Source organism: Zingiber officinale, chromosome 4A (assembly GCF_018446385.1).
Source record: "Zingiber officinale cultivar Zhangliang chromosome 4A, Zo_v1.1, whole genome shotgun sequence".
NCBI classification, from domain to species: Eukaryota; Viridiplantae; Streptophyta; class Magnoliopsida; order Zingiberales; family Zingiberaceae; genus Zingiber; species Zingiber officinale.
Genome location: NC_055992.1, coordinates 150610345 through 150754523, shown reverse-complemented (window position 1 = coordinate 150754523; position 144179 = coordinate 150610345). Strand labels below are relative to the sequence as shown.

At 40.4% G+C, this 144179-nt stretch overlaps 4 protein-coding genes and 1 pseudogene across 5 annotated transcripts; 1 reads left to right on the top strand and 4 right to left on the bottom strand.

Annotated features, from left to right (window-relative positions):
- Nucleotides 1-13538: 13538 nt before the first annotated feature.
- Nucleotides 13539-18068, bottom strand: LOC121971677 (LRR receptor-like serine/threonine-protein kinase ERL2). Of its 2 annotated transcripts, XM_042523057.1 has the most exons (3): nt 15038-18068; nt 14308-14747; nt 13539-14191 (listed from the first exon to the last, which is right to left on the bottom strand). In XM_042523057.1, exon 1 carries the CDS (start codon nt 17871-17873, stop codon nt 16683-16685), a length of 1191 nt encoding a protein of 396 aa, XP_042378991.1. In that variant the 5' UTR covers nt 17874-18068; the 3' UTR covers nt 13539-14191; nt 14308-14747; nt 15038-16682. The 2 variants fall into 2 exon arrangements, with proteins under 2 accessions (XP_042378991.1, XP_042378990.1); XM_042523056.1 differs by having other exon boundaries at nt 13539-14747.
- LOC121971678 (WAT1-related protein At5g07050-like) lies at nt 14254-15996 on the top strand. Its single transcript, XM_042523058.1, has 7 exons — nt 14254-14459; nt 14528-14590; nt 14665-14781; nt 15022-15274; nt 15343-15501; nt 15580-15731; nt 15804-15996. The coding sequence occupies exons 1-7, from the start codon at nt 14254-14256 to the stop codon at nt 15994-15996; spliced, it is 1143 nt and encodes a 380-aa protein (XP_042378992.1).
- Nucleotides 18069-20184: 2116 nt separating the features above from the next.
- LOC121972929 (probable protein phosphatase 2C 35) lies at nt 20185-24877 on the bottom strand. Its single transcript, XM_042524542.1, has 8 exons — nt 24873-24877; nt 24524-24545; nt 23474-24364; nt 21356-21487; nt 21047-21257; nt 20876-20961; nt 20703-20766; nt 20185-20615 (listed from the first exon to the last, which is right to left on the bottom strand). Exons 1-6 carry the CDS (start codon nt 24875-24877, stop codon nt 20942-20944), a joined length of 1281 nt encoding a protein of 426 aa, XP_042380476.1. The 3' UTR covers nt 20185-20615; nt 20703-20766; nt 20876-20941.
- Nucleotides 24878-63746: 38869 nt separating this feature from the next.
- LOC121971675 (BTB/POZ and MATH domain-containing protein 1-like) lies at nt 63747-69183 on the bottom strand. Its single transcript, XM_042523055.1, has 4 exons — nt 68553-69183; nt 67572-67920; nt 64288-64564; nt 63747-64189 (listed from the first exon to the last, which is right to left on the bottom strand). Exons 1-4 carry the CDS (start codon nt 68987-68989, stop codon nt 64023-64025), a joined length of 1230 nt encoding a protein of 409 aa, XP_042378989.1. The 5' UTR covers nt 68990-69183; the 3' UTR covers nt 63747-64022.
- A 153-nt stretch (nt 69184-69336) lies between these two features.
- LOC121971674 lies at nt 69337-126213 on the bottom strand (annotated as a pseudogene).
- Nucleotides 126214-144179: the final 17966 nt, after the last annotated feature.

The following is a 144179-nucleotide window of genomic DNA, read 5'->3' as shown; positions in this document are numbered from 1 at the left end:
CTAGCCCTCGTGGCTAGTCAAAAGTTACATCAGCCTGGAGGTCAAAAGTCTAACCTCCGTGGCGAGGCCATCGTAGGAATCAAGAATCAGAATTACAAGGTCAAGATGCCGGCGTACGTGAATAGAGTCAAAAGCTTCAGTCGTGGGACTGGTCAAAGGACCGTATTTACGAGGTGAGCCGGATCTGACCTTGAAGGGAGGCAAAAGTAGACCCGACCCATGGGATCAAAGTCGATTGAGGATCAGAGTCATGGGTCAGATATAATCAAGGATTGTGTGCGACCAGGGAGTCAGCTTATGGATTGGATGGGTATACCGAATAAAACTTCTGATGAAGCTATGCAGGTCGGGAACAAACCCAGCGTGCAGGTCGGAACGCTCATGCCTTGGATAACAACAAACAGATATGGATCGGCGGACAGACCCAGCGTGCAGGTCGGAACATTCATAGGAAGGCAGACAGAGGCGGGTCAGGAATCAGACCCAGCGTGCAGGTCGGGACGTTCATACAATGAACAAATGGTGGGCAGATGCAGGTGGGGAAGTAGACCCAGCACGCAGGCTAGGATGTACATGCTTCGAATGACGCATACGAAGGTAGGTCAGGAAACCAAACACTACATGACAAATAGGCCTGCAAGGAATCGTAACCGCTTGTCAGAGAACAATCATAGCATGTCAGGGAATATTCTAACAGAGGGAGGCTCATACTCTTCTCGATTCCTCCGCCAGCCTGTAAGAGAAAGCCACGTGTCGACCGCCGCTAGACAGAGCCTGACACCTGACATTCCCTGACATTCACCAGGTTCCAGAAGCCTCAGTTGCAGTATAAAAAGGGATGCTTTGTCCCTTACGGAGGTACGCTTCCTCGTCATTTTTTACCAGTCTTTTACTTTTCTTGCTATCTCTGTGATTTCTGGGGAAAAAGTACCTGACTTGAGCGTCGGAGGACCTGACCCGAGGACTTTTTCCCTGGTTTTTGGTCTCTAACGACCGTGTGACCCGTCTGAGTGTGCGCAGAACAACAGTGTCATCATCCTGGTTCTTTCTTTCCGTATAGTCGCCCGTGTGTACCTGTCCAGGGAGGACCTCGCTGACTCGGCATCTCAACGACTCTCTGTCAACTTTTAGCACAACAAGGCCCGCCTTCATCTGACTCAGCTTCCGGACAGGATCATGTCCAATGGAAGAAGCAGAGCAACCCTAAGGACTAGTATAATCTCATGGGATTAGCTTCGTGAAAAGATTGCTCAATTGGAAGCTCATTTGGTGCACTTATGTATAAATTTTAACACTTTTAGGAGTTCATGAAAAGTAGAACTCAAGAAAAGTGTCATAACTTTGATTCATCATCAAAAAAGCTTCCTTAGTAGCAAATATTTTTGACCTACCTTTGAAAGGAACACTAGCTCAATTGATTGATATAAGAAATGATAAGCAAAATGTATTGCATTAGCAACTAGATGGTTGGTTGGGATAAAATTAGTACTAAAAGTTGTAAAAAAAATAGAAAGCTAAAAAGCATTCAATTAATTATTTACGTTGCAAAGCAAGCAAAACATGTGTACTTCATTATTAAAGTTAGTGTGGTTTAGGTTAGGTAAATTTTTAGTCATAATATATACAACTAACGGCATCTCCAACGGTAGAAAGAGTTTTTAGCTTTTTCGTGTAGGCCCCATCAAAAAAGAAGAAACAAACAAGAAATTGAGTTTGAAAAATCGAACCCAACTTCTTCAATTTTAATGACACATATTAAAGAGAAGGAGAAAAAAGTTATGAAAAACCTCCCTCCGATGGAGATGACCTTTTTATCCCACTAAATGAGATTATTTATTTACTTTTTTCTCCTCTTTAAAGGTAAAGATGAAGGAATTATTTGATTGAAGATACTCTATTGAACTTATAGCTCTCTGCTCGACATTATTGATCTTCTCAATTTGCATGATTCATTTGTGGAGTAGTTAAGTGATGTGCATAAATTATATATATTTTTATGTATATTTTGACTTACATCTACTTATATTTTATGAGCATAATCTATGTTTATTGCACCATATTTCATTATAATATCGTACTTCTATTATATTATATTCGGAGATATACTTTTTACATGTTTTGATTGACAGGACGCATAATAGAGCAAAAATGAAGCGAAAGCACATATTGAAGCAACAAGTGAAGATGTAACAACCTGTCTGTGCCTATTGGCACGACCATGTGCTATCCCTCGAGGTGAATTTGGGACAGGTCGTGCCTTGAGGCACGACCGTGCCCTCTTCCAGAGCCACACTATGTTTAGGCCGTGTCGAATGACACGGTCGTGCCTCCCCTTCAGAGCTGAATCAAGATCAGGCCATGCCAATTGGCATGACCGTGCCTATCTTCCAGAGGCCAATCATGTGGTGGCCGTGCCAAATGACACGACCGTGCTTCTTCGACCGAGGCTAACACACCACAACCATGCCTCCAGGCACGACCGTGTGGAGGAGAACATGAGACCGTGTGTCGAGCTAAAATAGGGCTGCGCTGGAATCTAGGCAGACTGTAGATGAATTTTGAAATGACCATAACTTTGCGCTCGGTTGGAATTACAAGTTGTTCGAAGCACTAAAATGAAACGTCACTTTTTTTTTACGAATGTCCCGAATCATAAATGCACTTACAATCATAATATACTCTCGATTTAACTAAGATACTTAGATAGTCCTTAAAACATTTAACTACTAGCCACATTAGGTACTGGTCATATAGTTCCAAAATTTATTCTACAAAAAGAAACATCCAACTGATGCGGAAACTAAATTGGAAGATCTTCGGGTTGTACTGTCGTTGTCCTGAGCTGGCCCACTTGTCAATGTCTCCTGCCTCCGTCTTATTACCTAAAATAGTTAAAATCTTTGAGTCGAGAGACTCAGCACATTCAAACCATATTATGCATTAATTAGTTCTTATATCCGTGCGTCCTATCAAGGAACCTATATTAACTAATTTATCCTCTAGCTAATTGTTTTGCATAAACATAAGGAGAGCATAATCGTGAACATACTTTTGCCAAACATATATGTTATCATACTTTTCGCCCACATAAATAATTGCATAGATAAAGCATAACATGAGCATAGCAAAATATAATCTTAAACATTACTAATGCAAAGATCTAAAACCTAACAAGAGCATAACATAAGCAAGAACAAAATTAGGAAGCATAGAGCATAAACTTACTTTACAGAAAGAAAAACATATGCATAACTTAATAAGGGACGAACATAACGCAGGTGTGGTAACCATCATTAGAGCCTGTTCATTTGGTCCATGATCATGTAATTAGTTGCGCAACAAGCATATGACTTATGGTAGAACTCACACTAGTTGAAACCAATGTGTTGCACCATCATTCATTTTTGGAAAGACCCTTTCTAGAGCTCATCCCAAGGCACCAATCCCGTATTGTCACCACACATGCACGTATTCCTCTACTTATCCATATAACTCTTTCATATCATACATCGCAAGTATACATGCATGGTTCTTAAATTATCTTCGTAAAGAGAACTACTTATAACTTCACATGATATCAGTTACACATTGGAACCACATTACACATGCATATTATCATCAATTTAATAACATACATGTCTCTAAAATAACGAATGAATCTAACATACTAAGTTATCAAAACATAATTGAGTGTATATATTAAACTCCAAAAGTCCGAAACATATAGAATTAACATATGACTCATTAAGTTAACATGATGAAGAGAAAGAAGAAACATGGGCATAACTAGATCCAACATCCTAATTCCCTAACATTAACATGATAAGAAGCAAAAATAAACAAAGGTATAACAAAACCAAATTCTAAAAATTTACATATATCTTAAGCATAAGATGGTTAGTTTCATGGCAACTTACCTCCTAAGATCCGAACCTACACATGACACAAAGTAATCATAAACTTGGATTCAACTTTATGGTATCAAAATTTCTAGGAGCTAGCATGGTATCAACTTCTAAGTAATAAAAGAGCATAAGGTCTTATACAATCCAAACCCTACAAATCTATAAAAGCTAACATGGTATCATCTCCTGAACACATACATACAACCAAAACCGAAACTTATATAGGGTACCTAACATACATGAACTTGAAGAACTAAAATAAAACAAGATGTGGTAGCGCAATATCATGATGAATAAGACCCCCTAAACAGAATTTAGAATTGCTCCCATAAATATGAAATTTACAAGTTTAATACTTAGAATTAAGCATGGATCTTCTAAGAGAAGACAACTAGAAGCATGGCCCAAATTTTAATGCAACATTCATAGTCATAACTCTTAAAACAGAATTTAAACTCACCACAACATAACCAAAAGCAGCAAGGTCATATTAAAATTCCAGATTCGTCAGTCAATGGGATATAAATCATATGAAATTCATCTTTGATCCGAAAAGGATTCTGTAAATTGATAATGAAGCTAACTAAATTTCCTACATTTCAATAAAGACACTGAAGTGAAATTCGTTTACCCATTAAGGCTAATTTACACCACAGCAGAATCAAAAGAAGCAGGGTCATATCATAATTCCAGATTCGTTAGTCAGTGGTATAAAAATCATATGAAATTCATCTTTGATCCGAAAAAGGTTCCATAAATTGATAATGAAAGCTAACTAAATTTCTTACATTTCAACAGAAGACACCGAAGTGAAATTCTTTCATCCATTGAGGCTAATTTACACCACAATAGAACCAAAAGCAGCAGGTCACGACATAATTCTAAATTCGTCAGTCAGTGATATAAAAATCATTTGAAATTCATCTTTGATACGAAAAGGGTTCTGTAAATTGGTAATGAAAGCTAACTAAATTTTCTATATTTCAACAGAAGACACTGAAGTGAAATTCATTCACTCATTGAGGCTAATTTACACCACAACATAACCAAACCTAACAAACTATAAAATCTGAAACTTCACAAGACATATAAGCTAAATAAAACAATAACATGATTGAGAACATGCCTTTAAATCTTAGCTACCAACCCCTCATTTAGTTGTCTTCTCTTGGAGCTCTAGAACCGGTGGAGTTGGGTGAGATGAGGGTTTAGGGTTGGCGTAAACAAGAAGACAAGGTGGAGTTCTAGGTGAGGGTTTAAATAAAATAGGAACTTAGGACTTAGGTCTCAATTTCTAATTCCTACCAATTTTATAAATGTTAAGTCCTATATATTATTTTTATAAAACTTAATACTAAGTCTAAATAGAAACCTATATCCACGGTTATGTAATTCCATATATATTTTACTCATATAAATTTTATTCATGATATGTATAATTTATAATATTATAGTTTCTTAATTAGTTTATATGTACTATATATTTTTATACGTTCTATATCTTATATCTTCTTTATTTAATTTTATTTATGCTTTATAATTTATATTATACATTTTATATTATTTATATTTTATTTCTATATTAATTAGATGAATAATCTATAAAAATTTATAGACATATAAATACTAAGTCTTTATATATTTATATCCTATATATATATATATATATATACATACAAAGTTTTATCCCTTTATAAATGCTAAGTCCTATAATTCCTAAATACTAAGTTTTATCAATTTATTATTCACAAATTATAGTTTCTTAATTATTATATACACGTTACATTAAATTTATACTCTATAATTTGTATTATATATATATATATAATATATATAATATTTATATTTCATTTCTAAATTGATTAGATGGATACTTTATACACATAAATTATATAAATACTAAGTCTTTATCTATTTATATTTTTCTATTTTCTTAATATAATTAACTATTCCAAATTTCCTAATTGTAGGCTAATTTAATTAATAATTCTATTTATGTAATAAATTCTTGATTAAATCAAGTGAACAATTACAATTACCCCAATAAATATCTTTAATTAAATAAATTTAAAATCTAATTAAATTGTAATTAATCTAATAAATTCTTTTAATTAAATAAATCCATATTCTAATTAAATTGTAATTTAATCCGATAAATTCCCTCAATTAACTAAGTGGTTTCGAACACTACACAAAAATATAGTTAATTTCAAGCTCTACAACTTTGCTTCAGAGTCTACCAGAGATTAACAAGGTCTAGCCGTGCCAAAATGCACGGTCATGCCTTCCATTCTCGGCCATGTCACACCTTTTGCCTAGACTGCAGACCAAACTTTGAACCACCATAAGAGGCAGGGCTCAATCCAAATATCAGATTATAGATAATTTCAAGGGCTATAATTTTGGTTCAGGGTAAATTATGAGAAAAGTTTAACGGGTGAAAAACTCAGTTTATCAAACCCTTATAATCCTGATTTTCTTGGGCAATTTAGAGGGGGTATAAAAGGATCAAGAACCCCGTTTTTTCACTCATCTTGGGATTGGAGACTTTGTCCCTCTCCTTGGGGAAGGGCTCTCCCCTTAGTGGGAAGCCCTAAAACTCTTCTCCTTCAAGATCTGTCCATCTCCGAAGTAAGGGAGTACTTCTAAGGATGCTACACTTCAAAGATAAGCATATCTTCTCTCTATCTCCATGTATTGAGTTGTAATTTGTTTCTTTCTTCGTCTTCGGATTGTAATATCTTGTAATGAAGTAGATTCTTCAGATCTAGAATGTAGAAAATAGTTATGTTGTGATGTTGATGTATGAACTTGTATTTGAACATTTTCCTATGCAATGATGTGTTTACTACTTGTTCTATGTGTTATGCCTTTTATATGTTTGACGATATATTTGACAAAATGTGTGATGGTATAAACATGTAGATGTGAGAGGTTTATCTCTATGTTAAGGTTGCTACTAGACTGGATAATCGGGGGATCCTTAGTGATAGAGGATACTTATTCAACCGGACATATTATTCCCTTAGTGACAGAGGACATTGATACTTACCCACTTTCTAGAGTCAAAAGATCTTAACATAGGAATTAATTCTTGTTAGGCTATTCTAATTGAAGTGGATACTCCGGTGCTACCGTTATTGAGTTATTGTATAATCTAGGAACGTATGACCGGGGAGTCCTAGTGACAAGGATTTCCTCTTAATCAAACTTCCTAGGTTACCTCTCTACTTAATGGTGTTAGAACTTAGATAGACTCTCCGGTGCAACCTACGCAGGGGTTATGCTAGGCTTTAGTTAAAATCCCTACACAAGTGTAAGGATGGAGTTAGATAGATGAACAATGCATAGGGACATTAAATAGCATCGTAACGAAACCAAAATCGTAGCATCTATCATCCATCCCCTTCTAAGATCATCTCTTATTCCTTCTCTCTCATTCTACTTAATCTTTCTCTCACTCTCTCTTTTCCAACCAACCTTTCATTTATCTAGAGAATTTGTTGAGCGAAGTCAACTAGTGCTTAATCAACAGTCCATGTGGGATCGATATTTTTATTACTGATGACGTAACCATGCATTTACGGTTTCGTAATAAGTTTTTGGTATCATTGTCGGAGACTGCTCGTATTAACATTAGTTGATTAGTATATGAGTTACTCTAGACATTTTTTTTTCTTTTACTTTTGCATTTTCTTTCTTGTTTCATTATGCATTTTCTTTCTTATTTTTTAATTCTGCATTTATTTTTTTTATTCAAAACAAAAATTGGCTGAATGCCTTAATTATTTTAGATCTTCTACATATCCATGTGTTATATCATGATTACTCCCTATATCTTGTGATTTTATTTCTATTATTTCAGGTGAGACAAAAAAAATTCTTTAGCCATGGATAAGTACCTTTCTTGGTAACCTAGAGGCTTAAATGCAAAGTATAATTTTGATGATGAGCAAATATCGAACATCTGCAGTGTATGTAGTAGTTAAGCCCATCCGAGTGTCATATTCCACCTTTTCTAAAATAAAGTTGGCCCTTCCACGAAATTAATTAATGATATCTGCATGATTTATGGTAGCTCATCCCATCCAGCTGCTATATGCCACTTCTTCCAAAACGCTGCTACATTTTTCCTGGAACTTCAGAATCTATTTCAACATGTACATCAAGACATGTGTGATTCAGTTCCTAGTATTTCTAACTATGACTAGGAAAATCATCAAATTCAGAACTTTCAACCCCAGCTAATTTCATAGCAGAGTGAACAATTAATTCCACAGCAGCATATCCCTGACTTACCTCAACACTACAATCAAGATGGGATGGATTATCAGAATTTTGAGTACAATAACATTCAAAGTGTTGAGTAGTATTATCAAGCAAATCAGAGTCCATCAGAATTTCAAGATAATTCACTATTAGATGGGTCACAACAGTTGCAACATCTGAGCTGATAGACTGGGAGAACTCCCAAAACTCAAATATTCCTACTCCCAATCAGATAAAGACCAAAATACAAGAATTAGAAGTGCTCTTGATGCAAGAGAGGATCTTGTTTCTCTGATCCCTATAGCAAGTTGCTGTGTCAAGTCCAAATTTAGAGCCTCAGTTGAAGGTGATTTGGAGGGGATGGAATGTAAAGCTAAAGGCGACTGTGATCATAATTCTATAGCTCTACATGACTCCTCTACTGCTTTGCATAGCGATGATGTATTTAATAATACTCCGAACACTGATAGGACCATTGATGCATCTTCAACCAATCTTGCTATTGTTCTTGCTGCAACTTCTAACAGTACATGCTTGATTGGTGATGGGATTATAGAGAAAGCAGATGTTAATTGATCCGGTGATGATCTAGGAGGGCCCACTACTGAGGAGATTCAACGTTCGGATGGTCGTCAAAGTCCAAAGGTGGTCAGCTAAGAGACTAGCTGAGCCGAAGTCCCCATAGGCCGAGCGGCAGGAGGAGTTTGTGGCAGTGAGGCCGAGCCCACAATTCGATCAGCCTAAAGAGTTCAAGGAAGGTGGGTTGAATCTAAGACGAAAGAGATGCTCGAGCCGATCGAAATAGATATACCCGTAGAAGGCCAAAGAGTTGGCCGGCCGGTAGGATAGACCAAAGGAAGTGTCAACAGATTAGCGGCTGACATTTAAGAAGGGAAATATGTCTTAACATCCTTTTGTGAGTCAATGCCGCCGGCTGACGGCGCGAATGGACAGGAAATCGTACGGAAGAAGATTGCGCCGCCTTGGCAGAAAGGCGTCCGCCCCGTTATGGTAAGGTGTCAGGGATCCTTTCCCGATGTTAGCTATTGAGGAAAACTTAGGAAGTCGTATCCGCCCGGGAAGTGTGTAGTCAACCCGTCGAAGCTCTATATAAGAAGAGGAGTGGCTACCTGCGGAGGTACGCACAGAGACGTCTTTGAGCCCCACCATTCACTTCTTCATTTCCTTCATTTTTCTTCCTGTGGTTGTGTGATTTGATCGTCGAAGGGCCGTCGCCGGGAACCCCCTCCCGCCTTGGCACTAACGACTTGTGATTGCAGGAGCGAGGCATTTCCACCGCACACGGAGATCCACATCAGCGTTATTTCCCGACAGCCGTCCACTCAGCTTCAGGGCAAGATCATTAATATTTGTGTGCAACCCTCCGAATGGGAAGTGGTGGAAAGCGGAAAGCCAGAGACCCCAAGGCTGGACGTTTCCACCTCTGCCTATACTTCACTTTCATCAGAAAAAGGCCTCAACATCAATTGTGCTCATCGTGCTCTTGGCTTAGGTACTTCAAGTGAACCTTCTCCTACCACCAAGAAGCATCTTTAAGGAGAAGAAGAAGGAGAGAGTAATTCCTCAAGATGTGATTCCCACGATAAAAGCTCCCTCCACATTTTGGGCCATTAGTCAGAAAGTCTGGAGGTATCTCACTCCGACAAGATCACGATTTAAGTGAACCAAATAAGAGGGTGAGCTAATGATCTTAAACAAGCACTTCTTGGGGGCAACCTAAGTTTATCTTCCTTGTCTTCATTTATGTTTTTAGTTCTTTCTAGTTTCTTTTCTTTCTTCGTAATAACCCTAATTTCTCTCCTTAATTTTTCTTGTCTATTTCTTTTTGTAGAATTCTAAGTTGTGGAGGAGTGCAAATCACATATAGGGAAATATCTTCAGAACATGAATGTCTTATCACTTGGTAACTTCTCTAACTTCAAAATCTCCTCCATATTATATTTCTAGTTTTCATTGGAACAATGAAAAGTTTAAATTTGAGGGATGTTTGGATTTAGTTTAGTGTTTGTCATATCTCTTAGTTTTTGTACATTTCTTTTTACATAATAAAATTTTTCTAATTGCATTATTCATCATGATTGTTTGTTCCTTAATGCAAAATACTAGTACGTTTGTTCTAGATTTCATGTGGTTTATTAGTTACTTATGATGCTAGTATGTTTAATGATATATATTTTTCTATCTATGATAGCATGAAGTGAGCAACATTTTTACATAAGAGTTTAAGTATTGATATTGTTTTAGGATCTCTATACACTATGTCTAGTTTTCATAGTAGATAACTTTGAAAATAGTCATAATTCATAAAATTAAACTAGTTCTTGTGTTTTTAAGGTGACATCTTAATTACATTTTAATGACTAGATGATCTCGAGTCATGGCAACTCACTTAGAAAAATCAAAATCCCTGCATTTGCATTTATATATTTGCATTTGTGTTAGTGTTACACTTTTAAAGCACCAAAAAAAAAGAAAAAGAAAAATCATATGAATAAGGGATAAAAAACAGTTATCATGAGTGGAAACTAATAATTTACCCCTTTGTGACCGAGTTAGGTTACTGGGGAAATAAATATTATATTTCTCTTGATTCCGAGTAGTCCTTTGAGACCTTGTGTAGTTTTAAAGATATGAACCAAGCATATGATAGATAAGTGTCTCTCGCTAGAAGCATAAGGAACACAATTTTATGAAGACTTGACTAGGCTTAGAGATTGAAATTTGGAAAACTTAGGCCACTATCCCACTAAGCACAGAGGACTACTACTTAGGTCATACTAAGACTATTTTGTATTTTACTCATCAATGAAATCATTTAATAGGGTTAGATGGATTCGCTAGTAATTACGATGCACTATTTAACCACATGAGTTTAGATGCAGTTTTTGCTTGAGGACAAGCAAAGGTTTAAGTCTAGACGTGTGATGTGCGTAGATTATATATTTTTTTATGCATGTTTTGACTCATATCTACTTATATTTCATTAGTATAATCTATGTTTATTACATCCTGTTCGGAGATCTGCTCTTTACATGTTTTGATTGACAAGACACATATTGGAGCGAAAGCACATATTGAAGTAATAAGCGAAGATGTAACAACCTGGTCATGCCAATTGGCACGACCGTGTGCTATCTCCCGAGGTGAATTTGGAGTAGGTTGTGCCTTGAGTAACGGCCGTGCCCCCTTCCAGAGCCACACTATGTTCAGGTCGTGCCTCCCCTTCGGAGCTGAATCAAGATCAAGTCGTGTCCATTGGCATGACCATGCCCATCTTCCAGAGGCTAATCATGTGGTGGCCATGCCAAATGGCACGACAGTGCTTCTTCCGCTGAGCCTAACACACCATGGTCATGCCTCCAGGCACGGCCGTGTGGAGGAGAGCATGAGACCGTGTGTTAAGCTAAAGCAGGGTCGTGTTGTAATTTGGGTAGATTGTAGATGAATTTTGAAATAGCCATAACTTTACGCTCAGTTGGAGTTACGAGTTGTTCCAAGCATCAAAATATAGCTAATTTCAAGCTCTATAACTTTGCTTCAGAGTCCAACAAAGGTTAACAAGGTCTAGCCATGCCAAAATGCATGGTCATACATCCCATTCTCGGTCATGCCACACTCTCCGCCAAGACTGCAAATCAAACTTTGAACTACCATAACTTTCGGCTTGGTTGGAGCCGGGCTCGATCCAAATATCAAATTGTATACTACAACTTTGATTTAGGGTGAATTACGAGAAAACTGGGTTTAATAGGTGAAAAATTCGATTTACCGGACCCCTATAATCATGATTTTCCTCGACAGTTTGGAGGAGGTATAAAAGGGTCAAGAATCCCATTTTTTCACTCATCTTGGGATTGGGGACTTTATCCCTCTTATTGGGGAAGGGTTCTCCCCTTAGAGGGAAGCCCTCAAGCTCTTCTCCTTCAAGATCTATCCATCTCCGGAGCAAGGGAGCGCTTTTAAGGGCGCTACCCTTCAAAGATAACATATCTTTTCTCTATCTCTATGTATTGAGTTGTAGTCTATTTCTTTCTTAGTCTTTGAATTGTAATCCCTTGTAATGCAGTAGATTCTTCATATCTAGGATGTAGAAAGTAGTTGTGTTGTAATGTTGATGTATGAACTTATATTTGGATATTTTCCTATGTAATGATGTGTTTACTACTTGTTTCATGTATTATGCCTTTTATATGTTTGACGATATGTTTGACAAAATGTGTGAATGGTATAAACATGTAGACATGAGAGGTTTGTCTCTATGTTAAGGTTGTTACTAGACTGGATAATCGAGGGATCCTTAGTGGCAGAGGATACTCATTCAACCAGACATTTTATACCCTTATGATAGAGGACATCAATACTTACCTACTTTATAGAGTCAAAAGATCTTAACATAGGGACTAACTTTTGTTATGACATTCTAATTGAAGTGGATACTCCAGTGCTACCGTTAAAAAGTGACTGTGTAATCTAGGAACATATGATCAGGGGTCCTAGTGACAAGGATTCCCTCTTAACCGGACTTCCTAGGTTACCTCTGTATTTAATGGCGTTAGAACTTGGATAGACTCTCCAATATAACCTACGTGGGGATGTGCTAGGCTTTAGTTAGAAGCCCTACATGAGTATAAGCATGGAGTTAAGTAGATGAATAATGCATAGGGACATTAACTAGGATCATAACAAAATCGAAATCCTAGTATCTATCATCCATCCCTTTCTAAGATCATCTCTTATTCCTTCTCTCTCTCCTTCTCCTTAATCTTTCTCTCTCTGTCTTTTTTCCAACCAACCTTTTGTTTGTCTAGGAAATTCGCTGTGTGAAGTCAACTAGTGCTCAATTAACAGTCCCTGTGGGATCGATATTTTTATTATTGACGACGTAGTCGTGCACTTACGGCTTCATAACATTAAGACATGGGATGTTGCTACAAGGTCATGAGATCGAAACTCGGCGCATCCGAGCATGTCTTCCCCTATGCCTTGGCCACCAGCACCAATGGCTAGTAGTCATCCATGATTTACCTCCTCCATATTGAACTAGGAACGAATTAACGGAGCCGAACGAATCACCTTTTTTTTTTGTCATATGATTCATTCATCTAGCAACTCTCTCTCATTATTGATCTTCACGTTATTTACCCAGACCGTACCTATGAACAAAACAAGCATAGAAGTATCTTAGTTTCAATCCTGTTGCTACTAAATTTTTTAAAAAAAGAGAACATTTCGTTCATCAATCCATTGTTTTACTTAACTGCTTTCCACAACGGATGTTACGAATAATCTGCACAAAAACCATTAGGATAATTGAAAATAATGTGAGGTATGTGATGAAAGTCCTTTGCAAGATTGTGTATGTATTTCTATACACACACCTTTGTATAAAAAAATAAATGATCACCTTTTTCATGAATAATATGCATCCCACTCAGACAACACATTGCCACCAATACAACAGAATAGCACATAAAGAACACTTGCCTTCTTGGATGAGCACCAGTCTTTTATTCTAATGCAAAACTTTAGTGAATGTTGCATGAATGACTCATCTTACTGCAACCCAAGAAAACTCAACTCCTTCCACTTGTGCTTCAACCTGTTCTTCTCCAAGACAGGGATCGTTGTTCTTACTGGATAGGAATTTGGATATCTTAAGATTCTATGGAATCTGCCTCTGTGTATCCATTTTGTATTTCATGTACAAACACTTGTTCTTTATATTGTGTGTATCCTTTATCTATGCTTCACTCGAAGTTTTGTCCCTCCACAAGTAACCTGTGTAGTGTTGATAAGCAGGAAGCATGGATCAGCAAGTGCAAGAAAGCACACCCAAAATGCTTCATTGTATGGGTGCATCATCAATCGTGCACCACTCGAGTGCTGAGCTAGTGCATCAGTGACACATCCCAAATTCCTGTCACTACCAAGTTAATGGGCTCCATGGAGACTTCCAGCCGATCTCATACCAAGCTACTGGATCGCAAACTCATTCTCTGTCGATAAATACCCATTGTCTTTGATTATGAAGTTGTTCCACAACAGTCAAGTTTCCGAAATGAAGAATAACCAAGGAAGATGGAGCAGGTACTTTGTGACTTGCAAGCCTTACCTTGCAATGATCTCGCTCCAATTTGGCTATGCAGGCATGAACATCCTCACCAAATTCTCCCTCAACCATGGCATGAGCCACTATGTCCTGGTGGTCTATCGACACGCCTTTGCCACTCTCTCCATTGCCCCGTTCGCCCTCATTCTTGAGAGGTAGATTGATCCAGCATACGTTTTTAGTTCAAATCTCATAAAATGCTAAAGGCATTTTTAACGAATAGGAATTCACGTCCGAGGATGACATGGCCAATCTTTATGCAAATATTTGCGCTTGGACTGCTCGGGTCAGTACTTGCACCAACATAATGTTCAGCATCTAATGAATAAGTAGTAATAGTTTCATGTGTAAAATTTGAAGGCCGGTCATCGACCAGAACTTCTACTATGCTGGCTTGAAGTTCACCTCACCAACCTTCTCTTGCGCAATGAGCAACATGTTACCTGCCATGACATTTGTGTTGGCCATCATATTCAGGTAATTAAGTAGAGAATTAAAAGCTTCTTTTCAAGTGGGACATGAACTACTAAAGGATCTATATTCTATTGAAGCAAATTTAAAACTGTACTATATGAACTATAGTGCAAGATATGATGATATGTTATGCAGTCATCTACCGCTGTTTCATATGCTCATGTACTATATTTTTTTAGTTATAGAAACCATATAAAACTTATAGAACTCAAAATTGCAATATATAAATAAACTAAATGACAGGATGGAGAGGCTTGACCTGAAACAAGTGAGGAGCCAAGCCAAGTTGATTGGAACTCTGGTGACAGTAGCTGGAGCCATGCTGATGACCCTCTACAAAGGACCTATCATGCACATGGTCTGGACCAAGTACGTGCCCATTCATCCCAGCGAATCTGACTCAGCCACCGATGATTCGTCTGGCAAGAACTGGTTCATGGGCTGCATCTTCCTCATCATTGCAACTCTTGCGTGGGCATCTTTCTTTGTCCTTCAGGTGATGTATATCAAAACTTTGTGTTCTGTGTCATAGCCAACTGAATTGGACTTGTTATGCTTCAACAGACTGCAGCATTGGAGAGATACAGAGCCCACTTCTCGCTCACCACATTGATATGCCTTATTGGCACTCTCCAAGCCATTGTTGTCACCTTTGTTATGGAGCACAAGTTTTCTGTGTGGAGCATCGGGTTCGACATGAACCTCCTTGCTGCTGCCTATGCTGTTAGTCTCTTTTCTTCTCCTCCTTAACTTTGTGTGCGCAATCTAGGACTCAGAATTAAGGACACTTTTGGTGTGTAGGGTATAGTGACATCCGGTATTGCCTACCATGTACAAGGTTTGGTGATTCAAGACAAAGGACCAGTCTTCGCATCTGCCTTCAGCCCTTTGATGATGATTATAGTGGCCATAATGGGCTCTTTCATTCTTGCAGAGAAAATATATTTGGGAGGGTGAGACACTAACAGTCAAACCATTCATATAACCTTGCTGAATAACCAAAATTTCCACTATTTCTCTTGTAGTGTGATTGGTGCAGTCCTTATTGTTGCTGGCCTGTACTCGGTTCTCTGGGGAAAGCACAAGGAAGACAAGGAGAAGAAGCAGATGGAGGCCATGGAAATCCCAATGGCCATGAAGGAAGCTCAAGGAGTCCTGGAACCAGATGATGTAGTGGAGAAGGCCACAGCAAAAGAAGAACATGACATGATCTGCTGAGGATGAGGCTGCTGTAGAAGTTAGTGTTCAGATCATAGTAAATCAGTGAAGGTGAGAAAGGGATTTCGAGTATCTCATTGTCGAATATATCGATACAAGGTGTGTGGAATCAAGGGCTAAAGCCACTTTCCATCTTTCTGCTCTTTTTAGCTTCATCTAGTTCTTGTTTTCAGCTCTTCATGTAATAGCAAGTTGCAGGAAAAATGGCAATCAAGACCTTTTTTTACTGTCAACATGTATGATTTTCCAGTTTGTGCCAGTCAATACTCAGGAGTCAGCACCCAGACTGTTTTTTAAAGCATTTAATGGTGGCAAGCATCTGATGGAATAAACTGAGCAAAACTTGGGCTGACCTTGCACTCTTTCAAGATGCACTCTTGCAGGTGTTTCACTATACACGACAATATTAATATCTCTTTGCCCAACATTACTTTTCCCTTCTATATAACAATTTATTAATCTCATATATTGTGAAATATATACATGAAAAAACAATAGAATTATGCGAACACTTGGGAAAAAAAAAACTATAACTTTACCAATGAATGAAAACTTAATTTAGAAGGAGAACTCACCAGAAAATTGCTATTTTGTTTGGTTCACATGCATCAGCAGTCTTCATTTTCCCACGGACAATAACCAATCAAAGAATCTTGTTTAGTCCGTTACTTTTGATTTCGATGGAATTAGGCACGCCACTCGGGGCATTGGTCGAGGGGGCGCATCCTCTGCGAGCCGGCCTTGAGCGGGCATGGCGTGTCGAAGGGCGGCACCATACAGTTGTACTGCAGGCAGAGAGACGCACCGGCGGGGAGGGCGACGGCTGCCGGACCGATCTTGATCCCAGTCAAGAAGTTGTGCTGCAGGTAGAGCAACTGCATGCCGTTGCTGAGCCCCTGTACCAAGCGGGGGGGCACCTCCCCGGTGAACCGGTTGTTGTTGAGGTAGAGGCGGCCCACCGCGGCCAGCTGCGGTGGCACGGCCCCCCACAGGCGATTGTAGCTCAGGTCTACCACCGGGATGACAACGTCCTCTTGCGGGGGCGCCAACGGCCCGGAGAAGGCGTTGCGCTGCAGCCGGAGCGCGGCGAGCTGGAACGCGAACACGGCCTCCGGGATCGGGCCCTCGAGCACATTCGAGCTGAGGTCGAGGAAATTGAGCCGCGTGAGGGGCGGGAGCACTGAGTCGATGCGGCCGGCGAGGGCATTGGAGCAGAGGGCGAGGTACTGTAGCGAGGTCGGCAACGGCGGGAGGGGGCCGGAGAGCTGGTTGTGCTTGAGATCGAGTCGGAGGAGCGAGGAGGAGGCTGGGAAGGGCGGGAGGAAACCGGAGAGCTGATTGTGGCAGAGAATGAGGTTGGAGAGCACTGGCGCGGAAGCGAGTGACTCGGGGACTGGACCAGAGAGTAGGTTATAGCTGAGATCGAGGGTGCGAAGGCGGGGAAGGCCGCCGAGACCTGCAGGGACGGCGCCGGAAAGCAGATTCTTACTGAGAGCGACGAAACGGAGGTCAAAGCAATCAGCGAGAGCATCAGGAATGGGACCAGAGACGCGGCCCGGGAGGAGGGAGAGCTCGGCAAGCGCGTTAAGTAGACCGATCGCGGGGTCGAGTCGGCCCAGCAGTCCCGGAGCCCCCGCGCGTGGATCACCGAGTGCTAGCGTCACGACGCGATCCCTGGCGCAGAACACGCCGGTGAAGGCGCAGGGGTCGGCAGTGAAGTCCCAGGACGAGAAGAAATCCGATCCAGGCATGTCCTCGAGGCCCTTGCGGATGGACTGCAACGCCAAGAAGTCCACAGGGTCCAGAACCGCCGCCGCAGCCCTGAAACTCACCACCATCACCGCCACCGTCACAAAGCGCCGCCACCCCATCTGCATCACCTCCTGGTCCAGTTCCAATGGAAGTGTGGATGTGCGTGAAAGGCGGAGGTGCAGAAGACAGCCTTGCTCGGGTGCTTTCTCGTGGAGGATGGCGTGAGCGCTTTAATGGTGGAACCGGAGAGAGAGGGAGAGAGAGAGAAGCGAGAAGAGGAAGAAGAAGCTCAACTCGTGGCTTTCTTTTCATCCGCTTGAAGAAGGCGGCGACAATAGACACGACAAAAGACACGATGCCTCAATCCTCCCCCTTCACGGTTCCATTTTGCTGGCCCCCGAAACTAAATGGGCCCAGAAAAAGGAGGTACAAGGAGAAGGGTAACCAAGTGGGCTATCCGAATGGGAGGCGGATAAGAATTCGTTTTTTCCTCAACAAAGTAGCAGTCGCATAATTAGTAGTATAGGGCAGGATGGCAACGGTCGAATTTTTCACGCGCCCTGTGGCCGGTTAAGCGTTATTGCCTTATTGGCACTGTTACATGCCTTTGCAGCCTCACGTCACGTGAGTGCCACGTGAAATTGGGTGAATTAGAGGGATAAGTATTACTGGCCCTTTAATTGTGTTTAATTATGAGCGTAATTATCATAGGATCAGGATAATCTTATACTTTCCATGTGTAAATAAATCTCATGAGTAAAATAAATAGATTAATGTTTTTCAATAGAAAAGGAATTAAAAAAACATATTAAAAATAGATTTGAATTTGAAGCAACACAAAGTAAAATTCTGTTTTTCAATTAAAAAAAAAAACTAAAGTTGGCTTCTATAACAAACCATGTCACTAGTCGTATAGTTAGTATTTTCGATTGAGTGATTTTTAAAAATTCTAAATATTAGTGTTTTTATCATCCAAAAATTTAAATTTAAAATAAAAAAAGTTGAAAATAAATTTAGATTTAAAAATTTTAATCTTAGCATGTGGTTCTAGTTGAAACAATAATTTATCAATCTTCAAAGTTTATCTATGATTCAAAATAGAAAAATCATTTGTAATTTTGCTTCCTCATAATATTTTGTATTCATGAATATGAGATTTTTATTACGATTTAAATAATCATCTTAACTAACAATCTAATAAAATAAAATTAATGCTGTACAAATATCCTTTAATTAATGAAACAAATATCCTTCAATTAACAAAACATGGAAAAAAAGTAGAATAAGTTACTCCTTTAGGAAGACTATTGCTTTTGAGAAAAATAGAGAAGAGAAGATGTAAAAGAGAAAAGTTTTATCTTCTTAATTAGCAATATCAATTAGTTTCGATGAGCTCGACAACAACACAAAGAAGGTAAGGCAAGGGAAAACATCACTATTCTTGCGGTACCAATAAAATTCTTAAAAACATAAAAAAGATATAATGCCAATAAAATCCTTAAAAACACAAAAAAAAAAAAAATACGAGGGTTGAGGGTTCTCTTATTGTTGAAAGAGAACATGCTACATTTCTTGCTTGTTGAAGAAGAGAAAGGAGAAAAAAAAAATAGAGCTCTTGTATTTGAGAAGAGGAGAGGGAAAAATTATAGGTTTACGACCCGTGGAGAAGAGAAGGAGAAGGAGAAGAAGGAAATGGGGAAGAAGAGAAAGAAAAATTAAAGAAAAAGATGAGCGAAGGAGTGACATACATAGCAGGACTATAGCATGAGAGAGAAAAAATAAAAAAGAAAGTTTCATACAAATATTCTAATTCACTTTAAATTGATCAAATCCGATTAAATTTTAAACTTAGTTCAGTCATAACTTAATCAAATCAACTCTTAATCAATCCCGATTTGAATCAACACAATCCTTATCCCAGCACCTACCTGTTAAATTTAACTTGAATTTGATTGAATTTAAATTTAGCACCGTAACTTCGTGTTCTACGATTTAATACATCTATTTATTATTATATATTTTATTTTTAAAATTTAATATATTCCAAGTCGTGAAGGTCATGAGTTTTTCAAATATGATCAATTTCAATTTTCGATAACAAACCATGATGAATCAACCAATCAAGTGACAGTGAGGACTTTCAAATATATAATATTTTTTTTAACAAAATGTTTAAGGAGACGTTCGCACCCTACATCATTACAAGTAGCCAACTTGTAAAGATAAAGTTGAGAATCATGTTTATTTAGATATTCTACATGAATGATATCTTCTATATATAAAGAGATTTATCAAAAAGATAGATATAATTGATTGGTAAATCTAAAAGAAGATTAAAACAACATAATGATTGCTATGAACAATAAAATTATCGTACTAAAATATATTTTAAAAATAGAAATACCATTAGGGAGGTCAATTTTATATGGAACAAAATTTAGCAGGTACTTATGAAGATTAAAAGCATCATTACACATTAATAATGATATTCCAACAACTGTATAATGTACATTACACATTAAATTTTAATTTTATAGAACTTATCATTTCACGCAGAATTCATGAACAAAGACCACGTTAATATGAAAAGAAAAGAAAAAAAAAACTTCTTCAGCAATTGGTCCACTCGGGCTACTACAATTCTTATACGACAACCAGCTTAAATTCTGAGTTGCACCAAGCTTCAAGAGTCGTCACTTGAACAGTTGTAAGCATTCTTCTCGCGGATCCTAAATGCAACAGAATTAGTCGGTCATCAAGGATGCCAATCTTGAAGAGGTCTGGGAGTGTTTTATTGCTTGAAGTGTCGCTGCCACCTTCGCTTGTGTGGTATGGAAGACATCACAAAGTTCCATGTACAAAATGGTCTACAATGACAACATGTGCCAAGATGAAGATGCAAAGTACTTTAATCTGGATTATGTGAAATGAAATCATAGGATCTTTTCTAGTACTTTTGCTGACCAGTATAGCGGCTTAGAGGAGCTAAACATAGAGAAATTTCTTCACAACAATGGTCTGTATGCGTCATAAAGAGTGAAACATGAATCATTTGAACTACTAACGAAGAGAAAGTATGATGCATTGGCAAATCATATCAACACTTTTACGATCATCGTTAACTTACAGTGCTTCCAAATAATACCAGCAATGTAGAGGTCAGATGAATTAAATGTGTATCGTGTAGCTTCAGTCAATCTGGATTAATAATCACTGCGATAGCAGAAAAAATGATCAACCAGAAACTTTAGGAAAGGAAAAGAAACGATGGGGCATCGTTGAAGGAATAGAAGCATACCATTTAAATGGACAGAGTGAGTGGGTGAAGTTACAAAATGTGCATGGCATGGATTTACTGTCGATCCAAGAGGGTGCGACTTCAAGTCTGAGCTGCCTTTTTCTATATTGTTACTGGGCGAAGAAATTGTGTGCCTATCAACATTCACTACCTCTGAACTTACAGCATTGCTACTGGTTTGAATGGTTTTCAGGGTTGCTAGGGAGTCCGACTGATATGCATTTTTGTGGAAGGTTGAATTAAAAAAAAATTATCATAGGAATTAAAGTTTAAATCCAACAAACATCAGGCGAAACAAAGTCAACTTACATCTTCCATATCTTTGATATGCACAATAATAACTGTTATATCATCTGTACGGTTTTCATGCTCTAACCAAAGTTTGTAAGATTCAGCAGTAATTGCTGAAAAGGCAACCTGAGGATCAGGAAATCTAGACACCTGAAGGAAAATATGACTCTAAGATGGATGAACTGGAACTATAAATAGTAATTAACTGAAATTTTTCAATACACAAGTTGTAGCAAATATCTATAGGCAATAGTATTAGATTCATATTCTGACATGTGGAAAAGAAAAATTGTTCAGTTCTCCAAATACTGGAGGGAATATAATACACATCTTAATAGTCTAAGAGAGATATACGAATTTGTTGAAGCCAGTCACCAAATAGTTGGACCACATGGCCTTATGTAGTAACTGAGTACATATCCAAGTTCTGTTGAAGAGAGATTTACATGGGCACATATACTTGCACGGTCGTTTTTACTATAAGTTCAACTTCTTCCATAACATAAAAAAGTCTTGAGATTGACGATTCAAGGCCAGTGATCTCTTTGATGTTACGAAATCATGATATAGAAAACAAAACCTAATTGGGCGCTTTATGATTTTGAGATGAATGACAAATCAACTACCAAATTCACTATTTTTAGGATTGTGTCAAGGACAACATTTGAATTTTTCATCTAGAACTATAAATTGTTTATGATGGCAATCTAAGAAAAATTGCACAGAGCACAAATAAGAGTTCCTTCTGAACCTATATCAAAACGTAATAGCAATTGCTTGTCATCTAAGATATATTTGCATTGGAAATGGAAGCCTGAAGTTTGGTTTTTTTCCCCAATGAACATTAACCAAAGTGCATGTGATATGAGGTAAAAATGTAGCCTACTGATCTCGGAATCATTAAGTTCATTATTATGGAAGTTGAACTAAATGTAGCTTATAAGGCCAAGCCTCCATATTGGATAAGCTGATACAAAATTGAAATGAGAAGAAGAGAGAAGAAGAAAATGAATGAATGACAATAAGACCCTTAGGATATCCTTATATTTGCTCAAGCAATAGGAGATTTTCTATGTTCTCTGTGTAAAAAGAGGGTGATAGCTAAAAGATATGGGATGTTAATTAAAGAATTAGTCAATGATGTTTTAGCATGTACAATTTCAAGTGTCAATTTTATTTTCTATTGTCTATATGGATTAATCACATGTTGAAATTTAGGCAGAGCACTTATGCCTTGAGCTTATAAAATCATATATTATGCACACTGCATCAAAAATGAAGTCATCATAATTACCACAAGCAAACATATCAATGATGACAGAGACATTTTAGTATGCTACTAAAATTTACAATTTCTGCTATTTTACCCATTTTAGTCAAACTCATGATAAACTTTCTATTGGTATTTCTTATATTCAACACATGTACCTTGAGGTGGAAAAGTAACATATTCTATACATGACATCAAATTCAAATAAAAAAAGGCAGTCCGGTGTACAAATCTCCCGCCGATGCGAGGATGTTTTCGTGACTTGAACCCGTGACCTTAAGGCCACATGGCAACAACTTTACCATTGCACTCCCCATCATCAAATTCAAATAACATAAACATTAAAAATAGTCTTGTTGGCTAGTAGCCAGAATTAGTTACCATTGCTATTCTATAATTGTGGAAAATTCTAAAATAGAAGGAAGCCAAACAACTTTTGCAAGGTACAAATGCTCATGACATGCCCAAACATCACTCCTTTAATACCCCAAAATGGAGTAACATATTTCTTTTAGGAAGTCCTTCACTTTTCCATTTTTAAATGAGTTACTCAGAGCAATTTAATGTAAAACATAATTCAGAAACAATAGAAGAGTCAGTGATTTATCGAACTGGATAAATTGACAAATGTGGTGAGGAATAGTAATGAAGGACCAATGTCAAGTTCAAGACTAGTATCATAGTATCAAAATGAGGGTTTATTAGTCCTTACATTCAGACCTTCACCTGATAAGCTAGCTCTCCATTTGAGTAGGGGAATGGAACTTGCATAGTAGTTTGTCAATTGATATATAGTAGTGAAGAGATCGTAATAGCGAATGACAATGAGACCATGAAGCAAATAAGAATTAAGCAAAGAGTATTACCATATCGACCACCACTTGACTCGATAGGAACTCAAAAATGCCATCACTTGCCACAACAAAGAAGAGATGGTTTGGTGTAATCTTCACAATCTTCACCTCTGGAATGGCAATCACCCCGATGCTCTCAGCCGTTAGGTCTCCAATGCTTCTAGTGAATGCTGTGCCCGGATACATGCCGTTCTGCACCCACAGCCTTGGTGGATCCCCATTCCCGTCCTCCTCATCGCCCCAGCTCTGGATGTCAGGATCCATCATCCCCTCCACTTGATCAACACACAACACTCTTGCACCGCACCCCTTCACCCTCTGATACTCATCCTTCCGGTATGGCGTCTGGTCACAGGACAACTCCTCGGCCACCTCGCAACCCCCACTCCAAACTCCGGCCACCGCCCTCGAATCCCCTACATTTGCAACATAGAGAGTATCACCGCTGACGAGGACTGCGATCGCAGTTGTGCCGCTCATCGAATTGTCGATCTCGCTATCGTGGAGCGCGGAATTGGTGGCGACGAAAGCAGAATGGAAGGCTTTCACGGGGTCATCGTGCAGACGAGCATCGCCGGCCAATAATTCCGTGAGCTTGTCGCGGACGAACTCGGCGCACTGACCACCGAACTGGCCGTGGCCGTCAAAGACGCCGAAGAAGTGGAGGTCGGGGTTGGCCTGGAAGTTGGTCCGGACGCAGAAGCTGTCCTGCTTCGCGCGGTCTAGGGAGTCCGGGTATTGTCCTCGCTGGGTGAGGGAGGCGAAACGGAGGCAGACGCCGGCGGAGGGGACGGTCACGGTGCCGGCCGGGCCAGCCCGATTCGAGAATGTACGGAGGAGGCCCTGCGGCAAGCCGGCCTCATGGACCCCGAAGGGGTAAGCGCCTTCGCCGGCGCCGTCGGTCTGCTAGCTACTAGATCGTACACGATGAAAGAGAAGGGGGGAGAATGCGATGGTTCTGGTATTCCCAACAGTCCATGTGGGGCGGAAGGAGTGCAAATCCTCGTCCGTAATTCCTGAGTTTTTTTCGTCGGTCCCGTGTCAAAATTGGCTATGACTAACCTTCCTATCTAAGTCGTCCCATCTAAAATCATAACCTAAGCAACATGAATTAAGAAAAATTATAATTAATTTTAGTCGGATTTTAATAATAATTCGATATGTAAATTACGAAAGAGAGACTAAAAATTACGGACCAGTATCTGGATTTGTACGGAAGGGACGAGCCTTCCGTTGTGTTTTAGAACTCGAAGACTTGTTTGTTCGTTTTTACCCTTTTTTTTTTTTTTTTTTTTTTGGTAATTTTTTACGATAATTTCTCAAAGACGCATCTAAAGTTATCGACTTTCCAAAGAAAAAAAAACGTATCTAGATTTCGTCTTTCTCAAAACTGACCTAATTCTTATTTTACCTCATGCTAGCATTTACTTTTCCTTTCTTCTCTTTATTCTATTCTCTTACACGTAAATATTTTATTCGTACAGTCAATACTAATAATTAAATTTTAATTTTAATACATGACAAATGGTTAAAGTTGTTGGGTTTTTCGGGCGGCGAAAATTACTTTTTCGCGTCGCGGAAACCCCGAATCACCCATGCCACTGGATCTCGTGCGAAGAAAAAAATATTTCAAAACAAAATTACAAGTACGAGTTTCTACTTAGATCTACTTTTAGATCTACATGAAAAGAGTTATACCTTTGAAGCGAAGCCCTTCGCGTTCCCACTCGTCCAAACGGTGCCGGATCTCAAGAGTATCAAGATAGATACTTCTCTAGAAGTATCCACACGAACAACTTAGGTGGAGATGACCAAAATAAAGGTGTGCTAGCACCTTGTCTTGTTCGGCCAAGAGAGGAGGAAGGGAAGAAGAGAAAGCTCCAAGAGGAAGAAGAAGGAATAATGCACTTGAATGAGGAAAATCAATTCCATTCCCATTCAAAAGTGGCCGGCCAATTCAAAGTGTAACTCCCAAAAAATTGCATTAAGTGCAATTAATGTGAAGCTATTAAAGAAAATGACTTTGTAACTTTTATGAGGTGGCACCCATGATGATGTGGAGTAACATCATTGGTCCACATCAATGCCAACTCACCAATGAGGTGGCATAAAGTCAAGTCAAACTTGACTTTTAATCTTCCTCTCAAGTCAAGTCAAACTTGGCCAAATCTCTTCCATGGTTAATCTAATCTAACCATTTGATTCAAGCCAACTTAATATAATAAATCTAATTCATTAAATTAAGTTGATTTAACGAGTCATAATCTAAATTAGACTCATTGAATACATGAATCCACTTGAGTCCAACTCAAGTTAGCCCAATTAGGATTACTCTTAATCCAATTTGATTCATCAAATGAAACTAATCCTCTTGGTTCATCATATAAACCTAATCTCCATCTAATTGTCCTTAGTGTGTGACCCTATAGGTTCTTGTAACATTGGCAATGCCCTAAACCCATTTAGGAGCATAAGTAATGAGCGGAATCTAGCAACACATCATTACTACCCAAGTTACAAGAATGTTGAGATCCAACATCACCTTGTGACTACTAATTGTGACTCCTCACAATATATGACAAGTGTCCTTCTATCCTAGACATCTAGATTGATCAATGTGAGGCATAGACCGTGGCATCCTCTGATCAATCTAAATCTTGAACTCCAAGTAGACTCACTAAATCAAATGAGCTCAATATCTTATATTGACTCATTTGGGCATGGTCATGCACTTCGTGGTCTCACTCTATCAAGAATACCGATGTCTCTCCCGTCATATAGGAGGGATAGATCTCATCTACATCACTCACATCCCTCCGCATAATTTGTTACATACCCAGTAATCGACTTTATAGTCCACCCAGTTACGTGTGACGTTTGACGAAACCAAAGTACATAACTCCTTATGTAGGAAACCATGGTGACTTCAGGTCTAAGGACTAGTAGTCATACTAATAGCCACATGAGAAAGTATATGACACTCATATAACGATCTATGATACTTTCTCATGGTGGGTCATTCAGTATACATTCTCTAATGTATACCCATGTGTCAACTTGATATCTCTATATCCATGACTTGTGAGATCAAGTCATCGAGTTGACCTACATTCTAGTCTTATTGCATTAACATTGTCCCTGGATGTTAATACTCGACTAGGAATGATTTAGAGTAGTGTTCCCTATATCATCTCACTATCGATTCAACCAATCGATTGATATAGGTAAGAACCTTCTACTCAAGGACGTTATTATACTTAGTTTATTTGGCACCAATACAAGTAAGTATAATAACCAAACAAATGCCTTTATTAATATAAAAATATGATACAATAAGTCCATAATACAATCATCAAATGATTGGCTCTAGGGCTCTAGCTAACAATCTCCCACTAGCACTAGTGCCAATCAGTGTAGGCTCTAAGCCCAAATGACCTAGTGTGACCATCATGCTTCCTTTGTGTCAAAGCCTTGGTCAAGGGATCTGCGATGTTAGCCTCTGTAGGTACTCTGCAAATCTCCACATCTCCTCTCTCGATGATCTCTCGAATGAGATGGAAGCGCCGTAGTATGTGTTTGGTCCACTGGTGTGAGCGAGGTTCCTTCGCCTGTGCTATAGCTCCATTATTGTCACAATAGAGCTCAATAGGGTCAGCAATGCTAGGAACCACCCCAAGTTCAGTGATGAACTTGCGAATCCAAACTGCCTCCTTTGCTGCCTCTGATGCAGCAATATACTCGGCCTCTGTCGTAGAATCAGCTACTGTGTCCTGCTTCGAACTCTTCTAGCTCACAGCACCATCATTAATGCAAAACACGAACCCCGACTGCGATCTATAGTCATCCTGGTCGGTTTGGAAGCTAGCATCACTGTAACCCTTTACAGCTAGCTCATCATCGCCTCCATATATCAAGAAATATTCTTTAGTCCTTCTTAAGTACTTAAGAATATTCTTGACCGCTATCCAGTGACTTTCACCTGGATTTGACTGGTATCGTCATGCTCAAAGCATACGAGACATCAGGTCGAGTACATAGCATGACGTACATGATCGATCCTATGGCTGAGGCATAAGGGATCTTATCCATGCGGTCTCTCTCCTCTCTAGAAGAGGGACCTTGAGTCTTCGAATGACTCACGCCATGTGACATCGGCAGAAATCCCTTCTTGGAGTTCTGCATGGCAAACCGAAGGAGTACCTTGTCAATATATGTACTCTGACTTAGGCCAAGCAATCTCTTAGATCTATCTCTATAGATCTTTATCCCTAGAATGCGGGATGCCTCACCTAAGTCCTTCATTGAGAAGCAACTCCCTAGCCAGGTCTTGACAGACTGAAGCATAGGGATGTCCTTCCCAATGAGTAGTATGTCATCCACATACAATATGAGGAAGACAACTATATCCCCTACAACCTTCTTGTAGACACAAGGCTCATCTTCGTTCTTGATGAAACCAAACTATTTGATTGCATCATCGAATCGAAGATTCCAGCTCTGAGAAGCTTGCTTTAGTCCATAAATGGACCTATGCAGCTTGCATACTCTGCTAGTATGCTGTGGATCTACAAAACCCTCAGGTTATGTCATGTACACATCCTCGAGCAGGTTTCCATTCAGAAACGCGGTTTTGACATCCATCTGTCATATCTCATAGTCATGGTAGGCTGCAATAGCAAGCATGATCCGAATGGACTTAAACATCGCTACTGGAGAAAAAGTTTCATCATAGTCAATACCATGAATCTGCTTGAAACTTTTAGCTACCAAGCGACCCTTATAGATAAGTCCATCCATGTCAGTCTTTCTCTTAAAGACCCACTTACACTCAATGGGTTTTACCCCTTCAGGTGTAACACCCCAAATTTCCTCAATTAGTGTCCTAAAAGTAATTTAAAAATATTTTTAAATGCTATAGAAATATTCTAGGGATTTTTAGAAATTTTTAGAGTATTTTTATGTAATTTTTGGATGTCGTTTGATATTTTTACCAAACGAAGAAAGTTTTAACAAAAAGATGTCCAAGCCGAGGTTCGAACCAGCGACCCTTAACTCGGTCAAAACCCGACTGACCGGGTGGGCAAACGGATTTTTCTGTTTAGAGTTGATAGCAAATTTATATGAAGATAGTAAACGGAATATTAAGGTTATAAAAAGGGAGAACTTAGGGATTGAGTTAATCACCGAAGCCTAATTCCTCTCTTCCTCCTCTCGCGTGCGCGGCGATTCTGCCCGAGCGAAACCGAAGCCAAGATTAGGGTTGTCTCCGGCGCCGGCTTGAGGTGTTCTTCAAGGGGTTCTCTCCACCATCACGACCTCTTCGTTGAGGGGAGCTCGGGAGCACGAGGGAGAGCCGGAACCGTGAGCCATCCGAAGCCCTAGCAGTTTCTTTGGGAGTGAGTCCAAGAACACAAGTAAGTCGCTACTCACCTGCGGTAGGATAGTTCCGGATTTCGATTCGTTTGGGTGTTCTTTTCCTTTTGTTTCGAATTTTTTTTGTGAAGAATGTGGTTTAGGGCTTACTGCCGTGAGTTGTTAAGGAAGAGGGAAAGGGATTTTTGATTGGATTAGATTCTGAACTTTGCTTTTCCTGTTTTCAAATTATTCTGTGAAAGATATGGTGATGGGTTGCTGCCGTGAACCCTAAAGAAAGAAAGATAATGATAGGTTTGGTTTAAGCATGTGGATTGGTTTTCTTTCAAGCCTTGTAGTTGGTATTTTCATATTCCAGTTTAAATCCTGTCTGTTTGTTATCTTAATGGACATGTTTGGTTTATACAGAGCATGGTAAGTCTCAGGTTTTGTTGCTAGGCAGTGAACCTAGAATGGGTTAGATTAGTTTTGAGCATGTAGTTAGTTTTCTTCCTTACCGTTAGCTTTTGGTTGGGTGTTCTGAAATGAAGATGAACAACTTTACCTGGAATATGTGGACCTTGACTCCTTTTAGTACAGATATAGAAGATACATAAGTAGGTTACTAGTAGTATGAAATACCAAGTGTAGATCAAAACAAAGATTTCGGTTAGGAATTTATGTACTTATTCAGAAGAGCTATAATGGAAAAAAAAAATATATCCTCTTTCCTGGATAGTTATCTTAACTAGGAAAGTGATATTATTTAAGTAGTTTGGTGCCCTATTAGTTTCTTTTAGAGGCTTATGGGTAATTGCAAGTAAAGTAAGATTAAGTTTTTCATAGGTTTTAAGCTTCAGCAGATTTTAGTTTTGTTTGTGCTATGCATTTGACATGATCAGTTAGTTTAAGAATAGTTAGGATTAGCATGGATGCAGATTTCTATTAAGCAAGTGCAGATTTTTATTAAGCTAGTATGCAGACTTCTGTTAAGTTAGTATGCATATTTTTTTATTGAGCTAGTATGCAGATTTCTGTTAAGTATTAGTGCAGATTTTTTATAACTATTGTATGTGCAGATTTCTTTTGTATTCTATGCATGATTATGTGTTACATAGTTAGTTTCATTCATAGATGCATACGAAAGATACCCTAACAGTATTTTGGGTTTAAGAGAAGTATAAGAAAGATAAAGAAAAGTATAAGAAAGACAAAGAAAAGAAAGAAAAGGCCGAGGCCTTAAGTAGATCCCAAAGTCAAGACTTTAGGGATTTTGGCACACAAAGTGCCTATTAAAATGCCGAGGCATTTAAAGAAAAAGTAATTAAGATTATAAGTATTTTACTTTTAAGAAGAGGCTAGTACCCGACTTCCGAGGTTGTCGTTAAACAAATCCAAGTGTCCAATTCCGAGGTCTTGGCCCTGGTAGACCGAGGTCTGCTCTTTTAGGATTGGTGGCTCGCTACCCCAACCTATTAGGGAACGCGCATAAGATGATACTATGCCTGGGCCCAAGAAGAAGTTGATTACTATTTTGAAGTATTATAAGTATAAGTTTTTGAACAAGTAAAAAACGAGTTTTATCTAAGTATAAAGTATTAAAGAATAAGTTTTAAACAAGTGAAATAAATAATAAGTTTAGAACAAAGAAAATAAGTTTCATATAGTTCTAAAAATCAGTAAGTTTAGTTCTTTATTCTACCATGTTTATCTAGTAGATGAGTAGATTCCTTAGCTTTTCTTTGCTATTAGTTTGACATGAGCAGTTATGTTTATGCTTTATTTCTTTTTAGAGCATATAGTTTCTAGTTCTTTTCGTATACATGCACATTCGTGATTTTGTGAGTTAGATAGCGCTTACTAAGCAAATTTTGCTTATAGACTACACTTCCTCTTACTGCAGATACAGGAAAGGAAAAGATATAAAAAGGAAGGCGACAAGGAGGTGTTCGAAGGATGTGTGATGCCAGGACTATGGAAGCCTTGGGACTAGGAAAGAAGTTTTAATTTTACTTTCCGCATTTTAGTTATTGTAAACATTTGAGTTGTATTTTAAGTTCATGTCATTTGAGATTATTCTGTTTAGATTGCATGTAGGATGAGTCCAGTTTAGTAAGTAGATATTTGTGTGTTTGATGCTTATTTAACTGCGTGGTTGATTGATATGTGTTCCAGCCGCTTGTGGCTGAGTATATATTGCATGTATGGTCACCGGTACAGGGGAGACTCTGTCGAAATTTTTCGGTAGGGTTTCCATGTGATTTTTAATCATACCGGTTAAGTAGAGTTAGTAGTTAAGTAACGGTCATCCTTAGAGAGTAGTAGTAGTAAGAAGGGTGGTCGTTACATCAGGTGGATCAACCAAAGTCCATACTTGGTTGGTGTATATGGATTCCATCTCGGATCTCATGGCCTCTAGCCATTTCTCGGAATCTGGTCTCATCACAGCTTCCTGATAGGTGGTAGACTCATCCTCTATGAGCATAACGTCATCATGGTCAGACAAGAGAAATGAGTATCTCTCAGGCTGACGACGTACTCTATCAGACCTGCGAAGAGGTATGTCTACTTGAACTGGTTGTTGTTCCTCAACTCCTTGTGGAACAACATCATCCACAACACTTTGTGGTTCCAGTTCAACTTCCACCGAGGCTTCAGTGCTAGGATCCGCATCTTGAACTTCTTCAAGATCGAATGTACTCCCACTAGTCTTTCTAGAAACAAAGTCCCTTTCTAGAAAGACCCCAGTCTTTGCCACAACTACCTTGTGATGAGAAGTAATATCCCTTAGTTTCCTTGGGATATCCTATAAAATAGCACTTGTAGGATTTGGGTCCTAACTTGTCTGAGACTTGACGTCGAACGTAAGCCTCACAACCCCAAATCCTCATGAAAGACACCTGGGCATCTCTCCCAGTCCATATCCTATATGGTGTCTTTATCACGGCCTTGGATGGAACTCGGTTGAGTATAAAAGCTGCCGTGTCTAGAGCATAGCCCCAAAGGTATGTCGGAAGATCTGTGTAACTCATCATACATCGTACCATATCTAATAGGGTACGATTCCTCCTTTCGGATACATCATTCCACTGTGATGTTCCAGGTGGAGTGAGTTGAGATAGAATCCCACACTCAGCTAGATAGTCACGGAACTCATGGCTAAGGTATTCTCCACCTCGATCGAATCGAAGTATCTTAATACTCTTGCCAAGCTGGTTCTGTACTTCATTCTTTGTACTTTTCAAAGGATTCAGACTTATATGTCATCAAGTACACATAACCATATCTCTTGAAGTCATCAGAAATGTGATGAAGTACCTATAACCACCTCTAGCAATGACATTGAAAGGGCCACACATCACTATGTATGAGTCCTAACAAATCGATCGCTCTCTCGTGCCCACTAAAGGGAGTCTTGGTCATCTTGCCTCGTGGGCATGACTCGATATCTCATATGATTCAAAATCAAATGAGTCCAACAAACCATCCTTATGGAGTCGGGATAGCGCTTGTCATTTATATGACCTAAGCGACCAGAGGTAGGTTTGGTTCATGTCATTGACTTGAACCTCTTGGTATTTACGTTATAGATGGGCTCTCAAGGTCTAGAATATAGAGTCCGTTTATCAGAGCACTACTGATAGAACATATCGTTTAAATAGACGGAACAACATTTGTTCTTTATAGTAAACGAGAAACCTTTCTTGTCCAAACAAGAAACTGATATAATGTTCTTAGTTAATGCAGGCACATAACAACAATCGACTAACTCTAGTACAAGCCCAGAGGGCAGAGATAGAAAGTAAGTCCCTACAACAACAGCAGCAACCCGTGCTCCATTGCCTACTCGTAGGTCTACCTCGCCCTTTGTCAATGCCCTGCTATTTCTCAGCGTCTGCACATAAGTACAAATGTGAGAAGCACATCCAGTATCTAATACCCATGATGTAGAAATAGATAGATTGACTTCTATAACATATATACCTGAAGTGGAAGTCTCACTTCGCTTCTTCTTAAGATCCTCCAAGTATACCTTGCAGTTCCTCTTCCAGTGCCCGATTTGACCGCAGTGGAAGCAGGTAGCATCCTTGGCGACCCCTCCTTTAGGCTTCAGTGCCTTGACTTTTCCCTTGGCTTGGGACTTTCCCTTGCCTTTGGGCTTGCCCTTGCCCTTATGTTTCTGAACCATCAGAACAGTGTTGGGCTTAGCCTTCTTAAGGTTTAGCTCAGCAGTTCTCAACATGCTAAGCAGCTTGTCAATCTCGTTCATATTGTAGTTTAGAACGAATTGACTGTAGCTATCCGGCAAGGATTGCAAGATCAGGTCAGTGGCCAGCTCTTGGCCAAGTGGGAACCCCAACCTTTGTAGGTTCTCTATGTACCCAATCATTTTGAGTACATATGGGCCTACAAGAGCCCCATCTGACATCTTGCATTGAAACAGTGCCCTTGAGATCTCAAATCTCTCATGCCTCGCTTGACCTTGATACAGTTGACGAAGATGTTCAACCATATCGTAAGCGCCCATTAACTCGTGTTGCTTCTGAAGCTCAGAGTTCATGGTCAAAGCATCTCGGTCAGCTCGCGGGGCAGTGGCAGGAGGAGCCTCCGGAATGGGCTGCTCCAGAACGTACAGTTTACGTTCTTGGGTGAGAACTATTCTCAGGTTCCTGTACCAGTCCAGGAAGTTTGCTCCGTTGAGCTTGTCCTTCTCGAGGACATATCGCAGAGAGAAGGTGTTCGTATTCGACGTCATGGTAATCTACAACAGAAATAAAAGCAGAAATAAATACCATATTCTTAATCATTTAATTAGGCCTTTAACTAAATGATGCTCCCACTGAATTCTATAATTCATGTGGGACAAGATCCACATCATACTAACCCTTGAGTTAGCTTTGGCTAATACGCCCAAGACTTAGTATGATCGGTAGGTAACGATTACCAATTACATCTCTATGCAACTCTTGTTTATAGAATCAAAATCTGCATTTATATTAAAACTCGAGTTAGCTTTGAGAGTTAATATATATGTGATTTTGACCTAACTTTCCAACCGTTGGAAGAATGCCTATAGTTATACTCGATCCAACCGAGTTAACTAGGAATACTCAATCTAATTGAGTTGTACTCACCCATACGTTGATAGGTCGGACCAAGATTGTCCCTCCGTACCCTACCAAGATAGTATGTGTTGCTCTACTTTGGCAGATTCAACAACTACATGCGATCGAGGTAGTGGTAGGTATCACGGCATGGTAGGCATTACGAGTTGACGTGATTTAGATCTAATCTAAATGATGATGCGTATCAAATACTTGATTTAGATCTAATCTAATCGTGGGGTGCATCATGTGCACGATTTAGATCTAATCTAATTGCTAGGCACTAATTAACTACTTAATTAAACATGCATCACATACATATAAGCAATTAATTAAATTATTTTGTGATTGTGTCATGGCCCTACTACGATCTTCTCAAGCCAATGAGAAGATCGGATGGTCAACCTAAGGTCAACAGCTTCTCAAGCTTCTTCAGTTGACCACCTCGTGTTGCTCGTGCCCTCCTCGTAACTCCGTCTCGTGTGGACCTTCCACCGCTTCAAAATTTACATTACAATTTTGAAACTCGAGTTACATTCGAGTCTAAATCTAATTTACAACCAGAATATAAGAGAAAGGCACGACGCGCAGGTCGTGAAAATAAAAATAAAAACAAATACAACACGCACATCACAAATAACGGCGTGCAGGCCGTAATATGAATTACAACACAATTCCAATCTTATTGGGTCTTTTTGGGCCATGACTATCACAAAATTAATATATAATTCAAAATTATGTATTTCTATAATTTTCTGTAATTTTTTTTATAATTTTACAGATTTTTATGAGTAAATTTTTCCCGGCGATCCCGATTAGCGATTTCGGGCGCAATCGCGGAGCAAACCCCCTTGCGGGGTTAGGGGCAGTACCCCTACCCGCGATCTAACCATCGCGAGTTGCTCCTAAACGATCCAAGAGCGCCTTAGCCCGTTGTCCCAAAAAATTTTGGGGCGAAACTTTACCGTTTTAAAAAATTCTTCTCAGTAGTCGAAGCCTACAAGTGCCGAAACACTTGTGCTTCGCTTCTACGAGAAAAATACCCATAAAAACTCTAAAAACCATAAAATTACAGAATATCACAGAACCGAATTTTTGTCATAAAAACAAAAATGAAACTCGTACAAGCTTCGCACGTGGCTCTGATACCACTGTTGGGTTTTTCGGGCCACGAAAACCGCTTTTTTGCATCGCGGAAACCCCGAATCACTCATGCCACTGGATCTCGTGCGAAAAACATATTTCAAAACAAAATTACAAGTATGAGTTTCTACTTAGATCTACTCCTAGATCTACATGAAAAGAGTTATACCTTTGAAGCGAAGCCCTTCGCGTTCCCGCTCGTCCAAACAGTGCCGGATCTCAAGAGTATCAAGATAGATACTCCTCTAGAAGTATCCACACGAACAACTTAGGTGGAGATGACCAAAACAAAGGTGTGCTAGCACCTTGTCTTGTTCGGCCAAGAGAGGAGGAAGGGAAGAAGAGAAAGCTCCAAGAGGAAGAAGAAGGAATAATGCACTTGAATGAGGAAAATCAATTCCATTCCCATTCAAAAGTGGCCGGCCAATTCAAAGTGTAACTCCCAAAAAATTACATTAAGTGCAACTAATGTGAAGCTATTAAAGAAAATGGCTTTGTAACTTCCATGAGGTGGCACCCATGATGATGTGGAGTAACATCATTGGTCCACATCAATGCCAACTCACCAATGAGGTGGCATAAAGTCAAGTCAAACTTGACTTTTAATCTTTCTCTCAAGTCAAGTCAAACTTGACCAAATCTCTTCCATGGTTAATCTAATATAACCATTTGATTCAAGCCAACCTAATATAATAAATCTAATTTATTAAATTAAGTTGATTTAATGAGTCATAATCTAAATTAGACTCATTGAATACATGAATCCACTTGAGTCCAACTCAAGTTAGCCCAATTAGGATTACTCTTAATCCAATTTGATTCATCAAATGAAACTAATCCTCTTGGTTCATCATATAAACCTAATCTCCATCTAATTGTCCTTAGTGTGTGACCCTATAGGTTCTTGTAACGTTGGCAATGCCCTAAACCCATTTAGGAGCATAAGTAATGAGCGGTATCTAGTAACACATCATTACTACCCAAGTTACAAGAATGTTGAGATCCAACATCACCTTGTGACTACTAATTGTGACTCCTCACAATATATGACAAGTGTCCTTCTATCCTAGACATCTAGATTGATCAATGTGAGGCATAGACCGTGTCATCCTCTGATCAATCTAAATCTTGAACTCCAAGTAGACTCACTAAATCAAATGAGCTCAATATCTTATATTGACTCATTTGGGCATGGTCATGCACTTCGTGGTCTCACTCTATCAAGAATATCAATGTTTCTCCCGTCATATAGGAGGGATAGATCTCATCTACATCACTCACATCCCTCCGCATAATTTGTTACATACCCAGTAATCGCCTTTATAGTCCATCCAGTTATGGGTGACGTTTGACGAAACCAAAGTACATAACTCCTTATGTAGGGAACCATGGTGACTTCAGGTCTAAGGACTAGTAGTCATACTAATAGCCACATGAGAAAGTATATGACACTCATATAACGATCCATGATACTTTCTCATGGCGGGTCATTCAGTATACATTCTCTAATGTATACCCATGTGTCAACTTGATATCTCTATATCCATGACGTGTGAGGTCAAGTCATCGAGTTGACCTACATGCTAGTCTTATTGCATTAACATTGTCCCTGAATGTTAATACTCGATTAGGAATGATTTAGAGTAGTGTTCCCTATATCATCTCACTATCGATTCAACCAATCGATTGATATAGGTAAGAACCTTCTACTCAAGGACGTTATTATACTTAGTTTATTTGGCACCAATACAAGTAAGTATAATAACCAAACAAATACCTTTATTAATATAAAAATATGATACAATAAGTCCATAATACAATCATCAAATGATTGGCTCTAGGGCTCTAGCTAATAAAAATTATATCATACGTGAACTAATATATTTACTAAGTATACAAAGTCAAAAATTTAATGGATCTAGAGAACCTGATATCAATTTGAAGTCCAGTTAGATTAGGAGAATTTGATCACTGATAAGAAGTTTAAATAGATTAAGAGAGGACTTGATATTTGACAAGAAGTCCAGTTAGATTTACAGAACATGACAACTGGTTGAAGTTCAGATAAAACATCTGATAGGAAGACCTGGTGGGTCAGATGACAAGTAAGTGATTCTGCAAATGATAAGTAAGGTAAGACATTGGAGGAAAAAGATCAAGTGAGGATGAGTCTTAGTGGGACTATAAATGCTGGTTTAACTTAGATCCATTTTAGAAGTCTAAATTAAGACCAAGACTAGATCCTGATCATGTCAAAAAGGATCTAATTCATAATTTAATTATATATGCTAATGTTGTTTTGCAGGTAATTTTCTATATGGACTAACTTTGTTTTGTATGAACTCAAAGTAAAAAATCAAGCTGAGATGAATACTATTTAGGGTGTCTTGGCTGATTGGAGGCGCCCTCAGTGAGGCACTGGAGGCGCTTTGTATAACTACCCTGGGTAGTTTTGATATAGTCAACAAAGTTTAGTTAGGTTCTGTTTTGTTTAATCCTTATGTTTAAGTGTGTAGGAGCTTAGGAACACAAGAAGTCGAGCGGAAGACGTAGCTAGCGAGAAAGATGTCATGGGAAGGGAGTCGACGGACTCAGTGCATCGAAAGGATGAAGTGCTGCGGAAGAATACACTAGCAGATGAGAAGGACTCGCATGGCGATCCGAGGGACGATAAGCCAGAGAGGAAGGCTGCTCGAGGAGAAGGCCGGAGTTGGGTGAGCCAATTCCGAACGGTCGGAGCATCACCCAAGCGAGCAGAGAGAAAAATGGTTAACGATGGAAGTTAACCATTTTCGGATGAACAGTATCAAAGGCGCTTTCAAAGGCTTGGAAGGTGCCTTCGATAAATAGTGCGAAGGCGTCTTCCGACCCATAGAAGGCATCTTCGATGAACAGTGCGAAGACGCCTTCCAGCCCATAGAAGACGCCTTCCAGTGATCGTTAGTGGAGATAAAGTTTTATCTTCGATGGATAAAACTTATTTCACGGAAGGCGCCTTGGACCATCTTGGATAGAGTTTTATCTTCCAACCTCGGATAGATTTTTTCAAGGGATATAAAAAGACCCCTGGAGGTAGAAAATAATCAACAACTTGAACTACAACTCTTGTAACACTTTCCTAGCATTCCCTTGAGCTTTTCAACTATTGTAAGAGACTTCTCCGCCTGCAACGAAGGAGTTCTTTTAGTGTCTTTCACTGCTTTAGACTAACAACCATCTAAGTTGTAAACAAGTAAAACTCTAGCCTCTTAATCTTTCTTTTAAGTTATTTAGTTTAATTTTATTATTGTTAGATTTAATTATGCTACTAATCAAGTCCAAAGCTCGAGAAGGAGTTAATTGATTTTAGAAGCAATTCACCCCCTTTTGTCATCCCCGCTGCACCAACAAGTGGTATCAAAGCCAAATAATCTTAGAAGGACTAATCACCAACTGAAGCACTGAGACAATGACCGGACCGAGCATCTATTCATCGAAATTCGAAGGAGAATTCACAATATGAAAGAAACACATGGAGTTATTCTTTAAAACAAACTTTGAATTGCTTTTAATAATTAAATATGAATTTGTAGCTCCCAAGGACCCGCAAGGAGGTGAAAAAGAGGAATATTAATGGACCAAGAAAGAGCAAGCAGACTTCGTAGCATATGGACGAGCCGAATTCCATCTGCTGAGCGTACTACCTGTCTACCTCCACAAGAAGTCAACAGAATCGACGTCTACGAATAAATAAAGGAACTTTGGGAAAAGTTCCTAGAGCTACACAAAGATATGTCCGAAGCCAAGCTCGTAAAACGGGATCTGCTCTGGAACCAACTAACCAACCTCCGCATAAAAGAAAGAGAGCTAGTAACACAACTGCACTCCAAGCTAAAAGAATTAATAACCGGACTTACGAATCTCGGATAACAGGTAACAAATCAAGATTCTTTAAAGTATGCTTTAAATGATTTCCCTAGAACACAAGAATGGACGTCTATAGTAGGCTCTTATTATATTTCAAAGGATCTAAAAGTAAGTTCTTTAGAGAGTTTATTTTCTACTTTAGAACTTCACGAATCTAGATGAGCAGGATTGAAAAAAGAGCCCTGTCAGAAAATTACTCTAAAAGTAAGAACGGACGATCCAGACTCTGAAGCGTCAATAGATGAAGACGAAGCTACTCTAATAGTAATGAAATTTAGCAAATTTATTAAATCTAATAAATTTAAAGCGCAAGCTAAGAAACATTCTTGGAGCCAAAGGAAGGTCTCATGCTACAAGTACAATGAAGAAGGACATATCAAGGATGAATGCCCAAAGTTGAGGACTAAGGAGAAGAAGAAAGAGTCAGGCAAATCATGGCAAAGAAACTTAAAAGTAACATGGGATGAGTCATCATCGGAATCAGAAATTGAAAATTATGCAGGACTAGCCCTATTGACGAACCACCAAGGAGAAAATGAAAGTAGCTTAGAGATGAGCATCGATGAAGGGGGAGGATGCTCAGAAGAAAGTAGCGATGAAGGGGAGGAACAAACCACGAGGTAAGTGAGGTACACGCACTCTCTCCCAAACAGTCCTTTGAATTTATTAAAATACATTCAAAAAAAATAATGTAATTAGAAAAAGATAATGTTAGGCTAAAATTAAACTTAACAAATTAAAGTCCATTAGATATGTTTGATAATTTAAAAATAGAAAACGAAAAATTGAAAGTACAAATAGAAAAATTTTAAAATGACATATTCAAATGACTTTCAAAAATCAAATTTTAGAAAGTATGGTAGAATTAAATGGTACATTAAAAATTACCAGGGATAGATCAGGAAGATCCTTAGGAATTATGAACCACCGAAATTTTTAATAAATCCAGTAGGTAGAAATCTATATTAGGTTCCAAAGTCTTTTTTAGATTAAATTTTTAAGTTTTTTAATTACTAGGATAAAAATTGTCTTAATTAGAAAATCTTTTTTAAGTATTTTTTTAATTTTTTATTCAAAATTTTTATACTTATAGAATAACAGTAAATTTCTTTTTCAAATTTATTTTTTAGTTATTTTCTATGAAATTATCTAAGAAAATTATATTTTATATTTTAAAATTATTATACAGACTTACTTTTGAAAACTTTTATTTTTTTTTTTTAAAGAACATGACATTCTCAATCTTTATAATTTTTTTTAAAATTTTTTGAATATTATTGAATTATTATGAATTATTTTATGAAAAATAAATTTTTAATATTAAAAATTCTAGAAAATAGAAATTTGGAAACTTAGGGTGTGTTTGGTTTGCACCGTTTTCATTTTCATTTTTTGGAAAACGCGCGTTTTCTAGAAAACAGAAAATGACTTTTTGTCATTCTCTATTTTTCTAGAAAACGATAGCCAATTTTTTAGAAAACGAGCGCGAAAAACGCAAACCAAACACCGTTTTTCAGAAAACGCGCGTTTTCCAAAAAATGAAAATGGAAAACGCGCGTACCAAATGCCCCTTAATTTTTTTAACGTTAAACTAAGTGTTTTCCATATCAAAATTAGTAGAATTTTTAGAGTTGGATTTTTTTTTTGAAAATTAGTTGTTTTATTAAAATAAATCATTTTTGTTAGACTAAATAATATTTTTCTGAAAAAAAATTTCTACTAGTCTAACTTATTCTTCTTAAATTTGACAAAAATTTCCAAGATTTTTTAAAACTAAAAAGTAATTTTTAAATTATTTTTTTTTGTCAAAACATAAGCTTAATTTTTAACAATAAAATGTGTTTGAAAATTATTTCTGAAAAATATTAGTCTACTAGTAATTTTTGTGATGTACTCCTAAATTTTTTCCAAAATTTGTTTAATTATTTATTATCTTTTTCCTAATTTTTTAATGTGATTAAAAGGGGAGAAATAAGTACAAATTAAGGGGAGTTAGAATAATTTTTGCAAACTTGATTAATTCATAGAATTGCAACTTTTTATCTACTTTAGTTATGTTATTGTATTTTAACCCTAACTTGAATTTGGGTTGATGTACATCAAAAAGGGGGAAGATAGTAAGTACTCCGAGTAGTTTTGATGTGATCAACCAAGTTTAGTTAGGTCATGCTGTATTTGATCCTTGTGTCTAAGTGTGTAGCAGATTAGGAACACTAGAAGTCGAGAGGAAGATGTAGCTATCGAGAAGGATGGCATGGGAAGGGAGTAGACGGGCTCAGTGCATCCAAAGGATAAGGTGTTGCGGAAGAATACACCGGGGGATGAGAATGATGCGCACGGTGGTATGAGGGACGAGAGGCCGGGGAGGAAGGTTGCTCGAGGAGAAGGTCGGAGTCGAGTGAGCTCAATTCCGGACATGGACTACTTTAGAATATGGAAGCATCAAATGGAATGTTTCGTAATTGATCCCGTCCGGAGGCTGAGTCGGACGGAGGCTGGTCCAGGTGTCCCGATGGTTGACGGAAGGTCGTAGAAGATGATTCAGCTCCCACGGGTGGCTGACGCTGCTGCAGGACCCTGCACACACTCAGACAATCTCCCCCTTCACGTTAGAGACCGAAACCCAGGGAAAAAGTCCCCGGATCAGGCCCTTCGACGCTCAAGTCAGGTCCTTTTTCCCCAGAAAGAACAAAGAGAAGAAGAAGGAAAACAGTTGTCGAAAAAAAAAGTGACCAGAGAGTGTGTGCGTGTACCCGCATACGAGGGATTCCTCGCCTTTTATGCCTCCCCTCTTTGGAACCTGCCATCCTGTCAGAAAACGTTAGACGCTGGGCTTTGTCGCCTCGTTCCGGACACCTGTCGTGCTGCTATTTGTCGTGCAAGCATCTTTCTGTTTAGGAACCTCCGCCTTCGCACATGGGTTTTGTCTTGTAGTGGGAGACAATTGGCAGGCTACTACTGGTTAGGAGGGCATCTTTTCGTTTTAGGAACCTCCACTTTTGCCCGTATTGTTGATATGTAATGACTCTCCTCGACGGACCGTTGAGATTCTCCGCACCCGTGCTACTTAGCTCTTCTGATCCATTGTGTCCTGCACCGGCCTGCACCCATGGTTCGCATTTCCAGGCCTCCAACTCGCAGACCTGCAGCCCTAGCTGTCTAGACACAGCTACGCTGATCTTCAACCTGCATCCTGCGCTTTGTATTTCCTAGCCCTCCACCGCGGGTCTGTAGCTCGGGCTGTTTCTGATCAGCTCTGCCGCTTCCGACCCATTGGCCTATACTTCCAGTTCTTTGAATCACAGGCCTGTAGCTCGGACTCCCTCTGGACAGCCCTGCCGATGCCAACCCGTGACGTGTGCCTCCAGTCCTCTGAATCACAGGCCTGTAGCTCGGACTTCCTCTGGATAACCCTGCCGATGCCGACCCGTGACTTGTGCCTCCAGTCCTCTGAATCACAGGCCTGTAGCTCGGACTTCCTCTGGACAACCCTGCCGATGCCGACCCGTGACTTGTGTTCCGCCTGACGTCTTCCCTCACCTTCCGACTGCTTTGCCCCCTTGATCGACCAGCCTGCCTGACCTCTGACTATCACACCTGCTTGCCTTTAACCGCCCCGTCAGCCTGTCCATTGACTGCCGCATCACCTTGACTATTGACCACCACGTCCTCTTGACTTTTGACCGCCATATGGCCTTGACTTTTCTAACCCTTTCCTCATGGGCCCCTCCATTACCAACCGTATCACAAGCCTCCCTCACAAGTCTAGTCGAAGGAGGACGACAGTCTGACTGACTAGACCTTCGCACCTCTCTACGACCTCAGCATATCTCTGAGACCTCAGCATATCTCCGTGTTTCTGCCTCAGCACATCTCTGTGGCCTCAGCATATCTCTGCGCGCTCTGCTTCCTGCGTCACGCACCAACTTTTGTGTCGCGTCGCCTGGGCTTTCACATCAACCTTTGTGTCGTGTCGCCTGGGATACCATGCCTCCTTAATTGTATCGGCAGTCGCCTGGGGCGCCGTCCCCACGCACTTGCTTTGACACGGGCACCCACCTTCTTTATAAAGAGCCTTACGGTCACTCTTTTACCATATCCATCTCCATTCTGGCTCTCTACTTGCTTTCTTTCTCCCCTTAATATGCATTCTCCTTCCTCTGACGAAGTTGATCAACCGCCCTCCCTAATGCAGCTAAATCAGCTCACCTCGCTACTTGTCGCGAGAGAACGCGATTTGGAGCGGGTGTCCCAGGATCGGGATCGCCAGAAGGCTGCCCTGCGTTCCATGGAAGATCAGTACCGTCTGGCGAAGCACTGCGTGCATGTGGAAAAGGCGAGGAAAGAGGAATGCCAGGCTAGACTGCAGCGCCAACTTAGCCTCCAAGAACGCTTGACTCAAGAGCATGAGGCGGAGTTATCCCTTCTTCGCACGTGCCTTGACGTCAAGCAAGACACGATCGCCCAGCAACAGGCGGTCATCGACTCCTTACGTGCAGAGCTGTCACGGGCTCAGAACGCCCCTGAGTCTCCCGACGGGTCTTCACGTGGAAGTGCTCATTCTCCATGGCCAATCCCTTCCACGAGTTAAAGTTGGTCTGGGGGATAGTTGTCTCAGTGGCTCCTTTGCCATACGGCGTTCCTGCTTGTGGCCTTGGCTGTATCGCCTTCTTATTGGACTGTGCTACAGTGCTTGTTCATCTGTCTCCTTTCAACATGGTCTTTCCTGCTCAATTTTCATCTAGCAAGTATTTTTTAGAAACAGGCCCGTATGTCGGAGCCAAGAATTGCTTCATGATTCCTTTTCATGTATGAACTTTGGATAATAAAACCGAAATGGTGCTTGAGACTTAAAACTGTAATGAACGCGCAAAACCTGATTTCGTAGTTAATACTGACGCTCTAGGAGTAGGGTAGATGACTTTCCACATCCTTTGCCCTGCGTATTTGCTGCATATTTGAAATTTACGTAAAGTAAAGCCAGATGTAGTTGACCTGATTATGGAAAACGCTCCGCTCAAGGTGAGGCACATCCCTCAGAAAGGTAGTCAGGTATAGGCACCGAGCTCGCTTATGATTTTCGCAGAGGAGTTGATTTTTGATCCTCGCGTGGGGGCCGACCTGAAAGGTCGTTGGGCGTGAGGACAGAGCTCACTTTCGATTCTCGCATGGGAGCCGACCTGAAAGGTCGTTGGGCGTGAGAGCAGAGCTCACTTATAACTCGCACTGAGGCGAGAGTCTGGGACTACCGACCTGGAAGGTCGTTGGGCGTGAGCACAGGGCTCACTTTCGATTCTCGCATGGGAGCCGACCTGAAAGGTCGTTGGGCGTGAGAGCAGAGCTCACTTATAACTCGCACTGAGGCGAGAGTCTGGGGCTACCGACCTGAAAGGTCGTTGGGCGTGAGCACAGGGCTCACTTTCGATTCTCGCATGGGAGCCGACCTGAAAGGTCGTTGGGCGTGAGAGCAGAGCTCACTTATAACTCGCACTGAGGCGATAGTCTAGGGCTACCGACCTGGAAGGTCGTTGGACATGAGCACAGGGCTCACTTATAATTCTCGCATGGGAGCCGACCTGAAAGGTCGTTGGGCGTGAGAGCAGAGCTCACTTATAACTCGCACTGAGGCGAGAGTCTGGGGCTACCGACCTGAAAGGTCGTTGGGCGTGAGCACAGGGCTCACTTATAATTCTCGCATGGGAGCCGACCTGAAAGGTCGTTGGGCGTGAGAGCAGAGCTCACTTATAACTCGCACTGAGGCGAGAGTCTGGGGCTACCGACCTGAAAGGTCGTTGGGCGTGAGCACGGGGCTCACTTATAATTCTCGCATGGGAGCCGACAGGAAGGTCGTTGGGCGTGAGCAGAGCTCACTTATAACTTCCACTGGGGCGAGTGCACCGACCACGAAGGTCGTTGGGCGTGAGCACAGGGCTCACTTATAATTCTCGCATGGGAGCCGACCTGAAAGGTCGTTGGGCGTGAGAGCAGAGCTCACTTATAACTCGCACTGAGGCGAGAGTCTGGGGCTACCGACCTGAAAGGTCGTTGGGCGTGAGTACAGGGCTCACTTATAATTCTCGCATGGGACACGACCTGAAAGGTCGTTGGGCGTGAGAGCAGAGCTCACTTATAACTCGCACTGAGGCGAGAGTCTGGGGCTACTCCGGTCCGAGACCGGTGGCGATGGCGCTGGTCCGAGACCAGTAATAATACTCCGGTCCGAGACCGGTGGCGATGGCGCTGGTCCGAGACCAGTAAGAACTCCAAACAACACAGGCCTAGATGTACTCCCTTCATCCGTCCTGCCTGCGCCGCTCCTCTTGCTTTAGTTAATCTGGTAGCTATTGCTAGCTTTGGCCTTACTCATTTGCGTCGCGTCTTTTCCTACAATTGCATCACGCACGGTATAGAATTAAGAATAAGAGAGGGAGCGTAAAAACCTTACTCCCCCCTTGGGCCACAATGCCCTTGCATCTTATAATGACTCTACAGTTCTCGTGACGCGCCTGGTCAACTGCTCAGATCAGGGCTACCTATGCAGAGTTGCTTGCTCGATCGAGGAACATCCCCACAGACCTGCTTGCTACTTTTCTGGTCTGGCAATCGCTTCCACTGCCCCGTCTTACCTGCGACCCTTTTGAATTGCTTGGCTTCTGCAGCTTCATGAGACTTCCCGCCTAGCCTCGAGCTTTTCATGAAGAATGCTTCTTTTTTGAGGCCACACCCCTTCATGATTACCTTGCCTTGTCGATCTTTAATGTGTTTCTTCTCGCGATGACACCTGTCCGGCGCCTTTTCTGCGCACGCCTCCTGACGCCAGCATCTGACCCCCTCTTGCACCCTTCGGCGCTTGTTTCTCATCCGACGGCGTTGAGGCACGTTACCCCAAAAAGATATTCGGCTCAACTCTCGATGTTTCCTAGGAATGAATGGGCTTTATAAACCCTAAAGGCAGTCCGCTTTCCTTACCCCGATGCTCCGCCATCCTCCTCCCTTTGTTCTTTGTTTGCGACCGTTTCTAGCAGTGCAGCTCCTCGTCTTCCTGCTTGCGCCTGACCTGTGACCCTTCTTACCTTCATCCCCCTTGCCTGCTTGCTCTCCACAGCCATGGATGGTAAGGACCCCTCCTGGTATTTACACTACATCTCTGATTTAGACCATCACGACCTGTTTTCACTACAATCCCACTTGGGGCTAGACGCCACATATGAGCTTCGCCTTCCCGCGACAGACGAACATCCTTCTTCTCCCCCCGAAGGGTTTATCACAGTCTTTAAGGATCAGGTCGTAGGCGGTCTTCGCTTCCCATTACATCCTTTTCTCTCTGAGTTGAGTCTGTATTGCGGGATTGGTATCTCTCAATTTGCCCCCAATGTGTTCCGAGCGGTCTGCGGAACCGTCATCTTGTGCCGCATTTACCAAATTCCCTTGACCGCCAGACTATTCCATCACTTTTATTCCTTCCGGCGAGCCGAAGCGGGGGTATTCAATGTTCAGGCTAAGCCGGGTCATAGGTTTTTTGATGACCTACCTTCTTCCAATAAAGGCTGGAGGTCTCACTTTTTCTTCCTCAAGCCCCCCGTCCCCTTAGCCGGGCCTTCCCAATGGCGCCCCCTCCTCGCTTCGGACTTCCCTTCGCATGTCCATGAACCTTCCTGCTCCGCTGCTATGGATAAGCTGAAAGGTGTCGTTGTTCGCCTGTCTGTGATGATGCAGGAAGGCATCCTGCATGTTTTTGGCCTTAGTCCTGTCCCTACCGAAATTGGAGCTCCTTTCGGTAAGTCATTATCTTTTTGTATACTGCTCTTCGCTAACTGAGATGCTTTTTCTTCTTATTTTTGTAGTGGCCGCAATCCTCCGTTCCTTTGCCAGTCAAGAGACACCCGCGGTGGCCGTTCTACAAGCTCTAAATGAGGAGCTAACACAGGGTCTACCTTCTGCTCCCGCCGTCGCCGCCGGTCCGTAACTTTCGGAACCCCGGCCTTCTGATGCGGAGGAGGCTTCGATGCTTGTTGAGCCACCTGCACTTAATCCAGCGGACTCAGCCCTGCCTTGCACCTCTGACCAACCTACGGCCGAGCCATCGCCTGCAGAACAAGTGTCTTCTCTTCCTCCGACTATGAAGCTGCGCCTGACACGTAAGGGCAAACGGACGGCCCCAGTCACTTCAACTTCTCCTCCACCTCCTCGCCGTCAACGCGTATTGAGCATCTCTTCTCCCACCAGGTCCTCGGACATGAGCTTGCCCCAGGAGACAAGCTTGGCCCGGGAGAAGGCCTCCGATCCGGAGGTGACAGACCAGCCCTCGGACCTGCCCGCTCCACTTCCCATTCAGAGTACATTGCCTGCTCCGCCCTTGTCCCCTGACGATCAGCCCCTGGACTTACCGATGCCCTCCGTGTCTCCTCTCATCGCGCCTCCGAGCTCAGCCATGCCGCTTTCGAACCTGCCCTCTACAGACCCAACCTTTGAAGCGTCATGGCGGCTCCCTTCGGAGACCGATCCGGCCTACACGCCCACTGCCGATTCGTCGTCCATCTTCGGCAGGGTTGATTTCTATGGGGACCTGGCCATCTCCTGGCAATCAGCCAGTGACCAGTTCTGGGAGAGCCGTTCCCCCATGGGGGAGTTTGATCAAATTGCTCGTTCTCTGGTGGCGGTAAGTTTTTTCTCTTCTTCCGGCTATTTACAGACCTGCTCCGCGAGTCTGAGCGCCGTGCAACGTGCGGCCGAGCTTCAGCGAGAGAACGCGGCACTCAAGGCACGTCTTCAGGAACTGGAGCACCCTGCGGCCTCCTCCGCTCCTCCCGAGCCTTCTCTGGGAAGCTTGGATGCTTATCTGCGCGTCGCCGGGGAGTCGACGGCCTCTGCTCGGGCTATTTCCCATGCTGCCTTCGATAAACTTCAACAGTTGGAGGCGGCTTTGAAGGTGAGTGAGTCTTCCTGGGCTTCTGAAGCGGCTCGGCATCAAGCGACAGTTTCCGAACTGAAAGCCAAAGAGGCAGAGCTGCTCTCCCAATCGGAGGAGCTGACGCTGCTACGGCAAGGTCAAGAGCTCTTGCAGATGGGTTTGGCTGATGCCCAGGACCTGGCTAGTGCTGCCGCTGGCCGGGAAACAACCATGCGGACTCAATGGGAAGCGTGCCAAGCCACCCTCCAATCCCTACAAGCAGAGTTATCGAAGGCCCAGGAAGTGGTGTCTCAAGGCCAGAGCGATTTGTCCTTGGCCCGCATCGAAGCTGAGGAGAATCGGAACAGTTTGGAGGTGTACCGGGCTGGCGAATCAAAGCGGCTAAAGGCGTACAGACTGGCCTACGTTCGCTCTTCCTTCTTTCTCCATAAGCTGGGACGCTGGATGGTCTTGTTGCTCTGCCATGGGGCCACTGGTGGGGTCAGACAAGCCTTTGAGCAGGGTTTCCTACGCTCGGCACCTCCCGCCACGTTCTTGGACACAGCTCGCCTGACCAGAGAATTGCCGCAGGACACCTTCCCTTATTTTGAAGCGGATGAGGGACTTTTCCTCTTGGAGGCTCCTCCACCTGCGGCCGATCCAGCTCTCAGGGATATCTCTGCCCAGGCCCCTCCCGTTGCTGCATCTGACATGTCTGCTGATCCTGCATCTCCCGACACAACACCAGCCGACCCCGGGCTCCTTCCTTCGGCTTCCGTTGACTCAGTGCCTTCTCCCCCGGATGTAGTATGATGAGTGATGCACTGCCATATTCTCCTTCTATGTGTTGGTGCCGAACCTTCTGTGCTTGTAATTATTGGTATGGTCGTTTTGAACTTTGGAAAATTATCTCGCTTCCCCTTTATACATCCTTAGCTTGTTTCTTTCTTTAGTAGGTCGCCTTTGGCCTTGTTAGATCTCCGCTAATCTGTTTACCCTTGCTTACTCTGCACGCTTTGTTCGACTACGCAGTTCTTCTTCCGATAGCCGCCTTTTATACTATACTTAGCCCGACCAGGGCCAACTTTTACCTCTCATGTCCCTGAAACCTGCTGACCTGCTCTACTCGTCTTCCTGATGGCCCTTCCGTGCACTTTTGTCTTGTTTGGAGCGACTTCGCTAGGGGACGCTTCGTATCTCGCGCCCATGACTTTCCCATAATGCCCCTGGTTATACTCCCGAGGCCCATCGCAGAGCGCTCCTTGTCTATTTCCGCCCTTGTATCCACCATCCGTTGTTGACGTACGAGAATATCCTTCCTCCACCATACCTATAAGTGTCCTCTCCTTCCTTCCCTCCTGTTATGCTTCGCCATCTCCGCGGAGTATTCAAACGCCGCCGCCGCCGACTGACTTTCTCCGAGATCACGCCGCACTCCTTCTTTTTTCTCCAGCCCCCTCTCTTCATTTGTTCCTTCTACCTCCTGAGAGAATCTCCCTTGCGATGGCCTCTCCCTCTTGGATTTCCTTGTTGGCGGGACACTTCCCAGGCACTTCAACTTTCGCTGAGTTGGATTGGGATGACCTACGGTACACTTACGAAATCCCCACTAGCTTTCGCCCCATCATTCCTACTGGCGTGAACTTGTATTTCGACCCTCCGCCTGGTTCGTGTACTTTCTTTACCGAACAATTCGTATCTGGCCTTCGTCTGCCCCCTCATCCTTTTTTGTCTGAAGTGTGTCGCTACTTTGGGATTCCCCTAGGTCAGCTAACTTCCAATTCCATAAAGATTCTATGTGGCTTCGTGATACTCTGCGAAGTTTGTGAGGTGTCCTGGTAAGCCCCCCTTCTTCATTGCTTCTTCACTCTTGCTCGGCGCGCCGATGGTCTTTTTGATTTCCGAGCCCGTAGCCAAACTGCTTTCTTTTCTCTTCTCCCTCCTCCTAGCGCTAACTGGAAGAAAAAGTTCTTTTTTCTACGATTTCCAGAGGAAACAGACTGGCCCATGCATTGGCAACCTGAGCTGCCTCTGACTCCGACGCTGGACGAATTCCACATGGATCTCCCCTATGCTGCGGCCGCTACTCGAATGGAGGATTGGCGTTTGAATCTGATGAGATTGCTGTCTGAAGACCTACTTTCTTTTTTCAGGCTGAGCCATTCTACCTCCGACACACCGCGCTCCTTAGGTAAGTTCGTGTTGAGTGCCTTCTTTCTGATTACTTTCCCTATAAGAATGACTTCTCGTGGCGGCCCCTTCAGCTGAGGCCTTGCGGCGTGCGTCAGAGGTTCTGCCTCTGCCTCTTGACGACGTGGAAATACTGCGGCGCGGTCAGGCAATTTTGGCTAGGAGGCTACTCCCCCATCACGGATCCGCTTCACTCGGGGCAGCGGCTCAGCCTGCTCCCAGCCCTGCCTCACACGCCGCTTCCCCTCCGCCTGCCGCCTCGAGCCGAGGTCGGGGTTGTGATCCAACCGGCCGTCCAGCCAGGCGCGTCTTCCGAGGAGCCCGCTGGGCCTCCGGACGTGGTCGTGCAGCTCTTCATCGCGCAGGTCTAAGTTCCTCCTGCCGGGGCGCCACAGACAGGGCTGCGGCAGCCTCTTCACAGGGCTGGCCTCACTCTGATGATTCTGACTCTGATAACCAGCCCCTGCTTTACAGACGGCGCCGAAGAGCAGGTCCGACTTCATCAACGTTTGATTCTATTCCTTATACTACCACATTGCCCCTTGCTGCCGTCGTGACTGGCTATGACATCACTTCCCTCTTCATTTTTGCTTCCTTCATCTGGCAGCCTCTCCCAACCCCTACAGGGGACGACCTGCTGCGTTCCGCTCTGCCCCTAGCACTGCAGAGGAATACAGCCCAGGCGATCATCAAAATCCTGCGCCAACAGAGCCCGTTGCCGAACAACCTCCTGCTCCTCCTGGTGCTGACGCCGGCCCTTCTCAACCTTCCTCCTCCGCCCGCCATCGTTACAGGACCACCATCCCCTCTGAAGCTGCTCTAGCTCGGCGGCCTGACGCCCCCACGAGTCTTTTGATGATGAAAGGCTGCCTCGGCAGTTTGTGGGCGGAGAGTATGGATCAAATGGGTGACTCGCCTCCATTAGCCCAGATGGACAGGTTTTCGAAGTCCTGGGCTAAAGTAAGTACTCTTCACCTTATACTGGGTATTGGCTTGTCTTAGCTGAGGGTTATGTCTTCCATCCAGACTCATGCAGAATCTTTGGTGCTGAACCAATCCTTCCACACCCTCCATCATGAGAGCAAAGAACTCCGGGAGAGAGTCTCCGAATTAGAGCTGCAGCTGAACGACCCTGCCCAAGCCAACTATGCTTTGCGAGCAGAAATCCAAGCCTTAACTAATCAGACCGACCGGCAGAGGCGATCCCTGACGTAGGTCAAAAATGAGCTCCGAGCTGTGAGAGAGGAGAGAGCTGCATCTGAGGCGGGGCATCAGCAACAACTAGCCTATCAGGCTCAGGAACTACAGTCCAAGGATACTCTTCTACAGGAGAGGGGCGAGAGATTGGAGGTGCAGGCAGCCCAACTGGAGACTCAGGCAGCTGAACTGAGGGCTCTGAAGGCAGAACTATCCCAGTCTCGAGCGGCTCTGTCGGGAGTATCCACCGCCTTGACCGTCTATCAAGAAGGAGAGGAGGACCATTGCCTACGAAGTCGAATGTCCTACCTGACCTCCCCCGAATTTTTGTCCCAGGCTGGGGCACGCTTCTCCGCGACCATACCATACACGGCGGCCGGGGTTATCCGTCAGTTACACGCGCAGGGCTTCTTGAGCTCCATCCCCCCCGCAGACTTTTTGGATCGCCATCAAATCATTCAAGGCTTTCCAGATGATATTTTTGCTCCTTTCAAATGATCTGTATCAACTTCTTAATCCGATGAAATTTTTACATGTACATACGTATCTTCGAGTTTTGGCTTGACTACTATGCTATCTCTAGCCCCCTCGGCTGCCCTGGCTTACAGCAACGGGGTCGATATCCCTCACACCCGATAGGGCCGTAGGTAGTTAGCACTCCAAGGTCGCTCTAGCTTCCTTCCCTGAGCGTCTTGCAAATAATAGGCCCCTGATGCCAGCTTCTTGATGACTTTGTATGGTCCGTCCCATTGTGGCGCTAGCTTCGTCACTTCCCCCAAGGGCTTCACCTGCTTCCAGACTAGGTCTCCTTCTCCGAAGAAACGAGGGATCACCCTTCTATTATAGTTTTGCCTCATTCTCTGTCTATAGGCCTCCAACCTGGCAGCTGTTTGTTCACGGATTTCACTGACGAAATCTAGCTCAGCCAGCCGTCGCTCTGCGTTCCCTTCGTCATACATCATTCTTCTCACAGACGGTATCCCGACCTCCAGAGGTACCACTGCTTCATTGCCATATACTAAATGGAAAGGTGTCAGACCTGTACTTTCTCGGGGTGTCGTACGATAGGCCCACAAAATGCTCGGCAGCTCGTCCACCCAACTGCCTCTCGTGTGATCCAGCTTGACTTTGAGCCCCCGCATTATTTCTCGATTGACTACCTCCGTCTGACCATTGCTTTGCGGATGAGCCATCGAAGTAAAGGCCTGAGTTATTCCGAACGCCTTGCACCACTTTTGTATTTTGCGCCCTTGAAATTGTCTGCCATTGTCTGACACCAATTTGTGAGGCAAGCCGAACCTGCAAAAGATATTTTTCCATAAGAACTGGATCACCGCATCTTCGGTGATTTTGGCCAGAGCTTCCGCTTCCACCCACTTAGAGAAGTAATCTACTGCCACCAGCAAGAAACGTCTTTGCCCCGTAGCCATCGGGAACGGTCCTACAATGTCCATACCCCACTGGTCAAACGGGCAAGACACTGTAGAAGTTCTCAGCAGCTCTGTAGGTCGGTGCGTTAGGTTCTGGTACCTTTGGCATGACAAACAAGTATTCACCAGCTTCTGTGAATCCCTCTGCAAGGTAGGCCAGAAATACCCAGCCAATAGTACTTTCCGAGCTAACTTTCTTCCACCTGCATGATTGCCACAGCACCCCAAGTGTATCTCCCGCAAGGCCTGGTCTGCGTCTTCCATGTTCAGGCACTTGAGCAGAGGTCTGGAGAAAGACCTTTTATACAGTTGTTCTCCAATCATAATATAAGAATGGGCCTGTCTCCTGAGCATACGTGCCTCTTTTAGGTCGGTGGGTACAAATCCCTGCTGGAGGAAATTTATTATGGGCGCCCTCCAATCAATTACTCCTCCCAGATTATTTTGCAGATCAATCTGAGCTATAAGGAAGGTCTGTGCTATAGATCTGTCCATTACCCAAGTAGTCAGGGAGCTGGCCATTTTAGCTAGCTCATCCGCTCTTTCGTTTTCAGCCCTGGGAATCTTGGTGACTGTGACCTCTTTAAAATCTTTTCTCATCTTCTCATAGGCTTCCTTGTAAACTTGCATCTTTTCATTGTTTGCTTCGAAATGCCCACTGAGTTACTATTTCTCTGAGTATATTACGACTTTGCTTGCCCCACATGCCGAGCCGCTTATAGGCTTCATACTCTGCCTCATTGTTAGTAGCTCTAAAATTTAGCCGTCTGACAATTAGTCATAATATCTCCTGCGGAGATATCGAGCCTACACCACTTCCGTGGGTGGCGACCCATCTACATAAATCTTCGGACCTCCTCAGTGCGCTTGATAAACTCAAGAAATCCATGATCGTGCTTTGATCGCGGTTGGGCGTCATGTATCATATTCCCTAGCTCGGTCGCCCATTTGATAAGCCGACCCGCTACCTCCACCTTGGTGAGAGCTCGGCCCATAGTACTGTTTGTCGGGACGGTGATGGGATCGCTTGAGAAAATATGGTCGGGCGCGAGCCATTAGAACAAGTCCGTAAACCAACTTTTCTAGGGTCGTATACCGAGACTCAGCCCCTTCAATAGATGACTGAAAAAATACACGTCGTTGTACATTGTCCTGCTCCTTAACCAGCACGGCCTCGGGGTGGCTGACAAGTAGACCCAAAGAGGCTCTCCCACAACAGGCTTAAAGATTCCAGGTATTGCTTTAGCTCCTCCAAGGCTGTGTGCACTCCTCCGTCCACTGAAACTTGGCCTCTTTCCTGAGCACAAGAAGCGGCCCGATCTGCAGATCTGGAGATAAATCGGGATAGTCTTGTTATCCGGTGAGCCGACCTGTTTCCTTGATTCGAGGATGCATGTCACGTGCTTGAACCTTCTCGAGATTGGCTTCATCCTCGTTCGGTCACCAAGTAGCCCAGAAACTTCCCTCCTCGGCCACAGACATTTCGGGGATTCACTTTACCCCATATTGCCTCAGAGTCCCACAGGTTTCTTCTACATCTTTTATCAGACTGGACGCCAGGGGGGACTTGATCAGGATGTCATCAACATAGACTTCTACGTTCCGCCCGATCTGACTCCGAAAAACCTTATCCATCATCCTTTGGTAGGTAGCTCCAGCGTTCCTGAGCCCAAACGGCATGACAGTATAGCAGAAAGTACCATCAGCTGTTATGAAACTAACCTTCTCCTGATCCTCCTTAGCCAGGGGTATCTGATGGTATCCCTGATAAGCGTCCATCATGCATATCCTTTCACAGCCAGCAGTTGAATCCACCACCTGATCGATCCGCGGGAGTGGGTAACAATCTTTGGGGGTGGCTTTGTTGAGGTCGCGAAAGTCTATGCACACCCTCCACTTGTTGTTGGGCTTCTTCACCAATACGACGTTGGAAAGCCAGGACGGGAATTGCACCTCTCGAACATGTCCTGCCTTCCTGAGCTGATCCACTTCAGCCCGGATAATCTTATTTTGGTCGGCGGAGAAGTTTCTCTTCTTCTGCTTGACTGGCTTGGCCTCGGGTATAGTATGCAGCTTGTGCTCAGCTACTTCTGGTTTGACCCCGGGCAGTTCTTCCGGGGACCAAGCAAAGACGTCTCTGTTGCGGATCAGGCATTGTATCAGCTCCGACTTCAGCTCCGGCGACAGGTCACTAGCAATGCGAGTGATGCTCTCAGCTCTGTTAGGATACAACTGAATATCTTCGCAGGAGACAGGCTCCTCAGCAATAGGCAGAGGCTCCTCCTGGATGGCATGTACACCGCCATCCTGAGTCCGCCGGCTCTTGCGCGCCTCCACCCGGACCATATCGATGTAGCAGCTTCGAGACACCCTCTGCTCTCCCCTTACTTCTCCGACCTGCTCGCCAACCGGGAATTTAATCTTTTGATGATAGGTGGAGACAGCAGCTCGGAACTCATGCAGGGCTGGCCTTCCCAGGATGACGTTATAAGAGGAAGGGGAATCCACCACGATGAAGGTGCTCCTCCGGGTGCGCACCAATGGCTCAGTGCCCATGGAGATGGCCAGCTTGATCTGACCCATGGGTTTAATTTCGTTACCTGTGAACCCATACAAGGAAGTGGTTACAGGTTGGAGCTCAGCGGCGTCGATCTGCATCTCCTCGAACGCCGCTTTGAATAAAATGTTGACCAAGCTCCCGGTATCCACAAAGACCCGAGCCACTCGGCTATTAGCAATAACGGCCTTGATTATGAGGGCATCGTCGTGGGGCAGTTCCAGACCCTCCAGGTCTTGAGGCCCAAAGCTAATAACAGGGTCGGAGGCCTGCTCGTGTCTGCATCCCACGGCTCCCACATACAGCCGCCGAACGTGTGACTTACGGGCTCGGCCTGAGTCTCCGTCAGTGGGTCCTCCTGATATCATACCGATCTCTCGCACGGCAGCGTTGCCCCAGTTCTCCAGTTCTCTGGCATCTCCTCAATCTTCCCCGAGGCCAGCTTGGTTAGATGGGCCGGCTAGGTCGGGCCGGGTCTGCCGAGCGCGCCCAGCTGCAGCCTGTTCTTCGTCCATCCTCTGTATTTGGGGCGCCAACGTCGGGGGAGGCAAGCCCTGCTCTGCAGCTCGCCTGGAGTCACGAGCGAATTGGAAGCAGTTACTGAGATCGTGCGTCCTGGACCGATGATATGTGCAATACGGCGCTCCCCTTGGTCCAGGCCTGGGCGCGTGTACGACGGCAACTCGCGGCACTGGTCTAATTCCCTGGGCAGGCTGAGGGGCAGGCCTGGGTTGACCTCGCTGGAAGGGCTGAGCTGGCTGCGGTGTTCTCCTTTCAGGTCGGTTGCCTGGGGCCACCGTCTTTTCGGCTTTCCTCCTAGCGGTCTGCGCTTCTTCCACCTTGATGTAGCAAGAAGCTTTTTCCACCATGTCATCAAAACTCCGAGTGGGGTTTTTGATGAGGTCTCTGAAAAATTCCCCTTCTCGCAATCCGTGGGAGAAGGCACTCATCAATATTTCTGAGGTGGCGGAAGGGACGTCATTGGCCACCTGACTGAACCGATTGATGTAGCTCCGCAAGGGCTCGGTCGAATCCTGCTTGAGAGCAAAAAGGCAGTGGTCGGTTTTTTGATACTTACGACTACTGGCGAAACGGCGTAGGAAGGCCGTTTTGAAATCCATGAAGCAATTGATGGACTCCGGGGGCAATCCGTCGAACCACTTCTGCGCCGACCCAGACAGGGTGTGTTGGAATACTCGGCATTTGACAGCATCGCTGTATTGGTACAAGATGACCGCATTTTTGAACTTCCTCAGGTGCTCTTCCGGGTCCTTGCTCCCATCGTATTCTCCAATGTTCGGGGCTCGATATCCCTTGGGCAGCTTTCCCTCAGGATCTGAGCCGAGAAGGGTACCTTGTCATCCGGATCTTCAGGCAGATCTCTAGCAGGGATTATAGCTTTTCCCTTTCCTGAATCCCGAGGTGGATGTAGAGAGCTCTCCGCCACCGACGCCGGCGGCTCCTCTTTCTTTGGACTGTGCTCACGGGGTTCGGCTCGATGATAGTTGCGGCGAGGCTCCCAAAGAAGCACGAGGTTCTTCCGGCCCCTGTCGGAGGCAGGAGCTGGCTCTCTGGATACTTCAGGCGCCAAGCGAGGTCGTGAAACCGTTCCTTGTTTTTCAGAGGCGGCCTACTTCCTGACCTCCTTGAAGAGCTCGTACTCCCCCGCGGTCATGGTGACGTTAATCCTCCTGCTGGAACTTCGACCAGAGTCCTCCATCTTCACGCTCCGGATCAGGCTGTTGTGCTTCCCACAGACGGCGCCAAATTTGATCCCGTCCGGAGGCTGAGTCGGACGGAGGCTGGTCCAGGTGTCCCGATGGTTGACGGAAGGTCGTAGAAGATGATTCGGCTCCCACGGGTGGCTGACACTGCTGCAGGACCCTGCACACACTCAGACAATCTCCCCCTTCACGTTAGAGACCGAAACCCAGGGAAAAAGTCCCCGGATCAGACCCTCCGACGCTCAAGTCAGGTCCTTTTTCCCCAGAAAGAACAGAGAGAAGAAGAAGGAAAACAGTTGTAAAAAAAAAAGTGAACAGAGAGTGTGTGCGCGTACCCGCATACGAGGGATTCCTCGCCTTTTACGCCTCCCCTTTTTGGAACCTGCCATCCTGTCAGAAAACGTTAGACGCTGGGCTTTGTCGCCTCGTTCCGGACACCTGTCGTGCTGCTATTTGTCGTGCAAGCATCTTTCTGTTCAGGAACCTCCGCCTTCGCACATGGGTTTTGTCTTGTAGTGGGAGACAATTGGCAGGCTACTACTGGTTAGGAGGGCATCTTTTCGTTTTAGGAACCTTCGCTTTTGCCCGCATTGTTGATATGTAATGACTCTCCTCGACGGACCGTTGAGATTCTCCGCACCCGTGCTACTTAGCTCTTCTGATCCATTGTGTCCTGCACCGGCCTGCACCCATGGTTCGCATTTCCGGGCCTCCAACTCGCAGACCTGCAGCCCTAGCTGTCTAGACACAGCTACGCTGATCTTCAACCTGCATCCTGCGCTTTGTATTTCCTGGCCCTCCACCGCGCTTCCGACCCATTGGCCTATACTTCCAGTTCTTTGAATCACAGGCCTGTAGCTCGGACTCCCTCTGGACAGCCCTGCCGATGCCAACCCGTGACGTGTGCCTCCAGTCCTCTGAATCACAGGCCTGTAGCTCGGACTTCCTCTGGACAACCCTGCCGATGCCGACCCGTGACTTGTGCCTCCAGTCCTCTGAATCACAGGCCTGTAGCTCGGACTTCCTCTGGACAACCCTGCCGATGCCGACCCGTGACTTGTGTTCCGCTTGACGTCTTCCCTCGTCTTCCGACTGCTTTGCCCCCTTGATCGACCAGCCTGCCTGACCTCTGACTATCACACCTGCTTGCCTTTAACCGCCCCGTCAGCCTGTCCATTGACTGCCGCATCACCTTGACTATTGACCACCACGTTCTCTTGACTTTTGACCACCATATGGCCTTAACTTTTCTAGCCCTTTCCTCATGGGCCCCTCCATTACCAACCGTATCAGTAATGATGGATGACTTCGACTATGACATGACACTAAGATGATCTACTCAAAACACCAAGGCGAACACAAAGATAATAAGTTTTATTTTAATTTTATTACCTAATGAAATTACGTGCACAATTGGAGAACACCAAGATGCCTGCAAGTTCTAGACTCAACTGACCAAGCTTCATGAGGATCTATCAACACTGAAGGATTAAGTCAAAATAGAATTCAAACTTGAGCCCAAATCAATAAAAAGATCTATAAAATTGGAGGTTGTACTTAAAGTAAATAACATTTATCAAAATACTCATGTTAATAGCAATTTAAATGACATATATGATAGCTTAAAGAATTCTTCTGTAAATCAACATGATAATTTATGTATTTATGAAAATACTCATCTAAAATTTAGATCTAATAAATTCAAAAAAATTAAAAAATTCAAAATTAATTAATAATCCAAATAATAAAGATCACTAAGTCAATGTAGATCCAGATAAAATTAATATATCTCTTGAAACATATTTAATCTAGATAATTTAGATAAAATCAATTTAGGAATTTGTACCAAAAGAAAATTTTAAATTGAAATAAACATAATTATGTAAATAAAGATAATTATATAAACAAAGATAAATTAATAAATTAAAAATCAGATTCAAATACAAACAATAATATCTTAAGTAATAGATATTTAAATGATAAATTAAAAAAGATAAATTCAACCCATTTAATTAATTCAAACTTAAAAGTAAATAAAATATAAATATAAGGATGAGTTCAAACACTAGGATAAAATCAAAATTAAATTATAAAAAATTGAAATAAAAAAAAATAAAATAAATATTAAAATATCATAAGATAAAAATTTAATTAATAACAAGATAATTTTGAAAGTTAATATTATGAATTCAAATATAAATATTTAAAATATAAGATTAAATCATAATTTAAAATTAAATCTAAAAATTTTTGAAACAAATTCTAAAACATAAAAAGGATAAATTCAATAAATAATAACTTAAATCAAAAGATTAAAATAAAAAACTATAACTTAAATATTACAAATTCAGAAATTTATGATAAGATAAGTTTAAATTAAAAAATGCTAAATTTAAATAAAATTAAAATTAATTTATATTTAAAAAACATATTGAATTGGATCAACATTAATTAAAAATCAAAAAAATAAAGTTAATACATTAAATTAAGAATTAAAAATTAATCTGAAAAGTAATTAAGTAATTAATTAATTTAGATTGATTTCAATTCAATTAATCAAAATTCAATATAGAATATGGAATGTATGACTCAGGGAGCTCCAAATTAATTGGCATCTCAAAAATATGACCTATTCATTTGGCTAATTAGGGCTATATAAATATGGAATAATTCTAACTTGTTAAGAATAAAGTTTAGTACTAAATCCTCTGGGTGAGACTAATTAAAAATCTTTGACTAAGAAGCGTAATTACTCAAATGATGTATAAGTGACTCACCATGACCTCAAAGCTTATTCAAGAAAACTTGCTTGGAGGATCAAAACTACACTTAATCTAACACAAGTTAAAATCACCCCCGGAAAAACAAGTAATTCATCTCAAAAAACTATATGATTACCTTATTTGAAAAATTAAATCGAGTGAGATGAATAAGGAGAAATTCAAATTAATTATTATTAAATACAAATTAAAATAAAATTAATTTGATTTATAATTAATTAATGATTAATTCAAAGAATTTCAAATTTAAACAAATCCAAATTTAATTAACACTTTAAATTCAAATCCAAAGTTTAATTAAAACGTAAATAAATACAAATTAAATTAAAACTTAAACCCAGATCTAAAGTTTAATTAAAATGTAAATAAAACTTAAATTAAAACTTAACTTAACTTTAATTTAAATCTAATCTCAACTTAACTTAAAATCAAAAAACATTAAAATTAAAATATTAAAATTAAAAACGTAAAAGTAAATTTAATTAAGATTAAATGTAAAGAAAATTTAATTAAAATTTAATTATAGTTAAAATTAATCAATCTTATTTTAATCAATTTAATATTTAAATATTAATTAATATTAATAAGAGTAATAATTAATAATAAATCCTAAGAATAATTAACTCTAATTTAACTTCATAATCAATAATTAACTTAATCAAATTAAAAATTAATCTAATTCAAAATTAATTAATCTACTTAATTAATTTAATTAATTAAATACAAAATCCATTTTAACTTAATAAAATCTAACTTAAGTAACTTAATTCAAAATTAATAGAGAGCAATAACTTAATAAATAATTAATCAAATTTTATTTAATCCTAAATTAACTAATCAAATTAATTCAAATTTTATTAATTATTAATCTGAAAATAACTCGATTAATTTTAATTTAATGTAATAATTTAATACGAAATGCATTCCAGAATTAATTAACTTAAAATAATTTTTTTAACAATCAATTTTAAATTAACTTAATCTAATTAAAAATTAAACTCATGACTAACTTAAATTAAACAAATTAATTGATATTAATCAAAATTCAAATTTAATTAATGAATTCCAAAAATTCTACCTTAGACAAATCATTGAATTAAACATCTCTTCAAACTCATAAAATTTGCATGGTTGAAAATTTAGTACGGTTGAAATGCTAAGTAATTAATTAAAAAAAAAATCGATTGGTGTATTATTTTGCTTGCCTAGAAATTAGAATATTTTTTTTTTAAAACAAAAACATCTATCGTAAAGAGAATGTTAGGCTAAGGAGGATATTATATTAAAAAGACATTTTGAGAAAGGTTCAAAATAAAATATTTTATAAAATATATTTGAAAAACTTTATAAGAGTTTTGAAAAATGTTATCTTTATTTTTAAAAATATATATATAGTTTTTTTAATTGTTAAAGTTATCAAACATAAGTGTTTTTAAAAATTAAATAATCATTTTGAAAATAAATACTTTTTGAAAAATAATTATTGAAAACCTCCTTTGGAAAATATTTTTGAAAACACTCTTTTTAAAATATGGTTGTTTTAAATTTTTTTCCCCTCAAAATATTTCTTTGAAACAAAATAGAGTTTTAAGAAACTTAGCACAACATTGAAAGATATTTTAAAAATCTATTGTAAAAATCCTTTTGAAAAATATTTTAAAAATCCTTTGAATAATATTTTGAAAGCATCCTTTTCCAAATAGGCTCAAAATTTTTTTATTTAGCATATTTTGAAAAATAGCTTGAAAACCCTAACTATTTTTGAAAAAGCATCATGATATAAAGTTTGAAAAGCCTTTTCTATGTTTAGCTTGAAAAATGCATTATGATCTTGCAAATATTTTTGCTATAAATTCCTTATGAAAACCTATACTTTGAAAATATGTTTAAAAAACATTCCTTAAGATCTACTTCTCAATACTAAAATTGTTCCTTTAACCTTTTAAGTACAACATTTTGAAACAAAAATTACATTATTTAAAAAGTGTTAAAAGGGATATTTGTTTGAAATTCTTTGGGATGATAAGTTGCTTGATAATCTTTTTATAAATTGTTAGTTTGATTTGTTTACTACTTATTAACCTACTTTGCATGTTTTGATGAAGGTTGTCTCCTCGGGGGTGGTGTGATGGTTAAGACATGGAGTGTTACCATATAAGGTCTTAGGGTCAAAACTCGGCGTGTCCGAACATGCTTCCCCCCCCCCCCCCCCCCCCCCCTCCCAATGTCTTGCCACCTGCACTAATGGCTAATAGTCACCCATAATTTTCCTCCTCCATATTGGCCCAGGGATGAATTGACGGGAGCGCTGGGAGTGAGCGAATCATCTTTTTGCCACATGTTTTGATGAAGTGATGAAGGTTAAAAGGGAGGATAATTGGTTAAGAAAGAAAAATCATGCTTAAGAGAATAAATGAAATACTTAATATTTTTTCTCTTAACATAATCATGACATGATGATGCTGTTATTTTTGGGTATATTTTTTCCTAACTTTAACATAAGTTGTCATTACATCAAAAAAAGAGAGATTATTTGTGCAATCATTACTAATAATCAAACTCAGGTTTTGATGCATGATAAATGGTTAAAATTAGATTATGTATGATCTAATGTATTTACCAAATATGTAGAGTAAAGAACTTGACGGGTCTAGAGAACCTGACATAGGATGAAGTCCAGTTAGGTCTGGAGGACCTGATAACTAGTAGGAAGCCCAGATAAGTCAATATAGGACTTGATATCTGGCAGTAAGTTCAGTTGGATTTGTAGGACCTGATAGTTGATTAAAGTCTAGATGGGGCATTTGATAGGAAAACCTGATGAGTCAGACGACAAGTTAAGTAATTCTGCAAATGATAAATAAAATAAGTCACTGGAGAAGAGAGATCTAATGAGAATGAGTCCCAATAGGACTGTAAGCGTTGGTTTAACATAGATTTATTTTAGAAATCTAAGTTAAGACTAAGACAAGATCCTAGTTGCGCCAGACAAGATTTAATTCATAATTTAATTATATATGCCAACTTTATTTTATAGGTAATTTTTCTGTATGGACTAATTCTACTTAGCAAGGGCTCGAAGTAAAAAATCAAGCTAGGATAGACAATGTTCAGGGCCCCTCGGCTAATTAGAGGTGCCCAAGAACAAATATTCAAAGATGAAGTTTCAACTGTGGAAGCACCTTGGATAATTGGAGGCGCCTAAGAACAAATCTTCAAGAATGGACTTTTAGCAATAAAGGCATCTCAATTTTATGGAGGTGCCCCGAGTCAAAGCATTGGAGACGTCTTAGATCTACTGAAGACGCCTTGGAGTAGCTAGAAGCTAACGTCCATAGAGCAGATGAGCTTCACCTAGACGTCTCGGATGAATTAAGACACCTCCAATACTTTTTAAAAGGAGAGTTCGATTAATTATAAAATTATAATTACTACCACGTAAATAATAAATAAAATGAGCTGAATCCACATTATAGTAATTATAAAATTATCACTACTATAACCTAGCTTGGTTTAGATGGGAGTAATAATATGAACATACTTAAAAACAATTAGATAATTATACCCGACTGAATAATAAGGTACAACGACTTTTTGTAACAAATTAAAGTGGGACACCTGGGTGATTTGGAGGAAAAAAGACATTCTTTAAAGTTTTTAGCCCTGTTTTTTATCACACTTTTTCCAAAAATTACAAAAAACTTACAGGAAGCAAATAAATCCTTCAATTGGAACAAAATCACTGTCAAAATTTCACCAATATTTAAACTGCTAAACGACTTATAAACGTTCAGAGCAAATAATTGAGTAAAAATTCTACAAAAGTAAAATCAATCACCCCCAGCCCCCAGCCCCCACCCCCACCCTATTGAAAGGAAGTAAATCCTTTCAAGCAAGCTCTCATGTGTGAGGCCATTGTTCACCGACTTCACTAGAATTTAACCCTTACTCCATTCTACAAATCAATCACATGATTAGTGGCTCGGCTACACATGGTGATGGACAAATGGATGCAGCAAGCTAACAATGAAGGATTAGAATTGGCGTTCTACACATTGTACAATGCAAGCCGTTTCCACAACGACGGTTCCTTAGGTGTTACCCTCAGGAAATGTAACTGGACTTTTGACAAGCTCAGTTTGGCTCTCCCTAGGGGTTAATAAAGAGGTACAAGAGGCAGGACTGCAGGAGTGAGTTACCCAGGATATTTAAGTGTTAACACAAATTTACAATCTTTACAAATAGTGAGTGAGCTTTTGACAATGGTGAGTCCCTTGCGCCGCGACATTATAGCCGAGGTTTCACTCGCCTTCCATTTGCATCACTGCCGTCGAGGGTATCTTTTGTATAGACTACGGAGTTTTCTCCGATTCTGACAACATATTCTAGAAGCTCAGCTAGAATAGATGGGCAACTGAGCTTCAAGTGTTCGAATCCCTCAGTTTGCATCACGGCTGCAAAATTCATCAAAAGGAAACACGATGAGAATTTTGAATTAGTGTATTCAAGATGCTATTATGAAATAGGCGGTAAGGTTGAATACTAATTGCACCTCGCAAGTTCTCAGGTAATGCAACAAACTTGAGACATACTGATTTAAGCTGAAAACAATGATGCTGTTCAGCAAGTGCTAGAGTTGTAGCCACAGTATTTATGGCAACATCCTCACACAGCTTTGCTTCACATAGCAGTTTAAGCCTATCCAATGCATAGCGATCAGCGGCAGCAAGCATATGTTGAGCCATTAGAGTAGAAGCACATTTCACGTTTAGACCAACAAGGTCTTCCATGTCAGGTAAAGAATCCCAATATATGAAATGGAGTAGAGCCTGACAAGAAAAATACCAAGTTATGAAAATCCAATTGAAGGATCACCATAATCAGGTGTGTGCTAGCACATCAATCTTACTAAAGTAGCGAGGAAATGAAGTGATACTGGTTACGATATTCTCTTTTACTAGCAAATAGCACTCATGCACACCCTTGCATGCATGAAAAGTGAATTCGATGCTTAACATTACCAAGATGATGCCGAACATACTACAGGCTTCATTCAAGATCTCTGTTATCATAGAAAAACAATAAATACAAACGTAGAAACAAATGATGTGGCCCTAAAGTTTCAATACTCAAGTCTTCCTAGATAATCCTAGTTTTGAAAATAATAAACCATATGATAGGTGATAACTGAGCATGTGGATGATGCATTGATGTTCAAGTCCAAGTATCTCAAATGACCAAGAAGTAACAACCAAAGAACTCTAAATATGAGGTAAGAATATTCAGAGGAATGTAATGGAACAATTCGACAACGGGATGCATTAAGAGAATGACTTGCAACTGTCAATTTACTAATCTGGTTAGATATGATGTGCAAATGTTTGATCTAATCCCTAATCTTATTGAAAATCATTTCAGCCAGCTATATCAGAGTCTAAATTTGCAAAACTGTGTCAACAACTAATTGAACAAGGGTGGTCAGATGGGCTAATGGGAAGAATTACAATTACTTTTTATTATTAAATGACCAATAACTAATAAACAAAAACTAGTTTTTTTTTCTTAAACCAGCATGAATTGCCAAGACCACCTTAAATAGACAGCCTGGACACTTTTGAAGCCTAGGTGGTCTGAATCGGCCACTCTCTAAGAGGGTCACCCAGCATCTAAGCAACACAGTCCCAAGCAAACCGCCTAGGCAACTGCCTTTCATTCAATCTTCCTTCCACCCTAACAAATAATGGATATTAATCTCCCACCTTTTATTTTTACCTTCTTTCTCTCCTCTTTTTGCTGAAAGGATAACAACTAGAATGAGAATTTTCTCAATTAACTAATCTTTCTGAAATATCATTATTAACATTGTGAAATCACTTGTTCTTTGTATTTGCATATTCCAGCGAACTTGTTAATTTTATGAATTGATTGTTATATAAATTCAATAAATTACTATTCTAGTAACATCACTTATCAGGCACTATCATTGCTACTCTCGTCCATTAGCAAGTAGCTTTTTAATTGTAATATAGAAAGAGAGTAAAGATAAGGATTTTGTTTAACCTTAGAGTGATTTACAACTTGAATAACTTCGTCTAGCACACAGTTATACAACTCAAGTTGTAGAAAACACACTGTATGAAAACATTTCCTGAGGCTTAATCTTTATAATCACACAATTCACTCAGATCTTGCATATTTGATCCAACTTCCAGACATGAACTAGATTTTATCACTGAAGTCTGAAGAAATGATCAAGCCAATTATTTAAATAATAAAGTGTTCCAACTAGCTCATATGAGTCATCAGATGCATACAACATTTTTACAAACAATGTGTTGGTTTTCATCTTATTTCAGGAAGATTACTCATGCACACAAGCCTCCCACATACTCTCCACACGATGGAAAGTCCTATGAATATCGTTCACCATTTATCTACCAAAATCTCTAAATTCTTGAGCATCATAAACCCCCATTGGGGAATGGATTGAGTGGCACAAAATGGTCACCTCATAGGCGATAACAATGAGAACTTTAGTGGGAAGCCGGGTAATAGAAGAAATAAATAAAACAGTATGCAGATGAGTAAAGCAGTCAATATCAAAATTAAATATCCTTGTGAGAGGCCAACTAGCGAAAGTAGCAAGCTAACACTAACCATAGTTTTAACATCCACCAAATTTAATATCTATATGGCAGATGTAACATAAGTATCTAAAGCACATGGTACAACCACTGTTAAAGTTAACAGGCTAACAACTTACCCAGAAGCTTCAGTATTTTTGAAAGGACAATTTCTATGCATTAGCTTATTAAAAGTACCTCATGGGTCAAGAACAAGACTAGACTAGATGAAGCGTACATATAACTAATTCAACTAACAGGGTATCCATTTTGTATATTGCAAACTGGCTGGATTCAAACGCAAGACAATTTGCTATTATCCCATGGTAAAGTTAATAGGTTAATCATTTATCTCAAAAACAAAGGAAGGGTGCAACAAAGTGCTAATCACGCAGCTAAGTAATTGTTGGGATTACAATTAAAGTCCCACATTGGAAATAGAAGATCATGGGTTTATAAGATGGAAGATATCTCCATTGATATGAGATCTTTTGGGTAGAGCTCAAAAATAAATTCATGAGAGCTTAGGCCCAAAGTGGACAATATCATATAATTGTGAAGATATGTGAATTTCATTGGCCCAACAAGTGGTATCAAAGTCATTGTCAAGATGAAGCCATGTGGGGAACCTTAACAAAGGAGGCGGGGGAGGTCCGGACCTAGTAAAAATTCATAATAAGCCCTGGAGACAGATGATGCTCTAGGTATTTCACGTAAGGTGTGGGCCCAAATACAGTGTAAAGGAGCTATTTTATTAGTCATATAAAATTCTTTTCAATGCACTAACAGGTTATATATTTGCATTGTCCAACAAATGAAAATATGTTGTTTGTCTAAATGTCAAATAAGTATGGGTCTCAATCTTCATCAAAAAATTTTACAAATTCATTCATTCACATTCAACATAATTGTGGCAATTGTATAGCCATAACAGATCAAAATCAAATTGCATTAAATTCTTTCAATTTGATCATACTAGCACAAAGAGGATAAGCTTGCTATGAAGTGAACCACCATTATTGAGCATGAAAGCTAAGAGATACGAAACAAGACACAGATATTCTATCACTATGGTCCAAGAATGAGTTTGTTAAGTTTAAAAAAGAAAAAGAAAAGAAGCTAGATCAAGGACAACTCTGGCTAATGATGTGCAAGTTACATGGTAAAGATGAGAACAAACAACTCAATTAGCGAGTCGACGAGAATAGGCTACCTTAAAAACAAGAGCTTCCATATCTTCAATCTTTAAGCAATGCATGTTCCTGTCTTTCATTGGACCAAAAAGTTGGGCCCTGAAAACAGGTGATCGAGCTGCAAGTACCAATTTATGAGCATTGTATATCTCACCATCAACCTCAAAACTCACATCAGTCCCCTCTCCACCTTGTAGAAGCTGACCAAAATGCTGTGCTATGTTAGAAGGTGGTACTGCTATGGTGTAGATCTTGGGTGCCTCAGTATGTGATCTAACAACACCAACAGTACAATTAACTAAGAGATAATCATCTTTAAGGTAATCTGATGTCTCTAAAGCAGTTCTTTTGTAAAAACGCTTATAGCCCCTGTGCAAAGAAAACCACATCCCTGTAATTAATCATCCATAGTGTGCATTCCTGCAAAATACTATATTTTAAAGAAACACGTATATAGTCTTCACGTGCACACAAAATGAATAAAAGTAAACAAACGAGACAGAATATTAGCTTATCTATCAGCTGAATCAATTTCATTACCCACTTCAATAATTATATAGTTTCTTTAAATCACTATAATATTTAATTGGAAGTTTGAACTTTTACAGTGGCCACCAACGTGAAGCTTATCCCTCCATTGAGTTCTATTCAAGGCTATATCCCTTGTATTTTTCAATCAATAAAATCATTCATTATTACAATTGATAAGTGTTTTCTTTGGTCACACTATATCCCTTACACCGTCTAACTCTTCAAAGTATGGAATCTATTGATGTCATTTGAACATGCCTATGTCATGTCAACCTATTTTCTCATTTTAACGCTATTGAAGGTATACCCAATTACTCTCATATAGTTTTTGCACCAGATGACAAGTAGAGATGATAAGAAAAACTAGCGTATAGCACCGAAGTAGTTTAACAATGTTCAAGAAATAAGTTCGAAAATAGAACAAACAAAAATTAAAAAGCAATGCAAGGCTTGTGATCAACCAAACTCACCACATGCTGCCTCGGTACTTGAGTGCGTAGGGGCCGCTCTCAAGCCTCCTTCCAAAGTGGCTGTGGACCTTGTGCCGCTCCCTGCCGCTCTGATCGAGAAGCGTCAGCTCGAACAGCGCCCTGACGTCAGTCCCCTCGCTAGCCAGCGCGATGAACAGAGAAACATACGCCGCAGCGTCCTCCGCGCTCTTCCCATCGGGGTAGAAGTAGACGGCCCAGTCGTAACCCCCCACGGTGAACGTGTCCGACGTCGTGTATTTGCCGACGCCAATCCCCTTAAGCAGCGAATATCCGGAGATCTTGAAATGGTGCGATCCGTTCACGGTGTCCGTGACGGACGTCGAAGCCGTCTCGGACGGAGAGGCCGCGTTGAGCGACGGCGAGGACGAAGCGGACAAGGAAGGCCAGGCGGAGGAGCAGACCCTGCCGCCACCCATCCGAGAAGAGCGAGATCGAAGCCGATCGGAACGGAATCTGTCTAGGGTTTCCAATGCGAGCAAGAAAGGAACCAGCGATGGCGAGGAGAAAGAGAGAACGAATTGGGGGGAAGATGAAAAACTGGAAGGGAATGGTGAGATGTATTAATGGAGACCAAGCCACCCAACCACAGGTTTGTACTCCACCGAGTGATTGGTAAAAGAGCGGGGAAAGGGACCGAGGTCCCACCGGATGAGGCGACTTCGACGAGTAAGGTTTGTTTTTGGGGATATCTGTTTACAGTGGCAGAAGGCGAAGGTGCTCTGTTTACAACGAGAATTAAATCCACAAACTACAATTTCCTGCGAGCATTCAAATAGCACATCTTTGTTCTGCAAAATTATACCCCAGAAACGGGGCTCCAAATCAACCATACAGATATTCGAATCCGAATCGGGTTTCGCCTCCTCCAAGTCGCCATATCGTCCGTCCTTATTTTACTACGAGACAAGTTGCAATTGGCAATTACATCCCTAGGCTAGCAACAAACTACTTATTTTTACTGTAAGACAAATTGCAATTGCTAATTGCATTGCTCGGCCAGCAACAAATAACTCTTACACCTGCATCACTGAGCTGATGATACGCAACGGCACTACTTTGACAAAACTTTGCAGATGTTATCTTTTGGTTCCCAGGAGCGGTTCCACCAAACTTACTTGATGCCGGGGAGTGTACGAATCTCCTTCGGTGGGTTTCTTTAGGATGCCCGGCGGATGCTGCCCTTGCCTATTTAGAGCCCCCTGAAAGAGAGGAATGATTCATTGTAAGATTACTGCACTGCAAGAGGCTTGAGCTACATTCGAACAAAACCAAATAAACTGAATTCTAACAAAACTGAAATTCTTTGTACTACAGCTTGGTTCAGTGTTATAAATACTAATGCTTAGAAAGTTAGTTTAAACCATTACTTTGGGTTGGTTCTGTTCAAAAGTATGACACCAGAACTAAACTGAAATTTTACATAGAAAACCTCAAGTTCTTTTTGTGTGAAACTAAATAATGGTCACTCATAAACCTAGATCTTCTAAAAAATTGTAAGCTCAAAGTTGAGAACAGGGAAAGTTTGGCTAGATACTAATCTTCATATGATTTTCTCAGATTTTTAAGCTGATCTTGTGGTTTTAACTTGAAATTTTGAAGATACTCACCACTGATTTTTGTTTAGTTAACCTCCTATAAGACGAGCACGTGCAACTGAAGAAGCAGCAGCGGCAGCAGCCACACGTATCCTGAAAACTGATCTTTAAACTACAGGGGTGAAAGAGAGAAAACATATTGCCAAAATCATCTCATGTGATACCTTTTATGAACATCAACATATTCGTCTGTCTCATCAACTATCTCCTCCTGCATGTGGAATATTTTGTTTGCGGTTAACATAAAACAAAAATGAGGTCAACTGTATTCCACTCAGTGGTATATTTAACATCCAACTGCTACCCAAAGAGAGCAATCTAGCGCATAGAATGAATGAAACTAATGATGCCATGTCAAGTGTGAAGATTTTTGACTTTACCTGTAGGAGTTCCTCAAAAACGTCCTCAAGTGTGATGATCCCAATAACTTCTCCCTCTTCAGTATCTTCTGTCAATCGAGAAACTACCTTTGCTTCCGCATCATTCTGTAGCAAAGCTGTGGGTTTATTTTCAAACCTATCAATGTTGATAACAACATTGTCCAAGCTTTCATTGGCTTTAGACAACAAAGGGGTTGTGACATTGGATTCAACACTCAATTCCTTATTTTCTCGAAATTTTTCACCATCAACAGGTGGAGTGCTCTTAGGTTTCCCTTTAGATTTGACAACAGCAGCCATATGACTGCTTCCTTTCTGAAATTCATTCAGTATGTCATATAGAGGCATATCTGCAGGCACTCTGAAAATTCCAAATATGAGAACATCATTTCATTAACATGAAACAAGAATATACAACAAGGTAAATACCTAGGGATTCTTCTAATTGATATAGCACTGACAGGGGTTTCAGTTTCAGGTCGAACTGTAAGAAGACTCTTCACCTGATATAACAAGCAAAGTACCACATGAGATCAGACAAGCACAAATTTACAAGGTTGATGAAACAAATATGAAACTGTGAAAAAAGGAAATGATAACTTGTACCCACCAACAAAAGGCCTATAATATTCTTTGGGTTCCCTGAATAGACAGGGACACGACTGTGGCCTCGAGCAAGAATCTTGCCAATAGCCTCCCTGCAATAGAAACAATTTTCCATAATCACAGGCATTTTACATCGTAATGAAAGTACCAAAAAAATAAATAAAATACAACTAATCTAAACAGGTTACTATAAGTCTCATCATCTCTCAAGTCTAACAACCACTCTAAGGTTCATGACTTAGGAAATATAGTCCCCTCGGGACGGTTTAGTGGCTAGCCCATGAGGTGTTGCCACCATGATATCTGAGATTCAAATCTCGACAAAGCCGAGGTAAATGTCTCTCTTATGCGCTAGTCACTATTCCAAAGGCTAGTAGCCGCCCGTGATTTACCTCGGCCTAGGACGGGTTGACAGGGGCGTTGAGGGCGAGCGTATTAGCCTTTTGCCACCATGACTTAGGAAATATAACCCCGGTTGAGTTGTCTAGTGCAGGACAGAGTTACTACCATAGGGCAAGGATTTGAATCTCGGCAAAGCTGAGGAAAAAAAGCTCTTCCCACACTAACCAACTACAGCTTCCCGATTTACCTCCTCATAGATGGTCGTGGAGCTGACCGTGTGGGGCCATTGGGGTGACCGATTCCACCTTTTTTGCTACCATGACTTGGGAAATATAGCAATTTTGAAAGAGCACGGATACCTTATGCTGGTGTTTAATTTAAACTCCATCAAGCGTTTTCCATTGTATTATTTCTTCCACCCCTAACATATGAATACTGTCCTTCCAGCTATACAGTGTAGTTTGAAGCCACAAGTTTAAAATGCAGTAAGCCAAGATGGCTCATCATGTCACAGTTATTTTAGATTCCTATACAAAAACAAGTCGATGTTGTATTGGTTTGATTTCTTTGCTAAAAGAATGGGACTTCTGCATGTAGCGTGATGCACCTGAATAAATTTGAAACAGTTGAAACTAGAAACCAATAATAAATCAAAATTCACAAAATGCCTTCTTAGAATTTCTCCCTTGGAAAATAAAGGTTAAGAAAGAGACAATTTATATATATGTGCAGAGTCTCACCAGTCTAACTTTGAATTGACGTCCAAGGAAAAGGTAGACTCAATGGGTGTCATAGCTGCCTCAGCTGTCTGTACATACGGTCATATCATTAGAAATTTAAATTCCTAAATTTACGATAAAATTTTAGACAAGACAAAACAAGGTACCATGGCCAACAAATAATTCTGAATTACAGAAAATTAGAAAGTATAGCGTCAAAGAAGTAGCATAGCACTTACCTTCTTGCTTAACCAATTAAAATTATATTCTAACTCGACAACTAGACATGCATGATCCACATATTTAAAATTAATGATTAAATTAATAGTTGTCATCAGACATGAGCACTACTGTTGGCTATCACTCTGTATAAAGAAAAAATATATATATTCCTTGAGGATACACACAAATCCCTGGATACCAGTGTACGAAAATTAATGGGTCAATATAACCACCCTCAAATGAAAAATTACCATCTTATCATAATTTCAGAAGAACCAGTTAAACTAATGAATATCATCATCCAACAAATCCTAAAATCAGCTGTCAAGAGCAGGAACAAGACACTGATGCGAATGTTGGCCATTGAACCAAAGAGAGAGTATCCCATTGCATTTACAAATATCTGGCTCTTTTAAGTAGAGACAACAGTAAATTTCCTTCGTTTTTTTTATGAGGCACTAGCTATAGTAGAAATGTACAAAATTATATTGTATTATTAAAGTAGAACAATTACACTCATACATATAGGATTCTCGCATAACAGCCAATGTGGAGATTAGTCATTAACTTTAGCGCCTACATATAATTATTAGCTCTAACACTCCTTTCAAGTTGGAGCATAAATATTGATCATTGTCCAATTTATTACACAAAATAGAAAATTCCATAATATAAAATAACACCAAAAGAGGGACAAAAACTTTATTATCAACTGTAAGAGAATGTTAGAACAAATCAATAATAACTAGTTATCTTGTTCGGATTCAATTAAAATCCCATATTGGAATTATATGAAAAAGATTATGGGTTTAAAAGGATGAAAGGATGTAAAATATCTTTATTAGCATGAGGCCTTTTGGGTAAGCCCAAGAGCAAAGTCATAAGGGCTTAGGCCCAAAGTGGACAATATCATGTCATTGTGGAGATATGTGAACATCCTTCCGTCGCAACAAATGGTATCAGAGTCATGGTCAAGACCAGATGTCATGTGGGGTGGCCTTGAACAAAATTGAGGGTGGGCCCGGAGTAGGTCAGGGGACCGGATGCTTACGGATAAGGTCCGGAGTAGGTCAAGGTGACCGAATGCTCACGGAGAGGCTTAGAACAGGTCAAGAGTGACTGGATGTTCACGGAGAGGCACAGACCATGAGAGTAATGATAGTCCTTCATTTGAAGGGAGGATTGTTGGAATTCAATCAAAGTCTCACATTGGAAGCATATGGAAAAGATCATGGGTCCATTGGCATGGGACCTTTTGGGTAGAGTCGAAGAGCAAAACCCAAAGTAGACAATATCATGTCATTGTGGAGATATGTGAACATCCTTTTGTCACAGCAAATGGTATCAGAGTCATAGTCCAGACCAAATGTCATATGGAGTGGCCTTGAACGAAGTTGAGAGTGGGCCCGGAGCAGATCAGGATGACCGGATGTTTGTGATAAAGACCCGAAACTCAAGATGACCGAATGCTCGCGGGGAGGTCCGGAGTAGGTCAGGGTGACTAGATGCTTCAGGCCTTTACCGCAAGCATCCAGTCATCCTGACCTGCTCCGAGCTCACCCTCAACTTCGTTCAAGGCCACCCCACATGGCATCTGGTATGGATCATGGCTCTGACATCATTTGTTGCAACCGAAGGATGTTCACATATCTCCACAATGGCATGATATTGTCCACTTTGGGCTTAAGCCCTCATGGCTTTGCTATTCAACTCTACCCAAAATGCCTCGTTCCAATGGAAATATCTTATATCCTTTTAAACTCATGATCTTTTCCATATGTTTCCATGTGGGAATTTAATTGAATCCCACCAATCCTCTCCTCAAACAAAGGACCATCATTACTCACATGGTCTGGGCCTCTAACGTGAACATCCAGTTACTCTTGACCTATTCTAGGCCTCCCCGCGAGTATCCAGTCATCCTAATCTGCTTCGAGCCTTACCCGCAAGCATCCAGTCATCCTAACCTGCTCCAGGCCAATCCTCAACTTCAATCAAAGCCACCCCATATGGCATCTAGTCTAGATCATAGCTCTGATACCATTTGTTGTGCCCAAAAGATGTTCACATATCTCCACAACGGCATGATATTGTCCACTTTGTGTAAGTACCCGTGGTAGTTTTGATGTGATCGACCAAGCCAAGTTAGGTCCTGTTATATTTTAATACCCTGTGTTTGAGTGTACAGGAACTTAGGAGCACAGGAAGTCGAGCGAAAGACACAGCTAATGAGAAGGATGGCACGGGAGAGAGTCGACGGGCTCGGTGCATCTGAGGTACAAAGCGCTGCGGAAGAGACGCTGGCGAACGAGAAGGAAGCGCGCGACGGTTCCAAGGGACGAGAAGCTAGAGCAGAAGGTTGCACAAGAAGGCCAGAAAATAGGTTCGGGTGAGCCCTATTCCAGATGGTCAAAATCACCCAAGCGAGCAGAGCCGAAGCGGAAGTCGGACGAAAAGTAAACTTGCTGTTGCTATGGTCCGGGATCCTAGAGTGATTCCAGGCGCCCAGACCACTTCAGGTGCTGAGGGCGCCCTCGACTGCGGATCAGATTTAACAAGGTCCGGGCACCCGGAGCGAGTCTAGGCGCCCGAACCAGAAAGTTTATTGAAACACCACCTATTGCGATCCGGTGCGACGTGGATAAAGTTTTATCCACGTCCAGACGCCTAGAACCCTTCCAGGCGCCCCAATTAGGGCTATAAATACTGCCCTGATCCTAGTAGCTAAACACAACACTTGTAAACGATATACTTTCAGTTTAGCTTTGTAATTCGGTGGTTTAACTTCTGTAAGAGGCTTCTCCGCCCGAAGGAGACTTTAGTGAACTTTTAACGTCTTGGATTAGCAATCTCCTAATTGCTAACCAAGTAAAAGATTTATCTCTTCCTTTTTAATTAGCTTCTTAATTCTGTTTATACAAGTGTTTATTAAATTAGCTTGAAAAGTCAAGAAAGGTTTGCATTTTTATTTTCAGACAATTCACCCTCCCTCTTGCTGGCCGCAAGAGACCAACAAGTGATATCAGAGCCCAATCGCTTCAGAAGGACTAACCGTCAACTAAAGCACAGAAGATGATAGCCAAACCAAGCATCAACCTACCAAAATTCGAGGGGGAGTTCGCGAACTGGAAAAAGAAAATGGAGGTATTTTTCAAAATAGATTTTAAATTATTAATTATAATGAAGTATGATTTTGTAGCACCAAAGAACAAAGAAGAACATTATTGGACGAAAAAGGAGTAAGCCGACTTCGTGACAAACGGTAAGGCAGAATTCCATCTGCTGAGCGTGTTATCATCACAAGAGGTCAACCGGATCGGAGCCTACGATCAACCAAAGAGCTCTGGAATAAATTCCTGGAACTACACGAAAGGACCTCGAAGGCAAAACTCGCAACATGAGACCTGCTCCGAAACCATATCAGCAACCTCCTGTTAGAAGAAGGCGAAATTGTCGCACACCTCCACTTAAGATCAAAGAAATCATCGGACTCACGAATCTCAGAAAAAAGGTAACCAACCGGGATTTGCTAAAGTACGCGCTTAATGCATTTTCTAAAACTCCTGAATGGTCAACCTAGTAGATGATATTTCATCTTTAAAGACTTTGAGGAAAGTTATTTATAGGAATTGTTTTCAACATTTGAAATTCACGAATCTAGATATGCAGATATAAAAACGAAGACGATGCAAAACATTGCTCTAAAGGTAAAAATGGATGAACCAGAGTCCGAAACATCCCTTGACAATGACGAAATGACGTTCATGGTAAGGAAATTCAAAAAAATTTAAGGCTAATAAGTTTAATCAAGTGCAGGGTAAAAGAAGGAAAAGAAAGGTAAGATGCTACCACTGCAATGAAGAAGGGCATGTCAAAAGACAACTGCCAAAATTAAAGAACAAGGATAAGGACAAGAAGCCGACCCAAACAAAGCACAGAAACTTAAAGCTAACGTGGAACAAAAACGTCGTCAGAGTCAGAGATCGAAGTCCACGTCGGACTTGCGCTGATGGCAAGTCACCAAGAAGAAGAAGACGAAGCGAGTTCATCTGAAATGAGCATCGAAAGCATTGAAGAAGGGGAAGCAACGTCACAAGAGCGCAACTCTACAGGGGGAGCATCAGAAATTGACAAGGTAAGTCAGATACGGTCTCTACCTCCTGACCCGTTATTTAAATTTATTAAAATTATATCAAAAAATTCCTATAAATTAGAAATAGATACTAAGAGCATCCATAGTGATTAGAGCCTATTGAGAGCTCCTTCATTGCCACGTCTGCACCACATCAAAAGTTAAAAACCTCACACCTCTTTCCACTATCAAAAAACCTCTTAACAACTCCTTCATGGGTCCCACACTTTTCATTATATATAATTCTCATTTCTCCTTCATATTTTACATTATACACCATTAAATTTTTATAAAATTTAAATTTATAAATTTCTAACATGAAATAATATTAATAATTAAAAAAATACATAAATATTACAATGCATCAAATAAAAAGACATAAATTATAATAATATATAAAAATAAACGTAAACTCATCTACACTAGGTCTTATCTCTGTTTAATTTTTTCCACCATTTTCTCATGTAAATAAAGTTGTTTCATAATCCTTATGAAAGATCTCGGCTTTCCGTAAAATCATTTTTTGTATTTGATATTCTTTAATATCTTGTCATTTTTTGTCGATGCTATGTTCCATTGTGTTGCCCTCTCTGGCTTTAGATCTGCCCTTCCTCTTCGCTGCCTTTTGCCCTATCGGATGAATGCGGACTTTAGAGTCATCTAAATCAACACTTGTATCTGGATTTGATGTTGAAGTGTTTCCCCCTGATTCAGATGTCCTTGCCTTCTTGTTAGAGTAATGAGCAACTGATTGTGGAGTATATTTCTCATAGTCTTTGAGAACCCTCCATACATGCATATACTTAAAATCCTTGTTATTGTTGTTGGCTTTCCACATATTCAGTGCATTCTCCAACACATTCTTATCACTCCAACTGCTTTGCCGAAGAGTATAAAAATTATTATAAGTTGCATAAAATTCATTTACCATCGGTGCAAACCTATAATAATGTGATTTCAGCCGCTGATAACTTCTCATCATAGATCCAGTGGGGCGATGTTTGTTGTAGTAATCAGCTATACGTTTCAAAAAAGCTTGATCCTCCTAGTCATTATCAATGATTGCATCAATGCTTATAATTGCCCATGACTTCGCAAGGACCGCATCCTCATCGAGAGACCAAAATCTTCGTTTCGATTCATTTTCTTCCAGCTCAACTTCACGCTCTTCTTGTGATGAGTGTGGTGGCAACTGAGTTGCTGGAACAGATGATGGTGTTAGAGATTCTTTGTCGCTGATAGATGGATCAATAGTTGCCCTTCTTGATTCATTCAAAAGTATGACAGGTGGTTGAGTAGGAGAAAATACGTAAGGATAAGGCATCCCAAGTTGGTTACCCATTGCTGACCAATCTTGGGATAGATACATACCAAATGGAGTTGCGGCGGCGTTGGATTCCACGTCTGCAAAAAATTTTGAGAACTTTGGGAATTTGGGAAATTTGGAAAATATTGTGGAACATATGAAATATTTTGAAAATTTGGAGGATATTGTGTGTGAGAGAAAATATGAGGATATTGGATATTTGGAGGAATGCGAGTATTTTGAGAAGATGTATTTCCTTCTGTATTTGAAGAATTCAAAAGATTCGTAAAGGAAGTATTGAGATTTTCATCCATCTCGAATGCAAATAGGGAATGAAAGGAAGAAATGAGTTGAGAGCAAAAATAGCAATGGAATGAATGAAATAGATCTTATATTTATAGATTTTTTTATATATTAAAAAATTAAATTATAACCGTTGAACAATGGCTAAAAATTAGCCGTTGTTCAATGAGCCATTAGCCGTTGTTCAATGAGCCATTAGCCGTTGTTCTATTTTTATTTTTTTACGATTATTAAAAAAAATAATATAAAAAAAATAAAAAGTCGGAGAAGCGGCTCCGTAACCACAGAGTTGCTTCTTCGATTAAAGGGAAAAACCTCCCTCCACTATGGGAGGGAGGTTTTTCCTTGCTGCCAGCTCACAGTTGGAGCTCTGAAAGAGCTCCCACTGTGGATGCTCTAAAAGGTTATTAAAAGAAAATAATGAATTAAAAGGAACCTTGCAGCATCTTGTCAATTAGAAGATTTCGACAAATTAAAAATAGAAAATGAAAATTTAAAAGAACAAATACAAAAATTGATAAATTCTGCATGTTCAAATGTTATTTTTTCAAATTTAAAAATTTTCAAAGACTCAATTGACATCTTAGATCACAAGGGCCAAATTAGAAAATTGTCAACAAAATATATCCCTAGGAAATTTTTATTAAATTTCCAAAATCGTGCTTAAATTAAATTTTGATGCATGTCGTACTCTTAATTGATTTAATTTTTATTATTTGCCTAGAATTATCTAAATAAATTGCTTTGCATGATTTCGGTTAGAAATTAATTTTACCGAGAAAAAGAATTTCATCACTTATATGTAGGAAAAAATTTTATCAACAAAATATATCCCTATAAATTTTTGATTAACCCAGTTGGAAGGAACCTATATTGGGTTCCAAAATCGTACTTAAATTAAATTTTGATGCATGTCGTACTCTTAATTGATTTAATTTTTATTGTTTGCTTAGAATTAACTAAATAAATTGCTTTGCATGATTTCTGTTAGAAACTAATTTTTCTGAGAAAAAGAATTTCATCACTTATATTTAGAAAAAATTTCAAATTTTTCTTACCGTTAAGTTATTTTTTATGCTTTTTTTAACAAAAATTATATTTTTTAATTTAAAAATAATTCTCAAAGTAATTTTTACATATTTCATTTTTCTGTGAACTCTTATCATGTTATCGATTAAAGAAAAAAATTTAAAATTTTTTAGCCATTGTATTATGTTTTTATGATTTTTTCTACAAAAATCATATTTTAGATACTAAAAATTCAATTTTCGTTCAATTTTTGAAAAATAATTTTTCTGTAAAAATACTTGCTCTATTACATTTTCAAAAAATTTGTCACGATTTTTTGAGCCAGGAAACTATTTTAAACATTTTTTTCGAAGATTCAACCTTTTTTTTGAAGATAAATTATTATTGCTTAAATCAAATCCATAATTTCATGAAAATTTTATCACAGCTTTGGATATATCTGCTTTCCTGTTGAAAAAATTCTTAAATTTTTTTGAACAATTAAACATAATTCTAAAATTAGTTTTTCCAAAAATTGTTTATAAATAGTAAAAATCCATATTTTCGAAATTTAAACTTGTTGATTTTTCTGGATACTAGTTACTGTATTTTTATCTCTTAAACTTTATTTTAAATTATTTCAAGTTACTTTCATGGCATACCTCTATTTTTAATGTGATCAAAGAGGAGAAGTAGAGGTTAAGTCTAGGGGAAGAGTAACATCTAGATTTTTGCACATTTTTTGCAAAATTTATACTTGTTATTTTCCTGTTATTTGTTTTTTTTACGCTAACTTAACTTGGGTTGCTCACATCAAAAAGGGGGAGATTGTATGTACCCCGTGTTAGTTTTGATGTGATTAACCAAGTCAAGTTAGGTCTTGTTATATTTTGATGCTCTAAGTGTGCAGGAACTTAAGAATACAGGAAGTCGAGCAAAAGACGCAGCTAGCGAGAAGGACGGCACGAAAAAGAGTTGACGGGCTCGGTGCATCCAAGAGACAAGGCGCCGAGGAAGAGTATGCTGGCAGATGAGAAGGAAGAGCGCGGCGGTTTTGAGGGACGATAAGCCGGAGCGAAAGGTTGTTCGAGAAAGCCGGAAAATGGATTCGGGTGAGCCCTATTCCGGATGATCGAAATCACCCAAGTGAGCGGAGCCGGAGCGGAAGTCGGACGAAAAGTCAACATGCTGTTGGCTGTGGTCCGGGCGCCTAGAGCGATTCCAGGCGCCCAGAGTCCGGGCGCTTGGACCACATCGGGTGCCGAGGGCGCCCTCGACTGCAGATGGTTTGGGCGCCCAGAGCGGGTCCAGGCTCCCAAACCAGAAAGTTTATCGAGACGCCACCTGTTGAGATCCGGTACGACGTGGATAAAGTTATATCGACATCCAAGCGCCTAGAACTCTTCTAGGCGCCTCGATCAGGACTATAGATACAGCCCTAATCCCAGTAGCTAAACACAACACTTATAAACGATCTACTTTCAGTTTAGTTTTGTAATTCGGTACTTTAACTGCTATAAGAGGTTTTTCCAACCAAAGGATACTTTAGTGAGCTTTCAATGTCTTGGATTAACAATCTCCTGATTGCATACTAAGTAAAAGATCTGCCTCTTCCTTTTTAATTAGCTTATTAATTATGTTTATACAAGTGTTTATTAAATTAGCTTGAAAAGTCAAGAAAGCTTTGCATTTTTATTTTCAGGCAATTCACCCCCCTCTTGCCAGCCGCAAGGACCAACACTTTGGGCCTAAGTCCTCATAACTTTGCTCTTGAGCTCTACCCAAAAGGTCACATGCCAATGGAGATATCATGCATCATTTTAAACTCATGATCTTTTCCATATCTTTCCAATGTGGGACTTTGATTGAATCCCCAACATATCTTAAATCCGGTAAACAATGAAGATGAATGCACTACACATGTTTGATCTATTCAATCCCACAATTTGTCCAGTCTGTTAGTCCTGCTGGAGCATTCAGTTTGTCTGACCTGTTTTTTCTGTCCAGACAGTTCAACCCATCAACACTGTCTCATTTATCCCACCAGTTCGATTTGTTTGACTTAATTCATCCTACTTGTTAGATTTGCATAGTTTATCAGGCCTTTCTGGCTTGTCCTACTTGTCTAATCTCTGATTGATCCAGCTTAATCAACCTCTTCAGCGAGTGACCAAGTGTAGACAATCTAACACGTTCAACCCTCCAATCCGTAGCTAGTTTGACACGCCTGATCCATTTGGCTTTTTTCTGTCCGTCAGACCTGCCTGACTGATCTAACCTGTCTGGCACATGCGATCAATCATGCTCATGCTGCACATCAGTCTATTTGATTCACATGATCTATCAAGATCGTTGCCCCTTTTGATCCATTCAATCCACCTAATCTGTTTAACTCACTCCAATTGGGCATGCACACACACAATCTATATAACTTATTCGCCCTATCAGTCTAGGCGAATTCTTCCAATCTACTCAATTATTAGTCCAACCTACCTAATCAGTTTGCCCTTTCCAGTTCACTTAGTTTGTTCACTTTGAATGCCCTTTCGATTTATCCACCTTGTCCAATTCATCAAATCTGTCCTGCCCATGAGTTACGGCTAAATTGTCCAACCCATTTGAACTTCTTGGCGTAGTCCGTTTTTTTGACCTTTTCTACCCCTTCTCGTCTAATCTGCCTACCCAATTCGGTCAGCTTGCACAATCAGTAAGTTAGTTGAACATCCATCTTATCTCACTATTTTAAATTCGAAATTGATTAATAATATCATATATTGTAGAAATGGAATGCCTAAATATCAGAATGGAATCATACAGGGAATGATCCATTCCCATTCCATGACAATCTGCCTACCAATGGCTCCCTTAACTCAAAAGCATCTTAAATTAGAGAAACAAAATTTTTGCTCTTTCTAGTAAGACAGTACCAATGGCTCTCTGAAACGCACATTCAAGACACAGTACCGTGGTGCATGTTGTTTGCAGATGATATTATTTTGGTAGATGAGACATGTGAAGGAGTAAATGCTAAGCTAGAATCTTGGAGGGAAACACTAGAAGGGAAAGGTTTTAAGCTTAGTAGATTAAAGACAATATATGGAATTTAAGTTTAGCAATTTTAGAAGTAATGAAACAATTGTTAAGATATGAGAGGACGAGTTGCCCGAAACCGAGAGATTTAAATATTTAGGATTATTTTTACAAAATGATGGAGGGATTGAGAGAGATATCTTACATAGAATACAAACAGGATGGGTGAAATGGAGGGGAGCGTCGGGTGTTTTATGTGATCGTAAAGTACCTCTTAAACTTAAAGGTAAGTTCTATAAAACCGCAGTTAGACCTGCTATGTTATATGGAGCTGAATGTTGGGCTATGACTCGAGCACATGAGCATAAGATGAGAGTTGCAGAGATGAGGATGTTAAGGTGGATGTGTGGACATACGAAAATGGACAAAATAAGGAATGAGAGCATTAGAGAGAAAGTCGGAGTTGCATCTATTGAGGACAAACTCCGAGAGACACGTTTAAGATGGTACGGACATATACTTAGACGACCAATAAATGCTCCAGTTAGGCGATGTGAAACTATGATAAATATGCATATTAAACGAGGAAGAGGACGACCAAAAAAGACTTGGTTAGCAACAATAAAACAAAATAAAATGTATTTAAATATAGATGATGATATAATAGGAGATAGGGCTCAATGGCGTAAAAGGATTCATACAGCCGACCCCACCTAGTGGGAAAAGGCTTGGTTGTTGTTGTTGTTGTTCTAGTAAGACAGTAGTTATACAGAAGACATGAACGGGAACAAACTTAGTAAAAATATACCTTTTCAGTCAAATCAAGTGCCCCGCTTATTATTGTGGTTTCATCATGTGTAAGCTCTCCACCTTTTCCAGCCTAAAATGATTGAAAGAAATAGTAAGCATAACAAATAGCAAATGCTGATTCCAAATAAGGTGAATAATTTATACCTCTTTGCTGTGAATAGAGACCAAAGCTTTTAACTGAGCACGTCTAAAAAGTGCAGATTCATTATGTCCAAGTGCACAATCTAGAATCTGAATCCACAATTACAGTCAGAAAAAAAAAACCTGAGATCGTAGGTAAACAGAGAATGTTCAAGCACGCTCAAAATTCTAACATGATGCAGTAAAATGCACAATGCACTAGTAGACATGCTGATAATCTGGACAACTCTAAGAAAATAGTAGAGCTATAAAACCTACAAGTTAAAAAAATAAATAGTGAGAGAAAGAGGAGCATAGAGCAAATTATTAAACAATCCAACACAATCTCATTTAGAGGCAATGTCTCTATGCTTAGAACTACATAAGGTTCTACAAGAGAATATCAAAGGTCAAAGGAGAAGACAAAAAGTTACATATTCAATATGACAAATTTAGCAACGTAGATTTGCGACAATAAACTTCATTAAATTTGGAGGTTGTCGTAGAACTATCATATTTATAAAATGAAAATGGCCAAATACAAAACAGTTAAAATCAACTAATGAAAACGAACATGTTGCCCCTAGATAACATAGATTGAAGTGGGGCAATCACATTCTGTTGATAAAACAAAAACACTACAATAATGTCAATATATTCCTTTTTTCCTTTTGTTATAGCTGCATATCCCTTGGTTACCTCTCTAAGATTTCTATTATTGTTGTATATATCCCTTGTAAATACTGTTGTATTTCTTCCTATATTAAGGTATTTGATAAGCTGTAATTATAATGGTATCTTTTCCTATATTAGACCTCAGGATTAAGGGATTTGATAATTATTGATGTTTATATATTGTAATCCTCTTACTGAAATGAGAGGAGGGTTGTGTTAGGTTTCCCGTGGCCCGTCCCAAGCTCGGATAAAGGAGGAGAATTGTGTTAGGTTACCAGCCAACGTTAAAACTATGACAAATATTCAATGAATGGATCCACTAAACTATTATGTTAATGCTAGGTTGTTCTCTAGAAGGAACGCGTTGCAGGATCTGACTGTAACGTCTCGACAAGGACCGCTACATCTCCAGAATTCGGGTGTAGTACTAAATTTTCAAGAGTTCACGTTGCAGGGTCCGACTATAATGTATCGGCAGGATCACTACATCTCCATGAAAACTTGGGTGTAGTATTAAATAACTAAGAATTCTCACACTATAAGTTGGATAAGAACAAATATGATAGAAAAACTAATAATCTAAGATTTGGAACATGGAACATAAGTGTAGCGTTAAAAAAAACGGTTTATTTAAACAAACCAAGATTTATGTTATGGTTTAATACTAAAGGGTTTAAGTAATTAAAATATTAGTAGGATAACGAACCCTACCCGATTTTCTAGCAACCCAACCCGGTTTACCCTTTTAAATACAAGTTTTATTTTTCCCTCCCCTCACCCTTGAAAGTCGTCGGCCTCCCCACACCCATCCAAATCCTAGCGACTTTGGAAGAGATAGAAGAAAAACCTCGCCGAAACGTTTAAGGTCGTCTTTCCCTACATCTCGCGGGTGATCTCCCATACGTAAAACACCAAGGCAAGTTCCCTTTTATGGTTTTTGATATTTATTGCATCATACGAGTCGTAGTATAATATTTTGATTTATGTCATAAGGTTTTCTATTCTGCTTTTATTGCACTACACGAACTATACAAAGCATGGTTAATGATTGATGCATGCTTTTAGTGTTACCGGAAATTTTGTGATGGTTGGCAAGATTTTTAACATTCGATTTCTATACCATATGGATCATAGTATGTATGTTTTGATGTTTGACGCATGTATTATTAGTCATGAAAGTTTTATTAATTAAAGTAAATTATTGATTTTTTTAACTTATTAATTAATGATTAATTAGAGTAAGATTACGGAACTTATTAATTTTTTTATTTAACTAGAGTTTTATTAATTACGTAAAGTTTCTAACACTATAGGTGATGCATGTAATATAAGAATTTTGAATTTAATATATTGATTATCAGAGTAATTCCAATGATTAATAAATAATTAAATAATTAGTTGATAGTGATTTAAAGGTTACTGGTTATATGATTAATTATTGATTTAAGCAATGGGTCATGTTGGACATAGCATACCTAACAATGGATCCCTAGTCCATGGCCGGCTTAAGAAGGGTCCGCTGAACCATACCAAAATAGAGGGGTTTGGGAATACGACTTAAGAAAAATCCGGTGAACCTTACGAATCCGGCTTAAGAAAAGTCCGGTGAACCTCACCAAAACAAAGAGGCTTGGAAATCTGGCTTAAGAAAGGTTTAGTGAACCTTACCAAAATAGAGAGGTTTGGAAATTCAGCTTAAGAAGGGTTTGGTGAACCTTACCAACCTAGTACAGGAAAAAGGTTTGGCCAAACGATCAGAAATTAAGGTATAAAGGAGATACACTTGATGATATGAATTCTTGTAATTTTCGACTCTTACAAGTAAAATAAAAGATAACAAAGGTTAAAAATTGAATGTTAATTTAGGGTAGTTTGGAGGTTCATGAGACTGAAATCAGAGAGGTTATTCTCCGTTGATATTTAATATAGTAATTTATCAAATATTTCTCTTAAATACGAATAGATATTATTTATATAAAGGTCAAACTTGCTATGTCTTTAGACTCACTAGATTCATATAGTACAAGTAATGAGGAGACGGAGGTACTTGACGGATGAGCCTTCTTGTACCTGACAGTGCACACCCGAGGACTTCTTTTATAAGTCTACTTTTCTACTTACATTAGGATGTTGGGTCCTCTATTCGGAATTGAGTTATCTGTCTTAATAGTTGGTCGAGTTCATCTCACTAGTTAGTTGCACTCTCTGTTCTTTTACATATTTTATTCAATATTATGATGTTCAAACTCAGATTGTTTTGGTTTCAAGTTGAACCAGTTTGTAATGCATTATCATTTGGAGTTGTTTTATTTAATTTGAGTCTCTTTAATGCTAGTACTGTGAGGTTATATATATATATATATATATAAAGATGTAAGATGCTTCAATAGAAATTCTCACTGGTAAATCAATAGAGATAGTAAATACGATTGATCCTGTCCAAAAATAGTGAAGAAGGCTAGCTGGGATTGTGGCTTCTCGATTAACCGTGCGAACACTCCACTCCGATCAGTAATACAAGAAACGTTAGTGTCGGGTCAAGGAAAAAGTTTCCAGCGTTGGCCTCCTATGCTCAAATCAGTCACCGGAACAGTAGAAAAAAGACGGAGCAATCTGGTAACAATGAGAGCACAAACACAAATAACAGATATCACATACCGCCTTCGGTGCATGAACCCCCCTTTATATAGTGCTACAATAGGCAACGTGCACGCTCCTCGAGACGCAGATACGTTTTCCCAACCGTCGTATAAAAAGGCATGTCGGAAAAGTATCTCTGCCACCATACCTTAACAGGGCGTGCAAATCCTTGGCATGACAGTAGAAGCTTCCGTCATACGATTTACCTGTTGACAATGCCCTATTGTCAGCAACATTACCTCCCAGAGGGATATTATGAGATATGGGAGGGGCCCGTAGGTTCTTTGCCGTTGATCGTCCTGACTTTGACCTCTATGTCGGCTGTTGGTCCCACCTTTGACTTATACTTGATAGGCACCTTTTACTATCGCATCACAAGTCTTCCCCTCAAGTCTAGTCAAAGGAGGTTGTAAGTCCGACCGGCTGGACAAGCAATGTCTCCGATGACCTTCATGGTTGATCGGATATTCTAGGCTTCAGAGCCGTCGCTCGGCTACCACTTGCTGTCATGGGTTTAGTGTTGGTGCAATATTCCCTAGGTCAAGGTTGACCTGGTTGACTGAGCTTGAATTGGTTCGAACTCGAGTCTTGATGTTTGAGTTTCGATGTTTGACAATACATGGAGATTGCAGGTGCAATTGTTCATGTGGTGAGATTGTGAAGGACAGTCAAGTAGGTCAAGGTCGTCTGGATACTTGACCGGAAAATCCTGGTGAGTGAAGTCAGGTGAAAGACCTAGTGAGTGAAGCTAGGCAGTATGGAAAATCCTGGTGAGTGAAGCCAAGTGAAAAACCTAGTGAGTGAAGCTAGGCTGTTGGAAGTCCTGGTGAGTGAAGCTAGGCAAGTGAAAGTCCCAGTGAGTGAAGTCAGGCAGGGGAAAGTCCCGGTGAGTGAAGTCAGGCAATGGAAAGACCTGGTGAGTGAAGTCAGACACGAGGAAATCCAGATGGGTCAAGGTTGATCAGACATCTGGTGAAAGTCCAAGTGGGTCATGGAGGGCCGGACACTTAGTGAGGGAGTCCTAGCAGGTCAAGGGTGACCGGATGCTAGGCACGATGTCCCAGCAGGTCATGGGTGACCGGATGTTTGTTCTTGAGTGACTTGGGACCTGATTAGGGCAAGTCAAGGTGATTCAATCGATCAACTGATCGATTGAATCACATTCAATCGATCGGTTGATCGATTGAATGGATGCCACGACAAAAGGGTTTCCCAATCGATCAATGGATCGATTGGGGAAGTATTGTTGTCACACAGAAGCACTCCCAATCATTCAGCCGATCGATTGGGAGCCTCCAATCGATCGGCTGATCGATTGAGAGGCTGGGAAATCGCGCGACAGCTTTAGAGAAACGCGCGATTGCTGTGAATCGATTGGGCAATCGATTCAAGCAAATTCCTGAGAGCACAAAGGCGCTCTGGATCGATCGGTCGATCGATCCAAAGCCTCCCCAATCGATTGGGAGTAATCCAATCGATTGGGATTCAATCGTTGGCGCAGATAAAGACGTTGGCGAGCGCTTTTCTCGGCAGATCTTCAATTCTCTTCTACACAGCGACATAGGCGATTTCTCCACAGCTTTCTTCTCCACTCTCACGCCAGTTCTTGAAGGATCTTGGAGGCACATCCAAGTCAAGAGGCGAGTTACAACAAGAAGAAAAAGCTAAGGTTAGGGTTTCTTGTGTAAATCTTGTAAGCTTTTCTCTTGTATTTGCTTCTCTTTATTTCTTGTTGTATTGAGAGTGTTGTAGGGCTTCTCCGTCTTCGGTAGTTACCGAGAAGGAGTGTTTTATAGTGGAGGGTGCGTGAGTGTGTGGATCCTTGGACTAGTCACCTTTTCTTGAGGTGGATACTAAGTAAATTCCTAGAGTTAGCATTGTGTGTTTGTTTCTTTGTATTTTCCGCTGCATTTCATCGCAAGGAGCAAGCCACGCCGAGCACGAGATCGCGTCGAGCTATTAACCCCTCTAGCTACTTTTCCACCCTAACATTTAGAGTCGTTGCTTGGCTATCAATTGCTGACCTGAGTTTAGAGCCGCTCAGCTATGGTAGACGTTGAAGCTACTTTCTCCCCTCGGTTTAAAGTCGCCGCACGGCTATCATGAGTGTTAACAATATCTCCGCTCGACCACTTCTCAATCAGGGATCTTGCCGGTCGAGATACTTGGCGACAACACTTAATAATTTTTCCACTTATCGTCGCTTCCTCGGACGAGTGCCTTTTATTGGTTATTGACGTCATCCTCATTTTTGGAAGATTGTGCAAATCTCTGGTCATTATTGCTAAGCACATCACTCATGCCTTTTAATTTAACCTCATTAATGCACCCCCGTTACCAGGCGTCACGTGCCCCACTTTTATACCGCCGCATGCTTGATGCGACTGGCGGATATCCGAGGTTGATGTGATAAGTGTCGTTTCGAATTCAACGGCTAGATCTTTGTTCTGTTTTCTATAACCCTCAATCGGAGCGATCGTCTGCGGGATTTATAAGCCCTTACTCGTCGTCTTCCTACTGCATCACATTTTCTCTCTTGCGCAAGCTCTTTGACGCCTCTCCTCCTCCTCGTCATTATCAGCGACATTTCTCAAAAAAGCCCTTTCTTTCTTTCTCTCGTCGAGTCCTCGATTTTCTTCCTTCTCGATTTCTATGGCCTCCTCTCCTTAGCCACCTGAGTCCATCCCCGGACTGTGGTACACCTCTACTGGGTCTAAGTTTAATGAGGATGAGATCGATCAGATGAAACTTATCTATCGTTTTCCCTCTGATTATCAAATCGTCATTCCCTCTGCATACGACCAACCTCATTTACCTCTAATGGTCTTTTGCCCTTTTTCAAGGATCAGTTTGCGTCGGCCTCCGCTTTCCTGTTCACCTCTTCTTCTCAGGCGTATATAGATATTTCCACATTTCCCTGCACCAACTAGTGCTCAATTCCTTTAGGCTACTGTGCAAGGTGGCTGTATTATTTTGTCTGCACGACATCCCTATTAGTGCGGTTAGCACTAACGGTATAACTTAGGTTTTGATGAATGACAAACTAGGTTAAGTTAGTTTAGTTGTGATCTAACACTTTGATTGAGTGTGTAGGAGAAATCCAGTTAGGTCGACGGGTCGACTAATAGCTGGTGTGAACCCCAGCTAGGTCGACGAGCCGACCGGATAGCTGGCACGAAGTCCAGATAGGTCGATGGGCTGACCGGATAACTGACACGAACCCCAGCTAAGTCGACGGACTGACCGGATAGCTGGCACGAAGTCCAGCTAGGTCGACGAGTTGACCGGATAGCTAGCATGAAATCCAGACTGGTCGACGGGATGACCGGATGTTTGATAAAAGGTGAGTGAAGGTAAGTCACTGGAGGAGAGTGACTGTGAGAACGCGCTCCAGTTAACGGACAGTAGACGTCGATCCAGTTTAGGACCATTTGGGATCCCTAGACTGAGATCTTGACTAGTTCCTGGTCCTGAGAGGACAGGAACTAATTACTCTATTTTTTATATTGTGCTAACACTTGTCTTGTAGGGTATTTTGGACTAACATATTTGTTGCAAGGCAAGAAAGCAAGCAAAGAAGCAAAGTTGTCTTCGGGTGAATAGTACCCGAAGGCGCCTTCCATGGCTATGGAAGGCACCTCGGTACTGTTCATAGAAGGTGCCTTCCATGGCTATGGAAGGCGCCTTCCATGGATAAAAATTGACTAGTTCGCAGATAAGCACCGATCACTTCGAGATAGATTCTATCCCATTAGAGGCGCCATCAAAGCCCTTGGAAGGCGTCTTCCAAACCTTTTATAAGGCAGTTTCAAGCAGGCATTAGATCATCAAGGATATTCGAGCTACTACGCGTACATTCAAGCTTCCGACTGCTTCCGGTTACTACTGTTACTCTACAGTGAAGCTGCTGAGTCCGACAACTGCTCCTAGGAGTTCCGATTGCGCCCGGCAGACAGACATCAACACGAAGTGCTCCATTATGATGACCGGTCATGGCCGGTCCCAAGCCCGGATAAAGGAGGAGGGTTGCGTTAGGTTGCCAGCCAGCATCAAACTATGGCAAATATTTCATGAATGAATCCATTAAACTATTATGCTAATGTTAGGTTGTTCCCCGGAAGGAACGCGTTGCAGGGTCCGAATGTAACGTCTCGGCAAGGACCGCTACATCTCAAGAACTCGGGTGTAGTGATAAATATGCAAGAGTTCACGTTACAGGGTCCGACTGTAACGTCTCAGCAAGGACCGCTATATCTCCATGAGAACTTGGGTGTAGTGTTAAATAGACAAGAGTTCTCACACCATAGGTTAGATAAGAACAAATATGATAGGAAAACTAATAATCTAAGATTTGGAACATGGAACATAGGAACTCTCACTGGTAAATCAATGGAGGTAGTAGATATGATGATTAGGAGAAAAATTAATATTTTATGTGTACAAGAGACAAAATGGACAGGTGAGAAGGCAAAGATGATAGAGAACTCGGGTTATAAGTTATGGTACACGGGAAAGAGTAAAACAAGAAATGGAGTGGGTATTATTGTAGATAGTTTGTTAAAGGATGAAGTTGTAGGAGTAGTTAGAAAAGGGGATAGAATTATAACCCTTAAGATAATAGTGGCGAAAGAAACTATGAACATAATTAGCGTATATGCACCACAAGTAGGATTAGATGAAGCTACCAAATTAAGGTTTTGGGAGGACTTAGATGAAATATTACAAAATATTCCACCAAATGAAAGGATTTTAATAGGAGGTGATCTAAATGGGCATGTCGGAGTAAAAAATGAGGAATATGAGAGAGTACATGGGAGTTATGGGTTTGGAACGAGGAATGAGGAAGGAAAACTATATTAGATTTTGCGATAGCATATGACCTTATATTAGCTAATACGTTTTTTAAGAAAAGAGAAGAACACTTAGTCACATTCAAAAGTGGGAATAATAGATCAAATTGACTTTCTTATGGTTAGGAAGAAGGATAGAAAGATTTGTAAAGATTGAAAGGTCATCCCTGGAGAAAGCTTAACTACCCAACATAGGGTAGTAGTGTTGGATATCGCCTCAAACATAGTATCGATAGAAAGAAAATATATGCAATTCCTAGAATTAAGTGGTGGAAGTTAAAGGATGGGAACAACATATATTTAAAGAGAAGGTAGAAGTACAAGCATTAGGTGAAATATACGATGACTATGACATGGGATAAGATGGTATCAAAGTTGAAAATAGTAGCTAAGAGTGTCCTCGGTGAGTCAAAGGGGCTACCATTAAGTAAAGAATCTTGGTGGTGGAATGAGAAAGTCAGAGAAAGTGAAGGAAAAGCGAATAGCTTATAAGAAATTATATATTTGTAGAGCGAGGAAAATTTAAAAAATATACATAGCGAGAAAGAAGCTAAGAAAGTAGTGAGTGAAGCGAAAAATGAATATTTTGAATGGTTATATCAAAAATTGGATATAAAAGAAGGGAAAGACGTCTATAGAATAGCTAAAGTGAGGGAAAGAAAAATAAGAGATCTTAGCGAATAAAATGTATTAAAGATGAATGTAATAGGGTATTAGTAGCGATGGAGAAATAAAGAAGCGATGGAAGAGGTATTTTCATCAACTTTTAATGAAGGTTTAGGAGACCAACTTAACTTAGGTAATTTAATTAGGTCGAATGAGCATCGAAATTTTAATTTTATCGTAGAATTCAAACTTGAGTAAAACAAGCTTTAAATGAGATCTGCAATGGAAAAGCCGTTGGACGAGATGATATTCCGATAGAGGTATGGAAGTCTTGGGAAACAAGGTATTGAATGGCTTACAAAATTATTTAACATGATATTGAAAACGAAAAAATGATCAATGGAGGATAAGTACTCTGGTTCCTTATATAAGAATAAGGAGACGTCTGATAGTGTAACTATAGGAATTATTAAACTAATGAGTCATACTATGAAATTTTGGGAAAAAGTAATAGAAAAAGATTAAGGAAGGAGATCATGGTAATGAAAAATCAATTTGGGTTCTACGGAAGGTCGACAATGATAGAAGCTATCATCTTCTTGAGGCAATTAATTGAAAAATATCGGGAGCAAAAACAAGATCTACACGTGGTATTCACTTAAAAAAGGCATATGATAGAGTCCTGGAGAAATTATATGGAGAATTTTAGAAAGAGACGTGTTAGCATAACGTATATTGAACTAATTAAGGATATGTATGAGGATGTAACGACGGAGTAAAGACTTGGTAGAATGGCTGAGCATTTCGATAAAGATAGGATTACATCAGGATCAGCTCTAAGTCCCTATCTTTTACATTAATTATGGATGAACTCACCGCATACATTCAAGACATAGTAGTGCATGTTGTTTGAGATGATATTATTTTGATAGATGAGACACGTGAAGGAGTAAATCTAAGCTAGAATCTTGGAGGAAAACATTAGAAGGGAAAGGTTTAAGCTTAGTAGATTAAAGACGGAATATATGGAATTTAAGTTTAGAAATATTAGAAGTAATGAAACAATTGTTAAGATAGGAGAGACGAGTTGCACCCGAGAGATTTAAATATTTAGGATCGTTTTACAAAATGATGGAGGATTGAGAGAGATGTCTTCATAGAATCCTGGCGGGATGGGTGAAATGGAGGGGAGTCGAGTGTTTTATGTGATAGTAAAGTACCTCTTAAACTTAAAGGTAAGTTCTATAAAACGCAGTTAGACCTGTTATGTTATATGGAGGTGAATGTTGGGCTATGACTCGAGCACATGAGCATAAGATGAGAGTTGCAGAGATGAGGATGTTAAGGTGGATGTGTGGACATACGAAAATGGACAAAATAAGGAATGAGAGCATTAGAGAGAAAGTCGGAGTTGCATCTATTGAGGACAAACTCCGAGAGACACGTTTAAGATGGTACGGACATATACTTAGACGACCAATAAATGCTCCAGTTAGGCGATGTGAAACTATGATAAATATGCATATTAAACGAAGGACGACCAAAAAAGACTTGGTTAGCAACAATAAAATAAAATAAAATGTATTTAAATATAGATGATGATATAATAGGAGATAGAGCTCAATGGCGTAAAAGGATTCATACAGCCGACCCCACCTAGTGGGAAAAGGCTTGGTTGTTGTTGTTGTTGTAATTTCTACAAAAGGACAAGTGCAGTGTGTTGCACTTAACCTAAGTCTCTTGTACTCGATTCTCTCTTCTGGGATACCGGAAGAGATTTTTAGTGGATTGCCCATCGATAGGTCCGCAGGACCTGGGCCTTGGAGTAGGAGTCGCCGAAGGCTCCGAACTAAGTAAAAATCGCTCGTGTTTTTCTGGTGTTGCTTTCATATTACTTTCCGTTGTTTACTCGATAACGATTTTCAACGAACGCTATTCATCCCCCCCCCCTCCCCCTCCATCTAGCATTTTCACGATCCAACAATCCCTTTAGTACCTAGGGTGTTTCATTATTTTTACTATCCTAAGTTGTTCGAGCCGGGACCTTTCTCTTTCAAACCCGAGTGGGTGTAGTCTTCTTTGATAAAATATCGTCCACCAATAAGCACTGGAAGGAGCATTATTTTTTTGTTCGTTTTCTCGTTCGGCCTGACTTTCCGATCGGCTGGCAGATGAAAGTGATGAAGTCTCCATCGCTTGGAAGATATCGAGACCGATCGAACTACCTCCAAGCAGCCTCGAGTCTAGCCGGCCAGAAGTACCAATGCACCGGCTGCTATTGGAGAGTGTCTTATGTGTTCAGATTGAGCCCGATCCGAATGCGGTTGCCCCTCACCCTAGGTACGCCCTTTCTTCTCCCCATCTTTGAATCCAACTAATTTCTCCTCCTTTCTTGCAGCTCAAATCATGTTGAGGGCATGGCTGAACGGCAAAAGCAGACTCGCCGACGCGGCAATTAACGCCCAAGGCATTGCTAAGCTAGAAAGTCGTGGCCTACTGTCGGTCAACCAATCCGACGATCCGACCGGCGAAGCAAGAGGAAGCCACGTGGTGCCCAGGGAGGCAAGAGGAAGCCACACGGCAGCTAGCAATGCTGCAACAACCACAGCCGAACTCCATCCCGAGCGGCCATCAAGGCGCCGATCACGGTACCCTCGGAGTCGGCCACCTCCAGTAAGTCATTGATCCAACGACATAAGAGGCACCAAGGGGAAGCCTCATTCCGTTCGGCTACCTCTGCAATACAAACCTCTGCTCCCATTGCCTCACGTCTGCCTTCCGAGTTGGGCGAGACTCCATCTCTCACCTTTCCCGAGCGAAAGGTGGCCGCTGTTACCACTCCCCTTTCATCCGACCGGACACCCTCTCTCTCCACGCTGCCACATGGGCCCTTATGTGCGCCGCTCATCATGTTCATTCCACCTCAGTCGTCCTTGCCAGCCGCCCAGGTGTCCACTATCCGCTCTTCCCCCACGCCTAGGTCCACAGGACAGGCCACCTCCGAGCCATCAGGTCCAAGCGGCCGGAGACACATAATGACCATCATTCACCTACTAACGGACGAGTGGCTTCATCCAGACAACGCCGAGCCGCGCTCCCCCGAACACCAAATTAGGATTCAAGGACCATTGGCACAAGTCTGGGATGATGCACGGGCCAGCGTGGCGACCATTCCTCCTAGAGAACTCGCGGACGGATATACTCAGAAGTCCACTGAGGTATTATATTATCGTTATGTTTACTTGTGTATTTCCCGATTGACAATCATTAACCTATTTTTATTGCAGTTCTGGGTTGAAAGTCTAGCCATATGCCAGAGGTTGACCTTCTTAGAGCATGAGCTACAGCAGTTGTGCGCTTCGAGCGGACCATTAGAGGCCTCCCGGGCTCATTTTAATTGAAGGTCGACCTGGAAATGAGCTCTGAGCAGCTAATGGGCTTCGAGCAAGCGCACAATGTAGAGGAGCAAAAATAATGATCAGGCCCTACAAATTGAGCGGCTCACCAAGCAGGCTAACAGCTTTGAATCTAAGATCAATTTCGTCGATGCCAAAAAGCTCCGAGCCATCGAAGACTTAGACATCAAAAATAAAAAGGCTCGAGTTTTAACCCAGAATCTCAAGGAGGCGAAGGCTGCTTTGGCAACCGAACGGGATAGCCGATCTGCCGAGCAAGCGCGCTACGAATCTCCAGCTTGACGCAAAGATGTCGAACTAGATTCGTTGAAAATTGAATTGAAGGCATCTTAAGCGGCCTTCAAGTCATACCAAGAGGAAGAGCCCGAATAATTTAAAGTTTTCAAGCGCAACTATCTTCGTTCTGACCCTTTCAATGACAATCTCACCGATAGGGCTCTTCGCCTCTTCGACTATGCCATTGATGGGACTCTCCAACAACTGAAGGACGGCGGCTATCTTTCTCCAGTGTTGACAAACAAGATTATAAACAGGTAGAAGCTCATCGAGTCGCTGCCGAACAACGTGCTTGACTACCTCAACTAATCTTCTTTTTAGTTTTTTAAGTTACCTCTTGTACTTCCCCTGACAGTTTGTAAAAATTTCTAAGTATCAATGAACGTGCGTCCGTTCGGCGGTTTCCTAACTTTTGTCATAGGGCACCTTGTTAAATATTCCAAGTGTTCTTCCGTGCATCGTCGCTCAGCTCCATAAGGTTGTCCGGTAACACTTGCGAAAACCTTCTAAGTGTGAATCCTTGCGCTTCCGTTCTTCTAAGTTGAACCGGGATCTATAGTCGCCGCTCGACTCTCCTATAACTTTCTTCTCGAGTTTAGCCATCGCTCGGCTGTTGATTCGTCAACTCTCGAGTTTATAGTCGTCATTCAACTTTAGTTGGCGTAGACTCTCGAGTTTATAGCCGCCGCTTGGCTATTGATTCATCGATTCTCAGGTTTATAGTCGCCGCTTGACTGTTGATTTCGTCAACTCTTGGATTTACAGTCGTCGCTCGACTTTAGTTAGCGTAGACTCTCGGGTTTATAGCCTTTGCTCGACTGTTGATTTCATTGACTCTTGGGTTTATAGTCGTCGCTCGACTTTTAACTTAGCGTAGACTCTTAGGTTTATAGTCGCCACTCGACCTTTGATTTCGTTGACTATTGGGTTTATAGTCTCCATCCATTTTAAAAAATAATCTACCGCAACGAGTAGAAATCTCCGTTGCCCGATCGTCATAGAAAATGGTCCAACAATGTCCATGCCCTACTGGTCGAACGGACAGGACATGGCGGATGTTTTTAACTCTTCAGTAGGTCGGTGCGGGATGTTCTGGTACTTTTGGCAAGACAGGCAAATTGACACCGTACGAGCGGCGTCATCTTGCAATGTGGGCCAGAAGTACCCGGCCAGTAGAATCTTGAGAGCTAGTGATCTGCCACCCGGATGGTTACCGCAGGAGCCTTGATGAACCTCTTGCAGGATGCTCAATGTCTTCCAATCCGACACACTTGAGCAGCAGCCTTGAGAAGACTCTTTTATATTACTGATCTCCGATTAGGGTAAACCGCCCGACCCTTTTTTTAACAAACGAGCTTCCTCCCGGTCAACCGGTGTGGCGCCCGATCTGAAGAATTCTATCAACGACGTCCTCTAATCACTCGAGAAGGTCATTCCAACCGTCCGGTCGATATATGTCACCAGCAAGATCTGTTTGGCCGGCTTATCTATTATGATCGGAGATAAAGAACTTGCTAACTTAGGCAGCTCGTCTGCATATTGGTTGTCCGACCAGGAGATCTTCTGTATAGTCACTTCTTGGAAGCTTATCTTCAATTTCTCGAAGGCTTCGGCATACAGCTTGAGCCGGGTGTTATTTATCTCGAACATTCCCAATAGCTACTTAGCTGCTAGCTTAGAATCCGAATAAATGAGGACTCTTGTGGCTCCCACATGTCGAACCGCCTGCAAGCCAACTATCAAGATCTCATATTCAGCCTCGTTATTTGTCGCCCGATAATTCAGCCATATGAACAAATGCATCCTACCCTCACGTGGCGATATTAAAAGGATGTCAATTCCACTACCTTGCCGATCGAATGAACCGTCCACATATATCTTCCAAGTCGCGTCCGGCTCGACGTTCTAGACCTCAGTGGCAAAATCAAATAAGGCTTGGGCCTTGATTGTCATCCTCGGTTGATACTGTATATCAAACTCACTCACCTTGGTGGTCCATTTGATCAGCCGTCCAGATGCTTCTGAGTTAAGGAGAACTCTTCCGAATGCGCTATTAGTCATCACCACGATGGGATGTCAGAGAAAATACGAACAAAGCCTCCGAGCAACGAGCACTAGTGTATATGTCAATTTTTCGAGACTGGTGTATCGGGATTCTGCATCTTTCAATATATGGCTAAGAAAGTACACCGACTGTTGTTCAAAGTCGTTCTGCCGCACCAACGCCTAGCCAACCGCAAGCTCTGTGGATGACAAATAAATCCAGAACGGCTCGTCGCCATTGGGTTCTGACAGTACATGTAGGGAGATAAGGTATTTCTTAAGTTCCTCCAGCGCTTTGTCACATTCCGCGTCTCGAATTTCATCATGCGGCACAGTATCTTGAAGAACGGGTGACTCCGATCAGACGATTTAGAGATGAATCTTGATAATACGGTGATCCATCCGGTCAGCCGTTGGGCCTCCTTTAAGTTGCGGGGCGGGAGCATGTCCTGCAGCGCTTTCACTTTGCTTAAATTTGTTTAGATTCCCCGTTCGGTGACAATATAACCAAGAAAGCGACCACTTGTTGCTACGAACAGACACTCATTCGGGTTCAGCTTGATTCCGTACATCCTCAGGGTTTAACAAGTTTCTTCGACATCTGCGCAAAGGTCAGTCGCTCGGAGAAATTTTATTAAGATGTAATCAACATATACCTCCATGTTACGGCCGATCTGCTGTCGGCACATCTTATTCATCAGTCTTTAATAAGTGGTGTCGGCGTTCTTTAGTCCGAACGGCATTTCGTTGTAGCGGTAGGTCCCGTCGATCGTAATGAAGTTGACCTTCTCTTGATTTTCCTTGGTGAGCGGCACTTGATGGTATCCTTAGTACGCATCGAGCATGCAGATCAGTTCGCAGCCTACCGTGAAGTCCACCATTTGATCTATCCGAGGCGGGAGCTAGAAGTCCTTCAGGCAAGCTTTGTTTAAATCGTGGAAGACGATGTAGACTCGCCACCTATTGTCCGACTTGAAGACCAGCACGACGTTGGCTAACCAGCTCGGAAATTATATCTCACGGATGTGACCGGCTTCCAACAATTTTTCTATCTCCACTCGGATTATCTGATTCTGCTCCAAGTTGAAGTCACTTTTTCTCTGTTTCACCGGCCGAGCGTCCGATCGGGCATAAAGCTCGTGTTGCGCCACGCTCGGCGAGATGCCCGAGAGCTCGTGAGTTAACCAGGCAAAAACGTCATCGTTTTGCCAAAGGCAAGCAACCAGCTCTGTTTTCTTCTCTTCTGTCAGGTCGGCGGCGACAAATGTTGTAGCTTTCGCTCGGCTGGGATAGAACCTCCTCTTTTTCATCGTAGACCAACACTGGCAGTTCCTCCATGATTGTGTTCACCTCCAAACGCTAGGTCTTCCGAGCGGCCTTTGCCTCTGACTTGACCATCTCGACGTAGCATCGTCGAGCGGCCAATTAGTCGTCTTTGACTTCACGTACCACGTTGTCTACTAGAAATTTAATCTTCTAGCAGAAGATGGGCACTACGACTCAGAACTCGTTTAGGGTCGTCGGCCCAATATTACATTTTAGGCGTCACATCAACCACAATAAAGTTTGTGGTCCTTGTCCTCTTAAGAGGCTCTTCTCCGAGCGATATGGCCAGCTGAGCCTGGCCGATCGACAATCCTTCATTGCTTGTGAACTCATACAGCGGGGTTGTCATGAGCTGCAACTGATTGATCGGTAACTGATCGAATGTCTTTTTGAAGATGATATTCACCAAGCTGCCTATATCCACAAAAGTTTGGTGAATAGTATAATTAACTATTACCGCTCGGATGATCAAGGCGTCATCGTGAGGGATCTCCACTCTCTCTAAGTCCCGAAGACCAAAACTAATCTCTGGTCCCTCGGTCTTCTCTTTGTTGCATCCCACAACATGTATCTCCAGTCGTCGAGCGTGCAACTTCCTTGCTCGGTTAGAATCACTGTCGATTAGCCCTCGGCGATCATTCCGATTTCTCCTCGAGCGGCATTGCTTCGGTTTTCCTCCTCCCGAGCCGAAGGTCTAGTATGCTCAGCCGAAACTCGTACGGGACTTGAATTTCTCCTTCGCCGAGGCTGGCGATGGCACTACTCGATCGCCGATCTCTCTTCTTCTCTTTGCCCGTCTGACCGGCGTCGATGACGCCGATCGGGAGTTGGTGAGCGACGACGGTATCCTGAAGGAATCGTTCGGCTTGAGACTGGCCTCAAGTCATAGCAGTACCGTGTATTGTGCGTCGTCGATTAATGGAACGAGCAAAACAATGGTGTCCACGGCCAACCTCTCGCAGCTTTCGGACGGTCTGCTACAACATGTTGCACGACATGGGTTCGGGGCTCCTGGTACGGCAACGCTGCTCCCAATCGGGACCCTTTGGTGGCTGATGATTATTGGCAGGCCGTCGTTTAGGAGGAGCAGCCTGCTTAGTGGGCACTTCCTTCCTTCGAGTCGCTTGGGCCTCCTCCACGTTTATATACTTGGTGGCGCGCCTGAGTAGGTGATCGAAATCCTTTGACGGTCTACGAATGAATGAGCGAAAGAATTCCCCTTCGGTAAACCCCTACGAAAAGGCATTCACCAATACCTCCGAGGTGATCGATGGGATATCCATGGTCACTTGGCTAAACGACTTGATATAGACTCTCAATGCCTCCTTGACCCCTGCTTCACAACGAACAAACTAACGCTCGTCTTCTAGTGACAGCGACGGGCAAAATGATGCAGAAACGCCGCTCGAAAATCTTTGAAGCTATGAAATGATCAGATCAGTAGTCGTCTGAACTATCGTTGCGCTAATCCCGAGAGGGTGGTGAAGAAGACTCGGCATTTCACTACATCAGTGTACTGATGGAGGGCGGCCGTGTTATCAAACCTGATCAGATGGTCCTCTGGATCGGTTGTCTCATTGTATTCCCCGATCGTCAATGGAGTATAATGTCAAGGTAATGTGTCGTCAAGAATCCCCTAAGAGAATTGTCAGTTGATCCGTTCGGGAGAATCATTGGTCCTTGGCACTTTCCCCTTCCGCCCGTCCCGAACGGGCGCGTCGTCCGAGGAGGATCCTTGCTCCCTATGCGCTCGGCCTTATTCCTCTGACGGAGTATGGAACAACGCCCGAAGAAAGGGGATCGGCGCATACGGCGCATCCCCGTATGTGTCGGTTGGCTAATTGTTTTGCCCCCGAACGGATATGTTTTCCGCTCGGTCTCTATAGCCGGCCTACGACCCTACCGCTAAAGCCGCGGGTTCATTTGTTTGGCGCTCGGCCACCGCCTGCTATTGCTGCTCCACCATTTTGGCAGTCCGTGCTCGTATCAACATGTCCAACTCCTCCATTGTAAGTGTCACCATCATGAGTCATCCATCGCCCTCCATCTCCACGTCTCGGATACATGCTACATTTCCACAGACGGCACCAATATAATCCTGTCCAAAAACAATGAAGAGGCTAGCTGGGGATGTGGCTTCTCGGTTGACTGCGCAAAAACTCCACTTCGATTTACAACATAAGAAACGTCAATGTCGGGCCAATGAAGGGGTCTCGGCGTTAGCCCTCCGACGCTCAAGTCAATCACTAGAACAGTAGAAAGAAGACGGAGCAATCTAGTAACAATGAGAGCACGAGCACAAATAATAGATATCACATACCTCCTCCGGTGGATGGACCCCCCCTTTTATATAGAGCTACAATAGGCGACATGCACGCTCCTCAAGGCACGGGCACGTTTTCCCAACCATCCTATAAAAAAACATGTCATAAGAGTGTTTATAACACCATACCTTAACAGAGCGTGCAAATCCTTAATATGACAGCAGAAACTTCCATTGTACGATTTGTCTATTGACCATGCCTTGTTGTCAGTGGAGTTACCTCCAAAAGGGATATTACGAGATATGGGAGGGGTCCCACTGTTTTAGCCGACCGGGATAATCACTCGACCGGGACTCCCCGCCCAGTCGATCTCAGCTGCTGCTCTCCTCCATAGTACCTCGATTCAATAGGTTGTTTCTTGCTTGACTGACTGAGCGATCTACTCAGATGCGCTTCCTGGCCGATCGGACGCTTTAAGCCCGATCGGCAATTGAAGTCGACCTCCACTCGGCCACCTTTTGGTGAGTCCGTTGGTTCTCTAGCGTTGACCGCCCTGACTTTGACCTCCACGTCGACAATTGATCCCGCGGCTGCTGATCCCGCCTTTGACTTATACTTGATTAGCACCTTTTATCACCATATCAACGATGATTACAAGAAGAATGTAATACCCCGGTTCTGAGATTCTGGTTAAGTATAACTTAAAAGGTTAGATGGTACTATCCATATCACCAAGGTGCACCTTCCTTTTCGGAAGCCCAAACTTAAGAACTCCAAAGTTAAGCATGCTTGACTTGGAGAAATCTGAGGATAGGTGACCTCCTGGGAAGTTTTCCAGGGTGCGTGCGAGTGAGGACAAAGCACGCTGAAAGGACTTCCAGTGGTCTGTGGAGCTAGTCGTCAACCCGATAGGAAATTTAGGTGGCGTTCCCGGTTCAGTCGGGTGGGGCCCGCCTGGGCCGGGGCGTTACAGATGGTACTAGAGCGACCTTGCGATCGTGAGTGCGCCTGTGGCAAGAGCACCCAGGGCACCACCTAGTGAGGGAGATTCTGGGATTTGTCTGTGGTGTGATTCGTGGTTATACAACGAGGACGTTATGTCTTTAAGTTGGGGTGATTGTAATACCCCGATTCTGAGACTCTGGTTAAGTATGACTTAAAAGGTTAGATGGTACTATCCATATCACCAAAGTGCACCTTCCTTTTCGGAAGCCCAAACTTAAGAACTCCAAAGTTAAGCGTGCTTGGCTTGGAAAAATCTGAGGATGGGTGACCTCCTGGGAAGTTTTCCAAGGTGCGTGTGAGTGAGAACAAAGCACGCTGAAAGGACTTCCGGTGGTCTGTGGAGCTAATCGTCAACCCGATAGGAAATTTTAGTGCGTTCCTGGTTCGATCGGGTGGGGCCCGCCCGGGCCGGGGCGTTACAAAGAATTAGTATTTTGTGTGTATAAAAGACAATGGGTAGGCAAGAAGACAAAACTGATATTCCGATAGAGGTATAGAAGACAAAATTTTTATCGTAGAATTCAAACTTAAGAAGTAGAACAAGTTTTAAATGGGATGCACAATAGAAAAGTCATTGGACCAGATGATATTCCGATAGAGGTATAGAAGTGCCTAGGGAAACAAGGTATTGAATGGCTTACAAAATTATTTAACATGATATTAAAAACGAAAAAAATATCTGATCAATGAAGGATAAGTACTCTAGTTATTTTATATAAGAACAAGGGAGACGTATAAAATAATGCAAACTATAAGGGTATTAAACTAATGAGTCATACTATGAAACTTTAAAAAAAAATAATAGAAAAAAATTAAGGAAACCACGGTAACAGAAAATTAATTTGGATTCATGTCTTAGACAATTAATTGAAAAATATCGAGAGCAAAAACAAGATCTACACATGGTATTCATTGACTTAGAAAAAACTTATGATAGAGTCTTATATGGAGAATTCTAGAAAAAAGAGATGTTAGCATAACATATATTAAACTAATTAATGATATATACGAGAATGTAACGACAACAGTAAAAATTTCAAGCGGAGTAATTGAAGCATTTCCAATAAAGATAGGATTACATCAAGGATCAGTTCTAAGTCTCTACCATTTTACACTAATTATGGACTAATTCACTTTTAGGATCAAAAGAATTAAGATATCTCCAATGGTATAATATTGTCCACTTTGGGCTTAACCCCTCATGATTTTATTTTTATGCTCTATCAAAAGGCCTCCTGCCAATGGAAATATCTTTTACTTATAAGTCCATGATCCTTTTCATGTGTTTGCAATGTGGGACCTTTTTTTTGCAATCATTGCAACCCAACAATCCTCCCTCAAATAAAGGACCACCCCCTCAAGCCTATCCACTTAATGTTATCTGACCCTTAACCCACCCGGACTTTCCTACCTCTTGGTCCAACTAACCTACTAGGACTTCCTTACCCCTCGGTTCACCTGACCTACTAGAACTTCCTTGCCTAGCCGCAACTAGGACTTCTCTGCCTGATGTCTAGTCGTCTTGATTCAAATATAGAAGCCCCAACTTCCTTCGTTAGAGGTCAATATTCCACCCATATAGCTCGATTGGACCATGACTCTTATGCATAATCGACGGTTAGTCCATCTGGCCGTCCGGGCTCTGATACTAATGGTTAGGATCAAAAGAATTAAGATATCTCCACAATGGTATGATATTATCCACTTTGGGTCTAAGCCCACATGATTTTTATTTTTAGGCTCTACCCAAAAGATCTCATGCCAATTAGTGTTAGGATCGACGGTCGAGGCTAGAGAGGGGGGTGTGAATAGCCGACCCCAAATTCGCGTTTCTTCCTACAATTTTAGTTAGAGCAGCGGAAATACAATGTAGAAACGAAAGTGGAGAAGATCAAACCTCAAACACGATGATGTAACGAGGTTCGGAGATGATACTCCCAGTGTTTGAAGTGCCGAGCCGTGCCGCCCGAAACAATCGAAATTTATCGTTCCGGTGACGAACCGAAACCGGCACATGAGGAGAACAAATTTCGCTGCCACCGGAAGCGTCGCGCGATGCCTCCACCGCCGGCGGAGGTGTCGCGCTCCGCAGCGCGCGATCGCGATCGTGGATCGCGGGATCGGGCGCACGGGCGGACTATTACAAAAGAAATTTTTTTAATTAATTAAACAATTCCTAAGTGGGATATTTTGAATAGGTTTTTATAAACCCTAATTAAATTATCCCTATAAAATATATTTAAAATTTTAAAAAAAAAATTAAAAAAAAACTTAATTGATATTAAAAAAAAAATTTTACTGTTTTAAATTTATTTAAATTTTTTTTAAAAAAATAAAAAAATCTAATAAATCATATTTATATTCTAATAATTTATTATTATTATTATTTTGTTGTTTAATTTATATTTTAATTTTTTTACCATTTTAAATATATAAGATTTAAATTAATAATTAATTAAATGAATAAACAATTAATCTATATAATTATGATGTATCAATTTTAATTCGAGTAATTAATACATCTTTAAAGAAAATTATATTTAATTATTTTTTTTAACCATATTAAGTTGTTCAAGCAACTTATATAAAATCAATATACAATTTATTTTAAAATTATATACAATAAATATATCTATATAATAATTACTATATATTAATAAAAAAATATCGAAACTGTATCGGCACGGCACGATACGATACCGAAACCGTATCGTTCCAGTCTGAGACCGAAATCTCGGCACGGGTCGAAATTTTAAACCTTGGATACTCCTACTCCTCGGCGTGTCCGTAAGGTGGACGAAGCCTATCAATCCGTCGGTGGATGAGATTCCGGATAACCGGCTAATATGAACTCCTTCTGGGTGGAGAAACCTCGCCACAATTTAAAATAATAAAGAGAAATAAGCAAGAAAACAAGAAGAATATGAATGTAACAACACTTTGCTTGCCTTCTTGTTCGATGGAGCAACAACTTCACGATGCCAACAGAATGATCAAAACAGTAGGGAAGCTCACACGAAGCTTGAAACACGAGCTCATGGCTCGGATCGCGAGTGAGGAACGAAGAAGCAGCAGAGCCGGGCCAACCTCGAAAACCCCTTATACGAACTGCGAAGAAGACAAAGAAGACGGAGAAATCTGGCGTTGTGTCTCAGCGGCTGAACTGGACCGATCGGGCTCCATCACGATCGGTCAGACCTATCTTGATCGGTCCCGGACCCGATCGGACGCTTGAGTTGCGAACTCGATCGGTGCGTGGACCGATCAGGACTTCAGTGGATCGGTCGCGGGCCGATCCCCTCTTCTTCTCCGATCTTCTTCGTCAGATTCTTGATCGGTCACGGACGATCGATCAACTATCCTTTGGATCGGTCACGGACCGATCCGGTTTAAACTCCAGCCCTAAACCTACGGTCACGAGCGAGCTACCGAGCTCTCGGACCTAGTCAGGAGAACGAGCTCCGGCCCTCTCCCGTATGGGTCGAGAGCGAGCTACAGGCCCTCGACCTGGTGCGGAGAGCAGGCCCTCTCCGACTTCATTCGATCGAGCGAGCTCAAGGCCCTCTCGACCTAGTCAGAAGAGCGAGCTCAGAGCCCTCTCCGACTTGGGGTCGAGCGAGCTCCGAGCCCTCTCGACTTAGTCAGGAGAGCGAGCTCACCGAGCCCTCTCCGACTTCCACATCCGGTCCGGAGGCAGGCTCCCAAGCCCTCTCGACCTAGTCCGGAGACCAGCTACCGAGCCCTCTCCGACTTGTCGGTCAGGAGAGCGAGCTCCAGGCCCTCTCGACCTGGTCAGGAGAGCAGGCTACGAGCCCTCTCCGACTTCCCACGCCAAGCTTCCATACTTGGACTTCTCCGTGCCAAGCTCCTGCTTGGACTTTTCCGCTAAGTCTCCACTTAGACTTTCCCGTTCCAAGCTCCTCGCTTGGACTTTTCCGTTGAGTCTCCATACTTGGACTTTTCCGTGCCAAGCTCCCTCGACTTGAGTCAAGTCTACTCAAGTCGGGTCAACCAGTCAACCTTGATGAAGGTTGCACCCACAATCTAGTTTGTATTCTTGTCAAACATCAAGATCTGACTTTTCTATTCTCGTCAAACATTAAAATACAACTCGAGTCATATCGACTCGAGTCGGTCAGTCGACCTTGACCTAGGGTTGCCCAACAATCTCCCCCTTTTTGATGTTTGACAAAAACCATAATCAAGTTAGGTTAACCCGATAACCTAACTTGGGTTTTCAATAGTTCTCCAATCAATGTTCTTCCCTGAACATTCTCCCCAAACTCCAATGTTCTTCCTTGAACATTTTCTAAACATTCTCCCCCTTTTTGACACACATCAAAAAGAGTGAATCAAGGTCAAGAGTTTCTTCCTAATGAAAGTCTCATACCTTTCATTGAAACCCTTAATTTCCCCCTTGATACTAAATACAACAATCAACATAGTGATAATCTCATATCACTCATCCTCAGAAATCGAGTAAAAACTCCCCCTAAAAGTCAACTCCCGCTTGACCAATAGGTAAAACTCCCCCTAAAAGTCAACTCCTCCTTGACCATTGCACCAACAATGTCAACAATGTCTTGGAGAGTTTCAATCCTTTAAAAATCTAAAATACAACTTCCACAGCTGAAATTTCAGACAATCAGTCGAAAATCAGCATTTTGGCACGCTCTGATCGGTCACCAGACCGATCAGAACTCCTCTGGATCGGTCACCAGACCGATCAGACTTCCCTGGATCGGTCCAGTGACCGATCCACACTACTCTGGACCGATCAGGCTCTTCTCTGATCGGTCCACCACTCTCTGATAAGAGTTCTGAATTTTTTTTCTCCCGAAATTCAGAAACCCCTAAAAAATTACAGAAAATTCCAAAAATTGTAAAATTTTGAAGATACATTCCTCATAACATATACTATCATGGAAAAATAGTTTTCTATGAAAATAACTTCCATTTTCAAATCTTGATACAAAGTTTAAAAACTTTGAAATAGTTCAAGTTTACCTCAACTTTGTATCAACTTGCTCAATGATGAATGCTATCACTAGAAAAGCTTCATCAAGGTTTTTCAAATCAATTTTGAAATGATTTTAAACCATTCAATTTATGACCACAATCTTAGCGCTAAATGTACATGACTTGTACACAAGCTTTCCCTATGATCCTCAATTTCGAATTAGGCTCATCTAGGTACAAGAGCTATGCACCTTGATCCTAACTCATAATCCTAATATCTCATACACATCTAAGGTGTATCAAACACATCCAAGTCAATTTTGATGTGAGATATGGGTTTAGGTCATCTTAAGCTAAGTTCTCATGCATTTTCTAAACAACAATTTGATTTCCATGTCAAATTGTGTTTTTGTCCTTAAATCAAATTAATTGATTATAAATGCAAAAGATGATGACATGACATATAATGATATCATAAGTAAAAACATATGTCAATGTCATGATGTCATGGCATAAAGTATGAAACTTAAATAAGGCATGACATATAACTAATCTAAGCATTATCATGACATTTCAAATGATAGTAAATTAGATATGATGTCATGACATGGCATATGGCAAACAATATATGGCAAATAACATATAAAGGTATAGAAAATACCTAATTCTAGCCTTAGTTGCCATTTTTGATAATTTTGATCATTTTGCCATAAATTCCATATTCCTAAATGTAATAGACCTAAAATCATATACTAAAGATTTTTAGATCACTATGTGCCAATTAAATTGACCCTAGAGAATTCCTCGAATATGGTTGGCACATGCTAATCACCTTAGGAATAATTTCTTAATCTCATTTTCAAGGCTTGATTACACCTTGAACATTCCTAAAGTGCCACCTTTTTCCATGATTAGGTTAACTACCTATTCAATTAAGGTTGGCACACCCTAATTCATCTAGCGTGATGAAATCACGCTCCTAGGAACCCAATACCTATTTGAGCTCATTGGGTTCACTAAATATTCACTAGGGATGACTTCCCTAGCAACCCTCCTAATGACCCTCCTAGGCTTTAAAGCCTTGGTCATTTGGGACTCATCAAGATCAACTCTAGGGGTGACTCCCCTTGTGACCTTGGTGATGGTCTTCCTAGCCCTAGGTCTTGTTCCATAATCGAATGGAACATTATGGTAAGTGGGCTTGACCACTTGAGACTTAGGTTTGTGACTCAAACCTCTCATGTCCTTGGGTTTTTGTTTTTAACCCTTAGACCCTAGAGTTGACTTCTCCAAATTCTTAAGGGTCTTTTCTAAGGTGTCAAGTCTTGACCTCAAGACTTGATTTTCCTTCTCTAATACCTCAAGTTTTAATTTGTCATTTTTCTTTGAGGTATTCCTAGGCATATGTCTAGTTGTTTTGGGATCTCTACCTAGGTTCTCCTTAGCCTTAGATGAGTTAATTCTAGGGTTAACATTTCTAGAATTGTCCTTACCTAGGCTAGCATGTTTGGCACCTAAGCACATGTATCGGTTTCTATGGTTATCATGCTTATCATCATTGGCAATTGCAATAAAGCTACTAGCATGTTTCTTATGAGAATTGCAATAATGTGCCTTAAAAGATACCTTAGGGTTTGCCTTAGCTCCCCCCATAGATGTGCTTGGTCTCTTGTCCTTGTGAGGTTGCCTCCCCCTCGGACATTGGCTCCTATAATGACCCCTTTGCTTGCATTGGAAGCACACCACGTGCTCCTTGCCCTTGCGTATCGGGACTCCGGCTTCCTTGACCTTTGGCGCCGGTGGAGTCTTCCTAATCCTCTTTGGACATTTACTCTTGTAATGCCCAAATTCCCTACACTCAAAGCATATTATATGTAATTTACTTGAAAGTAAATTGCTTGAGTTACCTAGGGTTGAGGATGGTTGTATGCTTTCTTCTTCATCCCTTCCGGAAGTAGAGGCTTCTTCTTCTTGCTCCAATCTTGAAGAAGAACTCTCCTCCTCCTCTTCCTTAGATGTTGAGTAGCCCTCAACTTCTAATTCCTTTCCTCCATGATGTGAGCTACTTGGCTCACTTGACTCCTCTTCATGACTTGAAGTGGAGCTCTCCTCATGGAACTTAGCCAAGTTGTTCCACAACTCCTTGGCATCGTTGTATCCACCTAACTTACACAAGATATCATTAGGTAATGAAAATTCAAGGATTTTCGTTACCTCGTCGTTGATTGTGGATTGGTGGATTTGTTCCTTTGTCCACTTCTTCTTCTCGAGAGGTTCTCCCTTTTTATCCACCGGAGGAGTAAAACCTACTCGTACACAATTCCAATTCACTAGGTTAGTCATAAGAAAATACTTCATTCTTACCTTCCAATATGCGAAGTCGTCGCGATCGTAGAAGGGTGGAATCGTGATGTCTTCTCCAAGTAGATCCATTCTCTAGCTAGTGCTCCCCCGGGTGTTAATCCGACGAAGAGCAACCTTGCTCTGATACTACTTGTTAGGATCGACGGTCGAGGCTAGAGAGGGGGGTGTGAATAGCCGACCCCAAATTCGCGTTTCTTCCTACAATTTTAGTTAGCGCAGCGGAAATACAATGTAGAAACGAAAGTGGAGAAGATCAAACCTCAAACACAATGATGTAACGAGGTTCGGAGATGATACTCCTACTCCTCGGCGTGTCCGTAAGATGGACGAAGCCTATCAATCCGTCGGTGGATGAGACCCCGGATAACCGGCTAATATGAACTCCTTCTGGGTGGAGAAACCTCACCACAATCTCTTTTGCAACAGCAATAAAGGAGTACAAGATAGAGTAAGAAAACAAGAAGAATATGAATGTAACAACACTTTGCTTGCCTTCTTGTCGACTGGAGTTCGATGAAGCAACAACTTCACGATGCCAGCAGCAACTGATCAGCAAACCAGCCGAGGGAAGCTCACACGAAGCTTCAGAAACACAGAGCTCAGCAAAGCTCAGATCGCAAGAGTGAGGAACAAGAAGAAGCACTGTAGAGCCCCGGAGCCAACCCTTGAAAACCCCCTTATATGAACCTGCGAAGAAGACAAAGAAGACACAGAGAGAAATCTAGCCGTTGTGTCTCAACGGCTAGACCTGGACCGATCAGGCTCCATCCTGATCGGTCCAGACCTATGCTGATCGGTCCCCAGACCGATCAGCACGCTTCACAGAGAGTTGCCGAACTCTCTGATCGGTCTGTGGACCGATCAGGACTCAGGTGGATCGGTCCACAGACCGATCCCCCTCTTTCTTCTCCCGATCTTCTTCGCTTCTGTATGATTACTGATCGGTCACCAGACCGATCAGGTAATTCACAGAAACACACTGTTTGGTTACTGATCGGTCACCAGACCGATCAGTCAACCAGCGTATCACTGGATCGGTCACCAGACCGATCCAGGTTTAGAGCTCCCAGCCCTAAACCCTACCTGGTCCTGAGAACAAGCTACCGAGCTCTCTCAGACCTAGTCCGGAGAACGAGCTACCGAGCCCTCTCCCATGTCCGGTCCAGAGAACGAGCTACCGAGCCCTCTTTGAACTAGTCTGGAGAACGAGCTACCGAGCCCTCTCCGACTTCATTCGGTCCAGAGAACGAGCTACCGAGCCCTCTCTGACCTAGTCCGAAGAACGAGCTACCGAGCCCTCTCCGACTTCGTCCGGTACAGAGAACGAGCTCCCGAGCCCTCTCTGACTTAGTCCGGAGAACGAGCTACCGAGCCCTCTCCGACTTCCACGTCCGGTCCAGAGAATGAGCTCCCGAGCCCTCTCTGACCTAGTCCAGAGAACGAGCTATCGAGCCCTCTCCGACTTCGTCCGGTCCAGAGAACGAGCTCCCGAGCCCTCTCTGACCTAGTCCGGAGAACGAGCTACCGAGCCCTCTCCGACTTCCCATGCCAAGCTTCCATACAAGTCTACTCAAGTCGGGTCAACCAAGTCAACCTTGACCGAAGGTTGCACCCACAATCTCCCAAGTTTGTATTCTTGTCAAACATCAAGATACAACTTTTCTATTCTCGTCAAACATCAAAATACAACTCGAGTCATGTCAACTCGAGTCGGGTCAACCAGGTCAACCTTGACCTAAGGTTGCACCAACAATTAGGAGTGTAATTGAGCTGAGCCGAGCCGAACTCTTGAATGTTTGAGTTTGACTCGTTTATAATCAAGCCGAACTTGAGCTTTATTTAACGAATATATTCATAGCTCAAGAGCTTATTCGAGCTATTATCGAGCCGGGAGAGAGTAAATACTTAACTAGAATTTTGACGAAAACACTAGAAGTAAAAGGTTTTAGGCTTAGTAGAATAAAAACATAATATATGGAATTTAAGTTTAGCAATATTAGACATAATGAGATAATTGTTAAGATAAGAGATGACGAGTTATCTGGAACCGAGAGCTTTAAATATTTCGGATCTTTTTTGCAAAATGATGGAGGGATTAAGAGATATGTCTTACATAGAATATAAGTGGAATGGTTGAAATGGAAGAGAGCTTGCGTTGTTTTATGTGATCGTAAAATACCTCTAAAACTTAAAAGAAAAATTCTACAAAATCACAGTTAAGGTGGATGTGTGAACATACGAAAATGGATAGAATAAGAAATGAGAGCATTAGAGAGAAAGTCGGAGTTGTATCTATTGAGGGAAAACTCCGAGAGACATGTTTAAGATGGTACGGGCATGTACTTAGATAACTAATAAATACTCCAGTTAGGCGATGTGAAACTATGACAAACACGCATATCAAACGAGGAAGATGAAGAACAAAAAAGACTTAGTTAGCAACAATAAACAAGATAAAATTTATTTAAATATAGATAATGATGTAGGAAATAGAGTTCAATAGCGTAAAAGGATCCATATAGCCGACCCCTAGTGGGATAAAACTTGGTTGTTGACGTCGTCTTACTAAAATTAGAGAGAATTTTTTTTAGAAATTCTCATTTATTTCTTTATCATGGTATCAGAGCCAAAATTTTGAGATCATTTCATCTTGTGTGGTTCCTTATTTAGCTCCAAGATCTTAGTGTTTGTTCTTTTTCGTGTTCTTCTAGTTTGTTTCTTAGACATGATCTCTTAGTACTTGTTTCTGGTTTAATCATGTCTTTGGAACGATCTGAACATTATCTTGTTGGATTTAATGGCAAGAACTATTATGCCTAGGTATTTCAATTTCACCTAACATCGAGAAGGAGAAGAAATATATGAAATGGGAGGTGAAGGATGCTCAGGTTATGTTTTGGATCCTTGGAAGTGTGGAACCCTCCATGCTTCTCAATCTCAAGCCTTTCTATATGGGATTAGTTGGAGAAAATTTACAACCAAAGCAAAACAGCACGAAGGTTTCAATTAGAACTCGAGTTGGGTCAACTCAATCAAGGGAATATGTTAAGCCAAGAGTTTTTTTCTTCCTTTGAAAATTTTGGGCTGAGTACACCGATATTATGTATGCAAATGTAACTCATTCCTATCCAAAGTGTGCATGAGACTAGCAAGCGTGACTAGTTTTTAACAAAGTTAAGGGGAGAGTTTAAAGCAATCAGGTCCAACATGATAAATAGAGAGCCAGTTCTTTTATTGGATATTTGTGTAGGAGAGCTTCTCAGAAATAACAACGGCTCATTACACAAGCTATCTTAGAGCAAAAAGCTCAACATTCTACTCCAATTCATGTTGCCTATGCTGCTCAAGGGAGGTTTAAAGGAGACAAAGATATGTAATGTCCAGTGCTATAGTTGCAAAGGATTCAAGCACATTGTTACAATTGTATTAAAAAATTCTACAATTATTGTAAAAAACCTTGTACTAAAAAATTCTGCAATTATAGCATATCATCAAAGATTGTTCCACTCGGCCTCTAAAGAAATCTGAAACAACCTACAATGTCTTAGTTGGTTCCTCAAATGCCCCTAGTCCTTGTCGGTCTTCTATTACTCCTAAAATGTTTCGACAAATGATAATTTTTGCCCTTTCTGCTTTAAAGATTTCAGATAACAAAAATTATAATCCTAAGCCTTGATATTTTGATTTTAGTGCTTCTAATCACATGACCAACACTGCTTTACCTTTAAATAATGTTAAAAAATATAAAGGAGATCTTCATATTCATACTACCAATGGTAATTCCTTACCTATCACTATTGGTGATATTTCAGTCTCTTTAAATACTATTTTTGTATCTCCTAAGCTATCCACTAATCTTATATCTGTTGGTCAATTAGTTGACAATAATAGTAATATTCAATTTTCAAATTCTGGTTGTCTTGTGCACAATCAAGTGTCCGGAAGATGATCGCGAAGGGATGTAAAGTGAGACGACTCTTTCCTCTAAGTATGCAGGAATTTAGGAACACAAAAAGTCGAGCAGAAGACACAGCGAACGAAAAGGATGGCATGGGAAGGGAGCTGACAGACTCGGTACATCTGAGATACGAGAAATTGTAAAAGAGTACATCGGTGGAGCAAGAAGGACGTGCGCCATACGTCCGAGGGACGAGAAGCCGAGAGGAAGTCTGCTCGAGGAGAAGGCTATAGTTGAATTCGGGTGAGCTCAACACTAGACGGACGAACCATCATCCAAGCGAGAGGAGTTAGAAAATGGTCAACTCAAAAGTTAACCATTCAAGGCGCCTCCGATTGAATGGAGGTGCCCTGATAACTTGAAGACTTGAGGTGCCTCGAATAGTTTGAGGCACCTCGAATGCCTAGAGAAGTTGTTGCCACATACGGGACTTGAGTCGCCTCTGATGAACAAAGGCGCCTTTAAAGAAATAGAGTCGTTGCCGAAGAGATAAGCTGTGGAGTCCAACTCAATCGAACCGAGGCACCTCTAACATGCCAGAAGAGCTGAACGTTGACAGCGATAAGGATAAAGTTTATCCGGTTAAAGGCGCCTCCAAGCATTCAAAGTGCCTCCGAAGTGCCACATTAGCAATGGTTACTTTTGACCAGCAGGCTATAAATAGAGCTCTAGAGCTAGATGTGAAGCAACACACCCTGTATTCAATTTCGTATTTTGTTTTGAGCTTCCAACTGTTGTTGTAAGGGGTTTCTCCGCCTCCGACCTCTATTGAAGAAGGAGCTTTCTTAGTGCGCTCTCATTGCATTAAATTAGCAACCTCCCCGATTGTAAACTCGGAGTCCTTACTTTCTTTTATGTTATTTTTATCTAACTTATAGTGTGTCCTTGCTAAGTAGAAAGCAAGAGAAGTTGTAATTTCAATTTGTAGGTTATTCACCTCCCTCTAACCATTCCATCAGGACCAACAAGTGGTATCAGATCCCAAACGCCTTAGAAGAGCTAACTGTAGACTAAAGCAACAAGGAGAATTGGTCGAATCAAGCATCTACCCACCAAAGTTCGAAAGGAAACTCACACTTTGGAAGCAAAAAATGGAGGCATATTTCAAAACTCACTTTGATATTTTACTAACTATAATTTATGGTTTTGAAGTGCCTAAGGATGAGAACAGAGAAGAAAAGGAAGAGCACCTCACCAAGTTCATGGCAATTGGTAAGGCTTAAGTTCCATCTTCTGAGCATACTACCGTCTCGGGAAGTCAACCGGATAAACACTTACAATTCCGCCAAAGAACTTTGGGAGAAGTTACTGAAGCTTCATGAAGGAACCTCGAAGACCAAGCTGGCTAGACGAGATATGCTCCACAACAAACTTAGCAACCTCCGACTAGAGAATGGTGAGTAGTTGCTCAACTACACACAAAGCTCAAGAAATTAATCGTTGGATTCAACAACCTTAGTGAGATAGTAACAATTCGAAATTCACTAAGATATACTCTAAATGAATTTCCAAGAACACAAGAATGGATGTCAATAGTAGACTCCTACTATATCTAAAAAATCTTGAGGTAAGTAATTTAGAAGAATTGTTTTCTACTTTCGAATTACACGAGTAAAGATGTGCAGGCTCAAAAACGAAGAGAAGTTAACTCAGAACCTAGCACTGCAAGACAAGAAGAACGAACAAGATTCAAAGTCATCTCTCGAAGGAAATGAAGAAGCGTACTTGGTAAGAAAGTTCAATAAATTTTTTAAAACTAACAAATTTAATGAGAGACAGCCTAAGAAGCTTCTATGCGGAAAAAAGAAAGTAAGGTGCACAACTGCGATGAAGAAAAGTATATCAAGGACAATTGCCAAAAATTGAAAAGCAAGAGAAAAGCAAAGGACAAAAGGACAAAGGCCCAAGCATAAGAACCTCAAGGCGACATATAGTGAATCGTCGTCAGGAGAGTTTAGACAGAAGAATACGCCGAACTAGTATTAATGGCAAGTCACCATGAAAAAGACGATGAAGACACCTTAGGAGAGAGCATAAATGAAGGGGAGTATCTACCTATGAGCCCGACATGATAAGTGAAATATGACTCTTACCTTCCAATAAATTGTACGAAGGTATTAAAATGTTATCTAGAACATTATGTAAAACAGGGACCAAATATATAAATTCGAAGAAAGAATATGCATGCTTTCTAGAAGATTTTAATAAAATAAAAAATTAAAAGAACTAATGGAAACTCAAAAATTAGAGTAAGAATATTTTTTTACAAATTCAAACTCATTTTTGAATATTCCTGCAAGAAATGTTAGATATTATAGAGGGCTTAATTGGCATGTTAGAAATCATAGGGTTCAAATTGTAAAAGTATCAAAATATGATATTCCTAGAAAATATCTAATTAATCCCGTAGGAGAAAATTTATCTTGGGTTTCAAAATCTATTTTGACTTATTAGATTTTTATTGGAGTTGCCCGAAATTTAATTGCTAGAAACTAATTTGTTTAAACTATTAACATTATTGGCAAAATTATTTTTCCTAAACTTTATATTCGATTTTTTCTGTTTTAACTTTTTATGTGATAAAAAAATATGTTATCTGTTAGCAAAAAAAAAAATCAAAATTTTTCCATAATTTTTTATGATTCTTTTTAACAAAAATCAAATTTTTAAAATAAAATTTTTTCGAGGATTGATTTTTAAAAAATTTGATTTTTCTACATGTAACAATTATATTTTCAATATTCAAAAAAAGCTGTAAGTCGTTTTGACGTAAAACCTATTTCTAAGCATTTAATTTCAAAAATAACTATTTATGTATAAGGATATCTGTTTTGGCTATAAGAAAAATAGTTTTCTTGTAGAATATTTTTTTATGATTAGATTGATTATGTTTGACATTGACAACAAATTTTAGAATTTTTGACCAATTCAAAATATTTTGTAGGCTTCATTTGGAAAATTTAAAGTATAATTCTTAAAAATTAGTTTATTTGCAAAATAATTGTGGTAAAAATACACATACTTGCATCACATATGTATAACCCTTAGAAAATTTTTCAAATTTTTCTCTCCCACTTTTTATTTTTTTCATATTTTTTGATGTGATCAAAGGGGAAGAGTAGTGTTAAATTAGAGGGAGGACTTAATTGCAAAATATTTATGTTATAATTGTATAATTATTTTCTATATACAATTTCTTGTTTGTTTATCCTAAGTTTAACTCGGGTTGATGCACATCAAAAAGGAAGAGATTATAAGTACCCTGGATTAGTTTTGAAATTGATCAATGAGTTAAGTTAAGTCCTGTGAGTTTGATATTTTGTGTCTAAGTGTGTAGAAAGTTAGGAACACAAGAAGTCGAGCGAAAAATACAGCGAACAAGAAGGATGGCACGGGAAGGGAGCTGATGAGCTCGATGCATCCGAGAGACGAGAAGATGCAGAAGAGTAAATTGGTGAAGCGAGAAGACGCGCGCAGTGCATCTGAAGGACAAGATTCTGGGAGAAAGTCTGCTCAACAAAAGGCTGAAGTTAGATTCGGGTGAGCTCAACTTTAGATGGTCGGACCATCACCCAAGCAAAAGAAGTCAGAAAATGGTCAACTTAAGAGTTGAGTGCCTCCGATTGAACATTGATGACTTGAAGACTTGAGGCGCCTCGAATGCCCGGAGAAGTTGTTCCTACGTGTGGGACTTGAGGAGCCTTTGATGAACCAAAGCACCTCCGAAGAGCTTGAGTCGTTGTCGAAGAGTTAAGTCGTGGAATTCAGCTCAGCAGAATCAAAGCGCCTCCGATGAACCGAGGCGCCTCCAACATGCCAGAACATTTGAACGTTGGTAGCGATAAGGATAAAGTTTATCTGGCTGGAGGCGCCTCCAAGCGTTCGAGGCGCCTCTGAAGTGTCACATCAGCAACCGTCACTTTTGACCAATAGACTATAAATGGAGCCCTAAAGCTAGTTGTGAAGTAACCCACTATGTATTCAATTTTATATTTCATTTAGAGCTTCCAAGTTATAAAGGGCTTCTCCGCCTCCGACTTATGTCGAAGAAGTTTTCTTAGTGCGCTGTCTTGGATTAGCAACCTCCCTAATTGTAAACTAAGTAAACCTGGAGTCCCTACTTTCTTTTATATTATTTTTATCTAACTTATAGTGTGTCCTTGCTATGTAGAAAGCAAGAGAAGTTGTAATTTCAATTTGCAGACTATTGACCCCCCTCTAACCATTCCACCGGAACCAACAAAACTATGTTGCTTGTTATGTCATTCAATGTGATAATCAGGTGTGGCATAGACATTTAGGACTCCCTAATTCTGATGTACTTCGAATCTTGCTTAAAACTGGTTTACTTGGAAATAAAAATTCGAGTTCTTTTAATAATGATTTTGTTGATTATGCCTCTTGCAAATTTGGTAAAAGCAAAAAACTTCCTTTTCCATTGTATAAAAGAAATAAACTTACTGCTCAAGCTGTCAAGCATGCTTTCTTAGAATATGTTGAAATCCCAAAAGGATTTCTTTGCTATGAACCTCATGTCCATCAAACTCATCAATTTGATTTAGTTTTATCGGTTTTACCACATTTTCTTGAGGTTTAAACCTGGTTATGTTTATCATAAGCGCACTCCTGCATCTGATCCTCCTACAAGTCTCACTGAGGTTCTTCTATATCTTCGGCATCTGATCCTATCTCCAATGATCCACCTCCACTTCAAAGAATCTTTAGACCTCATAAACCTCCTTAAAGGTATGATTTTTCAACCCCCGTGGCTATGTCTACTTGTCTTCTATTTCTATTCCCACTACTTATTAACAGGCTATGGAACATGAGTGTTGGCAACTAGAAATGGAAGCAAAAGTTCAAGCACTTGATGAAAACCATACTTGGGACATTATTCCTTATCCTCCAAATGTTAAGCCCATTGGTACTAAGTGGATCTATACAAAGCTCGATTGGTTTTTCTTTAGATAGATACAAATGTTATACTGCAAAACTCAAGTTTCATAAGTCTTTAGATAGATACAAAGCTCGATTGGTTATTCTTGGCAATAAACAAGAATATGGCCTCAACTATGAAGAAATATTTGCACCAGTTGCTAAGATGACCACAATGAGAACCATTCTTATTATTGCATCCTCTAAATCTTGGCCTTTATGATGTAAAAAATGCCTTCTTGAATGGGGATCTTAGGGAAGGGGTTTACATGAAACTTCCACTCGGTATGTCAATGACAGCTTCTAATGAAGTTTGCAAGCTAAGACACTCTTAGTATGGGTTGAAGCAGGCACCTAGAGCCTGGTTTGAGAAGTTTTGCATCACTCTTCTCATCTTCTCTTTCACACAGAGGCAATTGGTTCATCACTTTTCTTTCACAAGACAACCACTGATATGATCTTTCTCTTAGTCTATATTGATGATATTATCATGAACGGTAATGATAATGGGTTGATGACTAAGATTCAAAATATATTGCATAGTACATTTAAAATGAAAGATCTTGGCCATCTCACGTATTTTTTTAGGGAGGCCGGAAGTTCACTCTCGAGATCATGGTTTGTTCTTGAATCAACATAAATATATCCAAGATCTCATTGATCTAGCTGGTTTAAAGGATGCTATTATTGTCAATACGGCAATGGAGGTGAATGTGAAATACCGAAAAGATGAAGGTGAGCTTTTGCTTGTTCCTTTTTTATATAGGCAAATTGTTGGTAGTCTTATCTATCAGACAATCACAAGCCCCGATATCTCATATGTTGTCCATATAGTTAGCAAATTTATGCAATCACCTAGACATCTTGATTTTGTTGCAGTTCGTTCGTCGCATTGTTCAATACTTAATTGGGTCATCTACTCATGGGTTGTTTTTTCCTACAAAATCTACTCTTCATTTGATTGTATATAGTGATGCAGATTGAGCTAGTTGCCTGAATACTAGGAAGTCTACAATAGGTTGGTACATTTTTCTTGGAGATGCGTTGAATTCTTGGAAATATAAGCTGGATTGTCTCTAAATCTTCCACGGAGGCTGAGTATCGAGCCATGTTTGTAGCTTGTTTTAAAATTGTATGGTTATGTGACCTTCTCTCCGAACTTGGATGTCCTCCACCTAATCCTACTCCATTTCATGGTGATAATACTAGTGTCATTCAAATAGCTGCAAATTCAGTATATCATGAACACACAAAGCACATAGAGGTAGACTTCATTACATTAGGGAGGTCTTTACTCGAGGTGTTATCACTCTTCCTCATCTTGCTACTAATCTTCAAATAGCTGATGTCTTTACAAAAGCTCTGAAAAGGCAACAACATATTGATGCTAATAAACTTATTGTGTATCCTTGATTATCTCTCTAAGATTTTCATTATTGTTGTATATATCCATTGTAATTATTGTTGTATTTCTTCCTATATTAGACTCTCGGATTAAGGGATTTGATAAGCTGTAATTATGGTTGTATCTCTTCCTATATTAGACCCTAGGATTAAGGGATTTGATCATTCTTGATGTTTATATATTGTAATCCTCTTGCTGAATTGGAAGAGAAAAACATTTTCAGAAATTCTCATTTATAATTCTCAAGTTAGCTTCATTTTCAGACAATTGGTTGACAAGAATGCAAATGAATTTTACAATAAAAAAGTGAGAAATCCCTGGACAAGCTTAGCTCCAATATTTGAAAACTTCATCTACCCCACTGTACCTATGTCAGACACTGACACTTGGACGACACTCTGAATGGAGACCAGATGCCCCTGTTATTCTATATAAAAATATTTAAAAGCAGCTGTGTTTGATGTTTATATCCATGCTTATGTCGAATGCTCGTGCAGTAAAACTCTAAAGTTAGTTTCATTTACTGCAGGATTTGATACTTTTAGATAATTTATAAAGATACCAACACTAACTGACTAAATTGAAATGGCATATCCTAACCCAAGTTAAGGCAATAGGAAAACATTCTGAGATCTTGATGCACAAAGAGATGTATAATACATCAGCATATATTTGATGGTCAGAATGGCATCATAATTGCATGGCTCCTTTGCAATGTGCATGGCCAGCATTCAAGACACAAAGTTGCATTGCAAACCTCATGCTAGTGGGAGATTTTTCCAGAAAAAATTTTGAAATTAGCACTAGGAGAAAATTGACTATGAAGAAGATGCTTAACACGAGCTAATCAATCACTTATGACTTAACAATCAAAAGAATTTCTAAAAACAAAAAAGGAATGTAGTTTAAAAGGTGCATAATTGAAGTATAATTGAAGTGTATTACTTGCACCATCATATTAAGTTGTTACTTGTTGTGATGACTACTATAAATTATTAGCTGGCATAAATTACAATTTGCATAACAAAGAATTACCTTGCCAACAGGATAAGCTATTGGGTAGCAGATGATCATTAATATGCGCACTAGCCAGACCAAGTTTGCTCCCACTGCCAACCCGTATCTGGTGCATATGGCTTGAGGAATAACCTGGATTAAATACAACATGATAAGTTCTAAACAGAGAACAACCAACCTATAATCAATCAAGAGTAACACATGATTACCTCACCAAAAGCCAGCACAAAGGTCACAGATAACACAATAGCAACATATGGATTGAATATCCTGTCCAGGTAGAGAGGAAGAGCCTGCAGCAAATGAGTCAGTAATTGTAGTATCATTTTAAAGAATCAAGTAAGTGAAATGCTAAACTACAAAATTATAGAATATGTTAGAAAGATAATTTGCAGACATGTATTGGTGGATCACCCCTTCCTTTTCTTCAAACTTAGTAACAATTAATCATCATGAAATTAATTTAATGACTGGAGCCATTACATAAAATGCATGAAATTCTGATTGTCAACTTTCATGAGCATAAAGGACAATATCTCCACCGTGGTGAATCTAGTAGTAAACTTAGTGGAAGTGTCAAATTGTTGAAGAGAAGTCCTTGGCGTGACAATTCTAGAGCTAATTTTTTATGGTAATCTTCAGGAGACTAAGGTTCCTGAAAGTTAAAATATGATTATTATTGGAAAAAAAAAATTCTGACAAAGGTGCAGTGGTATATCTTTGCACACCACTTCAAGAGTTAGCAATTCAAGCCAAGCCTAAAACCAAAATATAACATATTTATAAGTGCTTGATTGCTGCTTAAGGTTGTATCACTATTTTAAGTCCTTATAAATACCTTGTTGCTTTAAAAAGAGATAAAGACAACAAATTATCAAAAAGAATCCAAAAAATATAATGTGTCAGCTGAAACATCAAAATACATGATGAGAATAATCAGCTTACAAGCTAATTCTTAAATCGGGATATAAGTGATGGCAATGATCTACAAACTTCTGAAGATAAAATCCTTGCTATTGAAAATCATAAAGACACCTTTCTGTCAGGATCCAACATAAGTGCTACAGTTGTTTGCAGGTACTTAATGCAATAAGAATTTCTGACTTTCATACCATAATAACTGCAGCTAAGGCACTTAAGAAATTTGAGGAATTTAGAACAAATTCATTATTTGGACAGAAAAAAAGTTAAATGCACACCTCCATAGCAGCAGCATTACACAAAAGCAAAGTTACAAGAAGCTGATGTTGCTTTTGAACAACAGGCAGAATGGTAGCTGCAATGAAAGTGCAAAAGAAAATCACAAGATACAGATAATAAGAATAAATTCAGTACTTCAACACAAATTTTGGTAATTATGAGAGTAAAATATAACTTCTATCAACATATGATCTGCTATAATGTTCAATTGTGCATCGTAAGCAACAAAAACAACAATCAAGTTTTTATCCCATTAAATGGAGTCGACTATATGGATCCTCCTATGTCATTGGGTTATCCCCTATTATATCCTCATATATATTTAAATGAATCTTATTCTATTTTATCATTGCTAACCAAGCCTTCTTTAGCCTTCCTCTTGCTCGATTAATGTATATATTTGTCATGGTCTCATATCACCTAACTAGAGCATTTATTGATCATCTAAGTAAATACTCTATCATCTTAAACACGTATCTCGAAGTTTTTCCTCAATAGGTACAACTAATTTTTTCTCTAATGTTCTCATTTTTTATCCTATCCATTCTCATACATCCGCACATTCACCTTAACATTCTCATCTTTGTAACTCTCATCTTCTACTCGTGTGCTCGCTTCATAGCCCAACATTCAGCTTCATATAACATAACAGGTCTAATTGTCGTTTTGTAAAACTTCTTTTTAAATTTTAGAGACATCTTCCGATCACAAACAACACTTGGTACCCTCCTTTACTTGAACCATTGTATTTGTTTCATATGTAAAACATCTCTATCATCCCCTCCATCCTTTTGCAAAAATGATTTTTGATACTTGAAGCTTTTGGTTACAAGTAACTCGTCATCTCCTATCTTAACAATTGTCTTACTACGTCAACTACTAAACTTAAATTTTATATATTTTATAAACATTATACTAAACCTAAAATCTTTTATTGTGTTTCCTGCCAAGTTTTGAGCTTAGCATTTACTCCTATCAAAATAATGTCTTATGCAAACAACATGTACTATGATAACTTGTCTTGAATACATCCAATGAGTTCTGGTCTAAGATTGAGGACGTGTGAACCATCGGTGTCTTCAAGGTTGAAGGGTTCGACTAATATGGCGGTGGATGAGCTCTATGAATCTCTACAAAACTCGACAAGAGTTAGAATGGAGGTCAAGGTAGAACCTGGCTCAGCCACTCCTAAGGACTCTGTCATAAGCTTTTTCTAGGTGAACATCATGTGTAAGTCTTGCTTTATTTCCCAATACTTTTCAATAACTTGTTTAAGAAAATGTATAGCTTCTATCGTTAACCTTTCAACCATAAATCCAAATTGATTTTCGATCACCTTGATTTCCTTCCTTAATCTTTGTTCTATCACTCTTTTCTAAAATTTTATAATATGGCTCATTAACTTAATGCCCCTATAATTCGTATAATTTTTATGTCTCTTTTATTTTTATACAAGGGACCGAGTACTTACCCTTCACTAATCAAGAATTTTCTTCATTTTTAATATCAAGTTGAATAAATTCGTAAGTCATTCAATACTCTGCTTCCCTAAGCACTTTCATACCTCTATTGGAATATCATATGTTCCAACTGCTTTTTCCATTTTTCATCTCTTTTAAAGTTTTTTCTACTTCTAAAATATAAGTTCATTGATAAAAATTTAAATTTATATACTACCTACTTAAATTTTCTAAGTTAAGTTAGTCGCCTAAACTTTCATTTAAAAGTTGAAGAAAATGTAATTTCCATAACTTCTTTATTTCTTCATCCTTCACTAGTACAATATTGCTTTCATTGTTAATGCATTTTATTTGGTAAGATCCTTTGTTTTTCTATCTCTTTAGTTATTTTATAAATCTTTTTTTCCTTTATTTTGTATCAAGTTGTCGATATAAACATTCGAAAGCTTCATTTTTTTTTACTTCACTCACTGTTTTCTTGTCCGCTTTTGGCTACTACAGACTTTTTTAGCTTTTCTTCGTTCTTATAAGTCTATACATTGTCCATGTTTCCGTTACTTTCTCCTCTACTTCCTCATTCCACCACTAAGATTCTTTATTTGGTGGTGCTCATCCTCTTGACTCACTGAATACGCTCTTGACCACCGATTTTAAATTTGATGTCATCTTATCACATGGCATATTTGAGTCGTTATGTATTTCTCCTAATATTAGTGTCCTACCCTCTCTTTGAAGATATTTTACTTCTTATCCTTTAACTTTCACTACTTGATGATAGGAGTCATGCACGTTTTCTTTCTACTGACACTATAGGTGCATATCGAATATCACTAACCTATGTTGGATGGTAAGTTTTCTTTCAATCTTTACAAATTTTTCATGTTATCGTAAAATCCAATATAGTGTTCCTTCTTCATTTCTTATTCTAAAACGATAACCCACGTACACCCTATCATATTCCTCATTTCTTACGCTTACATGCCAACCTTCTAGTAAAATCATCTCGTTTATCAAAAAAATTTGTACTACCTCATTTAAGTGTTCCTGAAACCTAGGTTTAGCGTCTTCATCTAATGCTACTTGATGTGCATATATGTTAATTACATTAATTTTTTTTTTTTGGCTACAACTATCTTGAGACTTATAATCATATCTCTTTTCCTAACTACTCCTACTACTTCATCCCTTAATGAACGATTTACAACAATACATATTCCATTTCTTGCTTTACTCTTTCCTATGTACCATAACTTACCTAAGTATGCTATTATCTTTGTCATCTCTTCTACCCATTTTATCTCTTATAAATATAAAATATTAATTTTTATCCTAATCATCGTATCTACTATCTCAATTGTTTTGCGGTGAGAGTTTTTACATTCCATGTTCTAAATTTAAGACAATTGATATTCCTATAATATATGCTCTTATCCAACCTAAGGTGAGAGAACTGTTGTATATTTAACACTACATCCAAGCTCTCACGGAGATGTAGCAATCCTTGCCAAGACATTGCAATCAAACCTTACAACGTGTTCCTTTTGAGGAACAATCTAGCATTATTGCAATAGTTTGATGAATGTATACATAACATTTACCTATGTTTTAGGTTGGTTGGCAACCTAAAGCAAGCCTCTTTCTTTATCTGGGCTTGGGATTGGCCATGGCAAGATTTATTCGTCATAGGCGGAGTTTCAATCGTACAAAGTGAGCATGCCAAATTAACCTAATTGTCCTACCTCTTAATCTTTTATTTTTCTTTCTAAGAAGCTCAAAACAACATAATAGGAAGTGGAAGTAAACTTCAATCCTCCTATCTGATGAACGAGATCAGGTAGAGTGGATAAGCTAGGAGCAACTCCAAAGCATATGAAGACTTCTTTGAGGTGGAGATAGTTCAATAAGGATCATAAGATAATAAAGCTTTGTTCATAAATCTTCAACTTGAATGTCAACTACAAGGACGATCATATTATTAAACATAACATCATTAACTGCAATCTAATCAGTTCAAGTGACATTTGAAAGATTTCATACTGTTTTAAGTACACTTAGCAACTCATCTAGTAGGCAATCCGCTTCCCATTTCGTTCAAAATCAAAACGCCTTGCGATATAAATTGTTGGTATAGAAATACAAAAGTTGAGTGAAAAAATCAATCAAATAACAGTAAGACTCTCTTGTTATCCTATAAAAGGGAATAAAACTTCTCTAAACACATCGAAAGGCCTACCTGCTTGCTTCTTCTCGACAGGAGTCCCGCTGCGATGCAGGATCTCCAGCTCGACGAGTCCGAGCGACATCAACCCCAGAGTAAGTCCGGACATGATCCCCGCAAATAGAACGAGAAAGCACGAGATCCCGGCGTATGCATACCACGCAAACGATCCGAAGGGGATGTCTTCCCCCTTAAGCAGCACAGCCCCATCATTCCCCGCCGGCGTGGCTATCGCCGTAAGCATCCTCGCTACCACCGCCGCATTAATCCCATGCATCGTCGCCTTGCCTCGCGATCCCACTCTACTTTCGCTCGCCGATCCCCGGAGCAGCCTGCGACGAGGGTCAGCGACGAGGGCTCAGCGATGAGGCAACAAGAACTGGGCGTCGCCAAACACGGATCGGGAAGGAAGACCGGAGACTTTTCTGAACGGAAAGACACCACGACCACGACGAGACACCAATCAGGCTTTTTTATATCAATAGACAAAATAAAGCCGCGTTAATAAAAATAACTGCAGGCACCTAATCAAAAGGCGACTTTTTAAGCGTGCGTGTCTTCCGCGCGACAGCGATTATCGGAGACCAGTAAGGCGTTTCGCGAGTCTCCGAAATTTGAACGGTGAGATGGGAGAAGCCTTGCGGTTGAACGGATGAGATAAATTCTAGCGTCGATGTGCCGTTAAATTGAAGGTTTATAAGAAATATTTTTATATTAGAAAGATCTGCCGGCTCATTGATTTGAATATTCGGGCCCTTTATCGAAATGCATTCTGTAATAATATAATTTTTAGGAATATTTCAATAAAAATTCCGTTAGTTTTATAAAAGATAAAAAAAAGTCTGTTTGACACGTGTTTTTATTAATTCTTATCGATTAATTAAAAAGGTTAAAAGTGAAGTTCGCGCCGTCAATTTAGATTGGTTCGGTCATATTGGCTCATCCTAATTTAATAATTTTAATAAATTAGATTAAAATTTTATTAATTTAAATCTGTCACGAGCTGATCCAGTTAGGTTCGGAACTCGTATAGATCTATCTATAATAAATTTAAGTTGATCAGCGAGTTGTGAGGCATATGTAAATTAAAATTTATATTAATTTATTTTTTTATATAAATTTAAAATAAAAATAATATTTTTTATTCAACATTAATATTTATTTGTATTCATTTATATTTAAAATATTTATTTTTTTATATATTTTATTAATGAAATTTTTTAAAATAAAACGTCAAAGATATATAAATACTTTTTTAAAAAATAATTTTTTAATGCGTCTATAGGTTGACTCACTTAACTCATAATTCATTTTAGATTGAGTTGAATTAAAAAAATTTTAATGCACTAAGATAACGGATCTATTCGTTCCTCCCTATCACATGCTCGGTTGGTTATGGATTTATCCGTCTGATTAGGGATTAACCCGTTTGACACCTTTCATGCAAAAGCTAATTTTTATTTTTTTCAGAAAAATAAAAATGGACTCCTTCCTGTTAACGAAAATCACAGGACTCCTTAACTATCCTCATTAAAGTTCCTTTAATTTCAAATCAAATAGCTACAATAAATGATGAAAAATTAAAAAGATTGCTCCGGTGTCAGAGTATTTAATTTTTTTAGACATATAAAGATTTATTTTTGATCAATTTTAAAATTAATGGATAATTTTTTTTAATAGATGAGTGATATAAGAATATTGGAATAATGAGCTGTCTATTATGAGTATTTTTTTTATCTATGTTGATAGTTTATAAAAAAATTTATTAGATTGGACTGATCATACCAAAATTAATCATCATAAGTTAGATATTTATTGTCAACTAAAAAAAATTATTGAAAATAATTAAAATTTAGTGGATCGAGAAAGCACTAGAATAAGTGATTAGCATGTTTTGCTAACTCTCGTTCTTCAAAAACTCATTTAAAAATAGTAGCGAGCATAAAGCAAGCATACAAAAATAGTTTTGTTTTTACTTGATTCACAGTCCAACTACTGCTAGTTCAAAATTTACGATCATTGATCACTTACAATAGACAATTCCCTATCAGTCTTTTTCTCACAATGAGAAAAAGACTCATCCTTACAAAAGTTGAGGGATGGTAACACATTTATCGTCCCCTTTCAAAATCAAGTATGGAAGATAATAAGTAAAATACAGCTTTTACTAACAATTAAAAATTAAGTATGGTTGTTGGATCGGCATTTCGGTGTCATAATAGTGTTTACACTTGGAATGAGTAGATAATGATTCTTTGAAGTTGTTGTTCTAAGGATCTTTTATAAGGTACTCTGGTCGCTTAGATCTACTTAAGATGCCTAATATGGTGCATAAATAAGGGTCTGACAATGCCAAATAGTCAATAGTCAAGAAGACGTGACAATCAACAGTTAAGGGGGAGCTCCACCCTCCGTATAATTCCCAGTCGATCATAGACAATTCGGATCCTCAAGGTAAGCCACGGGCTAGGATTTTAACTAGTTTCTGACCGGCTACCTACTGCTCAGGTTATCCAAGCTCAATCTCTACAAATGGCCTTGGCACACATGCCAAGCAATCCCCGACCGGCTCTGCCTCAGTCAGGTCATGCAAGCTTATACCTCGGTCACAGTCTCAAATGATTCCTGGCTGGTTCCGCACAGCTCATTCTCTTCTTCTCGATCGAGCATAGTCCCTTGATAGCCCGTGGTCGACTGCATACAGGTCAAGGCATCAAGGCTCAGTCCTTGCACCACATACGAGCAATCATCTCAAGCTGTCTATGGATGAACCTGGGTAGAACGGATAACACTAAACGACAACAGTGTCAAAGAATCGTAACCTCCTATCAGCGAATGACTACAGTGAGTTAGGGAATATTACAGTGTTCTGTCATACACTAGGAGTGGAACCTTCCTCCTACCAATAGGAGACGGCCTGACATCCTCCCTCACCCGACATGCCCTGACACCCGACATTCTCTGACAACGTGCAGACTCAAAAGGCAAGCAAAATCATATAAAAAAAAAGGTCCTCTTCATTAGTTAGGTATGCGCACATCCGTACGCATCTTCAGCAGTTCCTTTTTCTTCTTTCCTTCCTTCGTACACTGCTTTGTCGACAAAATGACCTAACTTGTGAGTCGGACACCGACGTCAGGGACCCATTCCCTGATTTTTTGTCTCTAACGCTCCGTATGCTTACTTGGATGTGTGCAGGACCCAAGTACCACTGGTTCCGTTATCACAAGTCTCTGGTTCCACGTGGGGGTCCAAGTTTCCAACGCACATATATAGGGTGTGTCAAAGTTGTCGCTCCGTCAACACTGACACCACCTTCGCCGGCCTTCGTCTGACTCAGCTTCCGGGCAGGATTAATTTGGCGTCGTCTGTGAGAAACTTTTCCACCTGTTCTAGAACGTGAAGATGGAGGACACCGGTAAGACCAATGTAACCATGACAGTAGGAGAATACAAGTTGTTAAAAGAAACCAAGAGACGAGCAACTCTAAAAGGTAGACTGCAGATTCACAGCCCCAGAAGATACCTGCGGTCTCGAAGGACCCGACCCATGCTTCAGATAGGGGGTCTAAGAGGAAACAGCCAGAGGGCTTCCGAAGACGGTATAGATCTGGAGGATCACCTCTGTAAGTTTCAAAACGTTGTGTTGTTGCACCAATATAGCAACGTCATTAAGTGTTGAGTGTTCTTAAACACTGTATCAGACTCGGCACAAAGGTGATTTGATAGACTGATTGTCAGATCTATCACTTGTTTTTAAGATTTCAATGGCGCCTTCCTGCACCACTTCACCAGCAGCAGGAGGTATCAAAAGACTAACCACTGTCTATTTGCTCTCAAATAGGGACCCACAGAGCCCCTAAGGACCTACATAAAATGCTTCAACTAAGTAGCTCTGGACATCCCGTCCGCTACCTTTGAGGTATTGATGAGCACCTTCTCCCAAGGTCTGCTGGAGGGGGATTTCTTCCGAGCCCTCATTCGAAAGCCTGTGAAAAATTTGGATGAGATGCTTGGAAAGGCAGCAAGCTACATCAATGTAGAGGAGTCGCAGGTTGCCCATAGAAAAGAAGCCAAGACGTCTTCTCCTATCAACAAGGCAGAAATAAAGTCACCCCACCTCCTACTCGACCTTCTACCTGTACTAAAAATGCTCAACCGGGTTTTTCGCCCGTCTAGGAATCTAGGGTGGTGCAGCGGATCGAGGTTGTCCAAGCTCCTACTAGCAAACCCGTCTAGTGGGAGCCCCATTACTGCATTTATCATAGGTCCCAAAGTCACTACACAAGAAATTACGTCCAGTTTGCCTGAGATTCTCGGCGAGCCACCGAACTCGGCTTGCCTCCGCTCAAGATCGCGTCCCAACTCCAAAGGCAGTCGGATAAATTGCCCACTACTACAATGTAATTAGGAAAACCCCTGCCCAAGAAGGAAGGTCAGGGAAGTCATCATGCAGGACGGGGCAAAGAGCTGATGGAGTCCCCTGAAGAAGAGAATAGGGGCAATGTAGCTATTCGAGAAATAGGCATGATCTCCGGAGGACCCACAGATGGGGATTCTACCAGAGCCAGGAAATCCTATGAGCACCACCTAGAGATACACATGGTAGGGTGCAGATAAGAGTAGACTGCAGGACCCTTGATTAGTTTCGGGTCGCAAGACCATGAGGGAGTGAACCTCCCTCATGACGACGCACTCATCGTTAAGGCTGTTATTGCCAATAGTCGCGGTGGTCAGGGTTTTCGTCGGCATCAGAAGGTTTGTTAACGTGTTATTCAAAAGTGTGTTTGACAAGATGCAGATTGATGCTAGTGAACTTCAACCTGTGGCCACCTCTTTGTACGGGTTCACAGGTAATGAAGTACGACCAATGGGTCAGATTAAGCTAGTCATATCTTTGAGCAAGCTGGTGCGATCCAAGAAATCTTTGGGAGGGTTTGATTGTAGCAACCCCTTCTCTTGTAATTATACCAAATCCCCTTCACCGTCATAGAAAAGCATTTGGTCGATGAGACAACCTACCTTAGCCCCGAAGTCTTTGGAAGATAAGAAGGAAGTCTTATGAGCTTCAAGGCGAGAGTCTCCCCCTCCCCCTTGTACTCCTTCATCTCCTCTTAGGCCTTGTGTAGATCAGTTCGCACCCCGATTAGCTTTAGTCGAGTGGTCGATGCCTCAATCTTCGCCACCGAGAGCTCTACCCACAGGGACTCGATGGTGGCTGGATCTGCATTCATTTGTTGATAAAGGGCAGCTTCTTGATCGGTGCTGGTGGATAGTTCATCCTTTTTAGTAGCCAGGTTCGCTTGTAGGGAAGCATGAGCCACTTGAAGGTCCTGCATTTGTGAGGAGAGGTTCGCAGCCTCTGTGTTCTTCCCCTCCAGCTCGACCAGAATGTTAAAATGTCTCAAGCCCTCGGACTTGAGTTTAGCCACATTTGTTTGTAAGATAACCTCCAGTGCCTTCACCTTGTCAGACTCAATGCGGGTCATCTCCAGGGTGGTATGTACTTGTTCCTCCACTGTTTGTAGGTGGGACTGTATTAAACTATCTGGAGTCGTTAGATCAAAAACCTGACTGGCAATAGTGGGAGATGCCAATTCCTGGATGTGAGCCCTTAGAGACTCATTTTCTCGATGCAGGTTGGCCACGAACTGTGAGACACTCAGCTCCATGACACAAGTCTACAAAAAGGGCATGATCAGCGAAGCTCCGGGGTTATAAAGATGGGGCAGCTAGGACTTACCGATACCATCTATTGAGAAAACTTGTCTGATAAGTCTAACTGAGGGCATCCCAATATCTAGATGGCATGTCCTTCCATGAGTCGGCCAAGGCACCGTGTAACTGTATATGGTCGTAGTTGGAGACTGGAAGAAGGGACCAAATCCAAGACTTGGAGGGGTTGTAGTTGAAAAGAGGAAGTAAATGCATACCGTCCCTTGGAGCAACCCTTAAAGCGAGGGGATGAAGCATAAGCCTCTGAAGATGGTTGGGCTGAAGATGTGGAAGGCAAAGACGGCATGGAAATCACAAGCTGGTCCATCGATCGGGAGGAGGTCTATACATTGGCCTAGGCGAGTGGAGGAGAGCAGACTATGGCCTCTGAGGAGGCTGAAGTGCTCACCCGAGAATGAGTCTTTGACAGAGCGAGCACCCACATCGAAGCTGGTCTCTTAGGGGACGACTAGATAGAGGGGGTAACACGTCGCCTCTTGCGCTAAAGTCGCAATGGATGCTCTGAAGTTGGAGAAGAAGCCTTCTCACCAGTAGCAACAGTAGCGGGAGGTTCCACCGCAGATCCAGATTCGTCTTCAGGAGCCTCGGGCTCTCACGTCTGATGGGAGGGGTCTCCAGTCGAGGAATTGGCTTGAAAGATCTCTTGGCTAGGCATAATCTCCTGCCCATGTTTCCGCAAAATGTCACTCGACATAGTGGAAGAATCAAGGGAGAAAGCTCTAAACATGACGACCTCTACAGGTAAAATAAAATACCTCAGTCAGTGAAGATATGAAAGAAGAGTTGCTTGATCTAACCAAAAGGAGCAGCCAAGGGCGTCCGGATAGGACTTAGCCCCAAGGTATATAACACACTCTCCCGTAACAAGAAAGGAAGAAGGAGCTACACCCTGTCCAACTTCCTAGAAGCAATAAAGCAATCTAACGTATGTTGATGGTTGCTTAACGTAGAGGCAAAGGGAAGACTCGAATGTCACTTAGTGGGCCAAGATACAAACTCGGGTAGCCGGAAAGAAGCAGGACTTCCAACCTTTGTTGGAGGAATGCATGCCCTTAAAAAACATACACTTGGGTTGAGATTGCACCATGAAAACATTGGGCTCTAATCGTTTGAGGGAATAAAAATGATGAAAAAGCTGAGAGGTTAGGGAATGTCATACAGGCGACATAGAACTACCATCCCGCACATAGCACAGAAGGCGTTAGGAGCAAACTGAGACAAGGGGATACAGAATATCGACTCAGCTCGAAGAAGTAAAAAAGGATGGAGAATCATAGACCACCAAGAAGTTAATCCTTGAAGAAAGTAACAAAACCTGAAGGCGGATGACGAGGATGGTCGTCGGGCGTAGGGATGTGAAGGTTGTAGGCGTTCAAGAGCTTTAAGCTAGATTGCACTAACTTAAGGCCACTTTTATCAAAATTGGAATGGAAAAAAGGCATACCAGGGGACTAGAGTTTCGAAAAATGCAGGAACAAGCGAGACATGAAAGCGAACACTTATGGAGGAAGCACACAAAGGCTAACGTAGGCAAGCAAAGAAGGAGAAGTCTGAAGAAGAGGAAGTGTCAATGAATAGTTGTCCGTTGTCTTTAGGGGTTTTAAACTAAACCCTTTAAGATATCTGGGGAAGTGACCCGGGTAATCGAAACAGGGCTGTAAAGGATAGCAGTCGGATAAAAAGAAAAGGAGCACTATCGAGTCTCGTGCAGAAAGTGTGCGTCAGTCGTCGTATCAAAATGAGTCAATTAGACATGTGTTAGTTTCCTATGAAACGACATTTATGATGGAAGAGACAAGGAAATCATGAAACTGATACGAGGTCATTAGCACGATACCTCGACGACCAATAATTCCATGCGACTACATTGGGAAAAGGAGCAGGTGGCGACGAGAAAAGTTGGTCAGGATATGGCGCCTCATCCCAGTATCAAAATAGGAGTGAGATTCAAATTTAGCCAACATCTAATTATGCGGTAGAAGTCATATTCGCCTGATTCCTCAAGGGTCATGGGGGGCAAGTCTACGGGCATATTTTCTTGGATCAAAATGATCGCCCAATAAGCTTTTCGGACTCTCAAACTAGAGCGAGTAAGCATGCTCTCGCGACTAACTACCCCTCGGTCGGGCACAATGACTAGTCGATCGAGTTTGCTCCTCTGCCCGACATTCACACTCGTCCCACTCTCTGCTAGATTCATGGGCTTTGTCGAAAAGTTCTCTGCCATTATCATAGTGCCAGAGGATTCTGACGAATATATTATCTTCTCCCCTCGTTCCACAGGTATTCAGGAGTCGAGAGATTGGCTTGGAGCTTCAGTAGGTTGATAGGTTAGTTGTTCCATTATATTTTTTTTTCCAACTCTACACTACAGGCTTTGCTCCCTGTTTATGATCACATGATTTTCTATAGCTCTCCGATAAGAGAGTAAGAGCCTAGTTCCATGACCAGAGACTAGGGCCCTATATTTTTGATCGGATACTAGGGGTGCAGCTCCCCGATCAGAGACTAGTGGTATAGCTCCTCGATCATGATGTAAGGGCCTCACTCTTTGATTATGAGCTAGGGGTCTCACTCTCCGATTGGGGACTAGGAGCTCAGCTCCTTGATCAGGTATGCCATAGGTTCTGCTCGGTCATTGTTACAGTTTCCGCCTTCATTGATATCAAGGTTCAACCTAGCTCCCTCGTTCGGGATCGAATTATCACCATTGGTCTCGGATTAGAGTATGTCACCGGTCTCGGACCAGAATATCGCCACTAGTCTCGGACCAGAGTATCACCACCGACCTCAAACCAGAGTATCGTCACTGGTCTCGGACCAGAGTATCACCACCGGTCTCGAACTGGAGTATTGTCACCGGTTCACTACAAGAATTTTTGCATTCAACAACACCCAATAGACAACACTTTTTAATAAAAACGTTGTCGTTCTTTGTTTTACAACGCTTTTAGTGAAAAGCGTTGTCTATGGTATTTACTTTTTACTAAAGACAACGGTTTTTAATGAAGTGTTGTCTTTAGTGTTGTTGTTTATGGTCAAAGACAACATTTTTTTAAAAAACGTTTTTTAAAGTGTTGTGTATGTTTCCCCTAAACTCACTTAAAATAAATTCGCAGCCCTCGCTTTGCTAAACTCTAAACCCTCAACGCGCGCGCGCCTTCTCCTCACCACTCCTCTCCACGAGTTCTCCTCTCCACTCCTCTCCATGAGTGCCTTCTCCTCTCCTTCTCCTCTCCACGAGCGCCTTCTCCTCTCCACTCCTCTCCACGAGCGCCTTCTCCTCTCCTTGCCGCGTGATCTCCTCTGAACCCTAATCTCGACCCAAACTCCTCACGCAAAACTCCTCACGCCGGCCCAACTCCTCCAAGTCGAGATCCCTAATCTCGCATTTCCCCATCTCCTCAATCAAAGTCAGCTTACCCTTCCTAATCTTCTCACGGCTCCTCAACTCCTCTGAACCCTTCGATCTTAGTTCCTTCCTCGCAGAGCAGATTCGAGAGTAGGAGGAACGGAAGAAAGAAAGGTAAAATTTCTTCCATCCCTCTAGAATAAGATTTTGTTTATTTTTGATTATTTTCCGAACTAGCCATTTTGCCGGATTCATACTGCATCAATTTTCCCCCTCCCCTGATTGTATTTTCTCATGATTTAATCTGGAATTTTTAAACATTTAGCTATAGACTTTGGCAGTAGGTATTAATCCTTAAAAATAGCATGAAGCATATAACATGCTATCCTTTTTTCTCAAATTCAGTGTGAAGCTGTTGGCCAAGTTGCAGATATTATTCACATTCCAGCCTTTCTTTGTCGTCAGGTATAATGTGCAGCTTGAAATTAATCAATCTCTAGTGTTATTCTACTATTATTTTTATTGTGTACCCTTAATGCGCAGAGAATATCTCTCATTTTTATTGTATCTAAAACTTGTGTTCTGCATTATCTCATCTTAATTCTGGGCAGTGACTTGTGCCTACTCAGTTTGTTGAATTTATATCAACTACTATTGTTATATTTATGTCACTTGCCTTCTAAGAGCTTAATGGCTTAAGTATGATTTAATACATCATGCACTATTGCATTGAGTTGCTTATGTTGATGTCCCTTTGAGGAAGTTGCAGATTCTCAAGTGCTAAAGAAACAAAGTTGCTTATTATAAGTTATAATTCAAGCATTTTCCTAGAATGGTTTCATTTTTCAACTAAAGGTTAACATGTTTCAATAGAGAATATGTTTTGGTGAATGCTCCAATATTATATGACTCTACAATTTATACCAAGGCAAAAGTACCTAACTACCTATATGTAGACTCTAACAAACATGTACATATGGATAATATAGATAACTAGGTTATCTCCCCAAGTGAGAAATTTGCTATTGGGATTGCATTTTGATGAGAAACCTGTATGGTCAAAAATTTTCATGTAGAAATACAATTTTGATTAATTGTTTAAATATTTTGTTATAGTTTCACACTATTGTTTGTGTTAATATTTTTAGGTATTAGCTCATTGTTGATTGATTAGTTATAAAGAATGGACAAAGATTGGATGTCAAAGGATAGACTATCACGTGAATATGAGAATGGAGTTGAGTCTTTCTTGCAATTTGCAATGGAAAACACTAATGATCCGAATATGGGAATATCTTGCCCATGTGCAAAATGTGGCAATTTAAAGAAGAAAAATATACAAACTATCAGGGCACATCTGTATTGTAACGGTATAGATATGACATATCATACATGGATATGGCACGGCGAAAGATCTACAATAGGGATTTCACAAAATGAAAGTGACCAAGTAGGGCCAAATGAATATGTTCGTGAGGAACCAATAAATATGGTTCATGATGCATATGATAGTTATGCTGAGAATCCAACCCAATTCAATAAGCTTCTTGAAGATGCCGAGACACCTTTATATCCGGGATGCACTAAATTTACAAGGTTATCTGCAATTGTGAAATTATTCAACTTGAAGGCCAAATATAGTTGGAGTGATAAAAGTTTCACTGACCTACTCAGTTTGTTAGGAGAAATACTTCCAGATGACAATAAATTGCCTTTATCTCTGTATGATGCAAAGAAAAGCTTATCTGCATTAGGGATGGATTATGTAAAAATTCACGCTTGTCCTAATGATTGTATCTTATACCGGAAGGAGTATGAGGATTTAACTAATTGCCCTACTTGCGGGATGTCAAGGTGGAAGTTGGGAAAAAAAAATATGATAAATGAAGGAATTCCTATCAAGGTTTTGTGGTACTTCCCCCCTATTCCAAGATTTCAAAGAATGTTTCGGAATAAAGAGATATCTAAGGAGTTGACTTGGCATGCCGAAAAAAGACTTTGTGATGGATATTTACGCCATCCAGCTGATACACCTTCTTGGAAAATAGTTGATCGCAAATGGCCAGATTTTGGTATTGAGGCAAGAAATCTCAGATTGGCTATATCAGCTGATGGGATGAATCCTCATGGTTTAATGAGTTCTGCATATAGTTGTTGGCCAGTTTTAATGATTACTTATAATCTTCCTCCATGGTTGTGTATGAAGAGAAAATTTATGATGCTCACATTGTTAATTTCTGGTCCCAAACAGCCGGGAAATGATATTGATGTTTACTTAGCACCTCTAATTGATGACTTAAAATGCTTATGGGATATAGGTGTCGAAGCATATGATGCATATCGCCAAGAAACTTTTATGCTTAGGGCTATCTTATTATGGACGATCAATGATTTTCCTGCATATGGGAACATGTCACGATGCATTGTGAAAGGATATCATGCATGTCCTATTTGTGGTGAAGATACCTATTCAACAAGGTTGAAGCATAGTAGGAAAATGTCTTATACAGGTCATAGAAGGTTTCTACCTGCAACTCATCCTTATCGAAGGCAACGGAAGGCATTTAATGGGAACCAAGAATTTAACCCTGCTCCAAAACCATTAAGTGGCGATGAAGTTTTTGAAAGAGTTGAAAGAATTAATTGTCATTGGGGAAAAATGAGTAGAAAGTCTCAGTCGAATGATGATGTAAAATCATGCTGGAAAAAAAAATCAATTTTCTTTGAACTTCAGTATTGGAAACATCTATACATTCGACATGTTCTTGATGTGATGCACATTGAAAAGAATATTTGTGAAAGTCTTATCGAAACGTTACTTGATATTCCAGGAAAAACAAAGGATGGAGTAGCAGCGAGATTAGACCTTTTGGAAATGAATGTCGGGACAGATTTGGCACCAAGGATGGGGAGAAGAAAACATTTTTGCCAGAGACTGTTATACACTTAGTAAGGATGAGAAAAGAAAAATTTTGAATTCTTTGTTTGGAATACAACTTCCATCATGTTACTCATCTAATGTTAAAAACCTCGTGTCGATGAAGGACTTAAAACTTATTGGCCTTAAGTCACATGACTACCACACTTTAATACAACAATTGCTTCCAGTGGCCATCCGTGGTGTCTTTCTCAAACATGTTAGAGACACTATCACTCGCTTGTGTTTCTTCTTCAATGTGTTATGTAATAAAGTGATAGATGTTTCAAGGATGGATGATATGCAAAGAGAGATTGTGACAATATTGTGTTTACTTGAAAAGTATTTCCCCCTTCATTTTTTGATATAATGATTCATTTAAGTGTTCATCTTGTGCGGGAGGTGAAACTGTGTGGACCGGTTTGGTATAGGTATATGTATCCATTTGAAAGATACATGAAGATTTTGAAAGGTTATGTGCGAAATCGCAATCGACCTGAAGGGTGTATGGTGAATCTTATATTCTTGAAGAGGTCGTTGAATTTTGCTCGGACTATCTGTCTAGTGTGCACACAATTGGGATCCCATCAAGTCATCGACAAATAGAACTTACTAAGCCTTTATCGGGTGCGTGGTCCACTCCACTACTCACGATGAGTTGACGCAAGCACATCGTTATGTATTGGCAAATGATGCCGAGATTGATCTCTATATCGAGTAATGTATCTAACTTATTAATATTTTAATGTGGTTTGCTTACATTCTGTTGGTTTATTTATACCAAATAATTTGATTAGGGAACACATGACGTATTTGAATGCAAGATTTCCTCGTAAGGCTAAGTCCAAGAAGTGGTTACAAGATGAGCATAATCGAACGTTTATTACTTGGTTGCGTGATCGTGTAAGTTTCTTTAGTATTACATATTGGCATACATTCATTTTCATATTTATGCATAATTAAAAATTTATTGCATAAAAATTTAGATTGCTTGATGTAGTTGACCATTCCACTCATCAAGTTTCAGAAAGATTGATGTGGATAGCTCATGGGCCTAACAAGCAAGTACTAAAATACTCTAGCTATTTGATTGATGGGGTTACTTATGCTACAAAAGAGCGTGATGCTATACGAGTTGTTCAAAACTCCGGAGTCAGCTTAGTTGCAAAGACAATGCAAGTTGCAAGTGCAAAGGATAAAAATCCTATTGTGTCAGATATGGTTTTTTATGGAGTTAAAGAAGAAATATGGGTAGTTGATTACCATAAATTTCAACTTCCAATGTTTAAATGTAATTGGGTGGAGCATAATAACGGCATTAAAGTAGATGATCTTGGTTTCACATTGGTAAACCTCAATAGACTTGGATTCAAATCGGACGCTTTTATCCTGGCAAGCCAAGCAAAGCAAGTATTTTACATTGAAGATCCCGAAGATCCTTTATGGAGTGTTGTACTTGCAACACCAAACAGAGACTACTTTGAATACCTAAAGGGCGAAGAGTTAGAGGACACCGCTATCCACTATCAATGTTTTAGTAGGGGTTACCATCAATGGATATTGACGGAGAAGATGATAATGAACCACCATGTATTCGTGAAGACTGTGATGGAAGTTGGATTGACAATATTTAATTGCTGAATTTTTGCTTTTGAATATAAGTGTGTAAACAATTTACCTATGAGGATGAATTTGTGGACAATATTAATATGTTATATTCCTCACTTTAATTCGAATCAGATATGTTGTGATGTTGCTGCAAGTTTCTGCTTTTATCTTTTATTTTTTTTCATACTGTTGTGAATTTGTTGGTGTAAATATATCATCTTGCTGTGAGTTTATGCATGTTTCTAACTAAACTTATGTTAATCAGTCTAAGTTGTTACAGATCAATGGATTCTACTAGAAAGAGTAAGAGAATAGGGCAACTTGCAAAGTTGGACAAGGGTAAAGAAGTCATTACAGCTGCCCGTGAAGAGAGTTGCGAGGGTGATAAAGTGTTGGATTCCAAAGACACTATCTCCTCAAGAACTTCTAGAGGTCGCACACAGTTGGATAAGATTACAAAGCAAAGAATGCAAGGTATTAGAAATGAGGTGTCATTCAATAATTTTGGACAACCGATAGGACCAGCTGCTGTAGCCATGCAAAGTTACATTGGTGTCTTGGCTCGGCAAAAGGTTAATATTAAATACAAGACATGGAAGCAAGTCCCAATTGCTGTCAAAGAATTAATATGGGAATCAGTCAATGTAAGCAAGTTAGCATGTTTTAACAATTATAATATTTCACTACTAATGATAGATATATTTTATGTTTGTCTTAATTAATCTTATTAATGTTTTCCACTTATTTGATGTACAGTTGATTTATAATGTTGACTCAAAGTGGAAAAAGGGATGTTTGAGGTCTGCAAACAGTAAGTGGAGGCAATACAAGACCCATCTCACCCAAAAATTTATTTTAAGCAGGCGTGACAAACCTGAGGAGTTGAATGAGCCACCTGTTGGCTTTGAAATTACAAGAGAAGATTGGCGTGCGTTTGTCATTAGTCGCATTTCTGAAGATTTCATTGTAAGATTCTAAATTTTTTCTTTTGAAACTATTCGATCATAATTCATTATGTATTATTCAAATTTGATATGTCGCTTGTTTGAAATAACTAGAAACTCAGTGATCAACAAAAAGAGCGAAGGAAAAAAAATAGATATCCTCATCGACTCTCACGCAAAGGGTATGCACGCTTTGCTGAAGAAATTGTAAGTATTTTTAAAATATATTTCCTCTAAGAACCCTCTAATTGATTCACATTAAATTATTTCACATTTGTTATTTGATTTTTCTTTGTTGTAGGGGACTGAATTATGTGATGATAATGACATCAATAGAGCTATTATGTGGAAGAAAGGACGCGCCAACAAAGGAGGAGAGTTTGAAGGTGAAGATTTGGTGGACACAGTACACAAGATTGTAAGTAAATTTTCATGTTCTTCTGATAATGACTTCAATATATCTTCTAGTTTTCGAGAGTAAAGTTGCATGCATGAATACCCTTTGCGTGAGGAAGCCAAGGCAAGCAGTGCAATGAGGAGTTTAACAGCCATTCCTTGCATAGCTTGAATTCTCAGTACTAGAGCATGTATTGAGGAAGTAAATGGTGAATGAATGCATTGAGAGCTTAGAGGTGACGGGTTTATATAGAACATATGTGGATTTACTAGGTATCTAGGTTTGAAATGTTCTTACTTGGAGAAGAGATCAAGTCGAAAAGTCTATTACATGCAGTGGTTTCCTTTTGCTGCAATCAATTAATGGTGAATGCATTGAGAACTTAGAGGTGATAGCTAGAGTTTCTATAGAACAGATGCAGATAAATCAACCAGGTTTGAAACGTTCTTGGCAGTAAGCAATTTGTAAGCTTCAGTAACCCAAGGGCCAGTAAAGTTGTTCCCCAGACCACTGCTCTGAAGCTTCTATTATGTTTTCCCACTTGATTGGTGACAAATAAAGCTCCTTGTCTCCTTGAGCATTCTCTTTGTGCTGTTTTAGTTTGAATTAAAGCATAAGATTCATGAATCGAAACTTGAGAGGTTGGGAACAACTTTACTTTTGATTATTCTTTCCTGTAACTCCAGACAATTAGCTTCAATTATGTGGTGGTCCTCTCTTTATGGGTTTGTGTAGTGAAAATTTATTAAAATTTTGTCATTTTATTAAACTTGTAGTCAATTGCTCAATCAAATATGTGCCTTTTTTAGAACTGTGCAGAAGTAAATATATGATTGAATGCCAAAAAAGGAAAAAATATTTCAAAGTCAACTTCATATTTGTTCAATATGACTTACTAAGCACTTGACTTGAGCTATCACGGGAAGAACCGGCCTGGACATCAGTATTTTTTAAACCAATATTGCATATCCTTGGTAATTATCCTTGGTAAAGTACTGATAATTCTTTTTAATGTTGCATTACAGGATGAATATATACAGCAAAAGAGGGAGGGTAAGCTGCAATGCGAAGGAGCAAAAGAGGATATTCTTACCAAGGCACTTGAAACTCAGGAATATTCTGGGCGTGTCCGGGGTATCGGAGGTCATATCAACCCAACAATCTATTTCAATGTTGGTAGAACAAGGAAGAAATATGATGTTACCCTAGATATAATCGGTAATCATTAAAGGGAGCTGAAGGAGGCGAAGATGCAAATTTTAGAACAAGATGTACGCATCCAAAAACTAGAAGCATTAATGCATAAAAGGGATGCATGGGACAATTCAATTGCTGACAAAGTCAGTTGCTCGGTGAAGTTTCATCAGAAGAATATTGAAGAAGATGACGTACTGATTGTGGGTAAAGACGAAGTTTTACAGGTAAAATACAAGTGATAGTGTTATTCATTATTATTATAGCATTATAAACTAAACATAATCAACATGTTTTTTGTTTGAGGTGTTAGGGTCATTCAGGTGCAGTCACATTGGAATCTTGCTCAAATATTCTTGCATATGGTACAATTGTTTGTTTCAATGGCATGGAAAAAATGCTTCATGGTATTCCATTTCCCAAGAATTGCATTCGAGTCTCCATTGATCAAGCAGTGGACAAATCCGCTCCTTTGCCATATCCAATTCCAAGTGAATGTGAAGTAATTGGTGATGCCATAGGAACTGTTGTGGCTTGGCCTGAACAGCAGATTGTGAAGCAAGATGAGGTATATGAGATATTATATTTCTAATTATATTGTCACTTTATTATTATATTTCTAATTATATTGCCACTTTATTATTATTCAACCTAGCTATCTAACTTGTTTATATTTGAAATTATTAGAAGCCTAGAAGGAAGAAGTTTGAACGAAAAAAATCAAAACCTACTTTGTCAACAAGTGTCCCAAGAGCATTACATATGTTATATTGTTACAGGAAGCATGCTCTAGATGGAGGAAAATGTATATCAATGTGCTTAGATAATGAAGTGTTTGATGAAGATTGTGAACTTTTTCTTGACCTTGAGGACATCAATTCTTTGTATCATTTGGAGTCAATTTCAGGAAATTTGATCGTTGCCTACATATGGTAAGTAAGTTTATTTAAGCAATTTCAGCAACTTTTTCATCACATGTTTGCTTCCCAATTTTAGCAACTTATTATGGTTTATTGTTACAATTTCACCAACTTATTATGAGTGATCATTATTTTTTAATCCACATGATTGTTTTGTATCTAAATTTTATTATTTAGTATCTAAATATTATTTTCTCAGTTGCAACTGCATTGCTTTACTTATGCTGGGAAATTACTGCATTGCTTTATGTTTGCTTGGAAATTCTAATATCTAGCAAGACAGAAAATCCCTGATTTGAACTGCAAGAAGTTTACTAATATTGTTGTGTGAACAAGTTTACTCTTGAAAAATTCAACTTCTAGTAATTTTCTCATACCATGTTATTCTCATTAAGTTAATAGTTCATCATTTCTATTGAGAGGTTTACTAATATCAATTGATGTGGTACACTTTACATAAATATAGCTCATTCATTTTCAACCCTTAATGTTTGCCTTCTGCCATTTGTTCTTCTAGACAGGAAGTACTTTGCTCATATCTTTTTTCTTATATATTTTTAAGTATCTTAAATGTGCTTGTCCTCAAGAAATAAAAGAATTTGCATGTATACATTTCTGGTATGTTTAATATGCAAGACTGTTCATAGTAAGTTCTCATGTATGGATGTTACTATCATCAGCCATAACTTAGTGTTATGAGTGATCATTATTTTTTCCAACTTATTATGAGTGTTTTGTATCTAAATTTTATTATTTAGTATCTAAATATTTTTTTTCTTTGCAATGATAGGTGTCTGTATAAAAAGATAGTGAAAGATACCAAGACAAAGAAATTCAGATTTATGAATCCTCACAAACTCCCATATCTGGCAAAAACGGCACAAGACAAATCAGTTAAGCTTGAAACCCTGAATCAAAGGGCAACTCTTTTAGCAGATAAGCTGACAAGTGCATCAACAGATCAACTAGTGTTAGTGCCATGTAATGTCGGGTAAGCAAGAAGTAAAACATCACTTTCAATTGCTTCCTTTCGATAATTTATTCAATTTTATGATCTAATCCTATGTATTTGCCTAGTTTCCATTGGAATCTTAGTGTTATTGAACCTTACAAGGATGCTATTTACCTGCTGGATTCCCTAAGTTGCCGCATTCGCGATGATGATTCAAAATACGTAATGGAAATGTGAGTTCAGATTTCTTTTAGTAAATATTTATTATAATAAAAATCTTATTTAACAAATATTCTTAACGTATGAAGGGCCTTAAAATTGTTTAATTCAACCAAGGGAAGGAAAGGTAGGAAAAATGTTAAGTGGGAAGTAGTTAAGGTATGTGTACTTTTGTTTA

What these genes read in the sequence shown, in the direction of transcription:
- LOC121971678 (XM_042523058.1), top strand. Translation starts at nt 14,254, where the DNA reads ATGAAGAATAACCAAGGAAGATGGAGCAGGTACTTTGTGACTTGCAAG. An exon ending in TTTGCGCTTGGACTGCTCGG is followed by an intron (nt 14,591 to 14,664) that starts GTCAGTACTTGC and finishes TAAAATTTGAAG; the next exon opens with GCCGGTCATCGACCAGAACT. An exon ending in CATCTTTCTTTGTCCTTCAG is followed by an intron (nt 15,275 to 15,342) that starts GTGATGTATATC and finishes ATGCTTCAACAG; the next exon opens with ACTGCAGCATTGGAGAGATA.
- LOC121971677 (XM_042523056.1), bottom strand. Translation starts at nt 17,873, where the DNA reads ATGCAGATGGGGTGGCGGCGCTTTGTGACGGTGGCGGTGATGGTGGTG.
- LOC121972929 (XM_042524542.1), bottom strand. An exon ending in GTCAAGTGGTGGTCGATATG is followed by an intron (nt 21,488 to 23,473) that starts GTAATACTCTTT and finishes ATTTTCCTTCAG; the next exon opens with GTGTCTAGATTTCCTGATCC. An exon ending in ATATCAAAGATATGGAAGAT is followed by an intron (nt 21,258 to 21,355) that starts GTAAGTTGACTT and finishes AATGCATATCAG; the next exon opens with TCGGACTCCCTAGCAACCCT.
- LOC121971675 (XM_042523055.1), bottom strand. Translation starts at nt 68,989, where the DNA reads ATGGGTGGCGGCAGGGTCTGCTCCTCCGCCTGGCCTTCCTTGTCCGCT. An exon ending in AAGTACCGAGGCAGCATGTG is followed by an intron (nt 67,921 to 68,552) that starts GTGAGTTTGGTT and finishes TTCTTTGCACAG; the next exon opens with GGGCTATAAGCGTTTTTACA. An exon ending in ATTACCTGAGAACTTGCGAG is followed by an intron (nt 64,190 to 64,287) that starts GTGCAATTAGTA and finishes TGAATTTTGCAG; the next exon opens with CCGTGATGCAAACTGAGGGA.